At 57.9% G+C, this 138338-nt stretch overlaps 4 protein-coding genes and 1 non-coding gene across 12 annotated transcripts; 4 read left to right on the forward strand and 1 right to left on the reverse strand.

Annotated features, from left to right (window-relative positions):
• Positions 1–5268: 5268 nt before the first annotated feature.
• Positions 5269–55458, forward strand: TRPM2 (transient receptor potential cation channel subfamily M member 2). 4 transcript variants are annotated; one of them, XM_067035227.1, is made up of 34 exons: positions 5296–5396; positions 6759–6916; positions 11757–12017; positions 12808–12896; positions 16838–17006; positions 18237–18417; positions 18951–19117; positions 20693–20873; positions 21906–21967; positions 23097–23297; positions 27279–27381; positions 29512–29633; positions 29860–30198; positions 32285–32422; positions 33854–33983; positions 34172–34317; positions 34952–35064; positions 35480–35693; positions 37122–37240; positions 37768–37900; positions 38341–38512; positions 42593–42776; positions 43889–44070; positions 44304–44436; positions 45079–45166; positions 47233–47320; positions 47993–48150; positions 48796–48872; positions 49047–49148; positions 50173–50259; positions 50743–50848; positions 52405–52506; positions 53680–53796; positions 54583–55458. In XM_067035227.1, the coding sequence occupies exons 3-34, from the start codon at positions 11844–11846 to the stop codon at positions 54706–54708; spliced, it is 4503 nt and encodes a 1500-aa protein (XP_066891328.1). In that variant the 5' UTR covers positions 5296–5396; positions 6759–6916; positions 11757–11843; the 3' UTR covers positions 54709–55458. The 4 variants fall into 4 exon arrangements, with proteins under 4 accessions (XP_058920811.1, XP_066891329.1, XP_066891328.1 ...); XM_067035229.1 differs by having other exon boundaries at positions 5299–5396; positions 16838–16997; XM_059064828.2 differs by lacking the exon at positions 6759–6916 and having other exon boundaries at positions 5269–5396.
• LOC131757868 (Z6 small nucleolar RNA) lies at positions 52372–52448 on the forward strand. The gene has a single exon (XR_009336019.1). It is a non-coding gene; the product is annotated as a Z6 small nucleolar RNA (small nucleolar RNA).
• A 10498-nt stretch (positions 55459–65956) lies between the features above and the next one.
• On the forward strand, positions 65957–71447 carry LRRC3 (leucine rich repeat containing 3). 2 transcript variants are annotated; one of them, XR_010840945.1, is made up of 3 exons: positions 65957–66108; positions 66909–69344; positions 71214–71447. XR_010840945.1 is itself a non-coding variant. In XM_067035387.1 (2 exons), exon 2 carries the CDS (start codon positions 67070–67072, stop codon positions 67841–67843), a length of 774 nt encoding a protein of 257 aa, XP_066891488.1. In that variant the 5' UTR covers positions 65957–66108; positions 66909–67069; the 3' UTR covers positions 67844–71447. The 2 variants fall into 2 exon arrangements, 1 of the variants encoding a protein (XP_066891488.1); XM_067035387.1 differs by having other exon boundaries at positions 66909–71447.
• An 8888-nt stretch (positions 71448–80335) lies between these two features.
• On the reverse strand, positions 80336–134944 carry TSPEAR (thrombospondin type laminin G domain and EAR repeats). 4 transcript variants are annotated; one of them, XM_059064047.2, is made up of 12 exons: positions 134370–134943; positions 114423–114643; positions 105422–105660; positions 103421–103511; positions 102374–102530; positions 101120–101251; positions 100201–100427; positions 98661–98847; positions 97537–97766; positions 86397–86584; positions 83859–83960; positions 80336–80960 (listed from the first exon to the last, which is right to left on the reverse strand). In XM_059064047.2, exons 1-12 carry the CDS (start codon positions 134452–134454, stop codon positions 80807–80809), a joined length of 2013 nt encoding a protein of 670 aa, XP_058920030.1. In that variant the 5' UTR covers positions 134455–134943; the 3' UTR covers positions 80336–80806. The 4 variants fall into 4 exon arrangements, 3 of the variants coding, with proteins under 3 accessions (XP_058920030.1, XP_066891335.1, XP_066891334.1); XR_010840885.1 differs by lacking the exons at positions 80336–80960; positions 83859–83960; positions 86397–86584 and adding exons at positions 95810–95858; positions 96046–96613 and having other exon boundaries at positions 134370–134944; XM_067035234.1 differs by lacking the exons at positions 80336–80960; positions 83859–83960; positions 86397–86584 and adding an exon at positions 95543–95858.
• Positions 119238–127441, forward strand: LOC131757582 (keratin-associated protein 10-2-like). The gene is given in 6 exon segments (XM_059065220.1): positions 119238–119387; positions 121422–121496; positions 126197–126257; positions 126260–126436; positions 126439–126504; positions 126729–127441. Coding segments are annotated over 6 exon segments (1242 nt in total).
• Positions 134945–138338: the final 3394 nt, after the last annotated feature.

Below are 138338 nucleotides of genomic sequence, written 5' to 3' on the forward strand. Positions count from 1 at the left end.
GAACTCCAGGACAGTCGCAGGGCTGCGTTGATCCTCTCCCTCTCAGCATTTAAGGAAAGGCGGCAGGTGCCAAAGTTACGGGCCAGCCCTAACAGAGATCTCGCAAGTACTTAAACATTTTAGAAATCAAAGGTTACTTGGGCTGCAAAGTACATTAAGACGGGTACCCGGGATCTCAGACCCGTTAGAATTGACCAAACTCAGCCTCCTCTGGGACCCCTTTCCCATTAGGCCCTGGTGCAGTCTTTGGCCTGCCCAGCCCAATCTCAGCAAAGATCCTGCTAAGTCACCCCCACGCTTGATCTCTGATCACCCTCATTATCTGATCAAGCGCCTCATCCCTCCCTCACAAGTGGTAGCTAATCTTCTTGGCCTGTAGTTTGCAAGATCCCCTGCCCTTGAAGTCTCTTAGTAACTCTCCATCCACTGGCCCCTCACCGCTCCTTGGCTGTAAATCCCCCTTTTCCTCGTTGAACTTGGAGTTGAGCACAGCCTCTCTCCTCTAATTGCAATAATCTTGAATAGAGTCTTCCTTACTCTTTTAACGAGTGTCAGAATAATTTTTTCTTTCGCAGGGGTCAGTCACAGCCACATCCGAAGCCCAGGGCCCTGGAGAGCGGTGAAGGACCTGCCTGTACGAGGGACCCCTGGCAAGACCAGGGGGTGCAGTTCAGTGGGGGAGAGTGGAATTTTGCTCTAGGATCTCCCATCCCATCCAAGCCCACCATTTCTCTTGTAAAGACAATAGAGAGAATTCTAAAAAAAAGAAAAGCACCCCCACAGTAGTTTAAGAACTGCTGCGTTTTCTGTATTTCATCCTGTGTGCTGTATTTTGCTGGGACACACCGTGTTGTGAGGGGTCTACCAGTCAGTTCGTGCCCTGAGCCCCCTCATCCATGCCTGGGTTCTACCGTATGGTGGGTGGGCCCAGAAACAATCTTGAGTGAGTGGAACCGGGTGCGAGGGGCGTGGGGCGGAGGGCACAGCTGGCTGGAGCACAGGTGGCCCAGACCCCCACGCCACCTCCGCCGCCGTCCCAGCACCTGTGGCCCCGCGGGGGCTTCTCTGATCAGCTGGTGAGGGCCGGCCGGCTCAGTGTGGCGCTGGGAACTGTACGGGGCTGCAGGACGTCACCCTCGGGCGGCCCGGAGAGATTGGTGAAGGCCGATGCCCGCAGCAGGCAGGGTGTCAGCCCGGGGTTTGCTTTGATCCCACTTGCAGGCTGGTAAGTCGGCCTTCGCGGGGGCCGGCGGGAGACTGCGGCTCCTGAGTCAGAGACAAAGGCCGGGTTATTCCTCGCGGCAGTGGCACGTTTGCGTCAGCGGCCCGACCCGAGTTCCACGGGAGCGACGCGAGGGGCTCGGTGGACGCTCACTGCCCACGCTGTGGGTTCACGCGGTAGCAGGAGGGCTCAGGGAGCTCTGGATCCACCGCTCTTCCAGCCACCAGTGAGCAAGCCTCATCTTGGTCCGGGGCGACATCCCTCATGTCTCACGGTTACCAGCTATAGGAACAACCCAAGGAAACGGCCTTGCAGCCTTGGCACACCAGCGAGACCTGCAGGTGAGCAAGAGGCCCCGGGAGTGCTGGCTCCCCACGTGAAGCGCCTGCTCCTGCGTGCTGCGTGGGGAAGGGCACTGACTTTGGGTCACGCGTGGACTCACGGGCGGGCAGGAACGGCCTGCCCCTCTGGGTGGTGGTGGGACCGAAAGGACAGAGGCGGGAGAATTGGGGACCGGGAGGTCTGGCAGAGCCACTGGGGGTGGGCCGCGGTGCTGAGATTCTTATACCCAGCAGTGAGGCCACCGGGCACCGCCCACGGACGAGGCGCTGGACGGCCAGGGAGGGCAATGCCTCAGCCAGTTGATGGCCATCAGCCTCTGTCCTCAGCCAGCCCGGTGCTGGCTGGTGAGTCAGAGAGGGCAAGGCCATGGTGGCCCGGACGGAGGCCGCACACGGTACCATCCCTCGGAGAGACGGGACGGTGATGCACTCGGGCAGGATGGACGCGTTCTGGGGCTGGCCTCGGCTTTCCTGCCCGCAGGGCCTCAGGCAGCACCGTGGTCTGAAGGCTCGCTGTGGTTTGATCCACCAGCACAGGGTCCCACAACATCGCGTCCGATCAGGGGACCCACATCAGGGGCACGGAGACCCTGCGTGACCTGGCCCCTGCCCCCTCCCCTCATCTCATGCCCCGCTCCCCTGGCACACTCCACCGGCCACCATGGCCTTCCTGGTGGTCCTCAAACACACAACTTGGGTTCACCTCGGGGCCTTTGCACCTACTCTTCCCTGGGTCCAAATGGCTTTCATCGGATCGTTCTGGTTCGATCCATCACACTTCCTTAGAAAGTGGATCACTCCCTCAAGGCACCCTGCTGAGAAAGGCCGTCCCAGCCTGTCTGACGCTGACCCTGTGACCTCCAGCTCCTGCCCCGCTGAACTCCTCCATGCTTTTCACACCCCGAGGTGGTTTATGTCATTCTTCCCCTGGGCTGCAGGTCTGGGCTCCCCCAGCCCCTGGGCAGGGTCTGCCCGTGGTGAGGCTGGCTGACCAACGTGCATGCAGGGTCTGCAGGCGCCTTCGGACGCCGGCTCTGGCGGGTGCCCGGGTCACCGCGCCCTCACCACCCACGGGGGGAGAAGGTTTCCTTCCACACGGGGTCGCGAGGGGCTTAGCGTGGTGCTTGGCAAGCGGACGGGAGCTGGCCGGGGGGACCGGCCAAGCGACCAAGCCTCTCTGCCCTCATCCCCCGACGGCGATGCCAGCCGGTGCAGAGAGCCGTCCGGACGGACAGACTCGGCTGCAAACCACAGAATGGACCCGTGGAAGAGAAGTGAGGCCTGTGTTTATTCATTTTATTCCGTGTCCTGACTGTCTGGGTCATTTCCATCTCCGTTCTCATCCCTGTCGCTGCAGAATGAATGGGCCGCCTGGTAGGGCTTTCTGGGCGGCCACAGAGCCACGAGGGCGTCCACGGTCTCTACCCTCCCGGGCAGCACCACCGCGCCCACCAACTTCCATGGGCAGTCCTTTTTGATTAGACGTTTCTGGAACGCAGTTCATCTGTTGACCTCAGAAATGAAGTGATGAAGGAGAACAAGGTTGTCCCCCAGCATGAAGCCCACTTCTCTTGGTCCTCTCTCTAGACCAGGGTCAGCAACCCGCAGCCAACAGGCCAGATCCAGCCACTGCCTGTTCTTGTAAATAAAGTTTTATTGGCACACAGCCAGACCCATCCGCTTATGTTTTGCCACTGGCTGCTCTCTCGCTGCAAGGGCAGAGTTGAGTAGTTCAAACGGAGACCATCGCCTGCAAAACCCGAACCATTCACCATCCGGCCCTGTACAGAAAAAGTCTGCAGCCCCTGCTCTAGGCTCTGGCCATGTTGGCTCCCAGCCCTCAGACCCTCCCCTCCTTCCTCTGCTCTTCTCCAAGGAGCCTGCAGCCTGGCCTCTCTTTGCTCCTGTGTATTATTCATGACCAGGGCTCGCCACGCTAATCGGTTACATCGCTATCTTTTCAGTGATTGTGGTTTTCCTCTCGCTGCCAGACCGAGGGGCTTGATATCTTGGGCATGGTGTCCGTGCTATAACAGAGTCTTCTGCGCTGCACTTCCTTTATCTGAACTTGAAACAACCCTCAGTCAAGATCAGTACTTGCTGCTCTTGTACTTTACGGTTCCTGCTTTTTATCTTTATGGAAAAGACATTTCATAATTGCTCTTGCAGCAGAGTGTCTGGCGGGTGGAACAGGACCTTCTTGTGAAACATGTTGGTCTCTAGAAGGGAAATAGCCCCGCAGGGGACAATGTGGGCACATATGTTTCGTCAGAAGCCTGATTCATGAGACACTTCACCTTAAGCAATGTTCCCACAGAGGCCCTGGGGTACCTGGAAACGAAAGCCAGCCCGTCTGCACCTGTCCATCGGATGGTCCCGCAGTTGCTCGGTCTCATGAAATATTAACTTCCCCTCAGTGCGGTTTTAGTCGTGATGGCTCTCGGGCCGGAGGGCATCAGGGAAGGAGCCCTGGGAGAGAGCATGGGCACAGCTGCTGAGAAGCAGCTGCAGACACGGGTGGGTCTCCTCTTCCTTTGCCTGTTAAATAGGGTCTGAGATGCCTTTCTGGGCTTGTGGCCACATCCTCGTAGCAGGAGAAGTCCTGTAGCGGCCACTCACTGAGCGCTTGCTGCTTGCGGGCTCTGAGGATGCAACAGCGAGGTCTGGAAGGCCGTGCCCCCCGCAGCGTGCAGTCCTGCAGGCCAGAGCCATTGCGTAACACCACTGTTGCTGTTCTCTAACTCCGTGGTGCCAAGCACCTTGGAGGCGTGGCTCCAGCTGCCTTTAAAGTGTTTGGAAAAAAACGATCAAGTGCTGTCCAAGGGGCTCTGATGGGCTCCGACACCTTCCCCGAGCTGCTTAGAAACCTCCTGGTGACCGGAGAGTGAGACAGGGGCCAGCCTTTGGCCGGTGGACCCGTGGCACTGCCGGCGCTGCTTTGTGGAGAGGCAGGGGCGGGTGGGGGTGAAGGGCCTTCCAGAGGAGGGCGCTCCGGGCAGGAGTCTGGACACTAGGTCAGCACACCCAGGGGAGGAAATGAGGGTCAGCAGGCAGCCCCCCGGGCCCTGAGGGCCCTGTTCACTTCCTGGACCCTGAGCAAGGGCCCGGGAGAGGCCGTGGGGCCTTGTGGGGTGGCAGCTGGGAAGGAGAGGGCAGAGGGCCTCTGTTGGGGGAGAGACCTGTGGCCGGGGAGTCTGGACCTTTAGGGAAGGTTGGGAGCAGTCTTTCAGAATACAGTCCCCTCTGCCCTCCAACCAGGAGGACTGAGCGGGGCCGGGCAGCCAGGGAGGACATCAGGCGCCTGAGGGCCAGCGCGGGGCCGGGCGGCGGCTGTGCGGCTGCGTCTTCCCCGCTCCTCCTTGTTCCCTCGGTTCCTGCCTTACCGGGAACGGCCTCCTGGCTTTGGGGCCCCCAGTTAGACAGGCGACGGCGGGGCTAGGCCGGTAGGAGAAGTGGTTCGCCCAGTCCCGAGCCCCGTGGGTGTCCAGTTCCCGCCGACACACTCCCCACCCAGCCCTGCCCACCCCCTCCCAGGGCTCTGCCTCCGGCTTGACACAGAATCGCTGCCTCTGGCTTGACACGTGCCGCAGCCCCTCGGGAGGGGGTCTGGGGAGGCTGAGCTCCCAGCTCGGGCGTCTGGGAGACGCCGCTCCTGCGGCTCTTCTCCCTCCTCTTTGGCTCCGGCCTCGGGCGCGGGACGGGGCGGGCTGCGCTCTGCGGAGCCGTGACGCAGAGCGCGCTGCGGGGCCCGAGGTGCGGGCGGCCCCGCGGGGCCGGGGCTGCAGTCCTGCGCAGCGGCGCGAGAGACGCGGGGGCGCGGGCCTCCCGAGCAGGTAGGCGCGCCGGCCGGGGTGGAGGACGCCGGGGTGCGGCGAAGGCGCGGCTCGCGGGGAGGACGCGCAGGGGTCCCGCGGCGCCGGTCGGGCGGCCCAGGCGGAGCACAGGCTGGGCTTCGGGGCGACTGCAGGCTCTGGGGTCTGAGGGGGCTGCGGCGGGCGTGCGGGGACGGGGGCAGGCACCCAGGCAGCGCGGGTGCGGGCGTCCGCTGGGCTGCGGCGCGGGACGCAGGCGCTGCGACAGGGCTGGGCGCGGTCTGTCCGGGGGCGCCGTGTCCCAGCTTGGGGAGATCAGGGACTTGGCCATCGCAGGCTCTTGCTCCGACAGCCCCCCCCGCCCCCGCCCAAGACCTCCCGGCCCACTTCTGTGGCTGGTACTTCCTTTGCCCCTCACCCCGCGTGTGGCTATTTATAGTCTGGAAAGTGCTTTCACAGCCAGGATTTCAAAGGATGCTGGAGCGGGAGCCGCTGGGAGCAGCTGCAGGGTTTAGAGAAGTGGAGAGGGGGGTGCACGTAGGGCCGCAGCCAGTGTGCCCAGGCCCGCTTGCGGTTCTATTTCCTGGTGAGTCTTCTGGGCTGGGGAGGGTGGAGTACCAGGAGGAGCCCTGTCTCGGTGAGTCCCCGTGGTCCTGACCCGTGGTCTTGAGTGGGACATTCACCCCCCCCTCACTCCCCTCCATGGCAACAGCTTCACATTCTTGTCCGTGTCCTGTGCTAGGTGACGTTTGCGGGGGTGCGTGTTGTGTGGCCGTATATCCAGGCCTATGCAGTCAGATACTCTGTCTCTCTCTTCTTGGAAGTCATTTACTTTTAGAGTTTTCTCAACACACCTGTGCTAATTGCTTACGAAGAATTTTAGCTATAAAACAGGGTGGCCAAATTTGCTTTTAGGTGATATGTGAAGAAAGCAACTGATGATATGATTTTGGGGAGAAGAACCCCAGAGAAGGTCGGATGGGGGGCTTTGTAAGGTCATTGTCAGCCCTGGGTTTCCGGACTCTCCCAGGGCCTAGGCTGGTGGACAGGGAGCTGGGCATGGCGGGGCTGGGTTGGGGGGAGGAACAGGGGGAGGAGGGAGGGCAGGATCAGGCCAGCGTCCCCCCTGCAGCTGGGCGTGGGAATGGTTACACATGGCTGGCTCTGTCCCGTGAAGTCTGATGGGGTGCTGGGTGGCAGGAGTGGTGTTTGACACGTTTCCCGGGGACCTGTCGGCAGCTGGGATTTGAGAAAATCCGCACAAGCCTTGCGGCTGTGCTGAGATGGGCAACTGGCTGAAAGATGTGAATCCGAGCAAACGCACTTGAGCTTCTTCAGACCAAGCCCCTTATTGCCCATCCTTTTGCTCTTTGGCCTGTACAGGACCGAGCCTTGGAGAGGGGGCGGGAGCCGCCTCTAGTCCAGGTCCCCTCACAGACCAGCTGCCCGGCTGTGCGCTTTTCAGAGCCTCATTTTCCTCTTTGCTCACCTGGAACATTTCCTGCTCATCTCCTTCCCTGAGAAGCTGGTCGTGAGGCCAGGTGAGCTGCTATATAGGACTGCAGATGGCCCTGTAAGGGCCACACAGGTATAAGACCCCCTCCGCCATGAGTGCTGTGCCAGGAAGCCCTGGAGGGGCTGCAGAGACAGCACTGCTCACTGCCGTGTCTCCGTCCATCCAGGCCACTATAACAAAATTCCACGTTCGGTGGTTTATAAACAGCAGGCGTTTATTCCTCACTGTTCTGGAGGCTGGAAGTCCAAGATCAAGGTGCCCGCGGGGTTGGTGAGGGCCCCCTTTGTGTGGCAGGGAGCTCTCGGGGGTCTCTTTTATAAGTACCCTGATCCCATTCACGGGGGCTCCACCCTCCTGACCCTCCTGACCTAACCACCACTCAAATGCCCCATCTCCAAATACCATCGCATTTCGGGGGGCGGTTTCAACGTAGGAATTTTAGGGGAACACAGACCATAGCATTCTGGCCCCCCAAATTCATGTCCTTCCCAGATGCAAAACACACTCACTGCGTATCCCAACAGCCCCCAAATCTTAACTCATTCCGGCGTCCCCTCCAAAGTCTGGGTCCCAAGTCTCCTCTAAATACTACCTAAGTCAGGTGTGGGGGGACTCGAGGTAGATTCACCCCGAGGCAGAGTCCTCTCCGGCTGTGAACCTGGGAAAGCAGACAATGTTACCCAGTGCAAGTTCGTGTGCCCGACGGACGCACAGCGAGGCCGAAACCAACCGAAACGTCGGAGTCTGGAGCAGAGAAAGGTTTTTTGCAGGGCTGAGCAAGGAGATGGGTGGCTTGTGCCTCCCCAAACCCCAAACTCGCCAACGGCCTTCAGCAAAGCATTGTTAAAGGCCAGGCGGCGGGGGGAGTCACAGGGTCTGTGATCAGCTCGCGCACGGTTCTCTGATTGGCTGACGATGAGGGAAGGGGCGGGCTCGCAGGGGCTCACGCGGTCACTGCTCAGGCTCCGCTAGGTCTGGGGGCTACGCGCCCACAGTCATCAAGTAGTTACCATCTTCCGTGTGGTGGGGGCGGGGGCCGGGTGGTTTCACAGATGTGAAACCATGCAGGAAATGTACAGCAGAGGATGTGGGGAAAGGGCCTGTCCCCGGAAGGCGCCATAGGGTCCTGCGTGCGTACAACGACACAGTGGACGGACCGGCGTAAGGAGGACATTCCCGTTCCGAAAGAGAGAGGTTGGAATAAAAAGGAAGGTGACAGGTCCTGAGCAGGTCTCAGGCCTTGAGGCCCACTGGGGGGTGTCCTGCCCCTCTGCTTTGCTGGGCACCGTCCGCTGTGCACGCTCCTGGCCCGGAATCACAGGCCAGGGGCTCCACCCTGCACCCCACGCTGCCCTCGAGGCAGCCCTCTGCCGGGGCGCGTGCCCTGGGCTCTGGGCGCCTCCATCCTTCAAATCCGGGGGCAGGTAGCCACGCCAACCCCGGCCCTCCGGGGCTGTGCACGCTTCCCATCGGCAGAGACAGCATATTGCAGGCGCTGCCACACCGGGCTGGCTGGGGCCACGCTCCTGCTGAGGAGCCCAGCGTGGGAGGGGGGCAGGGCAGCTGGGCCCCCCTTTGAAATCACTCTGGCCCTCATATGCCCTCCCACTCTGGGCCTGGGCTGGGAGGGCAGCCCGTGAGCTCCTGAACGCCTAGGGGTCAATCTTCCATTGTCGTGGACGTGGGTCCCGGCTTCTGTTGACATGGCTGACCGGCCTCCCCGGCTGGAGGAAGACAAAGAGCCCACCTACGTCCTCAGCCAACCTGGCCACACCCTCCATCTTCTGCCCTGAACAAGCTTTCTCATTCCTTTCCTTGTCCCTAGGCTGAGACTCTCCCAACTCTCTAAACTCTGAATCCTTTTTGATCAGAAGTCCATCTTTGGTCATTTCCCTCTCCTCGCACTTTGCTATAATACAGCATATCCAAGAGAAGCCTTAGCTGCACTTTCAACACTTTGCCTCGACGCTTCCTCAGCCAACTTTCCAGTTTCATCACTTACAAGTTCTGTCTTCCACAAAACACCAGGAGAGGAGCAGTTCAGCCAAGCTCTTTGCCTCTTTATAACACCATCCCCTTCCCTGCGGTTTCCAATAACATGGTCCTCGTTTCCGTCTGAGACCTCGTCGGAATGGCCTGTGCCATCCACGTTTCTACCAACACCTGCTCGTGACCACTCAGGCTTCTCTAAGGAGGCTGAGGCCCTTTCTCCAGCTCTCCTCTCCTCTGAGCTCCCCTCACCAAACATGCTCTGTCTGTCCGCAGCGATGGAGGAGGCTTTTTCGAGCGCCCCTCTGGACTCTTCCATTCTGCACATTGCTCGGTTCCAGAGCTGCTTTTCCATTTGCAGGTGTTTGTACCAGCAGCCCCTCCTCCCGGGACCCATGTTCTGTGTTATCCCGGTGCTTTTTTCACGGGAGGGAGGTTGGGTTCCTTCTTTGAGCAGGTGTGGGCGCCTCTGGGAGTGACCCTGGCCCAGGAGCAAGGGGGACGGGAGCTGCCCGGAGGAGGGAATGAGAACGCAGAGGTGAGGGTGGCCCGAGCCCCGCACGCCGGCGACTGGGTGGCTGAACCCCAAGTGCCCAGTGTTGAGCTGAGCGGCCCCGAAGAGGGTGGGGTGGACCAGGAGGGCCAGGTGGGCCAGATGAGGGCTGGATGGGTGCCTCACTCCCTGACAAATCCCCGCCCCTCCCTGGAGCACGGGGACCGCATGTTGGCGCTGGACGAAGGGTGTTAGGGAGGGTGAACTCCCTCGGCTGCCCCTCTACGGTTCTTGTAAAATGGACACAAGACAGATTAGCAGGAGAGAAAGAAACTAATTTGAATTCATAGAAATGGCACCTGAGAAGTGGCCAAAGCAGGCAGCTTTTATACTTTTCAGTATAAGTTTGTAAGGAATTGACAGGACAAAGAAACTCAGGTTTTGGGTGCCCAGCGAGTGAAGGATGTAAGCAGAGTTTGAGCGTCAGTCAATGAGAGGAGTCATGAGGTTGGTTTAGCCAGGCTTCTCGGCCCCGAGTTCCCCATCTTTGATGAGAGGGGTGCCCTTCGACCTCCAGGTGCAGGGGTGCACCTTTCACACGGGAGACTCATGTCCTGCTCTCAGGGAGGCAGAAAGGAGCGTCAGAGTGTACCTCTTGCATTGGTCGTTTCTTACGGAACTCTTAATTCAAAATAATCAATATGCCTTTGAGGCGTATTTTGGGGCCACCTACACTGGGCCCCGACGACGGGCAGAGAAAGGCCTGTCCATCAGTGACCGTGATGTGTGCGGGAAGGTGACGTGGCCAGAAAGGGCTTCAGGGCAGGAGACAGAGGGAGACCTTGTGACCTGCCCTCTGCCCCAGATGGCCCCCCTTCATACCCTCGGAGCAGCTGGGTTGGGGGGGTGCCTCCCTGGATGACCCCCTGGGGTGACATGGGGTGACATCATGGGACATCATCCTCCAGGGAAGCCCTGTGGGGGTCACACACGTTTGTTTTTCCTGTTTGTAAACTGAGGGAGATGATCGGGCCGCTTACCGAGGTCTCAGTGATGGAGACGAGGTCAGAGCTGGAGCAAAGGATTTGAGGGAAGGAGATCTGTTCTATTTGGAGGACCTGTGTGATGGAGCGCAGAGCTGTGCCACTTCCTGGAACCTGCTCTGTGGGCAGTGGGGGCCTTTTTCCTTTCTGGAAAACAAAAGAAGTGGACCGTGGGACTTCCCTGGTGGCGCAGCGGTTAAGGCTCCGCGCTCCCAGTGCAGGGCTCCCGGGTTCGATCCCTGGTCAGGGGACTAGATCCCACATGCGTCCTGCAACTAACGAGCCGGCGAGCCACAGCTAAGACCTTGAACAACCAAAAAAAAAAAAAAAGTGAACCATGTCTGGAAACAGGAGGATGGGAGCCCCGCGTGAGCACCACGTGTGATGACTGGGTGATTTCTCCCCCTGCTCTGGGGGCTCCTGGGCACCCCCAGGCACACAGAGGGTGGTGGCGGGGGGATGGCGCTCTTTCTCTGGCCCTTCCCAGTGACCTGAGGTTATGAGTGGGCGGCTGGACCCCGGGGAAGCGAGTGCGCCTCCAGACCGCCCAGGGCCCGGTGGGGCTAGAGCTTGGGCAGCCGGGAAGGCGTACAGACCGGCGAGCAGATGAGGCCCTGCACGAGGACACATCTGACTCGTTCCCCCCGATCCACCGCAGCAGCCCCCGTGGCCTGCTTCTGACCTCGGGTGGCCGTGGGGTGTGGCAGCTTGAAGTGGGATCTCAGTTCCTTGACTGGGGATTGAACCTGGGCCAGGGTGGTGAGTGTGTCGAGCCCTAACTGCCAGACCTCCAGGGACTAGTGGCTATAGGGTCAGAACCCTGGTTCCTGTCTGCTCTGAAGAAAGAAAGCAGCAAAGAGACAGGAAGTGGTGAGGCAAGTATAGAGTTTATTAGGAACAGAATCCCTGCAGATCGACACATGGGTGGGCTCAGGGAGTCACGTGCGGTGGGGTGGCTTAGGTCACTTCTATGGGGCCGGTTTCCAGGTCTTTGTTCCCCTCTGGCCAATCGCCTTGCCCTGTTCCCACATCTGGTCTGACTCAGGGCCCTTCCCTGTGGGCGTGGGCGTCTTCTAGCCAAGATGGCTTCCCGTGCGAGGGTCTCTGGGAGCTTGACAGGACATATTAGGGGCTAATGCCCTCTCCCTTTCTGACGCCCGAGGAACTCTTCTGTGCACGTGCAGTTGGGGAGGTCTCCTTGATCTCAAGAATGAAAAACGTGGTCATCTTATCTTTTTACTCCATCAGACCTTAGCCCCCCTCTGCTCCTGCTGTTAACTTTTCCTTGAAATGTCTAATTGCTCAGCCTGGGTCCCATCTACCTCTTACCTCGCTTCCAGGCCCCTCAGCCTTGCAGGCTGGAGAAAAGCCCATCCTGAGGGGGCAGGACAGAGCCCGTCCTGCGGAGCCAAAGTGGGGCCGTCGGGATGGAGCTGGCCATGCTGAGGCGTCGGGATGGGGCCGGCTCCAGGCAGGAGGACGGCTTCGGGGTGCAGCCCAGGAGGGTGGCTGACCTGGGCACGGTCCCCAACCTCCGGCAAAGCAGCAGCAGCCTCTGCAGGAGCAGGAGGCCGCAGTACCCCTTCGGCACCTGTGAGAAGGTAGGTCCGGGGGTCGCCGGGTCTGCCAGGGCCCCGGTGGGGTACAGTGAACACCCGGGGAGGGCAGAGACCGGCTGAGCTGGGGGCTCCAGCCCAGAAAGGCCCTTTAGCGGAGGGGACTTGGAGAGAGTGCTGGGTGGCTGGGTCTGTGCCCGGGGACTGTTCCTGTCCTTGGTCTGCTCGGGAAAGCGCTGGGTAGGCCCTAGGGTCCCGGGCCGCCCTCACAGAAAGCCCTCCACCCGCATCACTGTGCAGCGACTGCATGTCCTCTCCCAACGGGGAAGGTCCCGGGCACCCTCCAAGTCCTGGGCTGGCTTCACGGAAAGGCCCGGCAGGCCTGTGCTGGAGACACGTGAATGTCACAGCCCCTGGTCGGGTGGGAGGAGGGTGTCTCACGTCTCAGCCCGCAGTCCCGCGGGACATAGGCAGGTATCCTGACCCTCAGTGGCCACCTTTGCACCACGTGGCGCTGTTCCCGAGGAAGGGCACCCCGCCTGCAAGCACAGTGCTTCCCGGTTTATAGGCAACGTCGACCTATAGACTGTAAAGGGCCGTGGACATTCCCTGGGGTTCAGGACGAAGCGATTCCTCGGGCTGGCTCTCCCCTCCTCGATCTGCCGCCGAGGGCCTCCAGCGGGTGCTGGGGGGGGCTCGGGTTCCCGTCTCCGAAGAAAGACCCCTGAAGTGTGCCAGGGCGCACAGACGGGTCTGAGCGAGGCGTGGGATGGGGTCTTTGCAGGAGTGTTGATTTGACTATCTCAGGATCTCAAAGTGCCCTTTCTACCCTCAGCAAGGAAACCTTAGTTCATGGATTCCTGAGAACATCAAGAAGAAAGAATGCGTGTACTTTGTGGAAAGCTCCAGACTGTCCGATGCTGGGTGAGTGGCTTGTTCTTGTGATGGAACAGGCCCCTTCCCTGTTCCATTATGTGGCATGGCTGATCCGAGCAGGGCCGACCGGGGGCGCCTCAGTGGGGGACAGCCCCTGTGTCTGTACCGGCCTGGGAAGCTCACAGTGTTTCCACGTACCCCACAAACAGGGTTGATTCGTGTTTGCATTTCTCCTCCGGACACACCCTCGTCTGCGCTGTGCCACAAACGGGCCCCGCTCTTTCTTACTCCCGCTCCTCTGTCACCTGGTGATGCCGCCTCTGCCACGGAGCCCTCCCTGACCGCGCCCCGGGAAGTAACCTCTCTCTCCCACTACACCCCGTGTTTCTCTTTCATGCCAGTTGCCGACGGCACTGCAATCGTGTGGCTTTGCGGTCCTCTCTGAGCCCTGACGGTGTCTGGGTTACTTTACTCCTTCCCTGCAGGACAGATGGCCGGCATGGAGCTCAGACTGTGAGCAGTTCAGGGAGGACGGGTGTCCTCTGCGGGGCTGGTAGAAGAGGATGACGATCTGGAACCGGACGTGCACGGTCGCCGACGGTGATGCTGGTTCTGGGGCCCTGGGATGTGCCCAGGGTGTCATCATGAAAGGTGCCCCGTTTGAGAGTTCACGCTCTAGCTTGGCTCCCTTTCAGAGGAGAGCCCTCCTTTCTCCCGGGGTAGTGGTAGGGGCGGACCCCCGCGTCAGAGAAAGTGGCCGCCGTGCTCCAGGTGACGGCCTCAAGGCTGGCAACCCCTCAGGTACTTGGTGGTAATCAGAGTGCAAGTTCACACCGATTATCCTGACAATATGCAGAGAGTGCTTTGCACTGAGGCCTCCAGTTTTAGTTTTTAAAAATAGGTTTATAAAAATAGCCTCAGAGGCGACTCGTTATACCCAAGCTTTCCAGACGGGAATCACTGGTGCCGAAGCGCTCTGAAGACGGTTACTGCGGAAACTGGGTCAGGTTGGTAGGGGTTCGGGGGCACCATCCGTCATGCCTCTGCCCCCTTGTTTCCTCTGAATTCTGAGCCAGTGGAGAAACGTCCACAGAAGTCAGTGAGGCTTGGGGTACAGTTTGAGACGGACACGGGGCTCCCTCCTCATTCAGCGTCTCTGTCCCGCTTTGAAGAAATGGTGGGTTTGGCTCTGAAACGTCCAGAAGCACCTTTCTCAGTATCAGGAGCCACGCAAGGAGCAGCTGTGGTGGTGGCAGGTGCAGTGGCCCGTCACTCCGACGTTGCTCTGAGTGTGTGTAACTCCCTGTGGTGGCTCCTTCCTCATTTGTCCCGAGGGGCTGGCGGGGGTGCCCCCCTTCTGCCCATGTCGGCCATGAGCGCAGGAGGAAAGTCTCTGATTATTCAGTTTCTGGGTCAGCGGTCTCGGTGCAGTTTCCTGCTTTGTGTCCGGTCGGGGAATGGCATGTTGACTTAAGATCTAATCCCACCAGGGCGGCTGCTTAAAGAGAGGCGGGAAGGGGTCTGTTCTAGGCTAACTGTTAGAACCTCTGAGAAGGTTTTGGGTAGCCTTGGGCCAAGCTGGAGTGTGAACTCCCAAACGGGGCACTTTTGGCGATGACACCCGGGGCACATCCCAGGGCCCCAGGACCAGCATCGCCGTCGGCGACCGTGCACGTCTGGTTCCAGATCGTCATAAGAGGGGTCCTCGTCCTGAGGACCCTCGTCCCCGCCTCGGACCCAGCTCTCTCCTCCGTAAGTGGAGGGGCTTTTACACGAGGTGCTCAGAGAGAACCCTGTGAGACTGCCAGTGACTTGAGTCCCTAGGGGTCGTAGAGGAAGGTGTACGGGGTGGGGGGGGTGCTGGGAGCTCCTCATGGCCGGCACTGTGCTCCCAGCCCTGGGGGCCCCGGCCTGAACGGTGGGACCAGGGGTAGCCAGGGACGCGCCTTGTGGGTGGAGAAAGGGCACCCAAGTGAACCCAGGAGACTGGGGTACAGGGTGGGCCGTGGCCCTCTTAACCTGTCCTTGGTTCTCTGCATGGTTAGTTAACCTCCACGAAGTTTATAAATTATTTCCTCACAAGTTTTGCAAGCTCGAGGTCCGACAATGTACTATTTTTCCCATTTAACGATTGAGAAGTTGCGAGTCAGAAGCCCCTATGGACAAACACTCCGTAAGCAGCAGGGAAACTTGTTGGCTCTCTCTGAGTCCAGTTGTGTTTCCCACATGTCATCGGCTCAGCTCTCACCTGCTTTTGGACTTTTTTGGTTTGGTCTCATCTATATCTAGTCTTCTAGGTCACTTGTTAGTGGCAAAAGCAGGACTCTAAAAACATGTGTAGATTTCCGGTTAAACAAGCTGTAAAGAACACACTTGCTGTCTTCTCCCTCTCCTGCAACCCCAAAGAACAGCCGTAAAGGAATAAAACGATTTCAACCCATGAAGACAAAGAAGGCAAGAGAGGAGGTGACAGTTGAAAAGAGGTAGCAGGGCATTCTCTTTGGAGGACCACATGTATCGTGCTAGCCCTGTGTCCAGAAGTTTCTGCTTGGAGCCTGCACTGTGTGCTTTTTAAACCTTTTTACTTTGAAATAACTATATATTTACAGGAAATTGCAAAGATACTGCAGGTAGATCCCATGGTCCCACCAGTGGTTTCACGGTCACCTCCTCTTCCCCACCATCCGTAACCCCTAGCAACCACTCATCTGCTGTTCAGCCCTGTAACTGCTTCCTTTCCAGAACGTCGTATAAATGGAGCCAGACACAGTGTGACCTGTTGAGATGGGCTTTTCTCACTCAGGGGAATGCCTTTGACATCCGTGCGAGTCGTGTGTGTTGGCAGTTGCCTCCTGTTTGCTGCCAAGGAGCAAAGGGGCCGCCATCACAATATTCGTAGTGAGGTTTCTGTGGACGGCAAATACTGGGTCTTATTACTTTTTTTACCTACTCCGCCCGTCTCTCTTTTTTTTGATCAGTGTATTTAGAACGTTACATTTAACGTGACTGTTGATATATTAGGACTTAAGTCTGCCACTGTATTTTCTTGTTTACATTTCTCTCTGTTTTTCTTTTCCTGCCTTTCTGTGGGTGACTTGAATAATTCTTAGAGTTCCTTTTTGATTTTTCTATGCTGTTTTTGACCGTATCTCTTTGCATAGCTTTTTTTTTTTTTTTAGCGGTTGTTCCAGGTATTACGTTATATATCCACAACTCATCCCGTGTTACTGACATCTCCTTACCTGCTGACGTATCCAAAACTCATCAGAGTCTCCTGGTGTTGACATTTACCAAGTTGGATGAAGTGTAGAAACAGTCCCACCTTTTACAACACTTTGCCCTTCCCCGTTTTTAATATAATTATTTACAAAATTTCGTCCACATGCACTGAGAATTATGTTAGATCACGGTGCAGTTTTTCTTCAACCGTCACACATACTTCAGAAAATTCAAGAGGAGGAAAATGTGCTATATTCACCCATACTTTTACTCTTTCCATTGTTCATTCTTCCTTTTTAATATTCCAAAATTCCTTCTTTTATCATTTTGTTTCTGTTTAGAGACCCTTCTCTAGCCAACCTTTCTGGGGTAGTTCTGTTGGTGACAAATTCCCTAGTTTTCTTGCATCTGAGAATGTCTTGACGTGTGAAGGATATTTTTGCTGGATGTAGAATTCTGGGTTGGTAGTTTTGTCTTTTGAAAAATGTCGTGTCACTTCTTTCTGGCACTTGTTTCTGGCTCTGATTCAAAGTCAGTTGTTGGAATTATTTTCCCCTAATAGGTAAGGTGTCATTTCCGACTTTCAAGCTTTTTGTCTTTGTCTTTAGTTTTTAGAAGTTGGACGATTATGCGTCTCCACCGGCTCTCGGCTGGGGCGCCTCGTTCGCCCTGCTGGGCCGCCAGGCCTGACCCCTCTGGGCCTCCTCTGACACCCACAGTGGGACGGGGGCAGGCGCTGGTCACCCCCGGTGACCGAGTGGCCTTTGCAGGAAGGTGGTGTGTGAGTGCGGCTACACGCGTGAACAGCACTTGGAGGGGGCCACCAGGCCCCAGGCCTTCCAGGGCGAGGAGTGGGACCCGAAAAAGCACGTCCAGGAGATGCCGACAGACGCCTTTGGTGACATCGTCTTCACGGGCTTGGGCCAGAAGGTGGGAAAGGTTGGTTTCCATGACTCCGTGGCTCTTACTGTGGACAGAGCCCACTGTGGTGACCGAGGTGGCTGGGGCTGCCTGGGGTGGGAGTGGGAGGGTGGCGGAAACCTGGGGCGGAGCCCGCCTGCCCAGCACCGAGGGCGGAGTGGGTGGGGCTCGCACGGCCCACGGGAGACCCGCGCGGCGCCCTCAGGGGGCAGCCAGGGCTGGTGCTCTGCAGGGTGTGGGCGGGGCAGCCCAGATGGCTTCTGTCACTGCCAGGAGGGCGTGGGAAGAGTACATGGGACACAGGTGGGTGGGGGTGGGGGAGGATGGGGTGAGACCCAGGAGCAGAGGCGAGAGTCCTGCCAGCCGGGGCGGGGGTGCCAGGCCTGCCCGGGGGCACGGGGGCAGGGAGGCCGCAGCAGCCGGAGGCCCAGGCCCCGCTGGGCTCCCAGCTGCTACAGATTCAGAGGGATCGCTGGACCAGCAGCACCTCCAAGCAGAGTTTTGGACCCCACCCCAGACCCGCTGAATCAGAGGGCCAGCCACCCTGGTTTTAACCAGCCTTCCGGAGGGTTCCGTGGCAGCTCTTGGGCTGCACTGTCCTGGAGGGTCTGGTGTAGCCACTTACTTCTGTGCTGGGGTTCTGGGACCCTGAGCTTCTTGTTAGCCGGGTGTGACCTTTCCCCTCGACGACTCTGGGTCGCTGAGCCGCTGCCCACTTGGCCAAAGAGGCTGAACAAGGAGGGTGGGGCCGGGGTGGGCACCGGCCCCAAGCCCTGCTCCTCGTGAGCCAGTGTCGGTGCGATGCCAGGCCCCTCCAGCTGGCTTAATCTGAGAGGGGGCGTCCTCTGCGGAGCATAGGTGGGAGCGGGGAGGGAGGAGGCGGTCTTCTGCAGCATGGGGGCAGGGCAGGCGGGCCGCAGCGGGTCAGACCCCACGGAGGCGATGGCGGGCGTGGCCTTCCAGGGAGACTGGAATCCGGCCTGGGGCCCAGGCTGGGGGTGCCCCCAAAACAGGGGCCAGGGGCTGGTCTCCTCTGGGCAGCCTCCCTCCCTTCCCTGCCCCTGCCTCCCCCTTCCCTCAATCAGTGTCCTGCTCGGGTGCGGCCGCTTTTCCTCGCTGGGTCTGGACCCGGGTGTGAGTATCCACCCGCCCTGCTGGACTCTCAGACACCGCTGATGCAGGACGGCTGGGTTCCGGGGCGGGGCTGGCCGCTCACTGACCCCCTGGCGTCTTCTGACCTCCCCGCAGTACGTCCGCCTCTCCCAGGACACACCCTCCAGCCTGATTTACCACCTCATGACCCAGCACTGGGGCCTGGATGTCCCCAGCCTCCTCATCTCCGTGACGGGCGGGGCCAAGGACTTCAACATGAAGCCCAGGCTGAAGAGCGTCTTCCGAAGAGGCCTGGTCAAGGTGGCCCAGACCACAGGTAGCCCCGGGGCTGGAGGGACCAGGGCCCAGACCACAGGAGGGGCTCAGGCCTGGGAGTGATGGGCGGGAGGGAGGGTCCCTGGGAGGCCAGGTCGGGGCCTCGGGGGTCACCGAGGCCGGGCCCAGGCCAGCTGGGGTGCGTCCGGTCCGACTCACCCCACCCTGTCTGCTGCTGTGCTTGGCTTGCCCATGGCAGCAGATGCAGCTCTGGTTGGCTCTCCACTAGTGAGGCTTTGCAATAGACGCATTCAGAGGCGGTTCTGAGATGCCGTGCTCCCGAGAGCAGGGAGGTGGGGAGAGAGGGCAAGGCCTGCCGTCAGTGACGGGGGTCCTGCTCCTGTCCCCGCCCCCGCCTGAGCAACGTGGGGAGCCACGGCTCCCAGCTGCCGCAGGAGGACGTGATCGTGGCGGGGCTCCCCTGAGGCCCTGGCTTGGGGTGGAGGGTCTGCAGATGTGGGGCAGTGAGCACCGGAGGCGCCCAGGGTGTAGGCGTCGGACGTGTGCATGGCAGGGCCCCCTGCTCCTTCCCAGGGGCCTGGATTATCACCGGGGGCTCCCACACGGGCGTCATGAAGCAGGTGGGAGAGGCGGTGCGGGACTTCAGCCTGAGCAGCAGCTACAACAAAGGGGAAGTGGTCACCATCGGAATCGCCACGTGGGGCACCTTGCATAACCGGGAGAGCCTGATCCACCCCGCGGTGAGCTGGTGGCTGCTTCCGGGGCGGGCGGGGGCGGGGCGCAGCGGGGAGGCCGAGGGGGGTAGAGGACCTTAGCGGGTGCTCAGCGGACAGGCCACCACCTGGGCAGCAGGGTAAATGCGGTGTGGAGGGGAGCGGCTGGACCGGGACGCGGGAGACCCAGGCTCAAGCCCCCACGCCATGGACCCTGGTGACCCCAGGCGAGTAGCTACCTTGGTTGGACTCTGGCTTCCTCCCTTGAGATCACGGGATGGGTCCACACGAGAGCCTCTGGAGCCGCCACTGGTCGGGGGCTCCTCCTGACGCCGCCCTGATGAGAAATGGACTTTGCAGAAGGCGGTAGCTTGGCCGGGAGCATCTGGGTCACCAGATCCCAGGGCCTGGCCTTCTAGCCCAAGGAGCCGCGGCACCCTGGTTCCCCTACTGAAGACAGAGCCTTCCTGCGTCCGTTCACCTGGGTGCAGCCCTGAGGAGCGATTGCTTAAATGTGGGGATGTGAGTGGAAAGGATCATTCGATTCATTCAGTGAGATTTTGGAGGACAGTAGAGGTGACATAGTGAGCACATGTCCACCTAATTCACGGAGTCAGGAAAGTTTGGGGGAAACCCTGGCCCCAAAGACAAGTCTCCTTGACTTGCTGAGGAGACGTTATTATAACAGCCCCGCGAGGGGTGGTTTATGAACGAGCCCTTCCCGGCCGGTGGCGGCACGCCTTCGCTTCCTGGGGAGAGCATCCTCTGGAAGGGGATTCCTCGTGTCCGTCACAGACGCTTGTCATCAGGCCCGTGTGCCCCTCGGCCCTCGTCCTTTTGTGTCAGCGTCACAGATGTGCTTAGCGGACGGGACCCGTCCTGTCTTGAACGCTTGTTCTACGGAGTGGAAATCTGAGGCCCCGGGAGACCGGCTGACTTCCAAGATCACTCGGGACGTTTCTCCCCATTTTCGAGTTCAGAAGACTTCCCGCGATACCACCTGCCATCCTCCGTGGACACCAGGGGCCGTGTGCGCGGGTCCGGCAGCCACCCCTCCTGGATCTGGGTCCTGGGGCTGCTGGGACAAATGACCACAGAGCTGGTGGCTTGAAGCAGCAGAAGTGACTCTCTGGCATTTCTGGACACCAGAACTCCACGACCAGTACCACCCGGTCGAGATCGGGATGTCAGCGGGGCCAGGCTCCCTCCAGAGACTGCGGGGGAGAAGCTACTCCCTGCCTCCTCCAGCGGCTGGCGGCTGCTGCTTTCCTTGGTTTGTGGCCGCACCGCTCCGGTCTCTGCCTCTTGGTCACATGGCCCCCTCCTCTTCCTCTGCACCCTCTTCTAAGGACACCGGTCATGGCGTTTAGGACCCACCTGGATGACCCACGTTAATCTTCCCCTGCTAAGATCCTTCGCTTCATCACATCCGCAACGACCCTTTCTCCAAATGAGGGAACATTCACAGGTTCCAGGCATTAGAGCCTGATATCTTGGGGTGGGGTCACTTATGCAGCCTGATGGAGTTCCTGTTCTTGGTGGGAAAGGTGTAGAGCTTTCCGTCTGTCCGTCTGTCCGTGCCCACCTCCTCTCCGTCCCCAGGGCGGCTTCCCAGCTGAGTACATCATGGACGAGGACGGCCAAGGGCACTTGACCTGTCTGGACAGCAACCACTCCCACTTCATCCTCGTGGACGACGGGACCCATGGCCGCTACGGCGTCGAGATTCCCCTGAGGACGAAGCTGGAGAAGTTCATATCGGAGCAGACCAAGGAAAGAGGAGGTGAGCAAGGCACGGTTTCCAGGGTGCTTGGGGGGAGCGGGGAGCAGGCTGGTCCAGGTGTCTGGGGCTCCGCTGGCCGTGACCAGGACGTTCGGCAGGTGGGGTGCTGGGGGGCTGTGGTCAGAACACATCTGGATGTCTGTACGCTTGTTCAGGGGTTCATCTTCTTGCATCCCTTTTAACCACAGCAGAAGGAAAGTTCGGGCAGGCACTGAGGTCATAGCATCCTACGGCCACTTCACATCACAAACACGTCTCAGTTCAGAAATCAGAGTGGGCAGTAGTCAAAGCTTGGACCCTGACATCTCCTCCCTTGTGGGTGGGATGGGACGGATTCTGGGGTGTTCGGAGGTCACATACACAGGATTTTGCACACGATTTACAGGTTGGTTGGACACCTTTGAGCCGAGGTTTTCAAGCTTCATTGCACATCAGGGGTCCCCGGAGTGTGGGTTCACCCCCAGGGTCTCTGATTCACAGGTCCGGGTAGTAAGGACTTGCATCTCCCAGTCCCCAGGGGACACGGATGCTGCCGGCCTGGGAACCACACCTGGAGAACTTGTTTTGACCAAGAGAAGCTGGGTGGGGAGCGTTGGGGGTGTGTGAGTGTGTGGGGACGGCGAGACCACGTGGGCTCTTGGAAGGAATGTTTGCTTCCCAGGGAAAGATGTTTCTAGAATCTTCACAAGCCCTCCTGGTTACCAGGCTGGATGAAAGGCTGAGGGTGGGGCTGGCCAGAGGACGGAGTGGCGACGCCGTACTCCCGCACCACGCGCGGTGCCCGCTGGCTTGACGTGTCCCCAGCCCTGCCCAGATTCGAGGCGCCACGAAAGGGCTGCCGGGAAAAACAGGCTGGCTGCAGTGGCCAGCCGGGCAGAGCAGACCAGCTGGGGGAGCCCTGGGTGCTGAGGATGGTCTACAGCCCTCACCTTCCCTCCACCCCAGAAAGGGACAGGAGTGCACTCGGTTGGGCTGCAGCTGGCAGGGGTGGGGGGCCCACGAGCCTAAACGGGGCTCTGTGCTTCCTCCTAGGCGTGGCCATCAAAATCCCCATTGTCTGCGTGGTGCTGGAGGGGGGACCCGGCACTCTGCACGTGAGTCCTGGCCGGGGGGGGCGGGGGTGTGCGCTTGGGGGTCAAGTCCTGCTGCGGGTGGGACGGCTGCCCCAAGTGCTGTCACCGGCCCCCCAGGGGGGTCATCAGCAAGAGGGGACAGGCATCCTGTCCTCGGGGTGGGGGGGTCGGAGCCCCTGGAGTGGCCCTGCCGCAGGAGGGGTGCTCTGGCTTTGGCCCTGGGGCTCGACCTGTACAGAAGAAAGAGGGGCTCCAGAGGGGACGGGGGCCAAGGTGGAGCCCATGCCCCCGCTGCAGGTTCCCTGGGCAGCCCATGGGGGGTTTCTGCAGCTCTGCACCCAGACTCCCAGGCGGGGTTCTCCAAGTACAGCCCTCGGCTCCCCCTCAGCCCCATGGGACCAGCAGCTAAATGTGAAGCAGGGCCCTCAGTGGCTTTGACATGCTGCCGTGGGCCTTCGTTCAGAACCCACTCCCTGGCGTGGGATGGGCCTCCCTAGTGGAACGTGGGCCAACTTGACCTCTGCTGTAGTAACACACGACGACATCCCAGCCTGCAGATCTGGGGCAAGAGCACGGCGTTCTGTTTATGGGACCATCGAAAGTGTCTGTTGATGTTTAGTAACCACAGGAGGTCAGCACAGGATCCTGGGGTCGCTGGGAGGACGGGGTGTGTCTGGTCCCCACCCTCCCTCCATGGCTCTCCTGCAGCATCGCCCAGACGGCGTCCCCAGGCCCAGGGCAGGGCGTCCCTCCTGCTGCGGCAGGGCCCCTTCCTCAGATTGCTCACCCTGGGTCCCCGGGGGTCTCCCTCGGTGTCCTGGTTAACGAGGGGGCGGAGCTCTGGCAGTGCCCCTCCCTCCTGGAGATGCTGCTCGCGTCCACACGTCAAAGGGGGGAAACATCCAAACCTTTCGTGACGGTGCTGTTGAGTGGTGGGCCTGAAGGAGGTGGTGTATCGGGTGCGCATGCTGCGCGTGGCGGGATTAGCCGCTTTCCCCTCTGGGCAGAGTGGGACACGCTCCCAGGCAAGTGTCTTCTGGAAGCTCCGCAGCAGCCGGGCATCAGCACTGTCTGAGCGTGTCTGTGTTAGAAGGTGTCCGTGCGGGTGAGGGGTCGGGTCCCGCGCTCACGCTCAGCCCCTGTGTTGCAGACCATCTACAACGCCATCACCAACGGCACCCCATGCGTGATCGTGGAGGGTTCGGGACGAGTGGCTGACGTCATCGCCCAGGTGGCCAGCCTGCCCATGTCCGAGATCACCATCTCCCTGATTCAGCAGAAGCTGGGCCTGTTCTTCCAGGAGATGTTCGAGACCTTCACCGAAAGCAGGATCGTGGAGTGGACCAAAAAGGTGAGGCACGTGGGTGCATCGGTCACCAGGCGTGGACCTGCAGCCAGCAGCCTGGGAGGCGGGGCCGGGACACGCCAAAACCAGACACGGAGACGCCGGCGGGCCTGGGGCGGGCGCGGGAGTGATCTGCAGAAGACGGGGGGCTGTGAGCCCCGAAGGCAGTGGGCCCAGGGCGGGTGGGAAGCCCTGGGCTGAGGCAGCAGGCTGTCCTCGAGGGAGGACGTGCTCAGCCTCTATCCTACAGAACGCCGGGCCTGGCCGGTGCCGCAGGGCTTGAGGCACGGCCGTGCCGGGAAGAGGCCCCTGCAGCGCTGGGCGGGCAGGAGGCTGGTGCCGAGGCCCTGGGGGCGGCAGAGGGGTGGGGAGCCCAGATCCCGGCGGAGGGGTGCTGCCCTGGGGGCCTCAACGCCCCTGGGGAGATTAGTGGAGACCTTCTGGGGCCGGCAAGGCGGGCAGACGTGCCAGGTGGGGGCCCGTGCGTGGTTCCGGGAGCTGTGCAGTGATCTGGGGGCCGCTTCACGTGCACCCTTAGATAGAGGCATCGGTGGCCCGGGCCCATCCTGGGACCAGTGATCTGGGAGACCCCCCTGCCCCATCTCCAGGGCGTTTGGAGACTTGAGACCTGGGAGGGAGCTAGTTACGCCCCAAACGGGCATCCTTTCTGCCCTGTGGGCAGGAGGTGCTGAGTGAAAGCACAGGGAGGTGGGGACATGACCCTGCGGTGACAAGTCCGGAGACAGACCACTGGAGGGCGGCCTCAGCTTTACCTCATGTGCCTGGCTGTCCTCTCTCTGTCTTTGTTTTGTAATAATTCTACATCTGTGGAAAAGCAGCACAGGTAGTGGAGGCCTTCTGTCCACCCTTCGCCCAACTCTACTGCTGCCAACATGCTACATAAGCCCGGTGCATTTCTCAGAACCCAGAAGTGAGCTCTGGTTCACCCCTGTTGGCCAAAGTCAGGCTGCTCGGATGTCATGTTGATCTACTAGTGGCCTTTTTCTGTGCCGGAATCCGAACCATTGTCTTTTTTCTTTCTTTTGTGTTTTTTAGGTGTGACATTTTCTAACTAGCCCACCGGATTCCAAAGCTTTTCTGGAACGCCATCCTGTGAACTGGATGAAAGTGGGGGCTGCTCTGGTTGTGGGGTGCTGGGGGCTCTGGGGCCTCGCTTTCTGCCCAGCCCCTCAACTCCTGAGCCGTGAGCCTCGTGGGGGCTCCCACCCCCAAGAGCTCTGGCTTGGGCCCTTCTTCTGACCCAGGGAGACCATGGCTGTTACAGCCCAGCACCGTAATTGCCCTGCATGTCAGCATTTTTGCTTTAAAGTGCATTGGTATTTGCTCTTTCATAGCTACAGTGGGAGATAACACTGGTTACAGATGGGTGTAGACTTTGCCAGCATCCCTTAGAGACGGGGTCCTCGGTGGACCGGGGACGGTGGGGGTGGCGTGGAGAAATAGCGCAGCAATGTGCATACGGAAGTCTCTCCAGGTCCTGAAAAGAGGGCGTTTCTCTCTCACGTACTCTGAGGCTGTTTGGCTCCGCTGGGTGATCTGGGCCGTTTGGAATGGGCCTCAGAATTGGCCGTCTCCCCAGTCCAGATTTCGGGGGCCCTGGTGGGCTCTGCAGAAGGACCCCCACCCATGGCCATGGCCCCAGCCTCCAAGGGGGGTAGGTGTGAAGGAGAGCGCTGGCGGAGCCCTGATCACCCACGAAACCCTTGGCCGGCAGAGAACCCCCGCACCTGCGGCCCCTGTGGTCCTGCCGATCCCGCTGTCCGGCTGCACCCGCCCCGAGGTCGCCTGGCCTCTGTTTCCTGGCAGGATTCTCTGTGGGATGGGGGCAGTCAGTGCCTCTCTGACCCTCAGTTTCCCCAACCAGTTGGGGCTGACAAAGCAGTCAGGCTCTGTGACGTTCATCCAGCCAGGCTAAAGCCAGGCTGTAAAAACTCATGGAAACTCCGTTTTAAGTGCCTGACATGTGCTTTTCAGGGTAAGTCTGTGGAGTAGCTTAGCTCCCACCGTGTCCAATTTCGGGCCATGTGGACGGTCTGTGCCCACCAGCCAAAGACCACGGGGAGGGCTGGGAGCCCGGATGGGGGCTGGGGAGGGGGAGGGCAGCGGGCCCGCTCCGAGGGGAGCCGGGCAGTTTCTGTGGGCAGCACAGTGACCCTGCTCTTGTCTGTCTCCTGTGGTCTCAGAGGACCTCCTTAGAAGCCAGTGTTCTGTGAGATGGTTTTTGCTGTTGGCATCAGCCCAGCTGCCAGTGGAGATGGTGGGGATTGGCTGGCCGGCCCTGGGGCCTTTGCTCAGTTAGTCTGTAAATTATTCAGGCAATTCTCAGAAGTGGATCTAACCTGCCAAGGTCTAAAGGGGCCTGTGTTTTCAATCCCTTGCCAAGTAGAGGCCTGAAAGTGGTGTTTCATACACGCCAGTCTCAAGCCAGGGCGTTGCCCTCAGTGTTTGTTCTCGTTCAGTGGGGAGAGGACCCCCAGAGCCGTGATCACTGATTCACTCCACAAACCTCAGGGCTAGTCTGCCCCATGGCAGGTACTTGGGGTGGCCCTTGGAGGATGTGGACATCTGCCACGGGGGTCTCATTGCCAGCCCGCGGCCAGCACCACATAGCTGGGGTCGGAGGAGTCGCTGGCCCTCTCTCAGCAATCCCGTTTTCTTATCTGCAAAATAGGGGTAATTGGTACTTAAACTCAGAGGATGGAGCAAGGTCACCTGGGAGGGTGCGAAGTGGTTGGTCGGTGCATACACACTGACAGTAGCTACTTCATCCTGTGAATCAAAGGCCGGGTTAAATCCCGGAGCAATTTCGGCTGGAAGATGGGGTTGGGGCTGGGGAGAGAGACCAGGGGTATTTTGGAGTTGACATGAAAGCTGGGCCCCGAGGGGTTAGGGAGGTTGGGGTCTTAGAGGCGGAGGTGGGGTGTGCAAGAGGCCCTCTAGGTGGGAGCGGTGTGTACAGAGCCGGGAGCTGCACGGCCAGGCTGCGAGAGGAGGTGGAAGGCAGGTGGGGCAGCCAGGAGCTGGGGGAGGAGCCTGAAGCTTTGGGGGTGTGGGGAACTAGTGGAGGGCTCCCCCCGGCCTCAGGGTGAAGGGTTCAAGGCGGGGCAGCTACAGGTGGCAGACACGGCAGCTGAGAGATGATAGATCCCTATAGGTTATAGCTAGATAGACAGGTAATAGGCAATAGATGATAGGTAGACAGATAGATAGATAAAACAGATAGATAATAGATAGATGATAATAGATAATAGACAGATAATAGACAATTGACAGATAATAGATAATAGATGATAGATAGATAGATAGATAGATAGATAGATAGATAGATAGATAGATGGATTGGAAGGGTGGGTAGGTAGCTAGGTGTATAGATAAGTAGGTAGATAGATACATAAGTAGGTGGGGTGACTAGCTAAATAGATGCATAGGGTAGGTAGGTAGATATATAGAAGGGTAGGTAGGTAGGTAGGGTAGGTAAGTAGGTAGACAAGTGGGTAGGGTGAACAGATAGGTACATAGATACATCCACACACATACCTACATACATACCCGCACACACACACAGACTGATGGATAGCTGGGTAGGTAGGTAGATGACTGGCTGGACGAGAGGATGGATGGATGGACGGACAGGTAGGTGGGTAGGTCCTCCCCCAGGCAGGAGGACCCGGGGAGAAGTCTTCAGTGAAGCGATGCTGAGTGTTGACCAGCGGCCCATCAGTGAGGGGAACTCTCCACACTTGGGCTGTGTTTTCCACCCCGCGGGCCGTTCGCAAGCGCACCGTGTGTTTGGTCCCCATGCATCTCTCATCTGCACCGCCGGGGGGGGCGGGGGCGGGGGGGGCCTGCTCCACAAGCAATTAGGACTCCTGCCTGGGGCTCCGGCTCCAGGCCCGGGGCCCTGGTTCTGTGGGCGCCCTTTGGGGGGGCAGCGGGCAGCTCACGTGGGGACCGTGTCTCTCGCAGATCCAAGACATCGTCCGGAGGCGGCAGCTGCTCACTGTGTTCCGGGAAGGCAAGGACGGCCAGCAGGACGTGGACGTGGCCATCCTGCAGGCCTTGTTGAAGGGTGAGGGTCACGCAAAGGGGGGACAAGGGGGAGGAGCCAGCTGAGGGTTCAGGACCCCGAGTCCCAGCCTCCAGGAGCCAGAAATGCCACCCGTGGGCAGGTGCGCTGGTCAGAGGGCAGCAGGCGGTGGCCCTCGCCAGGCCTGCCTCATGCTCCTGCCGGGCAGCTGGGTGCCCACCACCGATGTTGGGGTGCAGGCTCCTTTCCCAGCTTACCTTCTTCCCTGGAATCTGAGTTCAGCCTGCGCTGATTTACCCCTTAGTGGTCACTGTAGTTTCTCATAAAATTCTAGCATAGAAAGAAAGAAGCTTGGGAGTCTGCCCCTGTCTCCCCGCAGTCTGTCTCGAGTTTAACTCCTCTGCCCCCAGCGTAGGGCGGAGTCCAAACGCAGGGCCCTCGGGACCAGTAGGGCTCTCGAGCGACTTGTGCTCCTCAGTCGGACCTCTGCCCTCCAGCCCGTTCTCCCCGGGCCCACACTTCACCCTTCCCGCTTCTCCCACTTCTTGTGGGGGAGGGAAGCCAGTGCTTCCCTGTCCTTCCCGCCGGTGTTGACATGGCTGAGATATCCCTGGTGCCCAGAAGCCTTTGCTCTGCGCTGAGCAGCACCCCCCCGGCCCCTGGAGGGACGCCAGCCCTGATGGCAGAGCAGGAGGCTGTCATAGCAGAGGCTCGGCTTTCACTTTATTTCTATGCATCCATCCACGCGCCACGGACGCGGGTCTGGGCGCTTCTGCATCCTCGCCAACACTTGGTACCGTCAGTCTTTGAAGCTGTAGCCCTGCTGGTGGCTATGAAGGGAGATCTCGGTGTGGTTTGGATTTGCGTCTCCCTGGGCTTCTTGGCCGTTTGTATTTCATCCTAGGGAAATATCTGTCAGATCTTTTGTCTGTGTTTATTTGGTTACTTGTCTTATTTTTGAGGTGTATGAGTTCTTGATATATTCTCATACAAATCCTGTGTCAGATATATGTGTTGGGCATATTTTCTCTTGGTTCATGGTCTGCTTTTTTTTAAAAAAAATAAACTTATTTATTATTTTTGGCTGCGTTGGGTCTTCGTTGCTTCGCGCGGGCTTCCTCTAGTTGTGGCGAGCGGGGGCTACTCTAACTTGCAGTTCCCGGGCTTCTCATTGCGGTGGCTTCTCTTGTTGTGGAGCACGGGCTCTAGGTGCGCGGGCTTCAGTAGTTGCGGCACGCAGGCTCAGTAGTTGTGGCTCACGGGCTGTAGAGCGCAGGCTCGGTAGTTGTGGCGCGCGGGCTTAGTTGCTCCACGGCATGTGGGATCTTCCCGGACCAGGGCTCGAACCCGTGTCCCCTGCATTGGCAGGCGGATTCTTAACCTCTGCGCCACCAGGGAAGCCCCTCATGGTCTGCTTTTATATGTCCTTCGAGGTGTCTTTGGAGAGCAGAAGGCTTATATTTTAACACAGTTTAGTTTTACTAATTTTTTTCTTTATGATTCATGTTCTTTGCATCCCAAGAAGTCTTTTCCTTTCCCACGGTTGCAAATATTTTCATCTGTTTCATTGTGGAAGCTCTAGAGCCACAGCTTTTATATTTAGGTTTATGATCTGCCTCGGGTTACTTTTTCTGTGTGGTGTGAGGTAAGGGTCAAAGTTCTTTTTTCTTTTTCCCCAAATAACAACCCATGTTTTAAAATGTTAACCCAGCAAGAGCAGAAACTAGTTGGGCAAAATACTTGCACTGAGAACCTGGATGAGGTGGTGGTTTTGCAAACAGGGCAAAGGGAAGGAAACGTGATGGCCTTTGTGGTCCAACTTTTGAGTGTGAATCTGAAATGCCTGCCTTTCAGAGACCCGTGTCTAGTTTAAACTTAGGGTGGGGGCTTGACCAGGAGCTGGGGACAGAGTGGAGGGCTGGGGTGCATGGGAGTGGTGACAGAAACCCAGAGATTCTCTGATTCTACCACTGAAAGGAAAAGGGATTTTATAAAGGTGCATGCAGGGGGAGGGTGGGGGATGGCAGTGATTTGGTGACCGAGCACCTTATCTATTCAATTAAAATGATGGAGACGGGTTGGTGACACACCCCTCCCTCTCTGACTTTGTTAGATGGGAAGTGGCTTTGAGGCCCAGATCAAAGCCCCTGACGCGTGTGCTTTTACCTGCAGCCTCTCGGAGCCACGACCACTTTGGCCACGAGAACTGGGACCACCAGCTGAAGTTAGCAGTGGCGTGGAACCGCGTGGACATCGCCCGGAGCGAGATCTTCACGGACGAGCGTCAGTGGAAGGTGAGGCTGCGGAGGGTGCCCTGGGGAGGGGCTTGCTGGGCCTCGGAACAAGGGCAGGCCCTGAGGTGGCTTCGTCCAGACCCCAGCTCTGCCCTCAGTGAGGGCGGCTGGCACGTCTCCTCCTCCCGAAACGGGAGACGCCGGCATCCCCGTCTCGGGGGCAGTGACATAAGGGTTATGCGGGGCGATGACCAAATGCACGGCCCCCCCCACGTCCCCCTCTCAGCCCTCAGAGCTGTACCCCATGATGACGGCCGCCCTCATCGCCAACAAGCCCGAGTTTGTGAAGCTCTTCCTGGAGAACGGGGTGCGGCTGAAGGAGTTCGTCACATGGGACACCCTGCTCTACCTGTACGAGAACCTGGAGCCCACCTGCCTGTTCCACTACAAGCTGCACAAGGTGCTGGCCGAGGAGCCCGAGCACCCGGCCCCCCGCGTGCGGATGCACCACGTGGCCCAGGTGCTGCGGGAGCTCCTGGGGGACTCCACGCAGCCGCTGTACCCCCGGCCCCGCTCCAGCGACCGCCCGCGCCTCCTGCTCCCTGTACCCAACATCAAGCTCAACGTGAGTGCCGGCTGGGTGCCACACGCACCGCTGTGTCCTCGCAGCTTTGAAACATGAGGTTTTGTTTTCGCTGGGAAAGTCAGCTCGGGCTGCCGTAACACAGATGGGGTGGCTTACGCCACAGGCGTCTTCTTCTCCTTGCTCTGGGGCCTGGAGTCAAGGTCAATGTGTCAGCAGGGGGGCTTCTGGTGAGGTCTCTCCTCCTGGCCTGCAGGGGACCGACCATCTTCTTACTCTGTCCTCACACAGCCCGTCCTCAGTGTATCTGGTATCGTTTCCTCTTCTCCAAGGAACACCAGTCCTGTTGGATCAGCACCCCACTCTCAGGACCTCATTTAACCTTGATCACATGCTTGAAAGCCCATCTCCAAATACAGTCACATTAGGGGATGGGGCTTCAACATATGAAATTGGGGGACACAGTTCAGTCCATAACTCTCCCTTTCTGAAAACCTCCAACGGTACAAAAAGTTATGTGGGGAAAATGCTCTCCCCTGTGCCCTGTACCCCGAGCCCTGCTCACAGGTGTAATCGGTTATCTGTAACCAGGTCAGCATCTCCCACTCGTATCTGTGTGAGATGCATGTGTGTTGCAACAATAGGACAGGGGCTTTTCTAGTCTGCATCCTTATTTGATGGGAATCCCGCTGCCTCTCAACATTAAGTACAACGCTGGCGTTTGTGTGTGTGTTTATGTGAGGGAGCCTCTTCTTCCGACTTATTAAGTTTTTACAAACGAAGCCTCAGTGCCGATCTTTGTCAGATGCCTTTTCAGGAGTTGAACTGCTCTTCTTTGACCTGTGAATTTGGTGAATTATAGGTCGTTATTATTTTTTTATTCCTGTTTTGAATCTCAACTCGATTGCAGGGTAACATGTATTTAATATGGTGTTGGATTCCCAATATTTTAAGGGTTTTGCAATGTTTAAGTCTTTAATTGTAGTTTTATTTCCGGGGGGGGGGGTTATAACTGTCAGGTTCTGGTATCAATTTTATGTTAGCTTTGTAAAAACATTGGGAAGCCTTTCTTCTTTCTCTGCCCTGGAACAGTTTATGTGGCTGGAGTTCACTGCTTCTTACAAGCTTGGCTGACTCCCCTAGGAGTCCATCAGGGCCTGGTGCCTTTTTGGGTAGTAACTGATAACGTTCTCATTTTCTTTCCTGATGGTCCTGATGTTTAGGTTTTCTGTCTGTTCTAAGATCATATTTGATTTTGTTTTTTTCCTGCTAGAAAATTATCCACTTCCTTCAGGCTTGCAAATCTGTCCATTGTCCTGTGTGAGCTATTCCCGACCCCTGAGAATGATGTGGTTGTGGCTTGGTTTTATATATTTACAGTTCTGCTTTTCTTGATTCCACTGTGTTTAAGATGTCCAGTTGGAATGTGCTCAAGTGGAAGGTCACACAGACCCATGTCTGTAATTTAAGAAGCTGAACTAATTTTTCTTTTTTTATAAAGATGAGTCTTCAGGTGATTTCTAAAATCACTTAAAGAAAGTGCAGTTTTGTGTGTGATGTGGGAAATGTGTTCTTTGCTTCTGGGAATTGTTTCCAGACTGTCTGAGGATGTGTTTATTTACTGATGGGCCAGGAAGCCTGGGTTCTCATATCACTGTAGGTTGAGTGTGTCTGGGGTCAGGGCCTTCCCACTCACACATGGCTTTGTCTGTCTGGTGTTTCTTGCTGAACTTCTCTGCAGGAGACATGGTGTAGGTTCCCTTGAGGAGCTCACAGCATGGATATATTAACAGACTCTGTGTTAGAATTTTCCTTCATAGAAAAAGGCTTTGATGCCAGCAGATAAGAGTAGGAAACATTGGGGTGCCTGGCTAGCAAGAAGGGTCTACAAATATTGGTGTGGGAGGTAACTGGGTATTGCACTTTTGGGGTGTGTCTTCACGTCTCCAGAGTGGTGCTTTAAAAACCCCAGTGTGCATGAGAAAGATTTGGGTGTTGTTGGAAATGCAGTTTGCAGGGCTCATCCTCCAGGGACGGTGGGGGCTGAGCTCAGGACCCTCAATAGACCCCGGGGTTCTGATGCTCGTGGGGCCCTAGGTGAGGGCTCTAACTGTCCGCTGCTCACCAGGTGCAGGGAGTGAGTCTCCGGTCCCTGTACAAGCGTTCATCAGGCCACGTTGCCTTCACCGTGGACCCTGTCCGTGATCTTCTCATCTGGGCCATCATCCAGAACCGCCGGGAGCTGGCAGAAATCATCTGGGCTCAGGTACCCAGAGCTGCTTCCTGGCACGCACGGTCATGGGTGGACCACTGACAGGGCTCTAGCTGGGGCTCCTGGCCAGAGAACCAACCGCAAGGGGTGGGTGAGTAGCACAGGGCCATGCAGGGAGGGCAGTGAGTGTCCGTAACACCAGAAGGAACTCGGGGTGTCCAGGGTTGGAGGACAGAGAGCTTGGCCCCAGGCCCTAGGCAAGAAGAGAATTTTCAGGAAGGAGTGCCAGACAATCTCCTCCTGTGGTCTGTCTGGGCCAAGGCCCACCTGGCACACACGCCAAGCAGGCCAGGCCACCCTCTGTGGCCCACACATGCTAGTGGTCAGCGCACGGGCTGTGCCCCCCGCCACCCCCGCCCCCGGTCAGTAGACTCTGCAGGCAAATTCCATCCCCGGAGGGGCGGCCTCTCTTTCCATCGATGGTTGGGGGTCTCAGACACAATCTGTTACTAAGATGGGCGCTTCCCAGGTGCCGCTCCGCTGAGCTGTGGGCGGGCCGTCTGGGAACACCTGCCAGCTGGCTTGTCGGCCCCTAGTCCCTGGGCCTGTTGCGGGGGGCTTGCGGGGGAGCTCCCTGAGAAACAGGGCACTGCAGGCCCGAGTCTTCCTGTGTGGTTTTCCTCTTAGTTCAAGCTGACTCTCCTCATAACGGGAAAGTAAAGCTCTGTAATTTTTTCTCAGAGAGGCCCCGCTTTTACGTGCCAGCATTTCCAGGCTGCTCTCAAGAACCCGCTCCCCCCAGGGTCCCAGCAGAGGCTCTGGTGGCTCCCCGCTTCTCCGTAGTTCTGGGAGGTTTGCTCTCGCGCAAGGTGCTTGGGGGAGGGAGTCGGCCACAGAGCTGGGCCCGACTGTGGCCTCGGGTGTGCCCCTTGGGGCTCAGGGGACAGAAAAGCCAGACTCGGATTTCCGGGCTCTGACACCAGCCCCTCTCCCGGGCTGGCACTGCCTTCAGACCCAGCGCCTCCGGGCTGAGCTTTGAGACCCTCGCTGAGGTTTTCTCGGCCCCCACTCTGGTGCCCGGGACTGGCGGTGCCACCGAGGCAGGGCACCCTGGGTTTGGGCAGGGGCGTGCGAGGGCCTGGCCCCCGCCTCTCACCGTCAGGGCGCTCCGTGCGTGAGGTCAGCCAGATCCCCGGGGAGCTGTGGGCCTGTGCCGGCACCGGGGTCCAGTCCGTGTTCTGGGGAGGCAAGTGGGCCGCCTGGTAAGCAGACCACTCTCTCCGGCCCGTGCAGGAAACTGGCCACCGGCAGGGCTTTTGCCTGTGATCTGGGCGAGCCCAGTGGTTTATGTGGAAGGATCCACAAGTACTTGCTCCACAGCCTGTGCTGTCTCAGGGCCTCTGCTCTCCTCACCCTGGGCGGCGTGTCAGGGGTTCCCGGGGCTGGACCATCCAGGCCCTCACGGTGGCTTCCCCCGGTGCCCAGAGCCAGGAGTGCATCGCCGCGGCCTTGGCCTGCAGCAAGATCCTAAAGGAGCTGTCCAAGGAGGAGGAGGACACGGACAGCTTGGAGGAGATGCTGATGCTGGCTGACGAGTATGAGCAGAGAGCCATCGGTGAGATCCTGGGGCCGCGGTCTTGGGCCTGGGCTCAGCTCCTCGTGGGTCACCCTGGGGTCCTCGCCCCGAGTCTCAGCGCCATCCCTGTTCAGGCTGTGTCATCTGGAGAGGCCATGCTCTGACACTGTCCTCGGCTGTCGCTGCTGGGGACACGGCTGCTGTGACGTGGCCTTCCTCCCACCCAGGGGTCTTCACCGAGTGCTACCGGAAAGATGAGGAGCGAGCTCAGAAGCTGCTGGTCCGCGTGTCGGAGGCCTGGGGCAAGACCACCTGCCTGCAGCTGGCCCTGGAGGCCAAGGACATGAAGTTCGTGTCTCACGGGGGCATCCAGGTGACCTTCCAGAAACACCTGCCGTGCCGCTGCTAGGGCAGACGCGGCCTCCCACTCACACAGAACAGCACAGGAGGTCCCTATGTGGGAGCCCCCAGCAGGCCCCCAGGAGGTCCCAGGGACAGGACTCGGATGCCCACCCCCTCTGCCTGGGGCCTCGCGAGGGATACGTGGAGGGGGCAGGGCATCCTCTTGGAGCATCGAGTGCAGGATGCTCTGGGGTTTCCTAGGTGACATGGCGTGCGTGGCACACAGTGGGTGTCCCTCGGAACCCTGGCGCTTCCTTGGAGCACAGCCTCCTGCTGTCACCATGTCCACAGCACTGTCGTGTGCCGGCCGTGCTGGATCCCAGGGACGTGGCAGGGAGGGGGTCCTGTCCACACCTCCCCACCCCCGGAGAGAGCTCAGAGGGGCCAGCTGGTGAGAGACGGGGGGGACAGGAGTCCGCCCTTTCTGTCTGGGAGAGCTGGCCGTGCCCTGCCCGCAGGGAGCCTCTCCCTCGGCCGGGAGATGACGGGGCCTGTGCCGAGCTGCCACCGCAGCGCACGGAGTCACTCCTCCTGGAGGCCTCAGGGAGCGCGGGGTCGGGGGTGGGGGACGCCCGTCGCGCTGACGCCGGCCCCTGTGTCCGCAGGCCTTCCTGACCAAGGTGTGGTGGGGTCAGCTCTGCGTGGACAACGGGCTCTGGCAGCTGGCCCTGTGCATGCTGGCCTTCCCGCTGCTCTACACGGGCCTCATCTCCTTCAGGTGCCGGCCTGGCCGCGGGCGGGGGCCGGGCGCTGGGGACCCGGGGGCCCTTCCGTCCCAAACGCCCTCTCTCGGGGGTCCTCACCGCTGCCCCTGATCCAGGACGGAGGGGACTCATGCTTGGGGGAGGCCCCCCCGGGCCGAGATCTGCTGTCCCCCGTTACCCACAGGGGGCCGAGCGCCACCCTGCCCGCACCATCCCCCGTGGCCTGAGTGTTTTGTTAGGGCCCGAAAGGAACCCGAGGGCCCTCTGGGGGCCCCTCTGTGGGGCCGTCTGGCTGCGTCCCCGCCGGAGCCACGCGGGCAGGGGCAGCAGCCGCGTGCGGGTCCCGGGCCTCCCTTCTCTGCGGCGTGGCCCGTGCGGGCTGTCGGGCAGCTCACGGCCGCGGTCCGCCCACCCCACGTCTGCCCCCAGGGACAGGCGGCTGCAGGCCGAGGGGGGCCTGGCCCGCGCCCGCGCCTTCTTCACCGCGCCCGTGGTCGTCTTCCACCTGAACATCCTCTCCTACTTCGCCTTCCTCTGCCTCTTCGCCTACGTGCTCATGGCGGACTTCCAGCCCAGTCCCTCGGGCTGCGAGTGCCTCATCTACCTCTGGCTCTTCTCCCTGGTGTGCGAGGAGCTGCGGCAGGTGGGGCCCCGCCCGGCCCCGGCCCCACCCACTGGCCCTCCCGGCCCCGGGCAGCTCCCGCTTTCTCACGGTGGCCCCTGGCCCAGTGCCATCTCCGGCGAGACACACGGGGCCGCTGAGAGCCGGGCGGGGCCCCCCGGGGAGGGTGGCCCGCGGTCCACCAGCCAGCCCGGCCCTCCCTCCTCCTCCACCCGACCACCCCTGCCCAGGCACTGCTTTGCGCGTGAAACCCTCTCTGACCACCCCGAACGGGATGCCCTCACCACGTGGCCTCCTGGACTCGGGGGGCGTGTGAGACCCCGGCTGCGCCGTGGAGGGCCCTGCAGAGTGTGGGGTCCCGAGACCACTCTTGGGTTTGGTAATTCTCCAGAAGCACCCCCAGCGCCCTGAGCCGGCCGCTGGCGGTTACGGGTGAGTGACCGCACAGGAGGCCACAGCTTACCATCGGCCGGGGGTCGAGGTGCACGCAGCGTCCGTCCAAGGATTCTGGACACAGAGCTCCCGCTGGCCCCTCCCCTCGGCGGGCAGGGTGTTTCCAGGGCTCGGTCAGGTGCCGAGGGGTGGCCCGCCACAGTTCCAGCCCCTCTGGAGGCCGGGCTGGCCCTGCGTGGTCCGGGCCCCATCCTGAGTCCCGCTGGGAGACGACCTGGTGAACAGAGACCCCTTCCGGGCTCGGAGGCCTCCTCGGGGGCCCGGGACAGAGGGAGAGGCTGATCCTCACGGCTTGTCGTCCCCGCCCCCGTTCCCACACTGTCCCCACCTGCCAGTAGCTGGAGGCAGCCGGCGTGGGGAGGGCCCGGCCCACTGAGAGACGCCCGCTCAGACTCGCCCCTGCTCTCTGAGCTTGGCAGCCACGAGCCCCAAGACGAAGCCAGCGTAGCTCACGTGCGTCAACACCACCGCCTGCGGGGGACCCTAGGGCACCGTCAGGGTCCCCAGGAAGGAGGTGCAGGGTGGGCGGCCAGGCCTGGGGCCACACTGGCTCTGCGGGCCTCGCCTCGCCCCGTACGGCCTCCTGCAGCAGAAGCCCCCGGTCCCTGGGCCTCGGCCTCACCGCGGGCAGCCCCAGAACAGAGGGCAGCCCCTCCTCCTGGAGTCGGCCCAGCGGTGCCGGGGAGGGGACCCGGTTGCCCCCGTGGGGCCGCTGGCCCCGCGCACCCAGCTGCTGGGGTCCGGGACGGGGACTCCTGTGGGGCAGGCCAAGCAGGGCCGCGGTCCCGCCACCGTCTCTCCCTCCTCTGGGGGCTGCCGCAGGGGGCGGGGAGCACGCCCTGTGGGAGGGCAGCTGGCCCCTGACACCTTCGCTTGAGGCTGGGGCTGGCGGAGGCCACGTGTCCTGCCCGCGGCCCCTCCCCGGGAAGCCGTGGTTTGCCGGTTGCTGGGGCCGTGAGAGGGGTAACGCACCGGGCCCGCTGTGTCCCCTCCCAGCTCTTCTACGACCCCGACGAGTGTGGCCTGATGAAGATGGCGCTCCTGTACTTCAGCGACTTCTGGAATAAGCTGGACATCTGCGCCATCCTGCTCTTCGTCGCGGGGCTGACCTGCCGGTGAGCCGTGTGGTGCCCGCCCCGTCCAGCCCGTCGGCGGCAGCCGCCCCCCAGGGCTGGCTCTTGATGAGGCCACAGGCCAGGGCCCCCCGCGGGGCTCGGCTCCTCTCTGGACGCACCTGTCCCGAGGGTGCCCTGCCCCCGCCCGGGGACAGTGAGGGAACCAGGGCCGAGACTCGGGGCTCCGCCTCTGGGGGCGGCTGCCGTGCGCGTGCGCCCGCCTCCCAGCCTGGGGCTCTGACCTCTCCACCGCCCGTCGAGGCTGCGCGTCTGCCCTGCCGCGAGCCGCTCTCTCCACCAGGCGAGACTGCCTGGCCCAGCCTTCTGCCTCCTGGCACGCCCGTGCGGCCTGGCTTCTCTGCCCGGGGCTGGGCTTCCGGACCCTCCTGGAGGCTCTGCCCCTGAGCTCACAGCCAGCTTTAGCGCTCTGGGGTCCCGGGGCTGCCCGCGGCCTGGGGCAGGTGAGCAGGAGGCTGGGGCCGGGCCCTCGGGGCGGCCGGCTGAGGCCCCTGCTTCTGCCCAGCCAGGCTCGTCCCCTCGCTGCTCTACCCCGGCCGCATCGTCCTCTCCCTGGACTTCATCATGTTCTGCTTGCGGCTGATGCACATTTTCACCGTCAGCAAGACGCTGGGCCCCAAGATCATCATCGTGAAGCGCATGGTAAGGGGGTGAGGGGCCCCTGGTGCCAGTTGAAGCGAGGCGCCCCGGGGCTTCAGCACACCCCGTAAGACCCCCAGTCCCTGCCTTGCCCCTTGGGCTCCCGGCCCCGGGCACGGCCATCTCGGGCCTTTGCCTGCATGTTGCCTCCTCCTCCAGGCAGCCCTGCCTTATCTCCGCAGCTCATTCCCGATTCCGATTACAGCTCCTGTCTCTCCCCTCCCGGGTCACGGTCACGTTGGACCCTTCCTGCACTTCAGGGGGTGCCCAGCACACCTCTGGGGTGTTGGGGCCACCCCAGGGCTGTTCCCCCGGAGCTCCTGGCTCTAGGCGTCCACGCCGTGGGCGTTGATGGAGTCCCCCTCTGCTGCAGGGCACGCAGGGGCCCACCTGTGGGCAGCGAGGGTGTGGGCCTGCAGCCTGGTGTCTCCCTGTCCCCGCAGATGAAGGATGTCTTCTTTTTCCTCTTCCTTCTGGCCGTGTGGGTCGTGTCCTTCGGGGTGGCCAAGCAGGCCATCCTCATCCACAATGAGAGGCGGGTGGAGTGGATCTTCCGCGGGGTCGTCTACCACTCGTATCTCACCATCTTTGGGCAGATTCCGGCCTACATCGACGGTACGATGGGCCCCGACAGCCTTGGGAAAGGAGGGGGCCAGCCCAGCGGGCGGTCCCGCAAGCTCACAGAAGTGGGGGAGGGAGGGCCCGGGGGCCGTGGCTCCTGCAGTGCCTGTGGCTGAGAGAGACGGGTGCACGCTGGGTCCGGCTGAGCAGGGAGGGCGTCAGCTGGCGGAGCCTGAGCCGGACCTCGCAGCTTCGGGGAGATGGGGCCCTGGGGCATCAGCTGACCCCCACCCCCCAGCATTAAATGCTGCCCTGTTCCTTCCGTACCTCCCACTGCAGTCACGAATAAGTCCCCCTTCTCTGGGCAGAGAGCACTCTCTGGGTACCGAGTTTCTTCTCCTGAACAGCTTCCTTGAGATTTAATTCACATCACCATAAAGCTCACCGGTATGAAGTGTGCGCTGCGGTGGTTTTTAGTGTATTTACAGAACGTAATTTTGGAACATTTGCCCCAAAGAGACGCCCCGTGCCCATGAGTAGTCACTCCCCTTCCCCTTCCCCCCAACCGTAGGTGACCTCTAATCGACTTCCTGTCTCTATAGAACTTGCCTTTTCTGGACATTTCATATAAAGTGCGTCACGTAATACATAGTCTCTTGTGTCCCGCTTCTTTTACTTAGCATCATGTTTTCAAGAGTCATCCATATAGTAGGGTCTGAATCAGCATTTGATTCCTTTTTGTTGCCAAATAATATTCCATTGGATGGATTTGCCATGTGCTGTTTATCCATCCATAAGCTGGTGAACATTTGAGTTGTTTCTACGTTTTGGCTCTTAGGACTAATGTGACTATGTTTTCTATAAATGTTTGTGTGGACACTTTGTCATTTCTCTTGGATGTATACCTGGGAGTGGAATGGCTGGGTCACATGGTTATTCTATGTTTAACTTTTTGAGAAGGTGCCAAACTGTTTCCCACAGCAGCTGCACCTGCAGCAATGTATGAGGTTCCAATCTCTCCACATTCTCGCCAACACTTGTTATTATCTGTCTTTTTTGATTCTAGCCTCCCTACTGGGCGGGAAGTGTATCTCACTGTGGTTTGATTTGCACTTCCCTGATGGTCAGTGATGTCGAGCATCTCCTCATGTGATTACTGAGCCATCTTCTTTGGAAAACTATCTGTTTCTATCCTTTGCCCATTTTTCAAGTGGGTATCAGTCTTTTCATCGAGTTGTAAGAGTTCCTTACATATGGTTACCAGTCCTTTATCATATATATGATGTGCAAGTATATCCGCCATTCTCTGGGTTGTCTTTTCACTTTCTTTATGTTGTCCTTTGAAGCACAAAAGTTTTCAGTTTTGTTGAAGCTCACCTTGTCAATAATCTCTTTGATCATTTGTGCTCTTGGTGTCATATCTAAGAACACACTGCCCAAGCCAAGGTCAGGAAGACTTATGCCTATGGTGTTATTCTAAAAGTTTTATAGCTTTAGCACCTACTTTTGGCCTTTGATCTATTTAGATTCATTTTGTATACAATGTAAGAGTCATTCTTTTACAGCAAGCATTCAGTTGGTCCAGCACCCTTTGTTGAAAAGACTATTCTTTCCCCATTGAATTGTCTTGGCACCCTTGTCAAAAATCAATTGACCATGAATGAAAGCGTTTATCTCTAGGCTCTCAGTTCTATTCCGTTGATCTATGTGTCTATCCTTGTGCCAATACCACAGTCCTGGCTAGTATAGCTTTGTAGTTAAGTTTTAAAATCAGGAAGCCTGAGTGTTTCACCTTTGTTCTTTTTTTCAAGATTGTTTTGGCCTCTGGGTCCTTGGGTCCACATGAATTTTTTGGGCATCTTATATCAAGTTTTCCAAAAAGAGCATCTAGGATTTTGACTGTAAACATGTGATGTCTTCCACTTATTTAGATCTTTCATTTCTTTCCATAATATTTTTTATTTTTCAGTGTATAAGTCGCACTTTTTTTGTTAAATTTATTCCTAAGTGTTTTATTCTTTTTCATGCTGTTGTAAGTAGAATTGTTTTATTAATTGGATTGTTTACTGCTTGTGTGTAGAAATACACTATATTTTGTATATTGAACTTGTATCCTGAAACATCGCTGAACTTGTTTATTAGTTCTAATAGTTTTTAAGTGCATTTTTTGGAGATTTGCTATGATCATGTCATCTGCAAATAGAGATACTTGTACTTGCTCCTTTCCAATCTGGATGTCTTTTATTTCTTTTTCCTGCCTAATTATCCTGGTTAGAACCTCTGGTACAGTGTTGAAACATATCAAGAACAAATGTCTTTCTCTTGTCCCTGATCTTAGGGGAAAGCTTTCAGTCTTTCACTACTAAGTACAATGTGAGCTGTGGGTTTTTTGTACATATCCTTCATCAGGTTGATGAAGTTCCCCTCTATTCCTAAGTTTCTTGAGTGTTTGTATTATGAAAGGGTGTTAGGCTTGTCAGAAGCTTTTCCTGCATCAATTGAAATGTTCATATGGTTTATTTTCTTTATATTATTAATATGGTGTATTATATTAATCGATCTTCAGATGTTAAAAGAACTTTGCATTGCTGGGATATATTTCACTTAGTCACGGTGTATAAATCTTTCTATGTTGCAGGATTCAGTTTGCTAGCATTTTGTTGAGGATTTTTGCATCTATATTCTTAAAGGGTGTTGGTCTGTAGTTTTCTTTTCTTGTAATGTTTTTGTCTGGTTTTGGTATGAGAGTAATACTGGCCTCATAGGATCACTTAAAAAGTAGTCCCTCCTCTTTTATATTTTGGAAAAGCTTATGAAGGATTGGTCTTAATTATTCTTTAAATATTTGGTAGAATTCACCAGAGAAGCCATCTAGGCCTGGGCTTTTCTTTGTGTGAAGTCTTAAAATTACAAATTCAATATCTTTACTTGTTATAGGTCTATTTATATTTTCTACTTCTTTTTCAGTCACTTTCGGTAGTTTTTGTCTTTCTAGGAATTTTTCCATTTTTTATAAGTTATCTAATTTGTTAGCCTACAATTTTTTTGTAGTTTTTCCTTACAGTTTTTTCTGTTTTTGTAAGGTTGGTTGCAATGGCCTCTCTTTCAGCTATGATTTAGTCATTTGAGTCTTTCTTTTTTTTCTGGATCAGTCTAGCTAGAGGGTTGTAATTCTGTTAATCTTTTCCGAGAACCGGATTTTGGTTTTGGTGATTCTCTTTATTGTTTTTGAATTCTCTATTTCATCTATTTGCATTCTGCTCTTTATTATTCCCTTCCTTCTGCTTGCTCTGGGTTTACTTGACTAAAATGGAAGGTTATTTTATTGATTTGATCTCTTTTTTTAAAAAAAAAATATAGGTATTTCTAGCTATTATAATGAGTTTCTATCTTAGAAAATTAGTAGCACGTTCAAAAATATATTTGATTACAGAACAGTGCATAGTCATTGCTAAAAAAATTTTAAATGCAACTTAAGTGTAAAGAAGAATGTTCAGAATCCTGCCTCCCAGAGTTAAACCACTGTTAACTTAGTATATTTTCTCAGAGATTTTTAAATGCACAAACGGAATATATATTTATGTTTTGTAATATTATATTGCAAATATTATAAAAAAGGATAAATGTTATCCTTTACTTTTCTGCAATTGTGTGGCTATATTTTGTTTCGTAATCACGCGTTCCACATATAGGAATGCTGCCTCTGTAGCTCTTTTCCTTTCTCGCGTCTCCCTTCTCTTCTTGATGGTCATTCATTGTCTCTTTGAACCCCTTTCCCACTGCATTTTGCTCCCCAAGGTTGGGACCTGTGTCTTATGATGACACAGCCCCTCCTGGTGGTGCCCCCACCTGGGGCCCAGAAAGTGCCCTGGTGGGATGGCTGGATCTGGGCAGGGGCACGTGCCCGCCTGGAGTACAGGTCTGCCTCCTGGGCTTCTCTTGGCAGCCGCACTTCCTGCCCGTGGGGATGCTTGCGTGTCGACGGATGCCCCTCTTTGGGCTGCCCTCGCGCCTGAGCTGGCAGCTGTGGTCACCCAGATGCGGGGGTGTCCAGGTCTGCGGGGTCACCGCCCGAGGACCCTTGTGCTCCCACTTGGCTTTCCTGGTTCATCTGCCCCCTCACTCCCGATGCAGGCGTGAACTTCAACCTGGACCAGTGCAGCCCCAATGGCACCGACCCCTACAAGCCCAAATGCCCCGAGGTCGACGCAACACGGCGCGAGCCCGCCTTCCCCGAGTGGTTGACGGTCATCCTGCTCTGCCTCTACCTGCTCTTCACCAACATCCTGCTGCTGAACCTCCTCATCGCCATGTTCAAGTACGTGCCCTGCGCCGGCCTGGCCGGGTACACACCCCGCGCCCTCCCCCCCTCCCCATGCGGTGCGGACGGGGCGGAGCCCGGGACCCGGGGCCTGGCTCAGCCCAGCTTGACCTTGCAAGGCGAAGCTCTCTGCTCACCGCTGAGTCCGTCCAAGGCACTGCTGCTGCGGGAGCAGAGCACGGGCCATGTGCCCGGAGGCTGCGGGCTGGGGCACACGGACGTCTCGCTCCTCCCACCCTGGAGGGAGGCAGGGGGCGCGGGGCAGCGACCTGGCCGAGGCCGGCTCCAGATGTGGAGGTGCGTGTCACGCTTATTGAAAATCGGACGATGCAGGATGACCTGTATTTGCTCTCCATGGCTCAGGACATCGCCAGCCCCTCAGCGCCCCTCCCGGCCTCGGCAGAAGGGCCCCTGGGACCCGTGGTGACCCTGGTCAAAATCCCTCAATTCCTGGTTTGGGCAGCGTTTCTCTTCCCTTTCATCAGCTAGCGTGATGTGGTCACCACTTTCTGATTTACCGCGTGTTCTGAACAGTGAGAGACCCTGACCTGTGCTGGGCTGTGATAGAGACAGAGAGGCCAGAAGGCCGGTGGGCAGGGGCTGCATCCTGGCCCTGCCTGGCCTCCCTCCCTCCCTCCGAGGGCCTCTCTCTGCGAGGATTCGGGTCAGTTGAAGTCCATCCACAGACACACACGTTGCAGAGAATAAATGTGTCGGCCGGTTGAAGACACCGTCCCTTCTGTTTGTCAGATTCAAGGGACGAGCCCCTCTTAGAGTGCAGTGCAGGACACTGTCCATCTCCCAACACACGCAGCTCTGTTTTACCCTCTAACGAGGTTTGTAGAACCTAAAATCCAGGACTTCTTTCTTCCTTCTCCCCTTGGCTCCCAGGAAGCTCAGAAGTCCGAGGCTGGCGGTTCGGCTGCCGTTTCCTGCATCTGCAGTTGCCCCCCTGGGTGGTGTGTGTGTGTGTGTGTGTGTGTGTGTGTGTGTGTGCGCTCTTTATGGGCCGTCACGGCAGACACGCCGGGCAGTGACACGGGTGTTTTTGTAGCCGTGTCTGGGTGGCCCGTGTTCCCCTGTAACCAGTGCCCCCTGCCCCCCTGCAGCTACACGTTCCAGCAGGTCCAGGAGTGCACGGACCAGATCTGGAAGTTCCAGCGCCACGACCTGATCGAGGAGTACCAGGGCAGGCCCCCCGCGCCACCCCCCTTCATCCTCCTCAACCACCTGCACCTCTTCGTCAAGAGGGTCGTCCTGAAGACCCCCACCAAGCGACACAAGCAGCTCAGTAAGCTGCCGTCTCCCTCGTCCCAGAGCTGCGTCCGGGGCGCAGACGCGGTGGGGTGGGGGCAGCAGCTCCGTGGAGAGTTCTGGAAGCTCGGTGGGCGTGCAGACCGCTGAGGCCACCGACTTCCCACCAGCCCACTGGGGGCGGGTGTGGACTGGCTCCTCCGGCCCCTCGGGGTCTCGGCCCCTCCCTGCGGGGCCCCGAGTGGGTCAGAGGCTCCCGTCCCCCGACAGAGAACAAGCTAGAGAAGAACGAGGAGGCGGCCCTCCTGTCCTGGGAGATCTACCTGAAGGAGAATTACCTGCAGGACCAGCGGATCCAGCAGAAGCAGAGGCCGCAGCAGAAGATCCAGGACATCAGCGACAAGTACGGGACCAGGGCGGTCCCCTCGGGGTTCCAGAAACGTTTGCTCTGTGTCACACAGCACACGCGGCACCGGGGGGAAGGGAGCTCAGGAACCCCACACGCAAAAGACAAGAGCGTTTGGAAGTATCTTTCCTAGAAAAACAGAGGCCGCCTTGGGTGCCATTGCTACGTTGTAGCAAAAGAAGACAGAAACCAAACAAACATCCCCCAGACGACGGTGCTGCGTCCTCCTCCTTCCAAAGCCCCCAGTGGTGCCCGGCGGTAGCTTCCCCCCTGTGACCCGGCTGTGGAACCCGTGGCAAAAATCGAGGCAAAGGAGCCAGGCGTGTGCGCGTCTGCACACCTGCGCCTCTCGCCCAGCCATGCCCCCCACCCCAAAGCCCGGCGCTGTTGGGCCGGCCCCGTGAGCCGGGGGCATCCGCGGGCTGAGCGAGCTTCCCCTTTGGGCCACTAGGCTGTGCTCATTCTATTTGGAAGTGTATGGTATAAATACTTTCAAATTAAGAGGAACATGCGTGAAATTAAGGCCAACAGAGCCTGGGCTGCTGGATCTGATGGGCCACCCGCCTGCAAAGAGGCACCAGGCTTTCTTCACATCCTGCCCCCGGCTGGCCTGCGGGGCTCAGCTGTGTCCTCCTGCAGGGTGGACACCATGGTGGACCTGCTGGAGATGGCACATCTGAAGCAGTCGGGCTCCATGGAGCAGAGACTGGCCTCCCTAGAGGAGCAGGTGGGTTCCGGGCTGGGACCTCTGTTTCTGGGCACGGCTCCGACGGACCTGGAAGGTCGCTCCGCGGGGTGGTGCCTTTGAGAGTGCGCCTTCTGGGAAACCAACCAGGAGAAGGGGGCGGTGACATCGGGGCCATTGCTCCCAGCTGGCAGGGGCACCTTCTCCGTCCTCCAGAGAATTCCACCAAACGCTCCCCCGCCTGGGCTCTGCCACGCCGCACTGTGTGGCGGCCACATCAGGGGCTGGTCTGAGGCAACAAACTCTTGACCTTCCCCTGGCCTCCTTGGAACTGTCCTCTGAGACAGCCGCTGTCTCCAGACTCTGCACCTGGAAACTGGGAGGGGGCCGTGGAAATTCCTAACGGCCCTTGGCTGCCTTCTCCGGCTGCCAGCTGTGCTGGGAGGGAGGGAGGCCATGGGGCCAGCAAGGACGCGTATGGGTGTCCGTGCGGACAACTGGACCGAGGGGCAGCGTGCGGGTGTCTCGGGGCAGCTCCACATGAGAGAGCGGTGGCCTGCCCCGCCCCTCCCCCCTCACTGTCCACGGACAGCCCCCCATCAGCTGGGCAGCCCCGAGTGGCCTCACATCCGAGAGTCATCGCCTCATAGGCCAGCTGGGCTCAGGTGCGAGTGATGCTGAGGGACAGTAATGTGTATTAGTTCATTCATCCATCCATCCATCCATCCATCATCCACCCATCCATCCATCCATCCATCTAATCATCCAGCCACCATCCATCCATCCATCCACCATCCATCCATCCATCCATCCATCCACCATCCATCCATCCATCCATCTAATCATCCATCCACCATCCATCCATCCATCCATCCATCCATCTGTCCATCCATCCATCCATCCCTCCCTCTATCCATCTGTGTGTCCATCCATCCATCCATCCACCCATCCATCCATCCATCCACCCATCCATCCATCCATCCACCCACCCATCCATCCATCCATCCATCCATCCATCCACCCATCCATCCACCCATCCATCCATCCATCCATCCATCCACCCATCCATCCACCCACCCATCCATCCATCCATCCATCCATCCATCCACCCATCATCCATCCATCCATCCATCCACCCATCCATCCATCCATCCACCCATCCATCCACCCATCCATCCATCCATCCATCCATCCACCCATCCATCCATCCATCCATCCACCCATCCATCCACCCATCCATCCATCCATCCATCCATCCATCCATCCACCCATCCATCCACCCATCCATCCATCCATCCATCCATCCACCCATCCATCCACCCACCCATCCATCCATCCATCCATCCATCCATCCACCCATCATCCATCCATCCATCCATCCACCCATCCATCCATCCATCCACCCACCCATCCATCCATCCATCCATCCATCCATCCACCCATCCATCCACCCATCTACCCATCCATCCACCCATCATCCATCCATCCATCAATCCATCCATCCACCCATCCATCCACCCACCCATCCATCCACCCACCCATCCATCCATCCATCCATCCATCCATCCATCCATCCATCCACCCATCCATCCACTTATCCATCTATCCATCCACCTACCCATCCATCCACTTATCCATCTATCCATCCATCCACCCATCCATCCATCGCTCCGACGTTTCCTGTGTGCCTCCTCCGTGCCTGTCCAGAGCTGGCCTTGAGAATGTCAGGGTGACAGGCATCATCTCATCCTTGAGGATCCCAATCAGGGGGAGGCACAGGCATAAAGGCTCATTGTCACAATGTAGTTCAGTAGGCACACAGTGAAGGAGGTGGGTGCAGGGGCTTCTGTCAGGGAGGCCTTGGGACTCCAGGACAAGGAGGGGTGGCCCAGGCAGAGGCCAGGTCCCCAGCCCTCCGTGCCCCTCCTGCTGTGCCTTGGCCCTGTGTCCCCCAACCCCCCGGGCCTGCCCTGGGTTCCGCTCGTCACTCTGGGTGCTGTGGCCCCAGGGCCTGCGCCTGGCCACACAGGGGAACGGGGCGGGTGGGAGCTGCGTACTCCGTGTGGGGGCAGGTGTTGACCAAATCTTGTTTGGGACGTGCCTTCCAGGTGGCCCAGACGGCCAGAGCGCTGCACTGGATCGTGAAGGCCCTGAGGGACAACGGCTTTGGCTCGGAGGAGGGCGTCCCCACCCTGGGTGAGTGGGTGGCTGTACCAGCAGCTGGTCTCTACCACCTGTGCTCTTCTGCGTCCGGGGCTCCGTGGGGAGGAGATGCAGCAGGCCCAGTGCCTCGGGGAGCATGCCTCCCCCGCAGATACATGTGCAGAGTGTGGCCAAGCCCCCCACTTGACCAGGCTGGGGACTCCCAGAGGTCGCCTGGCCCGCAGCCCCATCCTCCTCCTGTGCATCAAGCTACAAAGCGGGGGCAGCTCCAGCAGGTACCCGAGACCCGGTCACTTCGACGGTGACAGAAAGAAAGTCTTTGTTCCTAAATTTGCAGTCAGCCAAGAAATGGGCCTGAGTGACCCTCCTGGGGTGTTGCTGGCCCCAAGGGAGCAGTGTGCCCTCCTCAGCTGGACAAGCTTCTGTAAGGGCCTGTGCGTCCAGCTAATTACTGAGAGCTCTGCTGGGAGCTGTCCAAGGCGGTGGTTGCCTGACCCCAGGTCTCTGTCCCCCTGGGCCGCAGTGCTGGGGGCCCTGGGGAGGGTACCCTCTTTGGCGCTGGCATTCAATCCGGGCTTGGGGAGGTAGAGGCAGCCCAGAAGTTTGGGGGAAAGGACCATAGAGGATGGTCCTGTCCTGCACGCCTGGCACCCGAGTCCGGGCCCAGCTTTGCCCACAGCTCCGTGGGCCTGTTCCCATTCCCAGCACCCCAGAAGGCCTCGGTGGGGCGGGACCCGGAGCTGGACGGCGGGCTGAAGGTGGAGGACCCGGGCGACGCGTACCACGTGGACGCCCGGCACCTCCTCTACCCCAGCTGCCCCGCCCAGCGTTTCCCAGTGCCTAACGAGAAGGTGCCCTGGGAGGTGAGTAACTCTTCCGCCGCGTCCACCAGGCTGCCGGGGCCCAGCGTCCTGGCGGGGAGCGGTCCAGCCCCCCGGCGTCCTGGCGGGGAGCGGTCCAGCCCCCTGGGCTGGGTGAGCCCGCTGCGGCCTCACAGGGACGTGACAACAGATGAGAAAACGGAGGCATGCGGTCCACGTGGCCAGAGCGGGTGGGGCTGGGGTTTGAGCCAGGACGCTGGTGGGCCTCCATCCACACACAGCTGACAGCCCTGCTTGTCCGACCCCCTGTCCCCAGTGAGCTGTCCCCGCCCTGTTTCTGGACGCCGGGGAGGCTGGAGGTGGAGAGAGAGAGGGAGAGATGGTCGAGGCATGTGGCTGCCCCCCCCCGCCGTCTTCTCTCTGGTTTTCCTTGGAACATTCCAGGCTGTTACTCTTCCCCAGTCTCTGCCAGTGGGACCCCTTCTCCCCTCTAGAGCCCAGCCTAGCGCCCCGTGCCCCATCCCCCATCCCGGGGGCTGGGCCGGGTGTGTGCGTCCTCAGGTCTGCTGAGCTCGGGCTCCCGGGCCCTCTGGGCCGTCCCAGGGTCTTGCGCTCTGAGGTCAGCCGTCCTGGGTGCCAGCTGACCTGGGGCGGCGACCGACTGAGGGGCGCCCCCGTGTCGTGCAGACGGAGTTCCTTATCTACAACCCGCCCTTCTACACGGCCGACGGGAAGAACGAGGGCCTGGTGGACCCTGTCGGGGAGTGAGTGCCCTTCTTCCTGCCTGGACGGGTGGCCCGTCCTCCCTGGGGGCTGGGGCCATGCTGGGAGGGCTGCGGCCGAGGAGGGGCCCTCGTGGTGGACCCCGGAGGGGTCACCACAGCCGCTTTGCGTCCCGCCGTCTTTGTCGGGGACACGACCTCTCCTCTCGCTCCCAGCACCCTGGAGCCTCTGTCCAGGATCAGCTACAACGCGGTGGATGGACACCTGGACCGGCGCAGCTTCCACGGGGTCTACGCTGTGCAGGAAGGGCTCCCTCTGTGAGTGCAGCCTGGCCCTCCTCCGCTGCCTCCGGGGGTTTCCTTCTGGGCTCAGGTTTCCTCTCCGGCAGAGTGGGCGTTTTTCTGATGAAAACAAAACAAAATACGGAAGAAAAGAAACATCCACAGAAGGCGTTTCCTTCGTGGGGAGGTGGGGGCTGCAGGCTGGCCCCGCTGGCCTGGGCGCTGCGCCCTCGTCCCCTGATGTAACCTTTACGGCTTCCGTTCCTGTGGTGTGGAAATGGGGTAAAACGCGGACCGCCCGGCTGCCAGCTGCCCCGATCGTGAGAATGAAGCGGCGGGAGCTGTTAAAGGGACCCTGGGGTTACGGGTAGGGGACGGAGGTGTTTCCAGGTCTGCTCTCTGTAGGGACGGGCACTGAGCCCCACTGTACAGGTGAAGAAGCACCATAAAGATGTCAGGTGGCCCATGGCGTCAGGCCCGGCAGGCACTTAGTGGGCGCCTACTGTGTGCCAGCCTGGGCTTGGGAGGTCAGAGGGCCTCCTCTGATGGGGTTTGCTGGGGAAGCAGCACCACAGGACGGGGGCCGAGGGAGGGGCAGTCAGCACGTGCTCAGGACGAGAGCAGGACGGAGTGTCATGGCGGGGCGGGGGGACCGTCAGCTGCCAGGTCACAGGCCGGCTGAGGCCCTCGGACGCAGCACGATGGGGGCGCTCTCTGGCGGGGGGGTCTGCGAGGGGCTGGGCTTCTGCTCCCAAGGAGACCCCTTTCCTTTCCAACTCACACCAAGGTGACCTGAAGCCTTGGAGTCCCCCAGGGACAGGATTCGGGGTGGACAGCCCCGGTGGCTGACGCGGAGCCGGCCAGACCGGTCAAGGGGCCCGTGGGCGTCGGGGGTCCCCGCTCCAGGGCTCCATACGGTGGCCTCCTCCCTGCTCCCGTCCATCCTGGGCCGGGGCAAGTGTGGGCGGAACCGGCACGTGCCCCATCAGAGGCCCCGCCTGCTACCCCGGCCTGGCTCTCCAGCTGCAGGCGGCAGGCTGAGAGACCCCTGTCCGCCCAGGAACCCCATGGGCCGCACAGGGCTGCGCGGGCGCGGGGACCTCAGCCGCTTTGGCCCCAACCACACGCTGCAGCCCGTGGTCACCCGGTGAGTAGCCCCAGACGAGCACACAGCGTGCGCCACGCGCCCTACCCCGTAGTGGCCCGGATGAGCGCGGGTGCGCCCCAAAACACAGGGCAGGAGCATCTATGCCCCCAGGAGAGCCCAGGCCCTTCCTGCCCCTAGGCTGCCCTCACTTCCCTGTGGGTCCCCCTCCCGCAGAGGCCCCCTGGGGGGGGGGACAAAGACAGGGCCAGGGCTCACTACGCAGACGAAATGAAAATCCACCTCCATCTACCCGTCACTTCAAAAGAGTCACAGAGCTGGAAGGGCTGGGTCCAGGGCATGTGCTTCTTTAAGGCTTTTGACAGAAAAGTACTCTCCCCAAGGCCTAGCCGTTCTAGTCAGACCAGCAGTTACGGGCGCGATGGTCGCTATCTCTGTGCCCCTGGAGCAGGTGCTCAGGAGGGGGGCCGCTTTGGCCTCGCCCGCAGCGGGGCAGGGGCTGACCTCAGACCGTCCCTCCTGCAGCTGGAGGCGGAACCAGGACGGCGCCATCTGCAGGAAGGGCATAAAGAAGATGCTGGAGGTGCTGGTGGTGAAGCGCTCCGTCTCAGAGCACTGGGTGCTGCCCGGGGTGAGCCCGCGCCCGCCATCCCGGGTCCTGGGGCCCTGCCTGCCTTTGTCCATTCCACCCGCTGAAGGAACACCAGGCACCTGTGGTGGCTGCCCTGGCCAGCTCAGACTCTGTCCTTGGTTCTGAATGACAAAGGCCGGTCCTTGCCTTTCATAGGGAATTCTCCTTCCTAGTACCTTGTTTTGTGGTTGTGAAGACGGGTTCAGGTGCCCTTCGGAGAGTTAGCACTAACTGAGCACGTACTGCATCCCGGGGAGCACCGGGCTCAGGGCTGGGGCTGCCTCGGAGGCTAGACTGGGTCTCCCCGCAGAGCTCAGGGTTTGGGGTCAGACGCGGCTCCCGGGTGGGTGTCTCAGGCGCGCACCTGCCCCTAGCCCTGGGGCCCGAGCTGAGCCTGGGGCTGGGGACGGGGGTGCACAGACCCTCAGCTGGAGGGCGGCAGCTCCTTGCAGGACCGAAGGCCGGCGTGCACCCTAGAGGCCTTGCGGTGACAGAATTGGGGTGTGGAAGGCCCTGGGCCTGTCCTGTCCAAGTGGGCCCAACCGCTCAGACTCTGACCCGCCCGTCTGCCCTCTGCCTCCCACGACCCCGTCACTGCTCTGGGGTTGGACTAGGCTGACCCTGGCAGGAGGACCGTGTCGCCCACCAGGCTCCCGGCTGGTCTCTGGGTGCAGCTTTGTCCGGGGTCCCCTCCCCTGAGCCTGTACCCGGGAGTCCGTGATTCGCCCAGCTCAGCAAGAGGCCGTCGGGTTTCCCCACCACCCACCCGGTGGCCCAGCAGCTGCTCTGCTGTGACAGCAAGTTAATGGGTGTGGGGGGGGCAGTAGTGCCCCCGAAGGTCTTCGGACCCCAACCAGGATTCCAGGGCCCTGGGCGGCTCTCGTTCTTGCAGCCATAGCCCCTGTGCCCTCTAGCTGAGGGAGCACGGCTCTGAGCCCAGGCCCGGCCCTCTCCTCCCGCGGGTTCTCCGGCACCGCTCAGCCTCCCTCTCTGGCGCTTCGATCTCTCCTGCCAACGGGCATCTTCTGAGCTGTGTCCCCGTGTCCCCTAGAGAGGTACCGAGGGGCATCTGGCGGTCCCCGCCACCATCGCAGCCAGCGAGGGGCTGGGGCGTCTCCAGGGCCTACGTGGATGGACGTGATGTGGACTGAGGGCCCCCTAGATGGATGCGGAGGGGAGTGCGGGTGCAGGCCCGTGTCTGGGGCGTCGGGAGCGGCCGGGAGCCTGGTGTGTCGGAGCAGAGGCTGGAGGCGGGGACGGGGATATGCACACAGACGAGACAGCCCGGCGGGTGGTCAGGGTGGTGGAGGTCAGGGGGCTGGCTCCCCTACAGTGCCCTGCGCGCCTCAAAGGCTGTGCCACCCTCCTGCCCCGCGGGGTGAACGTGGACCCTGGGCTCTGGGCAATGTCACTCCAGCCCCGAGGCAGCTGCTGCCAGACACTCGTCCGCCTGTGGCTCCAGGGCGCTGGCCCGCCGCCCACGCCGGGCAGGTGGCCAGAGGAAGCAGGTCCCCAGACAGCCGTGCTGACCCGCGCCTCCCTCCCTCTCTGCGCAGGGCTCCCGAGAACCAGGAGAGGCGCTGCCCCGGAAGCTGAAGCAGGTCCTCCAGAGAGAGTTCTGGCCTTCCTTCGAGAGCCTGCTGACGCAGGGCATGGAGGTGAGGTGATCTTTCTGCTTTGCTCGCACCCGTGCGTCTGGGGCCCCGAGGTGCGGGTCGTGACAGCTGCAGGGCGGGCTGCACGGCCTCCTGGAGGGACCCACGTGGCCGCGGCTCTGGGCCCCTCGCCTTCTCTCTCTGTCTGGGTTTGCTCCTCTCGAGATCAAGCGGGGGCCACGGCCTCTGCCGCCCCGGGGTCGGGGCACGCCTGGTGTCCGGCCCACACTCCCCCTTGCCCTGAGCACAGCTGGACACAAAGACGTAATTCGCTTTTCAGTTGACTTGCAAAGGCCATAGTTTTAGGTGCACATTTCCGAATCCACCTCGCTCTTTTTCAGGACCACATATTTTGTGCCATGATTTATTTAAACAGCCCTCCAAGTGGGCATCTGAGTCATTGCTGGTTCTGTCTCTGTGGCGTCTCAGGATGAAATAGGCAACGGCTGATATTTACGGTTTTGACCTACAGACCAAGCAGTTTCACACGGCTTGTCCCCTGCAGCCCCGCAGGGAGCACTGCCATCTCTCTTTTCTCCGCTCTGTAAAAGTAAACTTCTTTATTTGTTGGGGTAAAATCCAAACAACACAAAAGGAACCATTTTGAAGGGAGCAGTTCAGTGGCATTTAGTACACAGACGGCGTGGTGTGGTCACCACCTCTGTCTACTTCCAGAACATCCCATCACCCCGAAAGGAAGCCCATACCCACTGGCAGCCACTCCCTTCCCTCCCCCAGCCCCTGGCACCCACGAGGCTGCTTTCTGTCTCTGTGGATTTGCCTGTTGTGGACATTTATCATAGGTGGAATCATACAGCGTGCAGCCTTTGGTGTCTGGCTTCTTTCACTTTGCGTAATGTTTTGAGGTCCACTGGCCCTTCTTAATCCTTCCAAGGACAGTCGAGGCAGGTCTGGGTACCAGGCCAGAGGCCAGAAGGGAGATGAGTGAGGCTGTGGGTCCCCACGATGTGTCAGTCCGGCTGAAGGTGGTGCTGGGGGCAGGTGGACGGGGTGGGGGAGAGCCAGGCGGGGCTTGGGTGCAGTGGACAGCTGTGCTCAGAGCATCCCAGACCTGGACCGGTTGCAGAGAAAGCATGGGGCCCCTTCCTCTGGGAGAAAGCCGGGGGGCTCAGGGGTCCATCAGGTGAAACGGCTCACACCTGTGCTGCCTCCCAGGTGTACAAAGGGTACGTGGATGACCCAAGGAACACGGACAACGCCTGGATCGAGACGGTGGCCGTGAGCGTCCACTTCCCAGACCAGAGCGACGTGGAGCTGAAGAGGCTGAACTCTGTATGTGGCCTGGGTCTCAGGCTCTGAGGAATGGGGGGGCCGGGGGCATCAGTGCTCCGGAGAGCCTCGGGGCCCATAGGGAGGGCTCTGAGGGGTTCCAGGGCCTGGGGCCAGAGCTGGCCAGGACCGGAGAGTGGGAGCTGCGGGGGTCAGAGTTGTGCCCAGAGGGTACCAAGGGGGCGTCCGGGAGAGGCCAGAAGGCAGCAGCAGGAGGCTGGGGCGCAGTCGGGGCCCAGGGACCCTGGGGGCCTCCAGGCTCGCACCCACGGGAGGCTGGTTCCAGCACTTTTGTGGGCTTGCCGTCCCCTGTACTTAGACCCGTGCTACGTATCCCTAATCCAGAACTGGGACCAGGAAGTCCCAGGGAACAAAACCCGGGCTGTGTCTGCAGGAGAGAAAACCCCAGAACAAGGCTGCACCTCTTCTCCCTCCTCCTTCAGTGGTTTTTAAGGCTTTGTGGGCATTTTCTGGTTTGTGCCTGTGCGTGGGAAGGATAAAGCAGGCGGCCATTGGCCTGGCCTGTCGCGGGGTCCCCGCCGCCCCCTGGCCCCTGTAGCCTCAGGGCGTCTGGGTGGGGGCGAGGCCGGCTCGGGAGGGAGAGTCAGGACCCACCCCTGTCCTCGCAGCACCTGCACTCCAGCGAAGCGGGGGTGTCCGTCCGGTGGCAGGGCCGGGAGCCAGGTCGCGGGGTCCCCGCCACCCCCTGACACCCGTAGCCTCAGGGCGTCTGGGTGGGGGCGAGGCCGGCTCGGGAGGGAGAGTCAGGACCCACCCCTGTCCTCGCAGCACCTGCGCTCCTGCGAAGCGGGGGTGTCCGTCCGGTGGCAGGTGGTGGACGAGCGCATCCCACTGTACGCCAACCACAAGGCCATCCTCCAGAAGGTGGCCGCCTTGTTCGGGGCCTACTACTAACCCGGGGACGCGGCCCGGGCAGCTCTGCGGGGGTCGGTAGAGCTGCTCCACCCACGGCCCACTCGGATCAGCAGCCCCTCATGCCCAGCTGTTGAACTGGGAGGCTTCGGGGTGCCCTGGGAGGAGAGCTGAGCAGGGCGCAGGCGGGCTCCAGCCACGAGGCAGGGCCTCGGGGTCGGGGTGGCCACGGGGACCCCGCCAGCCAACACTGCTTCTCCCGAGCCTGCTGGTGGCCAGTGGACACCCTCCTGGCCACGTCCTGTGAGCAGCATGTCCACCATCAGAGGTGTCTCCACCCAAGGCTGGCACTTCCTGGAGAGTCGGGGTTCCCCTGTGGCCTCCTCCTCAGGCCCACACCCCTGAGAGGGCCTCCACCGTGACCTAACTCAGCCCCTTGCCTGGCCTGGGGCGGGGCGCCATGGGACCCATTTCCCCTGGCTGTCAGGGCTGAGCCCCTTAGCAGGGCAGGAGGCGCAGGCAAGCTCCGGCCTCCTCCCGAGATGCAGAGGTCTCTGCCTGTGTGCTGCCCCAGGACCCAGGCGGGGAGGATGCAGACGCACCGGGCGGGCGGGGGCTCTCCTGCACGTGGTGCCCCCACCCCCCCACCCTGAGAGCCCGGGAGGAGCGGGCTGTAGGTGTGGACTGAGGGGGGCCACCCAGTTCAGCATCAGCGACTCATAGGCCATCAGCACAAGCCACCAGGAGCCGTGGAATGTTGTGAAAACCCCACATTAAATCTGCTTTCCTACACCAGCCTCGCCCGCCTCTTCTGTGCTTCCCTCAAATAAAGTTATAGACACGAGCAGTGGTCAAGGGGCTGTGTCTGGGTCACCAAGACCTCACCCAGCCCACAGCCAAGCTTCCTGGGGCCTGAGGGGGTCTCCTGTGGACAGCCTGCAGCCCCTCTGGTCCAAACTCATGATTTCTCCTCCAAACAACACCCCCCCCAACATGGGCACACACACACACACACTACCTCTTCCTCATTTCCTAGACCCCGGCTCTGGCCCCCAGCTTGGGACTCAGCCCCTTGCGCCTCCCCACTGGCCCCCTACCCTGCAGGTGCTCAGCCACTGTGGGGGCCTTGGTTTTTTATCTAGAATCTCATGTCCAGCCAAACTAGTGTTCAAGTGGCAGCACCAAACAAAGACCTTTTAGAAGGTAAGGACCCAGAAAGTGTGTTCCTCATGTAGCCTTTCTGAAAGAATTTCTCAGAGATGAATTACAGAAAAGCAAAACACACTGTCTTAGTCAGCTTGGGCTGCAGAACAAGGCACCACAGATGGAATAGTCACTTTCTCACAGTTCTGGAGGCTGGGAGTGGGGGTCAAGGTGTGGGCAGGGTGGTTCCTGGTGAGGGCTCTCCCCTGCTTGGCCACAGCCACCTTGAACTGTGTCCTCAGGTGGCCTTTCCTTGGAGTGTGCAGGAGGGGCGGGCTCTGGTTCTTCTCTTACAGGGGCACTAATTCTATAAAGTCAGGGCCCCACCCTTATGACCTCATTTAACCCTACTTCCTTAGAGGTCCTCCCTCCAAATACAGTCACACTGGGGATTATGGCTTGTAAGAATTTGGGGGAGGGACACAAACATTTAGTCCCCCCACACACACACACACGCACGCGCACGTGCACAGACTGAGCTCTGTGGAAGCAACGGAACCAGCAAATGTAGGGCCAAGTCCTGCCATTGTTGGGGCATAATATAAAAAGAAAATTTAATGATAGCTTCTTGTTGAAACCCCAGCTGGTCTCCCTGGGAGCCAGCAGAAGAACAAACGCAGAGAATCCAAGTGCAGCTCAGGTCTCCTCTTGCTCATGAGGAAGAAATAGATGCTGACCGGGCAGAGCGCTGGGAGAGAAACGCAGGCGGTGAGACCTGTAAGTGTATCACAGGCCCAGGGTGACCTCCAGAGGATAGAAAGAGAGGAATAATGTCAAACCACTGGAGGAAACAAAAGGAACGACCAAATCAAGGAAAGAAAAAATATCGGCAGAAGATGGTTCACATGAAATAAAATGGCAGGAAGCAGTCAAAACGTGTCAGCAATTATGGCACACACAAACTGTGAGTCATATTGGGATAAAAAATAAATTAACAAAAAATTTCTCTTCTTTTCTATATGTTTTTCTCTATCACCCAAAAGAGACATGTACTAGATGACAACACAAGGGAGGCATCCTAGCAAACACTCTCAAAAGGAAAACTGGGGAGACAGGTCCAGCAGAGGACAGAACCCAAGGCTCGAGTTTGTCCTTTTAAGGACAAAGGGGAATATTTGAGTGGGAAAAGGTATAAGTCCTTTAAGAAGGTAGCACATCTGTGAACTGCTATCCACCTAGAACAATACCTTTTGAAATATATAATGCAAAATTGATACAAATTCACGGAGAAATGGGCAAATTCACAGTAACGTTTGAGACTTTTCTCTCGAGGAAATCAAGGAATCAAGGAGCAAAAGAAAAATAGGGCGGAATTTGAATAACGCAGTCAACAGGATTGAGGTCATTCGGTGTGGTGTGTGTGTGCGTGTTTACCTACATGTTATGCGTGTGTGTATTTATCTATAAATACATATTATATATTATACATATATATTATGCATAATTTGCACATACATGTGTTCATAGGTAAGTCATGTGTAATATGTTTCTTTAGGTACAATATGTGTAATATATATATGTCTATTTGTAGAGTAAGTGATGTGTAATATGCACATATATGTACACACAGTCTGTGGCGTGCGTGTGATCCTGTACCCACCACCACCACAACACGGCCCAGAGGAGACACGTGGTTCTCAGACACGGAACGTTCACAGAAGTGGGTGTGCATCACACCCAGCAAGTGTGTGGCTCTCAGCAAGTCTCCAAGGGAGCTCCATCACCGAGGCCCCGCTCGGCTCACAGCTTCCGAAGCGTGATGTTAGAACGCAGCCGTGCCCCAGAAGAGGACGGAAGATGCGTCAGTGGTTCCAGGTGCCTTCACGGGACGTGACTGACCAGCCCCCTGGCCACTGGAAGGGAGCCGAGGCGGCGTCGGGCGCGGGACGCTGCGGCGCCCCACCCTCCGCCCTCCCTGGTGGGGGGCTCCCGTCCGCACTCTGGAGCCTCCAGTTTCAGGGCAGGAGGACCAATGGGGAGCGACGGCGTCTCTGTGGGGAGAGCGGTCGCTGTCCCCGAGCCTCCGGTCGGCACTAGGTCCAGGGCCACCCCCGCTGCTCGGGATTTGGGGCAAGTGAGGCCTGCGGGCTGGGCGCTGCGCGTGCCTCCATGCCCTCCACCTCCCGCCCGAGACCCGCACCCCGCTGGGGAGAGCGGCCAGATGAGACGACAGCGAGAGGGTCCCGGGCCACGGCCCCAGGCTCTGGCTGAAAGTCTCAGGAAGGAGCAGCTAAGACCCTAAATGCACTTATTTGAAAATGAAACAAATGAAAGTGAATTATCTGAGGTTACGACTCAAGAAGCTCAAAAAATAGCTACAGCATCAACCTAGGGGCTCAGGCAGGGACCAAGTCAGAATTCAATGAGAGAGGGAAAAATTAAGAATTGGCGTGTTGAGTATATTCAGAACTCGGCTCTTGGAAAAGGGCAAGAAAATGGACAAAACTGGGAGACGAGGAAGAGTGAGAGAGCGGGGAGGGGGGCTGTGTGCCGGGGCGAGGGGCGAGGGAGACGGGCCTGGAAAACCCAGAACTACTAGATAAGGTGCAGGTGGCCTCCACTTCCCCGGGGACCGGGCCACCCTCTGCTCCCACACTGAATCCTGGTGGCGGCCCAGATCGTGAGGCCCTTTGGTCCCGAGGGGCTTCGGGAAGGGCGCGGGGGGCTGGGCCCTAGCTGCTCAGGCCCAGTGCTCGGGAAGCCCTCGAGGGGAACCAACGTCGGGGCTTTTCGATCCAGGGATTCGGGGAGCCGTCGGAGGAGGCCGAGTCTGGCCCAAGCTGCTGAGGGTAACGCTGCCCGAGGCAACCCATCCATCCCGGCTCTTTGGCGAGCTCAGGCCCTGCTTTCGTGGTGCCGGGCAGCGGGCGGGCTCTGTCAGGTGCCCCGGGTCCAGCCCCTACCCACGAGCTGGCTGCAGTCAGCAGAGCCTGGCCGGCCTGGGGCTCTGTCTGAGGGGCCCCATGGCTGCACGAGGGCAGGAGGCGGGGCCGTCTGGGGCCAGCGTGAGGCTGGGGCGGCTGAGGGCCACGCTGGTGACTGGCCGGGCAGGTGGGGGAACAGGGCGGTGAGCTCACGGCTAGACGGCCGGCCACGCTGCAGGGAGGGGCCAGTCCCGGGCTTCCGGGAGGTGCCTTTGTGGGCAGGCAAGCTTCCGCCTTGCCAGGACGTTTTATTATCCCCACCGCAGTGGCTGCAGCAGGCTCTGGCCCTCCCCCCTGCCCCCCAGGGAGGTGCACTCAGACCTCGCTAGCAAAACAGCCTGCCTGATGGGAGGCCATGAACCAGCTGGAGGCTTGTGCTTTCTCCCTGGGGTCCGAAGGCCTGGATTGTAGGTGGGTAAATGGGTGAGGTAATCAGCCCGGAGCCCATTCACATCTATAAGGGCCGCTACAGCGGGCAGACCACGCGGCCAGGACGGCATTAGAAGGATTCCGGTATTTCTGAGAGCGGCTCGCCGTCTGGAGTGGGCAGGGAACCAGGCCCTCGCGGGGCCCTGCGGCCTGGAGCTGGCCGGCTGCCAGCCCCTTCTGTGGAGACTCCGACGTCATCCCCTAGTGAGGCCACGGACCAGTGAGGACCGGGAGGGCAACACGGCACCCTGAATGGACCCCTCCACCCACCCATCCATCATTCTATTCAGCACCTACACGCGTAACCAACTGTGGACACACACGTGGCCAGCACACCATTGTTTTCTTTTATTGAGGAGTTACACGCCCTCGGTCGCCCGCCCACTTCTGGAGCGCGAGCAGCTTGGTGGATTTTTTTACTTGCATTGACGACCGGCGCCCAGGTCAAGACACAGAACACGCAGCCCCAGAAGGCCCCCCCCCGCCCCTCTTCCCCGTCCCTGCCTCCACGACCTGAACTTGAACTTTCCATAGACAGAAGCCACAGCGTGAACTCTGAGTGTCTGGTCCCTCCCGCCACTGCATAACGTCTGGATTCACCCGCACCCACGCTGTAGTTTTGGGTGGTGGCCACATTCGTGTGTTTAACTTAAATATTTAAAATATTCCATAATTCGGGGCTCGCCTCTTCAATCTACTCTACAATAACATGGCGGCAGCTTCCCGGCTCATCTCATTTTTATCCCTTTAAAAGACTGTTGATGGTAAGAGTTGAGGGGCTCCTACCCACGTGGATGTCCACTGCACGGCCGGGGACGCGCACGCCCTGCAGGACTCCCACCCTACGCGGCAGGTGGTCTGATGTGACCCGACGCAGTCTGTGATGAGAAGTGACAGCCGACGCCACCCCCTAAAGCGGCCACTGACATAGCAGGGAAGAGTCCCAGCTAGGAGTCAACTAAAGGGAGAAAACGGGCTCACAAAAGACTCGGTCCAGAAGAAGGCAGGAAAAGAGGAAAAGGAAACAGAGCGGAGGGACAAATGGGGCGGAAGCAGAGGACATAGGGGAGCTCACCCTGTGGGTGTGGGTTACCGAGCCATCACCTGCACCACCAGCCTTATTGTGCGCCCCGTTTCCCCGCTGTGCCCAGGTATATCCCAGGAGCCCACATCCCATTTCGTTGGCATTTCCTGTCTTTTATGATCTCTCCATTTTGGAAGCGTCCTGATCGGTCACTTTGTAAAAAGTGCCTTTCGATTTGGGTATGTCTGACGTGTTCCCACGATTGGAAAGAGACTGTGTGTTTCCGGCAAGAATACCATGGCGGTGATGCCGTGTCTTTCTCAGTCCGTCGTATCAGGGGCTACATGATGTCAGTCTGTCTTATTACTGATGCTATGAACCCTGGTCACATATGTAAGGTAGTTTCTGCTGGGTTTATTCGCTGTAAAGCTATTCTTTTTCCCTTTGCGGTTAATAAATATATGGAGGATGAAACTTTGGTGCTATGGAAATCCTGAAGGAAACTAAATATAACGACATAGGAGGGGGGAGGGATAAATTGGGAGATTGGGACTGACTACTGTATATAAAACAGGTAACTAATAACTAATGAGAACCTGCTCTGGGCTTCCCTGGTGGCGCAGTGGTTGAGAATCCACCTGCTAATGCAGGGGACACGGGTTCGAGCCCTGGTCTGGGAAGATCCCACGTGCCGCGGAGCGGCTGGGCCCGTGAGCCATGGCCGCTGAGCCTACGCGTCTGGAGCCTGTGCTCCGCAACAAGAGAGGCCGTGATAGTGAGAGGTCCGTGCACTGCGATGAAGAGTGGCCCCCGCTTGCCACAACTAGAGAAAGCCCTCGCACAGAAACGAAGACCCAACATGCCAAAAATAAATAAATAAACAAATGTGGGGTTTAAAAAAAAATAAAAAGGATATTATTTTTTTTAAAAAAAGAAAGAACCTGCTCTATAGCACAGGGAACTCTACTCAATACTCTGTAATGCCCTATATGGGAAAAGATTTGATATGTGTGTATGTATAACTGATTTGCTTTGCTGTACACCTGAAACTAACACAACATTGTAAATCAACTATACTCCAATAAAAATATTTTTTTAAAAGACATAGGAGGTTAAAAGCAAAAGGATGGAGGAAGATATCCCACGCTAGCCCATCAAAACAGAGAGCTGGAGTGGCTATTAGTGTCAGAAAAGTAGAATTCAAGGCAAAGAATCTGGGGGTAAGGAGGCTCTTTTCATAATGATAAAGTGGTTGATTAATCAAGAGGACATACTAATTTGAATATAAGCCTTCAAAATGCGTGAAACAAAAACTGATAGAACTGCAAGGAGTAACAGACAGATCTCAGGAACCTCAACACACCTCTGTCGATAATTAAGTAGCAAGTAGATGGAAAATCAGTAATCATACCATCAGCAGACTTGATTTCATCAATATTTATAGAATATTCCTCTGAGCAATAGAACACATATTTAAGTACACACATAACAATTTTTAACATGGGCCATATTCTGGTCCATAAAATGAGTCTAAATAAGTTTAAAAGGATCTGATGCATACAGTGTATGTTCTCTAACAACAAAGGATTTAAATTAATAATCAGATGCAGAATAATCTATGCAAAATCCTCAAATATCTGGAAATGAAATAACATACTTCTAAACCAATGGGTCAAAAAGAAATCAAAAGGTGTATTTGCAAATATTTCAAACTTAATGAATATGAAAATACAACATAAGAGTTTTGGGGATGCAGCTAGAGCAAGACTTGGAAATTTATATGCCTACACAGGTGTATCTTGTCTTATTGCACTTTGCAGATATTGTGTCTTTTACATATTGAAGGTTTGTGACAACCCTGAGTCGAGCAAGTCTATTGGCACCATTTTTTCCAACAGCATTTGCTCACTTCGTATCTCTCTGTCACACTTTGGTAATTCTTTCAATATTTCAAACTTTTTCATTGTTATTACATCTGTTATGGTGATCAGTGATCAGTAATCTTTGGTGTTACTACTAGGATTCAGATGATGGTTAACTTTTTTTTTAGCAATAAAATATTTTAAAATTAAGGTATATAAATTTTTTTAGACATAATGCTATTGCACACTTCATAGACGACAGTATAGTGTAAACATAAATTTTATATGTACTGGGAAACCAAAAATTTAAGCGACTCGTTTTATCTTGATATTCATTTTATTGCAGTAGTCTGGACCTGAACCTGCAATATCTCCAAGATATACCTATACTAGAGAATAAGAAAGGTCTCAAATCAGTGAGCTCATCTTCCTCCTTAAGATACTAGAAAAAGAAGAGAAAATTAATGTAAGTAAAAGATTAGAGTAGAAGTCAATGGAAAAAAAGAAAAGGAAAAAAATACAGAAATCTATGAAAGTAAGAACTGGTTCTTTGAGATTATCAATAAAATTAATACACTTCCGGGCTTCCCTGGTGGCGCAGTGGCTGGGAGTCCGCCTGCCAATGCAGGGGACACGGGTTTGTGCCCCGGTCCAGGAGGATCCCACATGCCACAGAGCGGCTAGACCCGTGAGCCATGGCCGCTGAGCCTGCGCGTCCGGAGCCTGTGCTCCGCAACGGGAGAGGCCACAGCAGTGAGAGGCCCGCGTACTGAAAAAAAAAAAAAAAATTGATACACACTTCCATACTGACTGGTCAGTAAAAGGAATGAGAGAAGACACAAAGCACCAACATCAGGAATGAAAGAGGTGATATCACTTCATACTCTATATTGAAAGGATGAACAATTTTATGCTGATAAATTCAACAGATTTGATGAAATGAGCAATTCCTTGAGAGATGTAAGCTATAACATTCAGTCAGAGAAAAAAAATAACCTCAGCAACTCTGTATCTATTAAATAATTCCACACATGTAAAAATAAAAATACATCATGAGCCAGTGAGATTTATTCCAAGGACACAAGGTTGATTTAACTAACACTTGAAAGTCAATCAGTATAATCTGTCATATTAATAGACTAATAAAAATATTCTTCATAGATGTAGAAAAAAACATTTGACAAAATCCAACATCCATTCCTGTTAAAAACTCTCAGCAAACTAGTAATTGAAGGAAGCTTTCTTATACTGATAAGGACAGCTACAAAACCCTACAGTCAACATTATTCTTAATGTGAAAGACTGAATGTTTCCCCTTAAGGTCAAAAGGAACAAGGATATCTGCTCTCACTCCTCCTATTCGGTATTGAACTAGGGCTCTAGCCAGCACAGTTAGGTATGAAAATGAAGTAAAAGACATTCAGACTGGGAAGAAAGCAGTAATACTCTTTTTATTTACGGATAACGTGATTGTATATGTAGAAAATCCTAAGGCTTCTATTAACAACTTACTAGAACTAATAAGTGAGTTTAGCAAAGTTCAGATCAGTATATAAAAATCTATTTTATTTCTATATATTAGCATTTAACAAAGATAAATTGAACTTAAAATACCATTTACAATAGCATTAAAAAATCAGAGATAAATCTGACAAAAGATGTGTGAGATCTGTAAACCAAAAACTACAAAACACAAATGAAAGAAATAAAAGAAGCTCTAAATAAATGAGAAGATATACCATGTTCATGGATTGGAATACTCAATATTGTCAAGATGTTAATTCTCTTAAACTGATCTGTAGATTCAATGCAATCCCACACAAAAGCCCACTGGGCCTTTTTGGTTTTGTTTTTAATTTTTGACTGCACCCCGAGGCATGCGGGATCTCAGCTCCCCGACCAGGTATTGAACCCACACCCCCTGCATTGGAAGGCAGAGTCTTAACCAATGGACCACTGGGGAAGTCCCCGCTAGGCTTTTTGGGTAGAAGTTGTCAAGCAGATTCTAAAATTCATGAGGAAATACAAAGAATCTTGGATGACCAGAAGAACTTCATGGAAGGACAAAGTTGGAAGAATCATACCTCACACCGTACACCAAAACTAACTCAAAATGGATAATAGACCCAAACGCAAAATATAAGTGCAATATGTAAGATTTCTTACATATGACACCAGAAGAATGATCCCGAAAAGATAAAACACTGATAAATTGGACTTCATCAAAATTAAAAATTTCTCCTTGAAAAACTTTGAAGAGAATGAAAAGACAATCCACAGAATCAGAGAAAATATCTACATATCACATATCTGATACAAACCACAAAGAATGCTCAAAACTCAAAATAAGAAAACAACTCAATTAAAAGTGGGTAAAAGATTTGAACAGAACACCTCCTTAAAGATAGACAGACAGCAAATAAACAGATGAAAAGACACTTAAATCATGAGTGAAGTATAAATTAAAACCACAATGAGATATACCCTTACACACCTATTAGAATATCTAAAATTAAAAAGAGTGACCATACCAAGTGCTGGTGAAGATGTGGAGCATACAAAGCACAGGGATGTGAAATCGTACAATCACTTTGGCAGTTTCTTAAAAGTTAAACATAAGCTACCATATGATCCAGTCATTCCACTCCTAGATATTTACCTAAGAGAAATAAGAGTATTTGTCCAAGCAAAGATCGTACACAGTTTTCATATGAGCTCTATTTGTAATAGGCAACAACTGGAAACAACCCAAATCTCCATGAGCAGGTGAGTGGATATACAAATGGTGGAACATTCCTGCAATGTCTCATTACTCAGCCTCAAAAGGAATAACCATTGATAAATGCATCAGCACCTGGTGAACCAAAATTAATTATGCGGAATGAGAGAAGCTAGACAAAACGTACACACCCACGATTCCATTTATATAAATTACAGGAAATGCAGACTGATCTAGTGATAGAGCAGATGACTGACTGCCTGCCTGGTGATGGGGATCAGAGGGGATGAATTGCAAACGGGAAACTCTGGGGTATTTACTATCAATGCTTTGAGGTGGTGATGGCTTCAGGGGTTTATACAAATGTCAAAATGCATCCAGTTGGAACATGTGGTTTACTGTATATCAATTACACCACAGTAAAGCTGTTATAAAAACCCTAAGGATGGCTCAATCCCCACATTGCCTACGCGCCTTGGACGCCCATGCTTGGACCCTAAGACGCGAGGTGGAGGAGTGGGGGTGGGGATATGGGGGGGGCGGGAAGAGACCCAGGTGGGCGGAGACCTAACTCCATTAACGTTTTGGCAGCCACTGGCACCATACCTGGGACAGACGCTCTGGGTCTTCGCGACGACCCGAGGATCGCCAACTTCCCCGCCTCCGTCCCCGCCCCCGCTCCCCACATCCTGGGGCCAGAGCCAAGGGCGGGGCTGGACACGGGCAGGGGCGGGGCTCTGGGGTCCCCCACGGCCCCGCCCACAGCCCATGAGACACACTCCTGTCTAAAATCCTGATCCCAGGCCCGCCCCACGCCTTCCCACAAGTTAGGCCCCCAGGCCCCGCCCCGTGTAGCCTCTACGGCCCCGCCCAAGGCCCCGCCCTTCGTCCTCAGGACTCCCTCCCCCGATCGTCCAGGCCCCGCCCCACCCAAGACGCCAACCAGACTTCGCCCTCGCCCCACCCCGCTATCTTTAAGCCCCGCGATGTCCCGGCCGCGTCCTGCCGCACAAGCTCCGCCCATGCCCCGCCCCTAATTCTCAGGCCCTGCTGTCGTTTAGGCCCCGCCCCGCTCCGGACTCCGCCCCGCCCCCCACAGCTCCTCCCCAGACTCCGCCCAGCCCCCCGCCCCGGGAGCGCAGGCCGATCCGCGTGTGTACCCAGCGGCCGCGGACTTGGGCGTAGGCCTCCGGGTCGCCGCCGCCCTCCGGCGTGGCGCCGGCTCGGACTCGGCGCGGCAGAGAGCCTCATGCACAGCAGTCTCCGGCCGCGGCCGCGCAGGTAAAGCTCCCGCCTCATCCCGGAGCGTGGACACCCCCGCCCCCGTCCATCCCCCACCCGGGAGTCCCGGGGGTCCCTGGGGTCCGGAGCCTGGGGATCCCGAGGTCCGAGGTCTGGCGTCCGCCCGGGGCGCGAGCCCCGCCCGCCCAGGCCCCGCGCGGCCCCGCCACTCCACGCCCAGCGCGGGCCGCGCGCCCAGGGCTTGGCTTTTCTCTTTTCTCGTTTCCCTTTTTCAAACATAATTGAAATAAAAGGCGCCGACCCCGATGCCGGTGCGGGTGGCTGTTCCCATTAGGGCCGACGGAGAAGAGCTTTAATGTTATAATTGTCAAAGGGATTGTCACAATTAGCAAAGCGCTGAGCTTCGGACAGCAGCCTAGCTGCTGAGGGTGCCGGCTTGGTTCCCAGTGGTGGCCGGCGGTCGCCCCTGAAATCCAGTTTCTTCTGAAATCCCCGCAGCCCAGTCTTCCTGCTTTCCAGCCCTGAGTAGCTAGGAGGGGTGGACTCCCATCACCCGGTGCTCTCCCAGCCCCTGACGCCCAAGGTGTGCAGTGGGTGTGTCCAGGGCAGGGTGGCAGGGTTCTGGGTCGGCTTTGCTGGGCACCAACCCCCACCCAGCAGTCAGCACAGCCTTGCTCTTCTGGGTGGCGGTGGGACTCTCCAGCAGTGAGTCACAGAGACCCCCCCCCCCACCGGTCAAGTGTGTCCGTTTGGCTGTGACATCTCCCCCAAAGTCAAAGCGTGCCCCCGGGTCCCTGGCCAGACCACGGCCGGCAATGCTGATTGCTCCTCTCTTTTAGGACCGAAAGAGAACGCCGTTCTTCCCGACGCGTGAGGAAGGAGGGTTTACGTCTGTGTGGGATGGTCCCTTCCACGGCGGCACCGGCACCGGGGAGTGGGGAAGAGTGTAGAGCGCAGCACTGAGTGAGAGCGGTGTGCCGTCCGTCCCCAGGTGGGCAGGATGGGCCCCGCGGGCAAACAGAGCCCGTCCTCCCTGCCGGTCCCCACGGGACGGTCTTGCCTCCTGCTCCTCTTCTGCCTGCGCTTGGGTGCCTCTTGCCCGCAGAGCTGCCAGTGCCCTGACCACGCGGGGGGCGTGGCCGTCCTCTGCAGTGGGAGGGGCCTGCAGGAGGTCCCCAGGGACATCCCCACTGACGCTGTGCTCCTGAAGCTTGACGCCAACAAGATCACCCGCATCCCCAACGGAGCCTTCCAGCACCTGAACCAGCTGAGAGAGCTGGACTTGTCTCAGAACGCCATCGAGACCGTCGGCCCCGCCGCCTTCTCGGGCCTGGCCGGGGGCTTGCGGCTGCTGGACCTGTCTCACAATCGCATCCGCAGGATTCCTCGGGACGCGCTGGGCAAGCTCAGCGCCAAGATACGCCTGTCCCACAACCCCCTGCACTGCGAGTGCGCCCTGCAGGAGGCCCTGTGGGAGCTGAAGCTGGACCCTGACTCGGTGGACGAGATCGCCTGCCACACCTCGGTGCGGGAGGAATACGTGGGGAGGCCGCTGATCCAGGCTCTCGACTCTGGCGTCAGCTTCTGCAGCGTCCGCCACAGGACCACCGATGCGGCCATGCTGGTCACCATGTTCTGCTGGTTCGCCATGGTGATCGCCTACGTCGTGTACTACGTGCGCCAGAACCAGGAGGACGCCAGGAGGCACCTGGAGTACCTGAAGTCCCTGCCCAGCACTCCTGTGTGCAAGGACCCCACCAGCCCTGCGCCCTAGTGCCCGATGGCTCGAGCAGGCCGAGGCCCACCTGTCTCCCGTCACTCTTTTAGCAGATGGTGACTGAGTCCCGCCTCCGATGTTCCCCCAGGGAGGGTGACACAGCTGCTTCTGTCCAGTGCTTCACTCTTGCAGAGCACTTTCCACAGGGCATGGAGCTGCTGCAACACCTTCAGGTCAGGCTCTTCTACCATCAGATCCACTGGCAGATGGGGACGTGGGCTCAGAGAGATGGAAGGTCCCGGACCGGAAGTGATCCAGCTGGGAGGTAAAACCAGGCCGTCCATCCTGATACGTCCCTTCCGCTCTGGGAGCCTGTCCCACGGGGCACCCGTAGGGTGGAGTAGCATTCAGAGAAGAAAGGGTGCGTGCCCACGAGTGAGGCTCCCCGAGGGGGCTGGTTGTAGGCACAGGTCGTCCTACCCCGTGGAACTGGTTTGCCTTTGCTTCCCCAGTGTTTCCTGAACACCTCTGACCACAGGGCTCTTTGCACAGCCCCGCGGTAGAGACCGGATTTTTCTCGGGAGATAAGTGGAACATGGAGCCTTTGAACAACTTTGTTTATTCTCAGAATGTTTGTTAAGAGTAACACTTGTGCCAAAATTTCAGTCCTGTGAGAAGGGAAGAAAAAAAATAACAACCCCAAACCAAAACAATTAAACCATGGAGAGAAAGGTCCACAGTAGCTCATCAGGGCGCCACGTTAGCAGCCAGAGGAGTGTGGCCGTGCCCCGATTCCTGCTCCTCCGGCCGTGCCCCGTCCCGGGGAGCCTGTCATCTCGGGTCGCTCCACGCCTTGCTTTTCTACTCACTAAGCAGCTCCTTTCCAGTGGATGGCAGGACCGACCTCTGATGTTTCAGGGCTGTTCAACAGGTTGCTTCGTTTCCTCCAGCGACAGGGACTCTCAGTGCTTCTTTCCTGCTCAGTTTTCTTACCTAATTCATGTTCAGGGCAGACTTTACCTCCACCTATGTAACCCTGATCTGTCTTTCCAGTTTTATTTTTCACGGTCTTTTTGTATGAGTGTTTATATTTTAAACTACTTCAAATGTTTTGGGGGGAAGCAAGTTAGGGGTGCATTGCTCGTGGATGTAAGGTGTAAAGGACAGATGCTTAGAAGGGTGAATGTACTCGGAAAGTGCCGTGTGACCAGCAGACTAGGAGACACATTTACGCGCTGATGCAGCGCCTCGTGATTTCTCAGTTGTGCGTTAAAAAACAACCAGACACATGCCACTGCCCTCCCACGCCCCAGCGCCGCCCCCTGCGGCCACGGGGGGCACAGCACGTCCAGTGGGAACCGGGGGCTCTGTGCTCTGAGTGCGGGGTGGGCCCTTCTCTGCCCACCGCCCAGACCAGGGTGCAGGGGTGCGGGGCAGGGCTCAGATGATGCCCCGAATGATGTCAGTCCTCAGGAAACCAACGGCCCACCCACCCTTCCAGTGAGGACTGAAAAAAGCCAAGCAACCAGCCTGGGTGCTGGTCCACTCGTGGGAGCAGGTACGTGTGGCCGCCGGCCGACCAGCGGGACACGGGCTCTGTGGGTGAATTGGGTCCCCCTTCCCCATGCATCCCGGGGAGCACACGGTGGGGAGAGGGGTCCTGCCGCACAAGAAGCCATCACCTGGCGGGTTTGCCCGACGGACGTGACCCTGAGCCCCTGGGCCAGGGGAAGAGAGCAGCCTGACGCCTGGATGGAGGTGGGGGCAGATGTCAGGGTCTTGCCGTTGCAGCTCGTGTCCCGTAGGTGCCAGCCAGCCTGGGCACTTCGGGGGGCCCTTTCCTTGCTGCCGGGGAACCTCTTCATTTGCTCTTACACAGAACTAGCCCAGAGCCTGATGCCAGCCAGATGCTCTTCTGGGGGCGCACGGGGAGTGAGTGGGGCTTCTTTCCCCTCGGCCTTCGCTGGTACCCAGCGCCCAGCCAGCCTGCCCCCTGGTGTGGGCCTGCCGGGCTCCTGTTCCGCCCTGCTGGAAAGAGGAAGCGGGCCCAGGAGCCCAGCACACCCGAGGGCCCACTGCCTCTCATCCCAAGTCCAGAGTCAGGGCGCTGCCGGGCCCTCCTGGCCCTTCCGGCCTCCTCGCCCCTCGTGGGGTCTCCCCGGAGAGGATGCCTCCCTCCCAAGACCAGCAGGACCCCAACTCCAGGCCCCGGAAGCTCCTTCCTGCTCCTGGAAGCTCCCAGCCCTGGTGTCTGGGAGCCCAGCCCTCTGCTTGCCCTTTTTCCCCTTCCTCCTTTTCTCTGTCTTCCTCTCCCCTCCCCTAAGGGACTGCTGAAGGCACTGCCCCGCCCGGCCCACCCGGCTCCTTGCTGCCCTGCGTGAGCGCAGACGCCCACCGCCAACCCCGTGGGCCCTCGGGCTGACCCTCCCCCTCCAGCCCAGCACCGACGGGCCTGAGCCGGCATCTGCTGGCTCCTAGTTCTGTGGAGGCCGGGGTCAAGCGGCCCCGTGGAGGGGACCCGTGTTGACAGTGGTGGGGGCACAGCCAAGGGGGTGCCTCAGGCGGGGGTGTGGGCGGCAGCCTTTGTGGGACACGGGTGGCCCCTGGCTGTCATCGCAGCCCAGGTGAGAGGCCTCAGAGAGCTTCACGCGCACAGCCCCCCTTCCGCAAAGCCCCTCCTGCCTGGGGAGGGGGCACTTCACAGGGCCTGGGGGCCAGGGCTCCTTATGGGGCCGAGGGCCGGTGTGAGTGGACCGTCCCGGCGGCCACCCGGCTGGGCCTCTCATCCTTGCCACGGGGCCCGAGGGGAGGGCCGGGGCAGTGCGGGGCTCGTGGGGCCACTCCGGAGCCGGGTCCCCCTGCTCGGCCGCTCTGGGCCGGGGTGAGACTGCTTGCTGCCTTGGTCCCTGGCCTCACCGTGGACGGTCCCCTTGGAAACCAGAGCCCCACCCCTGATCCTGACCCCAGGAGGGGACACCCCGCCTCCCTTCCTCTTCGGACTTTGGGGCCCCCAGACACCCACAATTGCTCCCTTGGGTGGTCCGGCACTGGGGGGGGGGAGCAGGCCCCAGCAGAGCCATCCTGACACACAGAGGCTGGCGGTCCCTCCAGGCCCCTCCTCGAGGGCGGCTGCAAGGCTGAAAGGGGGCCTCGAGGCCGGGGCCGGGAGGGTGCCTGAAACGGGTCCTCTCCGGGAAGGGCCCCGGTGCTGGAACCAGGGACCACCCCCCACCTCGGGGACCCGGTCCCTCAGTCCCCCTGCAGGGAGGCTGGACGACAGTTTTAAATTGGACGTGGGACTGGGGTTAAGCCTGGTTGTGTTTTTCTTAAAGGAAAGTTGCTCCAGGGAGGAGGTGGGGCGGAGGGGAGGGGATAGAGGCGGGGACTGCGCAGCCCTGTGCCCGGTGCAACCCAGCCTCCCTTGCAGCCCCTTGTCCAAGACGCGTTTGCACGAGACTTGGGTCCTGGACCAAGTTCCCTGGGGAGGAGGCTCTGCAGACTGTGGAGGAGATGGAACGTTCTGGACTCGTGGCAGCTCCCCGCCATGGCAGGAGCCTGGGGCGGCTTCTGGAGTCATCTTTCCTGGAGGCTTGGCCCCAAACCCCCTCCTACTGCCTCCCCACCTACCATCTGCGAATCCTCAATAAACCTTTGTGCTTAAGTCTGCGGCGGAGGGGCTCTGTCATCTGTGGCTCTGCGACGCCCTCGGGCCGGACCTGCCCTCGCTGCCCACCCTGCCGTGTTGTGGAGCCGCCACCCCTGCACGCCCACGGCTAAGGGATGGGGCGCAGGGGGTGCTGGGCCCGCCTGGGGTGGCTCTAGCAGGCTCGAGACGGCCGATTGTCAGGCTTAGAGGAATTCTGTGAGTCAGTCGACACCTTGACAGCTTGAAGTTGTCCCTGGGAGAGTCTTTACTTCAAGGCCATCGACAGCGGCTACAGCCGAGACGCCCTCTCCTGCCCCGAGAAAGCTGTTGGCCGTCTGGAGGCTGTTAGCACTGCTGCTGGGGTCCCTCAGGGGCACCGCCTGGCACCCGGTGAGCCAGTGCCGCTTTCTCATCTCCTCCCCCTTCAGGTCCGTTCTGGGGGCAGAGCAGTGGCCCCCGAGGATGTCCAGGTCCTGATCCCGGGAGACTGTGAAGATCGGGACTGGGCCACCAGCCAAGCGATGCAGGAAGGAACGCAGGAAGCGCCTAGAAGCTGGGAGAGGCAGGGAATGGATTCCCTTTGGGAGCCTCTGGAAGGAAACAGCCCTGCACACCTTGGGTGAGACCCATTTCGGACTTCTGACCTCTAGCATTTTAGGAAAATACATTGGTATCGTTTAGGCCGCTACGTGTGCGGTCCTTTATTATGGCAGCTTCAGGGAACTAGGAGTCTCCCCACTTTGGGAGCGGCTGCTGCGCTCAGAGCAGACGTGGCCATCTGAGCTCCGTGGCCGCCCTGCTCGTCCTCACTGAGTCCCAGTTCTTGGGGTCAGTGCGCGCTTAATGCCTTGGCCGAGTGACCCAGAGTGGCCTCAGGAGCTCACTTCCCCTGTTGGCCTTAGTCCCTTCCCCGCGAGGTGGGAGCTGCCCTCCCAGACGAAGGGCCACAGCGCGGGCGCCACAGCAGGGCCGAAACTCCGAGCCCGCCGGCTTCCACGGTCCCCACACACGCACACACCCCACACCTCCAGTGTGCACACACGTGTACCCACGTGCTCACCCAGGCACACCCCCCACGCTCACCAAAACGCACACCCACCCGCCAGGCAAGCCCACGGGCGCACGCGTTCACGCTCACACAGGGCCGTACACTGGACACTTGCCCCCGCCGGCAGACGTGCCCACAAAGTGTGTACACACGCGCGCACACGCGCACATTTCTCCTTTGCCCAGGGGACGTCTGGGGGCCCCGCTCAGCCTCGCCCCCCACAGGCTAGGGAGAGAGGCGAGGCCTTGCCGACCACTAACCGGGGGCCCTGAGGGCAGATGCTGGGGACTCCCCGAGTGCCAGGCTGGGTGCAGGATCTTGAGGAGGCTGCGTGTCAGGAGGGACAGCCCTTCAGGGGCAGCAGCTTGGACCCGGCCTGGAGGAAGGGCCTCTGGGTGGGTGCCCGGGCCCGGAGTTGGTGAGGGTGGGCCGGGGGCGCGGGCTGCACGGGGGGGGGCCCACGGAGGACGTGCTGACGGATGGGGATAAGATCGGGTGCAGCGGCGGCCAAGCTGCACAGCCTTGTAGGAACCGGGCATGGAAATCAGCGCCCAGGCCCCCGGGTGGGCCCGGGGCAGGCTGCCCACCGGGAAAGAGCAGCGGCCGTGATGGCACGTGAACAGCACGTGCCGCTGGGCAGGGCACCCCAGCGGATTCTCACGGGGGCCTGGCTCGGTCGTGAATATTTTTATTTTCAGACAAGAAACCCAAGACTCCGAGGTCCAGGGGTAGAAATGGCAGGTGCAGGAGTTGGCTCGTTACAGGCAGAGTGGGGCTGGAATCTGGGCCCTCCGACACCCAGGCCCGGAAGTCCTCATCTGGGCCCTGGAGTGTTGCCAAAACAAAGAGGCAAGTCCCGGGCTTAGCCCCAGATTGAAGAGGGGCCAGAGCTGGGGGCAGAGCAGAGTCCGGCCTCACGGGTCCCGTTCTGCATGCAGCCGTGCCGGCCAGGGGCGGAGATGCCCTCACTGGGACCCAGGCGCGCCAGGGTCTGCATCTGTAACCATGGCAACAGCACTGGCCAGAAAGAGGGCAGGCGCGTGGTTGACTCAGCTGTCGGAAGCGGCCACACACCCGCCTGGAGTTCTGTGCAAAGCGAGATGGAGAGACAAGCCCACCGGCTGACCTTCCCTCCGCGCCCAACTGCTCCTGGAGAGGAGGGGGCCTCTGAAGGAAGGGCTGCAGAAGCAGCCTGGGAGTAGATGGAGAGTGGCCACCAGGCTAGGACGCTGACACCAGAGCCCATGCTGACAGCTGACCCTTACTTATGAACGGGGAAACTGAGGCACCGAGCGCTGAGAGCACTTGCCCAAGGTCATGCGAGATGCCGCACTCCCAGCTGGGGCGTGACCAGGCGGCCGGGCAGCAGTGGACGGCAGAGAGACGTCCGGCGGCGGCCCACGACGCCCCCGCAGCCGGGCAGCGACCTCAGAGCAGTCAAGATACGGAGAAAATCCCGAAAGAACACATTTGTGGAAACATACGATGACCAGTCGCTGGATTTGGAGTTGTGGCAGGTGTAGCTCTCAGAACAGTCAGGACATTGATGTCACCTGCCCAAAGTCCCTTATCTCATCAAGTCACACCCGACTCCCAGCGCCCAGCCGGCCCGGGGCAGGGACCCCCCCCGGAAGGTTCACCACGGCTCTGCACCCTCCTCCTCCTTCCGCCTGCCCTGCCACACACACGCACTCTCAGACCTTTGGAAGGTCAGCGATGAGGGCCTGGAGGCATCTCTGGGCAGGGTCACCCCTCCGCTGGAATCCTCTGAGGGGCCTGAGGCCTGAGGCGCTTTGCAGAGCGGTCACCCGGGCCCTGACCCAGGTGCCCCGGCACAGTTCCGAGACGCTGCCCCTGCCGGGCCCCCCACGGCGGCCCCTCCGCCTGCACAGGTGAGCTGGAAGCGGCCCCCTTGGGCCGTCCCGTTCCCCAGAGCCCTCGGCACCGCGCTGTCTTGGCTCCGCTGGCATTTCCCCTGTGCCCACCACAGGGCACCAGCCAGGGTGGGCCTTGCTTGGCTGGGAGGACCGGGTCCTGCTGTCTCTCTGGGGGTTGGTTGTCACCTGGGGTTAGTGGTGTCGCCCAGGTTAGGGTCAGCAGGACCCGGTTCCCCTCCAGGCTGCCCTGGGCTTAGCGGCCTGGCGGGGGTCACTGGATCGAGGGCGCGGAGGGGATGCCAGCCCTCCCGTCCTTGCCCCGGGCTGAGAGGTCACCTCGGAGTCAGGGCCCGTCGGTCTGGACATCACGGTAACGAGGACACCAAGACTGAGGGTTTCCAAGCCAGTAACCTGCAAACAGAAGAACTGCTTTGCTCAGTGTTTAACCGTTTAGCAGCCCCAAGAGAAGGAGCCGGGCAGGTCCGGGTCACCGCGGCCGGCCCCGGAGCGCCTGGGCTTGTGACATTCGCTCGATGACCTGTGGGTGCACCTCACCAATTTACTCTGTTTTGCACCCTTTGGCTTCCTCCCGCTGGGAATGTTTGCTCTTGACTGTGTGGGACATGCGGGTGATGCTAGTCAGCTGTCCTCTCTCCATGGAAGTGAGGTAGGACAGGGGGGATCCTTATACACGCTTAATGGTCAACAGAACTCACAAAGTTCTTGTGCTGTTTCTAGTAGTTTCCATCAGCAAAGAGACCGTCCGCAGGGCATCGCACTCTGTCTCCTTTCTCACCTCGTGTCTCTCTGTCCTTTGCTCTCACCGCAGAGGCCAGAACTGCCTGGACTTTGGTGCATAAACAGTGGCGCCATGAGGCCCCTGGGCACACGCCTGATTATCATCTGAGGGCTCGAGTGTCTCACGGTAAATACACTGCTGGCCTCTGGCCTGAGAGCTTCTTTGTCGTTATGGGAACTACAGACGTGGAAGTGGGTCCCAGCTTTGGAGCACAGCTTGGTAGTTTGTTACAAAGCGAAGCCATCACCCACCCTATGACCCCGCGGTCCGGCTCCCGGATATTTACCGGGAGAAGTAAACACACGTGTCCACACGAAATTGTTCAGTGATGTTTACAGCAACCCCACGCGGCAACTATCCAAAGCCCATCAGTAGGAGGAATAATGAGGGATCGACGCGATGGAGCCGCCAAGCGGCCAGCGAGACCCAGCAGGGAAAGCGAGGAGCCCGCAGCGGCAGCAGCTCGGATGGTCAGCAGCACTGAGCCGAGGGAGGGACACAGAGGGCGCTGCGTGGTCCCGCGGAAGGGACTCCCGAGATGGGCAGGACTTCTCGCGACGGAGAGCAGGTCATGGGGGAGGGTTGCCGGACGGAGCACGGGAGACGCTGGGGGCGCAAGCACCCCCAGCCTTGTCGGGGGGACGGCTCCACGGACTGGACAATTGGCGAAACTCAGCGAACAGGACACTTAAGGTCGGTGCGTTTTAAATTAAATTAAATAAATTAAATCAAAGTGAAATTAAGCAAAGATAGGGGTCCTCAACACAATTAAAAATAATATTTGAGGGCTTCCCTGGTGGCGCAGTGGTTGAGAGTCCGCCTGCCGATGCAGGGGACGCGGGTTCGTGCCCCGGTCCGGGAGGATCCCACGTGCGGCGGAGCGGCTGGGCCCGTGAGCCGTGGCCGCTGAGCCTGCGCGTCCGGAGCCTGTGCTCCGCAACGGGAGAGGCCGCAGCAGTGAGAGGCCCGCGTACCGCAAAAAAAAAAAAAAAAAAAAAAAATTTGAGTCATAAAAAGAACCACAGGGCTCTCTGAGACGCCCTTTCCTTTCCTCTGGGTTTGCTCACATGTTCCTGGCATAGCAGACTATTTTAAGGGCTCTCCAATATTGACTGTCTTTCCGTCAGTGATTAAACTACCCTTGGGCACCATGTGTTACAGACAGCTTTGATTTGCTAGCACGTGGTTTAAATCAACGGACCCACAATCAAAAGCAGGACAGGCTCAGCGTTTTCTTTCAGGTGTGATTTTAAGTCCAACTTTGTTCAAGAAAACAGGCGGGCAGGTGAGTGACAGGAATGCGGGGGCTTCTACCGCCCGCCCACGGGTCCAGGAGCTGTGCTGGGACCGCAGCGCACCCACGTCACGGGGAAGAGGGTCCTGGGAGGGTCCGGTAACTTGTCCAAGTTCAAACAGTGAGTGGAAACACCGGGGCAGTGGCCCCTCTCTGCCCGACGGGAAGCTGTGCTCTTCACGGTCCTGCTGGAGCACCGCGTACCTGGGGCACCTGCTCCGTGAGGAACCTGGGAGCCCCTGGGGCGCCTGCCCCGAAGCTCCAGGCGAGGAGCAGCACCGATGAGTTAGCAAACGCGAGCATCTGAACTTCCACGAATGCTGTTTAGTGACGTAAGCAGGTGAGATGAGCACGAAGGGAGCGTTCTGCACGCCGTGGGGTGCAGGCGTGGCAGCCGCCTCTGGCCGTGAGCCGGGCAGACGAAGGCCAGGAGGGCTCAGGCTGAGGAGGAGCGGGCTAGGCGGGGAGCCAGCGGCGGTCTTGCAGAGCCTGGAGGTCCCCGTGGGCAATCTGGGGTCTCGCTACTTGACGGTTTAGGTGTGGCCGGGACTGTGTGGTCACGTGTGTGTCCCCAGGCCCGGCCGGGCCGCTGGCACATAGCGGGCACCCAGAGTGTGAGCGGACACCTATGGCCACCCAGACCATCGGGCAGACTCAGGGGAACGGCCCGAGACACAGCCCCCGGCTGGAAGGGACCAGAAGACGTGCGCACACGTGTGCGTGCGTGTGTAGGAGTTTGTGAGTGTGTGAGTATGTGGGGGGGATGTGTGCACGTGTGTGTGTGTGTGTGAGTGAGTGTGCCAGAGGGTAGGGCTGGATGCTGGTGGCGAGGTTAAGGGGTGCCTACAGGAAAAGTCCAGCAACCCCCAAGGCCAGGAGCTGTGACCACAGTGAAAAGGAGATAATTTTGCCAGCAACACGGCACTGACACACCTGGCAGATGGAGAAGTAGGTAAAGTCGGGTCTGGGGGGAACAGCTGGTGGAAGAGGTACGATTCGCACACCTGGTCACCCTTCCCCGGGATCGGGTTTCAGGGAGGGGAGCACGGAGGTGAGGAAATGCAAAAACTGCCACAGACGCTATTTCTCCAGGAAATCATGACCCTGAAGAAGAAACTGCAAAGAAATGCAGTTTGTGCAAAGATGTTCTTGAAGTGTTGTTTATCACAGTAAAGGCCGTTGCATCTCTGTGGATTAGCAAAGGATGATCAGCCCGGCAAACCCCAGGATGCGGCTGTGAAGAAACGCGACATGGCGTCAAGGGGGCAAGAATGTGGTCGCGTCACACCGCGCGCAAACTTCCGGGAGCCGCGCGCAAACTTCCGGGAGCCGCGCGCAAACTTCCGGGAGCCGCGCGCGCCCTGGGAAGGGTTATCAACGGGACAGAAGCCCGAAAGCTGACTTGGAGGGATGTAAATACTGCCATGCTTTCTGCCTTGTTCCCCCTCTGATCTGCATTCATAACGTACACGGACCTTGACCGACGTCTTTTGTTTCCGCCCCGTGGGGCAGAGATCGGACATGGTCCGGGGATGCGGTGGCACCGCTCGGTCCGGACGAAGCACCGGGCAGGGACAGGAGGCGGTCCCTCCCTCTGTCTCTGCTGCGCCGGCGGCACTGGTGTCCGTCGTCTGCCTTCCTCCTCCCTGGGCACCAGCTGGACAACCGGGTCACCCAAGGGAGAGAGAAGCCGCGTAGGATGGGTGCTTGGGGAGCACGGACAGCGCCCAGCCGACCCCTCCCTCATGGGTACGTGGGGACACTGAGGCTCGGCCACGGGACTAGACACAGCCGTCCTGACTCCCGGGCGCCTTCGCCCGTCGGAGCACTGTGTCCTCGGGGGCTGGGGCTGGAGGACCCTCCAGGAAAACAGCGTGTAGAGAGGAGACACGATCAGAACTGGCTCGGGGGATTGTGGAGGCTGCGAGCCCCAACCCTGCGGGGAGGTGGGCCTGGGGGAGAGCCAGGAGAGCCGACGCGCAGGGCCGGGCCCAGGGCGGTCTGCTGGGGAAGCCCTCCCACTGACTGCGCGAGGCCCCACGCATCACAGAGGGCGAGCTCTCTACCCAGAGTCCACTGATGTAAGTGTTCATCTCGTCCAGACACACAAAAGGCAACCGTCCCAGGTGTGGAGACAGGGGTCTCGGAGGCCCTGCTGTGTTCCTGGCCCGGGAGGCTGCCCCTCTCCCGTGTGGGGGCGCTGCCTCTGGGGGCCCTTCCGCGAGTCCACCTGTGCAAGGGGCCCGAGGGGGCGTGGCACCCCAGCCCCCAGCCAACGCTGACTGAGGCCGCCTCCCTGCAGGCCCCCCGGCCCATGACCCTCCTTCCGCCCCTCTCACGGGCTGCTCAGGCCCCGCCTCAAATCCCAGTTAAATCAGAGCCCCCGTCCGACCAAACAACCAAACATGCCTCTCAGGGAGGGTGGGCGGTTGAGCAACTCAGAATCGAAAAGGGAAGCCTGCTTGAGTCTGAACTTCAGATGAACACCGAGAACTCCTTTAGTATCTATTCTATGCAACACCAGGGCTATGTATTTTTTTTACAAAGCATTCATTGTTTAAATGCATTCCTGCATTTTTCTCTGGCACCCTCGGCCCACCCTCCCTGCACCAGCAGATCCATAACCCTCCGGGCCAGGCCCTCTGGGGCCCCCGGGGCGATGACAGCGAGGATGTGTGGGTCCAGTAGGGATGCGGGACTGCAGCAGCAGGAGCTGACTTGGAGTGAGGGGGCACATTCTCTTTCTCCAGAGTGCGCAGCGTATACAAGGGCAGGGAATGGCCCCAGGGGCGTCCTAGACCCGGGCCGGCTCTCTCACACGGGTGCCCTGGCCTGGCCCCAGAGGCCCCCTCCCCACCCCCCGTTCCTCGCCATTCTCCCGGGCAGGGGACACCCTTGCCCAAGGTCAGCGCCAGCCTGCCCGAGGCACATGGCTCAGCTACTGGCCTGAAGGAGGCTCTAGAAAAATCTCCACTTTGGGAATTCAAGGGGCCCTGGTCACAGTTTTTGAGACCCCCAATCTGCTCAGGATGGGCAGGGAACAGGCCCACATAGCTTTCCTTCCTGGGCGGTTGGGCCTCCCCAGTTCTCACGTGGAACCGACCACGGAGAGCCAGGACTCTGGCAGCTGGCTGCAGCTGCCACCGTGCCCCTGGCTGTGTGATCCTGGGCAAAAGTCAGCCAGAATTTCGAGAGGGAAAGAGCAGAATATTAGACCAAGCATGGGGCCTTCCTGCCGCTGAGGTCCTGGCTCCTGTATCCCATCCTAGGGCAGGCGGGGCCTGGGTAGTGAAATGGGCCAGGCTTGGCTACAGCCCCGTGGTCTCCTGGATGGATGTGGACCCCACAGGGTCTCCCCAGCAGAGCTCCTGGCGTGGAGAATTCCCCTCCCGCCGAGGTGCTGACGGCACCTCCCCTCCTCCTCCCCTAGGTTCCCCGGTGGTGTCATGTCACACCTAGCAGCCATCCCAGGGAGGTAGGAGGCCCATGCCCAGCGTAGGTTCAGGGCATTGGACATGGGAGGAGCTGGGCGAGCGCTGGCACCGCCAGTCCATCTGGTACACCCGCAAGGCCGGCCACGACGACCGGGGATACCAGCCTGGGTGCAGAGGCAAGAGGGTCCCGTCGACCCGGGGTCTCCCATGGGTGTGGCTCAGGGAGGAGACAAGGCCCGTGCCATGCACGCTTGGCACTCCTGACCTGACCCCCCGCTGCATTCACGGGTAAACTGAGGCTGGAGGAAAAAGCTCCTGCAGAGGAGAGGCGTGTCGGTGACCAGGGACCCAGGGGCGCATCGGGCTGTGGTGGCAGAGTGCGTGCTGCGGCCCGGTGATTGCTCTCGACGGGGGTCGAGTCCCCGCCAGAAACACACAGGCGCAGTGGTGCTTTCTGTAGAGAGCATCATAAATATATTTCAGTACAGATAGAACACAATAAATAGCTGGAACAAATATGTGAGACGTGGCGTCAGCCCGGTTCCCACTTCTGGGCTCCCCAAGCAGAGCTGAGCGTCTGGCCACGTGGTGGGCACGGCGGGAAGGTGACCAGGCTCCGCTGTTTTCGAGGTAAAACTTTGTATGAACTTTTCCTTTAAAGCGAAATCCCAGCAGGACACCAGACTTGCAGGGGCAGCTCTGGCCTTCCACCCGGACCCCCACAGAGCCACATGAGTCCGGCCACCACGGTCACTGGGCTGGAAGTGAAAACCTCCCCGGCTGGACAAGGGCCAGGGGTGGCGAGGTGACGGCTCTGGAAGCCACAGCTTCTCCCAGGCTCGTCCCCGTCCCTGGAGGCTCCTTCTCAGGTGAGGTTCTGGGGTGCGGCCAGGTGGGCCCCATTCCTGGGTCCCTGGCCCCATCACCCTGTCCTCAGCTTCAGCACCCGGGACAGCGGCTCCTTGGCGCTGGAGTAGACCAGGTAGGAGCCGGCAGCGGTGCGGAAGGTCTCCCAGTCCCTGCAGCCAAAGGTCGGGAGGCTGTGCACGGCCACGAAGCCTTCGTACCCCTGCCACCTGTGGGGAGAGACACTGTCGGACTCGGGACACGGGCGCCGGCGCCAGGCTGCTCTCAGGGAGAGAAGGTGCCCGGGCGTCGGGGCTCCCACTGTACCCCCCTCCGCCGTGCTCCTCGCCGGGCCTTCTTCACCTGCTTCTCCCACCGGGCACAGCACGGAGGGGCCCAGCTTCCCAGCCTCACAATCCCCCCAGGTTACAATCGCGGGGAGCTGGGCCAGGAGGGGTCTTCTCAGCCTGCAGAGAAGAAACTGAGGCCCGGAAGGGGGAACCTGCCCTGTCCGAGACCCTGCAGCTGCTCTGATCCGCCCAGGGTCCTGCTCCCAGCCCACAGTGCCTTCCGATACCTCCGTTGGGCGGGGGATGGGGAGGGGCTCCTGGTGGGTTAATAGCGGGGTCCGAGCTGAAGCCCCCTCCTCACTGCTGGGGTTGGCACGGCCCTCAGACGCACACCTGGCACCGCCCGGGTACGGCACCCGTCTTTGGATGCAGGAACCCCACTGCCGGCACACGGCTCTGTGACCCCCGCTCCCACATGAGGGCGCTGCACCTAGCCCTTCGTCCTGCCCCGGCACGGTCAGCGGTTTCTAGGTTTTGCCCTTCGAAAGGGATTTATCGACAGGTAGCTCTGTTTCCACTGGGTGGAGGCCCCCGAGTGGGCCGCCTGGATCAAAAGCAGTCGTAGTTTTAATTTAAATGTTTTTCCAGATGACTTTCTGGAAAGGTTGGGGTGATTCCTGTCCTGGTGGGGAAGGGCCAGCCGCCCCACCCCCACCCAACACACACACACACGCTCTCGGCACTGTGGGTCTTTAAACAGCGTCCAAACAGATAGGGAAATGCGTCATCCTCGCGCTCTGAAACAACAGCTTCTAACATGTTTATTCACATTGTCCATTTTTAGTTCTAAGACTCCTGTTCATATCTTTTGCCCATTTGTCCAAATTCAAAAACAATCTTTTATTAATTTGTGGGGTTCCTGTTCTGCCACATGTGTTGTGGACAGCTTGTCCTTTGATTTTGAATGGGACGCCCTTTCCATAGAAAACCTTTCAATGTAGGTGGTCGGCCTGGCGGCCTCTTTCCAGCCTATGGAAGGTCTCACATCTTCTCTGCAGAACTTTGAGGTTTTACAAAGTCATCTTAGCTTTTCTTCTAATATTTCTGTTGTTGAATTTTTGACATTTAGGTGTTTGCTCCTTATAACATTTACTTTGTGTATAATATGAAGCACAGGTATAGGTGTGTTTTCTTCCAGGTGGCCAGAAAATTACAGGAAATTATTTTATTAATTCATCTTTTTCTCACTGAGCTGAAATATAGCATTATCACACTAGATGATTGTGAAAGATCGACTCTTTTCGGGACTGTATTCTACCCCTTCTACGTATTTGTTTATGTTTAGCAAAATCATACTGCTTTATTTGCATGCTGTCAGGACCTCCTTCACTATTCTCCTTTTCTACATTTTCTTGCCCATCTTTGAAAATTTATTCTTCCACATGAATTTTTAAATTACTTAAATTTTTAAATTACTTAAAACTTTAAAAATTACTTAAAACTTAAAAATTACTTAAAATTTAAAAAATTTTTAATTACTTAAAATTTTTAAAAATTTTAACTTACTTAAAATTTTAAAAAGTTTTAAATTACTTAAAATTTAAAAATTACTTTGTCTTCTTGAAAACAGCAATTAATTAGAAAGTCTAAAGAAAATGGATGATTTTTCTAATAAAGTATAGATAAGCAAACTTGTCTCAGTAAGAGACGTAGAACCTGATTAAACCAATAGCCATGGGAGAGACTGGACAAGCTGCTCCACAAACACTATCGAAAAGGAACCAAGCCGAGACGGCTTTGTAACTGCATTGAACCACATCGTAAATAAAACAGATTAGTCCTACTGTTCAAACGATCCCAGCCCACAGGTGTAGGTGGTGTGCCTATTAAGTTAGGTTCCATATCAAGTGTCCAGAAGAAATCACAGAGCAATTGCATTTCCTATTACAGATACAAACATCTGAAATCAATCATGGTGATTGGTAGCCAGTGACATGTTAAATAATTGCACATCCTCGTTAAGCCACGCTGGTGCCGGAGTGCAAGGTCACCTCTCACAAATCATTATGTCAACAGATTGACCGGGAAGGTGCACGCCAGGCACTAAAGAATGCCAGCGGGGCAAGACTGCTCTCGTCCTGTCCAACTGTGTAACGCCCAGGCCGCTTCCATCACATCAGTCAGTTGGAACGGCCGGTCGCTGCTCCTACGATTCAAAATCATCCTGGAATTTCTAGCCAATTGAGAAAACTAGATAAGCAGTAAAAACATTAGAAATACAGAGGCAAAGTTGCCTTTATTTGTAGGTGTAATTATACCTCTAGAGCTCCCACAGACATTTCTTCAGGAAACCATTAGAACTGAAAGAGGTAACGTGGCTGGATGGCCAGACACAACAATCCACTGTCAGGATACGCAGATGGAAATGGACATGTGCTTACAACTCGGAAAACTCCCAGAAGTGAAGGTATCGCGAACACCACAGCGCCTCTGTGACGAAGCGTAAAATTTCATTGAAGGACACATGAAAAACAGAGGGACCTACCGTAGGCCTGGATGGAGACATTTAACAGGACGATATACGAATAGCTCTCGAATTAGCGCATCCACACACTGCATCTCTGGCCAGAATCCAAAGTCGTGAACATCGAGGAGACTAGTGGTCTCCTGGCTGACCCAGGGGCATCGCTCAGACTCAGCCTGCACTCCGGCGCGCTGGGTGCCAGGTGACCCACAGGGCCCGATAACCTGTGACTGGCTCTGAGCCTGTGGTCCCCAGGGCGGAAGGCACGCACACCCCAGGCGAACCGAGGTGGAGAGGAGGGGCACGGCCTTTACCTGTAAATAATACTGTTTAGCGAGAAGGTATTTCCGTCGAAGGAGTTTGCAACCACCAGGAAATAATCTTCTCCCACCGAGAAGAACTCCCAGTCCAGAGCACTGTAAAAGCAAGTGAGCAGACATTAGGGCGCAGGACTCGGAGATGTTGCCATGGAGCTCGGCGGGCTGCGGTTCAGCCAGTTCTCCCCCGACTCTCAGAATTCAGGGTGGAACGTCCCACTTCCAAGATCCACAGAAGGGGGAGAGATTTTCTCAGTCACACCGCCAGTTGGTCTATTCCCGGGAAATACAAATTAATTGTTCACTTTTTTAAATTAAAAAAAAAAAATTGTCCTAAAACACACATAACACAAAACTGTCTGTTTTACCCGTTTTTAAGCGCACGGCTCAGTGGCGTTAAGCGCATTCATACTGTTGTGCAACCGTCACCACCGTCCGTCTCCAGAGTTTTTCCGTCTTGCCAAACTGAGACTCCATCCGCATGAAACCCTCCCTCCCATCCCCTCCCCCAGCCCCCGGCCCCCACCGTCCTGCTGTCTGTCCCTATGAATCTGGCTCCTCCAGGGACCGCATATCAGTGGATTGTACAGCGTTTGTCCTTCTGTGACTGGCTTACGTCACCGAGCAACATGTCCTCAAGGTTCATCCGCGTTTTCACAGTCGTCAGAATGTCCTTCCTCTTTGAGGCTGAACAATATTCCACTGTGAGAATGGACCACATCCTGCCTCGCCAGCCCTCTGTCGACGGACACTTGGGTTACATGTGTCAACGCTGATGCTATGAACACGGGTGCAAAGGTCACTCACTTAGAAGAGGCTGAAATAGAGGAACAGTCCCAAGCTCGTGGTCACTCCGTGAAGGCCTGCAGCACCCTCTGGAGGTGGGAACTTGAAGACACTGGCCGTGAGGTCACCCACTCACCCGCTCCTTCCCTGACGGCCGCTCAGGTACCAGCAGGGTCTGCTGACATAGAGACGTTCCCCTACGTTTGCAAGCTGTGGTTCTTGCTATGAACAGACCACTGTATCCTGTCTTCAGCAAGTGCCTCCTGAACCTGCTAAGGGTGAGTCTGTGCTCAGAGATGGCTCAGTTCTCAGGGGTCCGACAGAGGGCTTCCAGGAAGGACATCCCAGAGCCCTGTCTATCCAAGAAGGCCAACCTGGGCATCAGCCATGGTCCCCAATCACCGCTCTGATTACTGCATTACTGTCCTGTGTCCACTTTACAGATAAGGAAACTGAGGCTACAGCCTTGTAGCAAGTGGGAGTCACTTGGATGCCAGAGATCAGGCCGGTGCATCTGCATCCAGTGGCCTCAGGGTTATGGCTTATTCGGGCAGTGGAGGGCCATTCTCTCTTGGTCGATACTCACCCCCGGGTTCCTTCTCAGTGGGGCACTGAGGGCGCCGGCCTAGAGCTCCTACAGGACCCTGGATGTGAGAGGGCTCACCAGGGTCCCTGGGGACATGCAGGGGGGCTGAGGCCAGGGGGGACCCTGGGGCTCCTCACTGCTTACTTCTTCTATTGTTTGGGATCCTGTCTGAGGCCACTTCCAGGCATGGCCAGCCACGATTCGGTCACGAAAAGGAGTGGTGGCCGTGGCCATGCTCACTGAGGGGCAGCACCCCATGCTGCAGGCAGCAGGGCAGCCGCGCGGTCCCCGTGCGGTATTCTGCCTCTCGCAGCTGGGTTCTAAAACCGAGGCCGCGGAAAAGATGCAAACAGCAGAGTGTTGACTTAAACTGCCCCACAGCTCACGTGAGAAGCTGCTTCAGCTTCATCCAGGAGGAGGTGAACGTCTGGCGTGACTTCCTGTTCTTCCTCCAAAGCAGCGTGACAGTAAGCCCACTGACGGTAACGGGAAGCACAGTTTTATTCTTCAGAGCCACACCATTTGGTCAAAAGGGGGAAATGGACAAATATCCATCAACTGACGAGGGATAAGCAAAGTGTAGTAAATAAATACAGCGGAATATTACTCAGTCATTAAAAGGAGTGAAGCACTGAGGTACAACGTCGATGAGCCTTGCAAACATGCCGAGTGAAAGAAGCCACAGCCACAGAAGACCCCTTCCTATGTATTCCATTCACAGGCAATGTCCAGAATGGGGAAACCCAGAGGAACGGAAAGCAGAGTGGCGGGTGCCAGAGGCTGGGGAGGTGGGGGGAGAGGCAAAGATAGCTAACGGGTGGGGTTCCTTTTTGAGGTGATGAAAATATTCTAAAGCCACTGTGGTGATGGTTGCACACAGCTGTGAATTTAATTCAAGAACACTGAGTTGTAAACCACACACACACAAGCCACATCGTTTGAAAGCAGAGTCAAGATTACAACAGGAGCCACAATCACTCAGCTGGCCCTGGAGAAAGTAGGTCTGCAGGGAGTGGGGAGTGAGACCACGTCACACGTCCAAGAAGCGGGTGGGGCACCCGCGGCTTCCGGGAGGCACAGACACGCTGCCGTCTGTGGGCTGCCGGGGGGGAAGCGGGTCCCCCTGGATCCCTGCACCCCCACCCCCACCCGCGCTCCTGTACCTGCAGGTGCGGATCTCCTGGAACCTGACGAACGTCTGCGCGGTGACGTTCAGCTCGTAGATGACGGAGTCAATGACGTAGGAGTCGTTCTGCCCTTGCATTTCCACGTCGTAGCGGTGACTATTCGCGACGGCAAGAAACACCCTCTCCCCGATGTGGAAAACCTCCCAGTCTGCGGCACCAAACGTCTGGGACGGTGAGAAGGGGGCCAAGAGCACGCGTGAATGGAGACCCTCAGAAGGGCCACCCACGCGGCTCCAGCCCCTGCGTACTCCAGGCGCCAGGCCGGGGTCCTCCCGCCAGCACTGCTCTTTCCCAGCCTCACTGCACGTGAGTCAGGGGACCATCTGCATAGAGTGCTTCTTACCCCCTGTGCCGCCCACTCCCCCACGCCTGAGCGTGCCCGTCCGGGAGGTTCAGCTGCCACAACATCTCCTCCAGGGAGCCCTCCCTGCTCCCCCCAGTCAGGCTCTGAACTCCAAAGCAAACTCTAGGGACCTCCGGAGTTTCTCACTACACGCTGTCCCTGGCCTGAGGCTCTCCTTTGGCTCCAGGGACCGCCCCAGCTCTGGGTTCCTGTGCTGTTCCTCTGAAATCACTTATCACCCTGGAGGGTGAGGTGTGCATGGGGCAACAGGGCTGGACCTTTACATGAATAGCCGGCTGCCAAGCCTTGGCCCCAGACCTCAAGCTGCATGAGCTGATTTGCAGGTGGGACCCAGGAGGAGGAAGTTATGGCCAGCATCTCGGGGCTGCTGGGGTGAGGGTGCACGGGGAAGGGGAGGACCAGAGGAGTCCAGATGCAGGCCCTGGTCTGAGCCCTGAAGAGAGAGGGTGGGGCAGAAACAAAAGGAGTGACCACCCCTGAAGGCAGCAAATGGCAGGGGCTGAAGTGGAGGCGGGGAGAACGTGGCAGCTGTCCGCAGCGGTAAGGGACCCGTGGCTGGTGGAAGAGCATACCAAAGCTCCTGGGGACCCCAAACCACAGCCTGAGGAGGCTGCTGGGGTCTGAGTTCCTACGTCAGCAGAAAGGGGGTGACTCTGTTCCCATGGGCTGGTGAGGGCTGCAGAGGCTCCGATGGGACACTTCCCATTGAAATTGTCTTTAAATGTTTTGCCTCTTGACTTCTGGCTTCTGATACTGGTGGAGAGACTTACATTAGACTGACCCTCGTGATGATAATAATTGTGAATTCTGGATGCAATGCCTAAAAAAGTACACAATTGTTTGAAGGAGCTGGACAGGGGCCAAGGGCAGGTGGAAAGTGGAGGGGATGCGACCCCCGAATGCATGTTTATCTGACGTTTTCTCTGAGGGTGCTCCCCATCCTGTGGCACATGGGCATGGCACTCGAATGGAGGCAGCAGGCTGGTTGGACAGGGGAGTCCAAGGTGAGAGTTTGGGGCTTGCAGAGTCTCTAGAAATGGAAGGGGACTATCCTAGGAAGGAGGGAACCCCAGCAGGGGGGGCCCCAATGTCTCCTTATTAACTTCTTTCAAGTCCTGTCCAGCTCCTGAAGTGCACACACAGGGGACAAGATCCCAGGGACCCAGAGACAAACAACAACTGAGAGGCTGAAGGAACTGACCAGAGAGTTAAACACCTGGGGAAACAGGCAGGCGAAGGTGACCCATAATCAAGAGAAGAAACTGCAAGTAGAAATAGGCTGACATGGTGCAAATATTGGAGCTAACAGATGCAAACTTTACAGAAGCTATGATCAGAATTTATAGGGAAATATGTGTGTAATGAACAGTGAGATGGGGAGATTTGGAAAGCTAGGAAAACTCTAAAAGGGGCCAAATAGAAATCCTGTACCTGAAGCAGAGAATATCTGTATTCACAAATCTATTGCATGGGATCAAGAGCTACCTGGACCATCCAGAAGAAAGAATCAGTGAACTAGAAGACAGACCAATAGACATTATCTGAATTGAAGCACAGAAAGTGGGAAAAACGTTTACAATAGGGATTTCCCTGGTGGCACAGTGGTTAAGAATCTGCCTACCAATGCAGAGGACATGGTTTCGATCCCTGGTTCGGGAAGATCCCACATTCTGCAGAGCAGCTAAGCCCATGTGCCACAACTACTGAGCCTGCGCCCTAGAGCCCATGAGCCACAACAAGAGAAGCCACTGCAATGAGAAGCCCGTGCACCACAACGAAGAGTAGCCCCCGCTCGCCACAACTAGAGAAAGCCTGTGTGCAGTAACGAAGACCCAACGCAGCCATAAATAAATATGTTAAAAAAAATTTACAATAAAGGTGAACAGAGCCTCCACGACTGAGGAATAATATAATGCAGTCTAACATGCATGTAATTGGGTCACAGAAGGAAAAGAAAAGAGAATGAGGCAGAAAAAACATTTAAATAAATGATGGCTAATACTTTTCCAAATTTGATTAAAAACACCAAACCACAGATCCAAGAAGATCAGAGACCCCAACCAGAATAAAGACAAAAAAAAAAAAAAAACCCACACCTTGACGCATCATATTTAAATATCCGAGAATAGAAGAAGATTGCAAAAGCCACCAGAGGAAAAAGACACATTCGATATAGGGAAACAGTGGTACCAATGGTACCTGACGTCTCATCAGAAACAGTGGAAGCTAGACGTCAACAGAAAACCATCTTTAAAGTAAACGAAAGAAAAAACGTGAACCCAGAATTCTACAACCAGTGAAAATATCCTTCAAGGTAGAATAAAGTCATATTCAGATAAAAGTGGTAGAATGAATTGGCAGCAGACCGGCTGTACAAGAAGTACCGAAGGAGGGCTTCCCTGGTGGCGCAGTGGTTGGGAGCCCGCCTGCCAATGCAGGGGACGCGGGTTCGTGCCCCGGTCCGGGAGGATCCCACGTGCCGCGGAGCGGCTGGGCCCGTGAGCCGTGGCCGCTGAGCCTGCGCGTCCGGAGCCTGTGCTCCGCAAAGGGAGAGGCCACAACAGTGAGAGGCCCGCGTACCGCAAAAAAAAAAAAAAAAAAAAGTACGGAAGGAAGCGGTGAAGCTGAAGGCTGATTACGCCACCAGGAGAGTCGTGTCTGTGGAAGGGACGCAGAGGGCGTTGGGAATGGTGAGCATGTGGGTGTAAAGACCACCGACAACAGAAATGATAAATTGTGGCGCTGATAACCTAAGTAGACGTGTGAGTATATACATGCCCACAGCAGCCCGACAGACGGGTGGGGGTAAATGAAATCACGTTGTTGTAAGGTTATTACATTATGCGTAAAAGGTATAATATTAATTCAAAATAGATTGGACACCTGAAACTAACACAACATTGTTCATCAACTATGCTCCAGTATAAAATAAAAAAACCTTTAATTTGAATTGTACATATTAATAGGGGCTCATGGTTAATAAAAAATAGATTGTAGTAAGTTGAATACATATCCCGTGATTACCGGAGCACACAATTACACAACACGTTGAACCAACACAAAAAAGAGGAGATAGAAGACTGCGTGTGACAGAGGGCTTGTATCCAGAACATATAAGGAACTCTTACATATCAATAATGCAAGGCAAAACATAAAATAAAATACGGGTAAAAGATTTGAATCGGCATTTCGCAAGGGGAGTCTAGCAAGCCAGCAGGTGGATGGAAAGCCGCCATCTAGTCCCCAGGGGATTTTGACTTAAAAACCACACTGCAGTGCCACTTCACACCCAACAAGTAAAACTGCAAATACAGACAAACCCCGGTGTGGGCAAGCGTGCGGGGCGGCTGGAACTCATGCTGTTCGGGGGCGTGTGTGAAACGGTAGAACCGTTTTGGAAAACTGCTTGGCAATTGCTTCAAAGTTAAACATCCGCCTACCTCACGGCCCAGAATTCCACTCCTAGGCTTTTACTCGAGAGAAATAAAAACAATTTGCCCACGGAAAGCCTTGTATTCGATGCCCTTAGGAGATTTATTCATAGTAGTGAAAAGCTGGAAACAGCTCAGGTTGTGCGGAAAAGGAACTGAGCCCGGAAGCCACGCAGCGGACAGGCTCGGGACCGGGCTGCTTCCTGGGGACGCCGTGCGTCCCCGGACGCAGGTGGTCGTGGCGGGGGCGGAGCTAGTCGATGCCCAGCGCTGCTGGAGGCACACTCGCATCCGCACCCCACGTGGACCGGGCAGGGCGGGCCCGATGACTGCCCCTCCTCGGAGGTCCCTTCCCCGCCTGTAGACGGGTCCGCGCCGCGCAGCGCGTCCTCTGGCCCCCGCGGGTCCGGTACCCGGCCCGGTCGCCCGGCTCGGCGTTCTCTCTACGCCCAGCAGAGGGCGTCTCCGCCCGGTTCGCGGAGCCCCGATCCCGGGCAGAGCCGCTGCCGTAGAAACAGGCCTGGGCCCGTCCTGAGGAGCCGAAACAAGGGAGCTCAAGCTAAAAGTGACACACGAGGACAAGGGCAGGCGCCAGGACACCTGGCGTTGCCACCCCCTTCCGGGCCAGGAGCTGGGCTGAGGCCTTCCTGCATTGGCGTCCTCTCCTCACCGCGGCTCCGGAGGTGGCACTATGTCCCCTGGGGTCACCCGGACACTTCCGAGCTGGTGGGGACACTGGGGCCCGCGGGGCCGCCAGCCTCAGCTGCTCTGCGGCCGCTTCCTAGAGGACCGACGTTAAAGACCCGCACGAGTGTGCAGTGATACGCGCGCCAGCTCTGGCAGGTCGCAGAAACCACCGGAGAGGCCGGTGGGTGAGATCGCCGGCTCCTCCCACCCCGGTGCTGACGAGACCACGTCAGTGGGAAACGCACACATCCGCACACACACCTGCATACACGTGCACGTGTGCAGACACACAAGACACCAGCATGCACACACCTGTGCATACACGTGCACACACCTGCATGGACACGATTTTACACACAATCCTGCATGCATACAAGTGTATACCTGTGCACATACCTGCAAGCACACATGTGCACACACACATACCTGCAGGCACACAAGTTTTTATGTACACACCCACATGTATACGCCTGTATACCCTTGTAACCTGATGCACACACATGCATTGTGTATATACATGCACGCTTCTGCAAACACGCACGTGTACACACACTCTGCACGTGTGCACACCCACACTGGGCAAGGGGCCAGGGCTGGTCTGAAGAGGGGGTATCCCGCAGATCGCCAGGGCTGCCTTCCAGCTCTGGCTCACTCCACCCTCAGCTCACTTGCCTTGAGCCCCTGCGCGGAGGGGGAGGGGCGTGCAGACGGGGGTCGGTGAATGGGGCTGTCAGGGCCTGGGAAACGGGGAGAAAAGGGCCAGGAACCGAGGAGGAAGGACGGGGGCGTGGCCAGCGGCAGGGAGGCGGGGAGGCGCATCCAGGTGGGCGTGGCTTAGCGCGGGCGGAGCGGGGCGTGGGGGGGGAGGTGCTCTCACCCTACCTCTGCGCCGTGCGCGCAGCTGGGTCGGGCGCCAGATAACAGCAAGTACGCGGCGCCTCGTTCAGTTTGAATTTCAGATAAACAATGGTTTTCCAGTGTATGTGTATGGACACGCTTTTACTAAACAATGCCTCGTTGTTTATCTGGAATTCACGTTGAACTGGGTGTCCTGTATTTTATCCGCCAGAGGCTGGCAGAGACCAGCGTGGGGGCCCCCTGGCTCACAGTCACTGGCTGGCGATGAGCTCTCCTCGCCCTCAGCCAGAGGCTGCGCTCCTCCGGCTCGGAAGTGAGTGGGCGACCTTCCCCACCCGGGGCTGCTCCCGCCTGCGCAAGGGGTGAGCGGGCCTGACGCCCCGCTGTCAGGCCACTCCTGGATTCTAAGCGCATTAGGGACTCATCAGGGAGAGAAGGAGGAGTTCCGACATCAAACAACCTGCTGAGCCCTGCCTGGCACCGGAGCAAGGAGGCCAGGCACCTGCTGGGCTGGTGGGCCCTTCCCGCCCTCCTTCTGAGCGAATTCCCCTGGAGCTCTGCCCTGGAATCCCCTGGCAGCAGGCCTGGCAGGCTCTGGAGCACCTCGAGGGATGACGGTGCTTCCGGGGCTTGGCAGCCGGGAGCATCGGGAGCCCCTGACAGCCTCCCCTGAGGGTGGATGGGCTCCCAGTAACCAGCGGATCACTTGCTGGGGAGGAGGCCCTCAGGTTCCGGCTCTGATGGAGCAATGACCCACGGTCTGGGAGGGCCTGGGGAGGGATGGGCGGGGCTCACTGCCTGGGGAAGGCAGGCAGCCCCCCAAAGGGCCCTGGAGGGACGCCGCCGTCCTCACTGTGGGCAGCTGGCTAGGGTGGGTGAGGGTCCCATCCTAGGAGGCTTCAGGGGGTGCCCCTCCCAGCTCTCCCCTGGCCCGGCAGCCCCTGCAAACCTTGCTCCTCCCCAGGCTGCCTGGTCCCCTGCCCGCTCCTGCCTCACAGAGCAAACCCGAGGCACAGGAGGACGTGCCAGGGCCCTTAGCACCTGAGCCCCGCCCCTCCCGGTGCCGACTGCTGAGGTGCTCTCACACCGCCCTCCTTACAGACGTGCCTCCTTCTTTTCCTTCCTTTCTGGACGTCTACATTCCCGGTGGAGACTACGTTTCATTTCTGACAAGCCCACAGCTTCACCCTCATCCCCCGACACCCACTGATGGCTCTGGGCAGCGCCTCTGCCCGTCCCCGCCACCTGCCCCGACGCGCGGCTTCCTGGGGTGCACTGGCCCTCTCCACTGGGGCCCCTGTCGGCCATCGGCCGCCCCCCCCCCCCCGCCGCCCTGAATCCCCCGCTGCTCTCGGTTCTCTTTTCTGCCAGTGGCACCTCCATCAGCCCCGCCTCGCAGGCAATAAAGCTCAAATCTGGGTCCACCATTCCCCTCTCCCCTCCCCCGGCCCCTCCATTCGAGGTCTACACGTGGTGACCATGACCACAGACCCCACAGCCAGACGCTCAGGGAGCAGAAATCCCAGCGGCTGGAGGCTGCCTTTCTGTGCACAGAGCCCATTCCTTCCCGGACACACCCCGCTCGGACCTCCTCTGGTCCAAGATGGCGAGGCCAAGTGGTTGGAGCTGTGGCCTCTGTCACCTGAGGAAGGTTCCAGAATCCCTGGGGGGAGAGGTGGGGAGGTCTGGAGGGTGGGGCTGCGGAATTCGTCCACGGTGGGCAGCCAGCCTCCCACATACACCTGAGCCACAGACCTGTCGTGGGCATGGCCCGGGCCCTCCCGCTGAGCTGAACTCACCCCGCAGCCCTGGGACCCCGCCCAGCGCCCCTCCCAGCACCGTCTGTGTGCACAGCTTCGTAAACACCAGCGTGCGCCCCTTGCCCGGCCATCCCTCCAGAAAGGTTTCGCTGTGATGTGGGCGCCTCTCCACCCACACATGCTTTCGAAGCACCGGCCTCTCCTGCTTCAAAGCCCATGGCCGTGAGAGATGGCGCAAAGCTCCACATCAAGTGGAAACACATGAAGACATCTCCAGGACCTAAGAGGATTAAAACACAGTATGAAAAATGCCGGCAGAACATGAAAGTGGAATCTTGTGGGTTCCGAGGACTCATCGACTGTGAAGAAACACGGGTCATAAGAGAAGGCAGCCTTCAGGCAGTGCCCCGCAGTGGTCTGCGGGCTCGGGTGGCAGCAGTGCCCCCTCACAGCCCCCAGTCAGCTCTGCCCGCCGGCCAGAGACATGCTCTCTCACAGCCACTGTGGTCCTGCTCTCGCCCGCCCTTGTGGGTGATTCTTCCAGCTGACGTCACCCCCCTCAGCTGGTTCTCCCTTAGGTCATGTAACCCGGATGGCCCCCGCCCCGCTCAGCTGGCACCGTCTCTGCCCCTTGGCCCCGGCCTCCCCTCTGTGTCTGAGGCCTACGGCAGGGCTGGGTGCAGACTGGAGCTGAATCCAGATGCGGCCTGAAATGCAGAGTTTCAGTGTCTCACAGGTCTGGAGCCGGCACGCTGACGAGCGTTCGAGGAGATTGGCCAGAATCTCCTTGGGATTCGGAACATACCGCACGGGGGGCCATGGCAGGAACTGAAGACTATTCTGAGAGACTGGCGGTGACTGTCTCCGGATATCTAGCAGACAAGCTGGTGGAACAGGGGAGCCGACCCTGGTGGTGTCCAGAGACCACAGTCCTGCAGCCTGGCACAGAGGCCTGGCAAGCGGCCTTCTGGTCAACCACACGGGTCCCTAGCGGGGCTGTCACACCAAGCATGTGATATGAAGAGGGTTCCTGCAGCTGTCTGGGGAGTGCATCTCGGAGATTATCATCCTGTAGCTGCCAACACTGTGATCCAGCCTCACCCACATTTGAGCAAGAGGCCAATTTAGGAAGGTCTTCATCATGGCACTTCATCCAGGCCCTCAACCAGATCCCCAGCTCCCCAGGGCACGGCGGCCAGTGACAATGCCACCCACTGCCATGCTCAACAGAAACAGAAAACTAAGGGTCCTGCAGATGTTTTATAAAAGACCTGGAACATGAGAGTCAGGCTACAACATATACATACACTCATACTGGAAGAAACTGAGCTGGTTTTAGGAACAGAAGAGAATTTTTAAAAATTATAATTATCAGACTTCCCTGGTGGCACAGTGGTTAAGAATCCACCTGCCAATGCACGGGACACGGGTTCGAGCCCTGGTCCGGGAAGATCCCACATGCCGCGGAGCAACTAAGCCCGTGCGCCACAACTACTGGGCCTGTGCCCTAGAGCCCGCGAGCCACAGCTACTGAAGCCCGCACGCCTAGAGCCCATGAGCCACAACTACTGAAGCCCACACGCCCAGAGCCCGTGCTCCATAACAAGAGAAGCCACCACGATGAGAAGTCTGCACCGCAACGAAGAGTAGCCCCCGCTCGCCGCAACTAGAGAAAGCCCATGCGCAGCAACGAAGACCCAATGCAGCCAAAAATAAATATAAACCAAATAGATAAATTTCAAAAGAAAAGAAATGACACAAACTCTTAAAAAAATAAAATTATAGGGGCTTCCCTGGTGGCGCAGTGTTTGAGAGCCCGCCTGCCGATGCAGGGGACACGGGTTCGTGCCCCGATCCGTGAAGATCTCACATGCCGCGGAGCGGCTGGGCCCGTGAGCCGTGGCCGCTGAGCCTGCGCTCCGCAACGGGAGAGGCCACAGCAGCGAGAGACCCGCGTACCGCAAAAAAATAAATAAATAAATAAAATAAAATAAAATAATAATTATCTTCAGAAGTATTCCAGAAGATACCGCATTTATAGAGTAAATACAGAATACCGTTAAAGGGAAGAGTTCTTGGATATTAGAAACACAACTTCCAGCATTACAAGAAGATGCTCGTTAACACGATTAGAGAATAAAGGTAAGGAAAGGCTTCTAGGTTGTAGAAACAGAAAAGACAGGTTCAATCCAGGAGATCCGAAAGCTGGCTAACCGTTCTAGAGAGAGGGGAGCACGAGACGATCAAGGAAAACTAAGAACATCTCCCAGGCCTGGGGACGCACGCCTTCCGGATGAAAGGGCACCGAGACCAATGAGACAGGAAGCACGGGAAACCACTGCGAAGAAACCGGTGGGCACCGAGGGCAGAGGAGGTCAAAGGAAAGGCGCCTGGGGAGGCAGGGGGCTGCCCTCTGTTCCCAAGGAAACTTCCCCCCTGAAACCCTGCACGCGGCGCATCAGGCAGGGTAAGGCATGCAGCCCCCGCAAGTGCCCACACTTCCCGCCACAGAAGGCGGTTCTCACTGGCACGAAGCCGGCGAGGTCACGGCTCCCCCAGCCTGTGGCTGTGCTGTCGGGGCACGTGGCCCACGTGGCTGCCGAGGGCGAGGGCGGAGCTCTGACCCCCAGCCCAGGCTTGACGTGGGCTCACTCTGCGCAACACCCGTTGGCTTGTCCTGGTCACACAACCTGGCTGAGCCGCAGGGACGCTGGCGAGTGTCGGGGAGCACCTGGAAGGCGGGGGGTGGGGGGGTGTCCTTGAGGTCAACCAGAACACTGGACCTCAGAAGTGGACGTGGTGGCTCCAGCCAAAGATGGTGGTAAAGGAAAGTTCCAGAAAGGGGACCATTGTCAGCTCTAGAGGCAGTCAGCCCGGACAGCACAGGCAGGAGGGCCCAGGAGGGGGGCTATGGGAAAAGAGGGGTCTCCACGGGCACGCACCGGCCAGAGACCTTGCAGACGCGATGGGAGCACCGACGCGCGGGTGCAAGCTCAGGAGGCACCGAAGACGCGGTGTTCGCAGGGGCTCTCGGGGACGGGGATGGCCAGCAAGAAGCCAGGGGACGCTACCATGTGCAGAGACGGGGGTTTTCTTCCCCAAACAGGAAAGGAGAGGGAGGGAGGGACTTCGGAAAAAGCGATTAGGAACTTGTCGAAAAACAATATGCGCAGCACGTGGGGTCCACGTGTGAAGTGAGCCGCGTGTGGCGGGCTTGTGGCATGAAAGGAGAGTCTGCACCGCGTTCAGGGACTGTCCCCAGGGGTGGCACGAAGCTCATCCCGCCACTGAAACCACTGAGAAGGGAGTGATCACAGCCACGCCCTTGGCCAGGACGATGCAAAGGCCGACGGTGACTCTCGATTTCAGAATCATCCGTGGGCGCCTGGCCTGGGGTCTGACACTGAGAGGGACAAGCTGGGCGGCTTGGAGGGAGGAGGGCGAGGGAAGGTGGGAGGAGGGTTGGGGCCCCACATCGTCACCCTAGACCACGGTGGGCGTGAAGAAGGGAGGCCGACACTGCCCACGTGCCCGGGACCCGGCGGCACGTGCGTGGCTCAGCCGGGCGTCGGGGCCACGCCACGTAATAAAGCCTTCTCGCCGCCTCCCGTCAGAGGTCCCTCCGTGCAGCCCACGACAGCTGGGGCCAGCTGAGGACACTCAAGGTCTGCGGGGAAGGTGGACGGTGCTGCCGCCACCCCTGGCCAGGTCAGAGGCCAGCTGCCTGCGGCCCCAGGGCAAGAGACTGGCGCCCACATAAAGGTGGGTCAGACTGTGACGGCCCCCAGGGGCCAGGGGACCCGGCTGAGCGGCCGGGCTGCCGGAAACTCCATGCCAGGGCTGCCCTCCCGCCTCATTTTTGGGGTCCCAGGGGCTCGGCCTGAGCCTTATCCTGGGGAGGCGCCTGGGCGCGGAGGCCCGGGCTGGGGCCCCGGCCCTGGCTCGTGCGGCCCGAGTCCCGCGTCGCCCGGGAGGCAGGCCGAGGTGCGGGGCCGGGGTGAGCTCGGGGTCCTTACCAGGAAGGACTGGAAAAGCTGGAAGGAGCCGCCCAGCCGCACGTACAGGCAGGACTGCAGCTGCGTGGACGTGCCGTTGAAGGCGTTGGCCACGGCCAGGAAGGCGTAGGGCCCCACCGTGAAGAACTCCCAGTCGTAGGCGCCCGAAGTGGCGATGGTCTGGTTGGCCTCGAAGAGCTGGGTCCCTGGGTTCCACTTGTAGATGACGCTGTAGATGTTGTGGTTGTCGCCTGGAAGCCAAGCGCCGCGGAGGGACGGAGACGGGCCTCTGTGGCCTCACGGCGGCCTTGGCAAGACCCCGCCCGCCCGGACCCTGCCCCAGGCCCTGAAGCCCGTCCAGTCTAGCCAGGCCCTGCTCTCCTGCCCCCTCCCCAGGCCCCCAGCAGTGACAACGCCCTTCACGTGACCCTCCTGCCTCTGTGCCCCAATGAGAACCCTCGGGGCCCCGCCTTTGGACGGCTCCAGAGCCCCCTGAGGCCTGGCAGCCAGAGGTGGGACCCCCGCCCTCCCCAGCCTCACCCCTCACACTGTCCGCCATCCCCTTGGCGCTCCCCCCCGCAGGTCAAGCCTGCCCGGATCGTGCTCCCTGGAGCCCCTCACCCACCCCCAGGGCTGGGCCGGCCTCTCCCGGGACACTCACTGCCATGGGGGGTACTGGGTGGTGGGCTCCTGGGGTCCCCTCTGCCCATGAGTGGCGGTGGGGTCTCCTCCCCGGCACCCCCCAGAGTTCCCCGGCAGCTGTAGACTCAGGAGATCGCTGAGCTGCAGAGCCTGCCGAGGCCAGAGGTGCCCTGCAGGGCCGGCTGCCCCCCGGGGCCCTGTCCCCCGAGAGCTACAGAGCAGGGAAGGGCTCACTGTGGTCACTCGGGGCAGCCCCTCCCAGGACCGTCCCCACTGCACCCACCGCATTCCAGAGTTTGCGCCCAGAGTGCACGAGGGCAGGGACGCCCCTACCTGGACAGATGAGGGGGTGCTCAGGCGTGCCCGCCCTCAGACGCCACTGTCCGACTGCCAAGCCCGAGGACACGGGCCGCGTGTGGTTTATTATACGTTTTCAATATGAGATGCACTGAACCCTGCAGGAGCTCCCGCCCTGGGCCTGGAGTCCAGGCCATAGCCCCTACCTTCCCGGTGGTTGGCCACGGCCAGGAAGTGCTCCCCGGCCACCTCGAAGGCCTCCCAGTCCCGGGCGCTGTGGGTGGGGACCCTCTGGTACGGTGTGAACCTCAGCCTTCTCTGGCTCCATTTGTAAATGACAGAGAACTCCTGACCCTTTTCATTCGGTTCAAAATTAGCCACAGCCAGGAAGATCTGGGGAGAGGACCGGGACAGCGTTCTCGTGAGCCGTGCCAGGGGTCTGGCACTCGAGGCTTCCGAGTATGAGCCTCGGGACAGGGGCTGGGCCAGGGACTGATGGCCCGGGGCGGGCCCAAGAACCAGGACTGACTCTCCAGATCTGAGTTACGTTAAGACCCGTAGCCGCGTGCGTATTTACCAGCCCGCGAGCTCCGTTCCTGTCTCCCAAACCCGGGAAAAGCTTTATGCACAGAAACGTTCATTATTCGGGCGAAGAGGAAAAATCTTAATGCCCTGCCGTCTCAGGAAGCACACGTCTGTCACGCAATCGAGGACAACGTGGCAACGCCCTACGTGTGACGTGAGCTGGAGGCCAGATGGTGGGTCGTGTGACCGAGGCAGGAGCCAGAAGCCCGGGGCCGGGGCGGGGGGCGGGGGGGGGGGGGGGTTGTACTCCCGGAGGCTGAAGCAGCCCCAGGTACACTCAGCCGCTGCTTAGGGGACGGGGCAGACTTTTTTCCTTCTTTTTTAAAGTTCCCAATTTTTCTTTGATATGAAGTTGTTTTTTTATAACGAAAAAATATAAACCTTTAAAATGTCATCAACCACAAACGCAGAGGGCTAGTCACTCCTTCCCCAGGCTGGCTTGGAGCGCAGGACCCTGAGGGTCTGCAGAGACGGGGGGGGGGGGGCGGGCAGAGGTTTGTCTGTTTTGCTCAGTTTTGTCCCCAGTCGGGGGGCCCAGGTGAGGGCAGGGCCGCACCCGGCACACGTGTCAGTGAGGGAGCGACTTGGGGCCGGGCACGCGGAGGTAAGGGAAAGCTCTCACAAGGGCACGACCCTCTTGGCCCTGACCCGTGGCCCGCTGCTCAACGCAGCCCTGGTGGGAGGAAGGGGAGGCCGCCCACGAGCCTCTCCCACCCAAGGCCTCCGGGCCCGGCCCTCACCCTCCTCACCTGTCCCCTGCAGGAGGACCTCACGTGTCCCCAGTGTTTATGGAGCGAGTAAAGGAAGGCTGGGAACGGAGGCCTATTTTCATTCTGACGTGATGTGCGCCCTGCCGACTGGTTTAGGTCGGATTATCTCAGAGGTTTAAGAAGGCAGTGGTGGGTCTGCACGGAGCTGGGCAGCGTCTCAGAAATGGGCTGATCTCTATTTTGCGGAAGCCAAACAGACTTTCTCGGTCACATTCTGGACATAGAGACTCGGCCGTGCCTGACTTTAAAAGCCATTTAGAACCTGCATGAGGCTTCGAAACCAGCAGACGTGCTTTTCCCCGTAAAATCTACATAAGGAGCCCCAACCTTTGGGCTCTGTGGGGTTTTCCAAGGTAAAAAGGATCGAGAAAGTCTCCGAATGCAGACTTGCCTTTTTTCCAATGGTGAAGTGTCTCCAGGACTGTGCTTGGTGCGTGGGAATGTCCTGGTACGAGGAGAACTTCCCGTCGGTCCATTTGTAGATGGCGGACGTGGTTTTCCGGTTGGCGGTGGCCACGAAGAGCCCGGCCTCGGGGATGACGAAGACCTCGATGCCCAGCGTCTCCGAGTTCGTGGACAGGCTCTGATGCTCCTCCACGTACTCCAGCCTTTCTTTGGCTTTTGCGATGGAGACACAGAGACCCAGCTGATGCTCCCCAGAACAGAAGCCCGGATGGACGTCCAGGTTGCGACCCCAGGGACCTGGGCCACGACCCGGAGCACTGTGGCCCCGAGTGCCGTGCCGCCCTCACCAGGAGGCCCGGCAAAGGAGCCTCTCATCCCCGCACAGGTTTTAGGGTCTGCAGAGCCCCCAGCGATACTAGTTGGGTGGCACTGACACGTCGGGTCCCTACTAGACGTTTCCCACGGCTCGCGGCTTCCACGAAAGGCTGTGCCCTGAAGTGAACCAGAGAGTGGAGGCCGCGGCTCGGGGACGTCCCCCTGGAGCCAGTTCCCGTTTCCCAAGGACCCCCTTAGGGAGCATCACGGAGCCTCTCCTCACCTCCCTGCCAGCAGAACCACTCCCGGGCTCCCGGCACCATCGCGTCCAGGCTTGACCCGAGTGGGTGGAGAGGGCGAGGAGAGCAGGTGGGGCTCCTGGAGCGGGGCTGGCCCCCTCAGGGAGGCTCACGGTCTCCCCTAGACGGCTCGAGAGCTGAGAGCCTGCCAGCCTACCAGTCGGGCCCAGGGGGGCACGCCTCTCCCGGTGAAGCGCGCAGGCTCGCTGCTCCGTGGGGGGATCGTCCCTGTCCCTGAGTATCACTGGCTCTGAGAAGACCCCGAGGTCCCCGGGGCCCCACCCACCTCACCTGCTAACACGGAGACCCACTCGCTGCCCACGCACAGGTACAGCCCCTTGCGGCCGGCGTCAAACCAGAACTGGGCATCCTCTGCTTTGATACACGGCGGCCGGGATCCCAGCGTCACCTTCATGTCGGCTTCTGCGGGGAGGCAGGAAGATGGGTGTCCAGTGGGCAGGACGCGGAGGTGCCCCTGCAGGCCGGCCTCCCGCCCGCCTAGTCCTGCCCGTGACCTGAGCTCCTCTGAGAGCCCCGAGCGGTCCCGCCGCACCGCGCTCCGCTTCCGTCACCGGAGACTCGCTGGCGCGCGTCCACCCAGCTTCCGTTCTGCTTAGTTCTGAGGCCCCTTGACCCCTGACCCCGGGGGTCACGGCTTCCTCCCGGGTCCAGCCCTCGCCCCGATGGTGCCACTTGGCCCCTTCACAGCAACGTCTGCTCGGAGGCCCCGGCGGCCAGTCTGTGACGCTGAGCGCGTCCTTGACCTCCTGAGCTGCCCGCAGGGGCCCGGGGCCGGACTCCTGCCCGAGGCCCGGCAAACAACCCAGAGGCCGCGTGCCCCCGGGGGTCTGGGGACACGGGTCCAGGATCGGGTCTCAGGGCCAACTTGCTCCGGGGGTTCCCCTGACTCGTGAGGCAAGGACCGCGAGGCTCGAGGGAGGGTCGCGCTGTCTCCCCGCCTCCCGAGGAGGGAGGCGGGTTTCAGAGTCTCCGTGGCAGGGGGTGTGGCTTAAACAAACCCGCAGCACTAACTTTACATTGCGGAGCTGCAAACGCAAACTAAAGACGGCAAAGCTGGGGACGCTCTAGGCTGGGGGGGGGTCCCAGAAAACAGCAATGAACCTCTCGAAGGTCGGGGTCCCGTGGGGGTGGGGTGCTGACGTCTGGTGTCTGTTGGAGAGGAAGGGGAGAGAGGGCCCCAAACGCTGCTCTGGGGGCAAAGCAGGCAGCAGGTGGGAGTTAGGGAACGCAAGACGTGTGAGCTCAGCCCCAGGCCCCAGGCGGGACGACCCGTCGATGGAGGGCATGGTCCGCGGGGGTGGGGTGGGGGCGGGGCTTAAACAGCCATGGGGGGGCGCCCTTGGGAGGGAGGCGGGCCTGGCGGCACCATCTTCCTTCCCTGCGGGGCCGTCCGCATCAGGCCCCGGCGTTCCCTGCATCCACGTGCCAAGCGCCCTCCTGCCTTGTGTCCGGGGGAGCTTGGAAGTGACAAGGCTCCCAGGGTCTACCGTCGGCGTGGGGAGGGGGTAGCTGTGGCCTACTAACCATAGGGATACTTTAGCACCTCATTATCTTCCGGCTTCCCCGTGAGTCCCCGCAGGATGGGGGGGACGGACAGCAGGGCGAGCTCCGGATTCCTGCAGGGACAGAGCCTCAGGGTGGCGTCTGAGCCAGGCAGCAGAACCAGCTGCCTCACCAGGCCCTGCAGAGAGAGGGACAGCGCACTGAGACCTGCACTGCTGGAGCCCCGACCACTGGGCTCCGCCCACCCAGACCCCGAGGGAGCGGTGGAAGCGCGGGTGCGGGTCTCAGCTCTGACGCCAGGAGAGAGGAGTCAGCCCGTTGGGAGCCGTGGCGGAGAGCTGTGCGCCGTTCGAAGGCCATCACCCCACAGAAGGGATCTTTCCTGTGGACCAGCCTACGTTGCTCACCCATCTGTACGTCCATCCATCCGTCTATCTGTCCATTAGTCTGTCCCTCCATCCATCCACCCAAATGCCTATTCACTCATTCATCTAGCCATCCGTTCACCTATCTGTCCATCCACCATTCAGCTATCCGTCCATCCATCCATCCATCCAACCAAGCATGCCATTGGTAAATATTCAGAGCATGGTTCTTTACAGTGGACACGGCAAGAAACAAAAGCCCTTACCCTCACGGAGCAAGGTCCCCCCCCTCCCCTGCACTCTAAGGGAAAGACAGGCAATGAGCAAACACACAGCTGCTCTGAAGGTGGTCAGGGCTACAAAGACAATCTGGGGAAGGGGATGAGAGGGCTGGGTGTGGGTGTCATCTCCTCAGAGTGGAGGGGAAGGCCGCCATGGTATGAGGGCACAGGGCAGGGCCCCAAAGTCACAGGCAGTATGCCACGGCAGGAGTGGGACAAATGTTCTAGGAGGAGGGCACAGCAGGTGCAAAGGCCCTGTGGTGAGAGTGTGCCCGGCACGCATGGGACCCCACTGAACCTTTATGCTCCCCATTCCCAACTGCACACACGACAGTGCCAAACTGGGGTGCCAGAGCAGTGGTGACAGCCCCCCAGGAGCACTGGTGTTGGGAGGTCCAGGCAGGCAGCTCCTCCACACTTACCGTGAACTGGCCTTTGGTCCTCCTCCGGCTGCCGATGAAGAAGCGGGCTCCTTGCACCGATAAGGTGGCCGGGAAGGGCATATCAGCCATTCTGAAAACATTGGAGGACGGTTTTAGGGCCGTGGCCCATTTACGTAGAAAAGGATGGGGGCAGCGCCGCCTGAGGCTGTTTCAGTGTCCGGGGTCAGCCACGACGAGTGCCACAGGCTGGGCGCCTTAAACAACGGAAGCGTGTTCTCTCGCAGTGCTGGAGGCCACAAGTCTGAGATCAGGCTGTCGGCTGGGTGTGCCCCCTCTGAAGACTCCAGGGGAGGGTCCTGCCACCTCTTCCAGTTGCTGGGGGCTCCTGGAGTTTCCTGCCTTGTGGCTGAATCGTGTGGCCTTCTCCCCCATGCCTCCTTGTAAGGTCACTGTGTCAGGGCCAACCTACTCCTCAGCTTAGCTCAGTTATGCCTGCAGAGATGCTGTTTCCAAACGAGGTCCCATTCTCCGCTTCTAGCGGATGTGAATTTGGGGGGACGCTCTTTGCCCCAGGACAAGGGTCTTCTACAAAAGCGTGTGCTGTGGCGGTGTTCAGCGGCCCCTCTCCATGTCACGGGGGTCTCCGGTGGCTCCTCCTGGCATGGGGTCCCCAGCCTGCCCCCCTCCTCTGAGCCCAGGGCCGTGGGACAGATGATGTCGGGGCCAGACGGGGTTCTCCTCGTTGGTGAGCTGGGATGTGTGGGAAGATGTGGCTGGAGTTGGGTCTTGAGGTGCAAGTGGAGGCCGAACTCGGGGTGGGGAAGAGGTGGGGACCTCCTGGAGGGGACGGCGTGGCTGGAGCCTCTGGGGGAAGAGCCAGGCGTGGGCTTCCTCTCCACTGTCCAGCACCCCCCGGACCATGACGCCGCGTCCTCTAGTCAAAGCACCCGCTCCGTCCAGGGTCTGCCGTCTGGCTGCAGCTGGCCACGGCAAGGTCCCAGAACGCCTGCGCTCCGAGCACAGCTCCCAGGCTTCCTGGGTCCGGGTGTGAGCCCTCCGCGGCGCCTGCCAGGCCTGTGAAGCCCGGCCCCGGGGCGTAAATTCCTCCCTGGCCGCGATCAGCACCAGCACCCCCACCGCCAGCCTTGTCCTCCTGCACAGCTCGCCCCCATCACAGAACCGCCCCACCGCCGGCTCTCCCACCTGAGACGCCATCTCCCTGTAAAGGCCCCACGTATTTGGGGAAACGAGGCTGTGATAAAGGCATGTTTAAACAGTGTGTAAGTGTTAAGGAGAATTTTTTATTCCAACAAGTTTCATTATAACAAAGCAGAGTGAGAGTCTACCTTTGAAAGGAATCTTTGTCATAATGATAGAGTTAATGTAAATGGACCATTTGTGATTAAAAAAGAGTGGCGAGCCCCAGCCAGTGAGGCTGGACGCCGAGGGCTGGGGGGGGGGGGGGGTTCGTCCTGGCCCAGCTTACCCGGGAACCAGGCCATGGGGACCAGGCCACGGCAACGACAAGAGATGGGCTCGGGCTCTCAAGTGCCCGGGGTTGCGTCAAAGCTACTAAGGTGATTCCGCACGTGTATTTGGCGTTCTGGTGAATATTTACTCCCTCGTCTCAGAAAAGGAAACTGAGTCAGAGAGGTGCAGTGATGGGTTGCAAGTCACAAAGCAAGACCTGGGCCTCAATCAGGAGGCAGCTCCCTTTGGGCTCCTCGGGCCCGAGTTCACCCTGACCTTCCTCTGGGCCTTGCCTCGATGCTACCAACTCCGCAGCGCGCGAGGATGCGGGCGAGTCCCATCCCCCAGCCCGGCGGGCTGCCTGCGGCTCCCTCCCCGCCCCCTCCCCGCGCGGCGCGCCTTTCTGCGGCGCGGGGACCGTTCCCCGTCCACCAGCCAATGCGCCCGGCGCTCCTCCTCCGGCCTGACCCCAGCGGCCTTCGCCCGAGGCCCGCGGGCCAGCGTGCGCCCTGCGAGCCCTGCCGGCGGCACACGGCCCCCTGCCAGCCCCTCCGGCGCCGCGGTACCTACATGTCCACGGGGAGGCCGCAGTCCGTGGTGAGGGAGAAGGAGCCTTCGGACACGGCCAAGACCAGCGTGTGCCACCGGCCGTCCGTCAGAGCCGGGCCGCGGAAGGACACGCGGGCCTGCCAGGCGCGCGCCCCGTCCTCCCCGAGGAAGAGGAAGTGCAGCTGGGTGGGCGAGTAGCGCAGGCCGAGCAGCAGCGAGTCCCGCTCCTCCGCCACCAGCGTGAACAGGTACTCGTTCTTCTGCAAGAGAGGGGACAGCGGGGGCAGGGCAGGGAGGGGGCAGGTGAGGGCGGGTCTCTGGGCCGCAGCGCCCGAGACAGTAACCACGGTCTGTGATGAAACCAAATGCACCACTCACACCCATGCGGACAGCTACTATCAGTAAAACAGAAAGTTGCAAGCGTTGGTGAGGATGTGGAGACATTGGAGCCCTTGTGCGCTGGTGGTGGGAAGGCAGCAAAAAATGGCGCAGCTGTTATAGGAAACAGTATGGAGATTCCTCAAAAAATTAGTGTGGCATTACCATCTGACCTAGCAATTCCACTTCTGGGTATATGCCCAGAAGGACTGACAGCCGCACCCTGAACAGGTATTTGTACACCCATGTCCACGTGAGCATTGCTCTCAATAGCTACAATGTCAAGGCAGCCAGTGTCCGTCGCTGGGAAAATGGATAACTAAGATGCGGTCCGTTCACGCAATGGGATACTTGTTCAGCCCGAAAAAGGAGGTTCTGACGTCAGCATGGAGGAACCTTGAGGACATGAGGCTCAGTGACGTAAGCCAGTCACAGCAGGACAGGTAGTGTACGATCCACCGAGGTGAGGTCCCTGGAGGAGCCAGATTCACAGGGACCGAAGGTAGGTGACGGGGCCAGGGCTGGGGGCCGGTAATGGGGAGCTGTTGTTTAATGCGTATAGAGTTTCCGTTTGGGGAAGATGAGAAGGGTTCTGAGACGGACGGTGGGGATGGTTTGCACAACAGCGCGAGTGTCCTTAATGCCACAGAGCTGTGCACTTAAAAAGGGTTAAAATGGGAAATTTCACGTTACGTGTATTTTACCACAATTTAAAAAACCTTGCGCCACCCGCCATTATCACCATCTCCAAATGCCAGCAACCCCAGCTGCACATCATTTTCCAGCTCGGACCAAGGAGAGACCATATATACTTGACTGTACGTAAGTGCAATTTAGAGTCTGTTCATTTCTAGCCTAACACAATTAAAAAGCGTAAAGAAATGAAAGTGGTTACAGCTGAACGCTAAGCAGATACGTTAAACATAGGATATAGTTTTTTAGCAAGTCTTTGCCCATGTAAGACTATGAATGAATCCACGCAACTGTTACACTAAAGACGTGGAAAAACTCCACGGTCCTCATGGTTAATTTAACACCTAACTTAGCAAAATCAATTTGCACAGCTTGGGTCACACGGCCTCTGGCCACTCCGTGTGCTGAGGGGGCACGTGTGGCCCCTGCACTTATCTTCCACGTGAAGGGAGCCTTCCCGTGAGCCAGGTCTCAGGAAGTGCATGGAATGGGTGGACGTGACACAGAAGGACAAAATGCTCAGAGTGGTGGCTGGGCCCGTGAGGCGGGTGGCTGGGAAGGACGGTGGCATCACAGCCAGGGCCTCCGGGTGGACGGACATCTTTACTCCCCCATGTTCACGCCCCAGGACCACGGAGCCTGAGCAGGCGCTGACCTTCTTGGAGAGGGCAGGGGCCCCACCCAGAGGGCTCAGGCCACTGACCTGAGGGGCTCTCAGTCCCTCACCCCTGGGAATACTCCTGGCTGGAGGAGACCAGTGTCTGGTCAAAACCCCGTGCTTCCCCCAAGTGAAGGTGAGAGGAAGGAATCGGATCAGGTGATGAAGTGAGTTCATTTATCCGGGGGCCCGAGGAGGCACTGACAGGATGAAAGTCAAGGCCAAGTGACCCAGGCAGAGGAGCTGGGAGGGGACAGGTGACCCAGAGGTGGGTGGAGGCGCCTTCTGGGAGGCAGAAGCCCGGGGTTCCCAGGGCAGGAGCAGAGGTCAGTCAGGCCAGGACAGAGGGGACGAAGGGGACCCTGTCCCGAGTGGGGGCTGCCACCCAACCCAGGACCAAGTCACAGGTGGGACCTGAGCACGGCTGGCCCTGGGGGACGTGCCGGTCAGCTGCGGGATGTGCCCAAGGCGGGGACGCAGGAGGCCGGGCGGGAGCAGGCGGGGCGGCAGAGGAGGGACACGGAGGAGGAGGGTCTGCAGCAGGACGGGGGGCAGGGGCTGGGCTGGCGGCACAAGGGGGCTGAGCAGGGGCCGGCCTCGTGGCACACGGGTGTCCTCCTGGGGCAGAGATTGGCTCACAGAGAGGGGCAGGGATGTGGGCACAGGCTAGTGCAGAGAGGACCGTGGGGGCAAATGCCTTTTGCTTCATTGCAGCTTGAACTTTTATAGAACCTCCCCTGATAGAGTCTTAATGCTCACACCTTCCTCCTCTTCTACAATATCAGGGGGCTCCAGACAATATCAGGGGTTCCTACAGCCCCCTGGTGCAAATTAGGACAAGATCTCCTCCCTCAAGCGCACCCCCCCCCCCGCCACAGGCAGAAGGATGTGGTGGCTGTGACCTGACCCTCTGTTGTCAGTTTCTGGAGTCTGTCGTAATAAACGTTCAGTAGCAGAGCCTCGTTGTCCGTGGAGCCTTGTCCACAGACACCTGCACAGTGTGTAGCAGCCCATGCCCCAGTGCTCGGTCTACACCTGGGACCTAGTGACATCTGGCCATGGTCCCTCGTGTCCTCACTCTTCAGCCACTGTACTCTGCCAAGTCTCTGAGGGGCAAGGGCAGGGCCCTTGGTGATGCGCTCCGCTGCAGAGGCCTCTGCAAGAGTAGCCAGGGCTCCATCAGGGACTTGTTGGGGGTCAGTGGGCTTCAGGATGAGGCCTCACTGACCTCTGCTGGGTGGGGCTGGGGACTCTGCTGGAGGACCACATGGCAGTCAGACTGCAATGGAGAAATACTACCTCAAAGAAATAATAGCTTAAAACTGTCAGAGTGCATTGAAAAACTCTAATCCACACATCCAGGAAGCTTGATGAACTTCAATCTTTTGAACACAAAAGTTTCACAAACAGACACATCATACTAGATAGGCTAAAAGTCAAAGACCAGGAGAAAATCTCAAAAGCAGCAGGAGAACAATGCTGAGTCACTCACAAGGGAAGCCCAGCAAGATTAACAGCTGACTTCCCATCAGAAACAATGGAGACCAGAGGCAGTGGGACCATGTATTCAAAATGCTCGAAGTAAAAATTGTCAATCAAGAATCCTATATGCAAAAAAGCTATTTTTCAAAATGGAGGAAAATATATTCTCAGATAAATAAAAACTGAGAGAAGTTGATATTAGCAGACTCATCTTATTAGACATACTAAATGGAGTTCTTTAGGCTAAAAGCAAGTAACCCCAGACAGAAATTCCAGTCCACAGGAAAAAAAAAACATGCCAGTAAAGTTAATTATGTAACTAGAAAAGACAATACAAATGCATAATTTTTCTTGTTTCTTCTCTTACTTGATTTAACACAATTTATAAAACAATATATGTATAAAGCATATTGTATAAAACAATATGTATATAGTGTATTTTGGGGCCTATAGTCTGTAGAAATGCAATATATTTGACAACATCAGCACAAAGGAGGTACATGGGAGCAAAACTGTACTGGGCAAAGGAAATTACAGCAGATAAGAACTCAAATCCACAGGAAAAAGTGAAGAGAACCAGAAAGGAGAAAAAGGCTAAGATAACAAAAGCTTTGCATTCCTTTCTTCTCTAATCTTCTTAAAAATCATAAAAGTATACTAAGTAATAATTATAACAATATATTCTTGGAATTTTAACATTTTAAGATGAAATATTATAACAGGAAGGACAAAAAAGACAGAAAGGAATAGAGTTACATATAAAAATGAGCAGTGTTTTTATATATCACTGGAATTGAGTTGGTATAAATTGGAAGTTGATTCTGATAAGTTAAAATAAATACATGATAGACCCTAGAGCAAAGGGAAACTTAAAAATACATGATGAAAAAATCATTAAAGAAATAAAATTGCTACATTGGAAAATATTTACTAAAAGTAAAAGAAAGCAGTAGAAAAGGACTAAAGGAACACAATTACAAGAAAGACATGAGAAATAGGAAACGAAAAAGTGAAATAGCAGACATAAATCCAACCACAGTTAATGCTCATTATTGTTGTAGAAAGTCACTGCAAACACTGAATTAGCAAGTACTGAACCATTGCTTCTAGGGGAAATAAAGATTTAGGTTCCTGTGAGCCTCTAGCCTCATTTTCATCAACTAATCAATACATAACCTTGTGTTATGTGTGTCTTGGAAAAATGCACTGAGTTTTCCTTTACTCTCATGAAGAATGCTTCTGACACCAGATGTGTGGGTCTTCACCCACCCCAACAAATTCTCTGACACCATATGAGTGTCCTACAAGTCAATTCAGTTCTGACCCTAACCAGAGTCAACACAGACCCCACAGGTTAGGTTTCAGTCACACAATACTGCTCCCGACTTCAGATGCCAATTACAAGTAAGCAGGCACCCAGGTGATGCACAACTTCTGTCTGACTTGGCTACAAATTGGAGGTTCCCATGACTCCTTCAATAATTTGCTAGAGCAGAACCCAGAAAAACAGATTACTTATTACTGCTGATTTTTTACAAAGGATATTTTAAAGGATACAGATAAACAGCCACATGAAGATACATAGGATGAGTTCTGGAAGGGTTCTGAGTGCGGGAGCTTCTGTTTCCATGGAGTTGGGGTGTATCATCCTCCTGGCATGTGGATATGTTCAACAACTCAGGCACTCTCCAAGCCCTGTACTTTGGGGATTTTTAGGGAGGCTTCATCTTGTAGGCATTGATTAACTCAATTTCTAGCCCCTCTCCCCTTTTTGGAGAATAGGAGGAGGGGCTGAAAGTACCAAAAGCTACTAATCAAGGCTTGGTCTTTCTGGTGACCCTCTCCCATCCAGGAGCCCACCAAGAGTTGCCTTATTAGAATAAGAGACAACTCCTATCCCAGGAAATTCCAAGGGATTAGGAGATCTGTGTCAGAAACCAGGGTCAAATACCAAATATTAGCCAGGGTTAGATAGATAGATAGAGATGTGGTATTATTTCACAATGTGTATTTAATATTTACTGTTGATTCATTAGCACTGAACTCACTTCCAACAGCAACACAATTCATGCCTGAATGGCACTCATCTGATGCATGTATTTTCTCCCTAATGCACATCACAGCCTCGCAGTTATAGGGACACTAGACAGCATTTCAGCGCTATGCTTGGGAGCCACTTCAAGCAGCAAGGTCACCAGTGAAAAGCTCAAAAATGTGGAGAACGTAGCTCCAAATGACAGCAAAGGGGCACCTGTTTACAGTATGAGCTGAAGCGAGAAGGCAGAGCATTGCCTTGTCATCCTCTGCTGGGAACATGCATGTTGTTCCCATGACATCAAATGTTTTGCAGCTCTATGCATGTCCATGAATGACTTTGGAACTGCCGAAAGTATTGATTTGGGGGTTACAAATCAATTTTAGAAAGTAGGTGACTTTGCAAATACAAAATCTGTGAATAATGAGGATCAGCTATATATATATATCAGTAATAACATAAATGCAAATAATTAACACAATCAAAAGGCAGAGATTGTTAGACTGCATAAACAAACATGATTCAGCTGTATGCTCTCTGCATGAGACATACTTTAGATTCAAAGAGAGAAATAGACTGACAGTAAAAGGATAGAAAAAGATACATCATGAAAACAGCAACCACAAGAAAATACTAATATTTTACTAATATCAGATAAAATAGACTTTAAACAAGAATTGTAACTAGAGACAGGCATTTTATAATAATAAAAAGTCAATCCATCAAGAATATATAACAATTATAAACATACATGCAAATAATAACAGAGCTTTAAAATACATAAAGTTAAAACTGACAGAAACGAAGGGGAAAATAGACAGTTCAACAATATTAGTTGAAAACTGTAAAATACCAATTTCAATAATGGATAGAACAACTAGAGAGAAGATCAAAATGGAAACATAAGACTTGAAACAACACAATAAGCCAACAAGACCTAACAGACATCTGTAGAATGCCCTACCTAACAACAGCAGAATACACATTCTGCAGAAGCGCACGTGGAACATTCTCTAGGGGAGAAAATATGCTAGGACAGACAACAAACCTCAATAAGTTAAAAAGGACAGAAATAACACAAAGTATGTTTTCTGACCACAACAGAGTGAAATTAGAAATTAATAATGGAAAAAAGTGGGAAGTTCATGAATATGTGGAAATTAAACAATACACACCTAAATAACCAAAGGGTCAAAGAAGAAACCAAAAAGGAAATAATAAAATACTTTAAGACGAGTGAAAACAAAGATCAAAATACCAAAACTTATGGGATGCAGCTAAAGCACTTCTTAGAGGGAAATTTATAGCTGTAAGTACCTATATTAAGAAAGAAGAAAGGTCTCAAACCTAACCTTCCACTTTAATTAATGGATCAAAGACCTAAATATAAGAGCTAATTCTATAAAGCTCTTGGAAGAAAACTTTGGGGTAAATCTTTATGACTTCAGATTTGGCAGTGGATTCTAAGATATGGCACTAAAAGTATAAGCAAGAAAAGAAAAAATAAGTAAATATGACTTCATCAAAATTTAAAAGTTTTGTGCTTCAGAGGACACCATCAAGAAAATGAAAAGACAACCCATATAATGAGAGAAAATATTTGAAAATCCTATATATGATAGGGGACTTATATCTAGAATACATAAGGAACTCATAACACAACAATTTAAAAGGCAAATAATCCAATTAAAAACTAGGCAGAGGACTTGATAAGACATTTCTCCAAAGAAGAGACATAAATGGCCAATACACACATGAAAAAATACACACCATCATTATTCACCAGGGAAATGCAAATCAAAGCCACAATGAAATACTGCTTCTGGCCCACATGGGTCACTAGAACCAAGAAGTCAGACAATAACAGGTGTTGGTGAGGATGTGGAGAAGCTGCAACCCTCATCCAGTGCTGTCGGAAATAACAGATGGTGCAGCTGCCTTGGGAAACAGTCTGGCAGTTTCTACAAAGTTAATCATAAAGTTACCCTAAGGCTCAGCAATTCCACTCCTAAGTATATATACCCAAGGGAAATGAAAACACACGCCCCTACAAATATGTGTACATGAATGTTTATAGCAGCATTATTCATCATAACCAAAAGGTAGAAACAAGCCAAACGTCCATCAACGATGAATGGGGTCATCAAAATGTGCTATATACACACAGTAAAATATGACGTGGCCATAAAAAGTAATGAAGCACGGATGCGCTCTACATCACGGGTGAACCTTGAACACATACTACACAAGCTAGTTACAAAGATCATATGTTACAGTATATGATTCCATTTCTAGGAAATGTCCACAGTAGGCAAACCCGCAGGTACAGAACGTCAATGAGTTGCTGCTTAGTGCTGGGGGTAGGGAGTGGGGTCGGTGCGGGGGGGGGCAGCCAGAGCGCTCGGGGCTTCTCTCCAAGCATGAGCTACAACGTGCTGTTTTGAGGGCTGCACTGAGCCGCTGACTGCACCCTACACCACTGAACTGTGCACCTCAGATGTGTGAATCATATCTCAAAGAACCTGTTAGAAAGTTACCGAGCATGACAGGAAATAAAGAGATGGAGCTGACGGCGAGCCAGTCCTCTGGTGGACCCGCAGGTTGGAGTCTCGTTCAAGAAAGCAGCTGACAAGACAAAGACTTTCCCCCGAGAACTGGCATTTACATTAAAAACAAGAAGGGCTTCCCTGGTGGCACAGTGGTCGAGAGTCCGCCTGCCGACGCGGGGGACGCGGGTTCGTGCCCCGGTCCGGGAAGATCCCACGTGCCGCGGAGCGGCTGGGCCCGTGAGCCGTGGCTGCTGGGCCTGCGCGTCCGGAGCCTGTGCTCCGCAGCGGGAGAGGCCACAGAGGTGAGAGGCCCGCGTACCGCGGGAAAAAAAAACAAAAAACAAAAACAAGAAGAAGATGGAAATTACAGAACTGAAAATGCAATGGCCGGAGCTGCAAGCTCCGCCGCTGGGTTTGAGAGCAGCTCGTACAGAAAGATGAGGATGAGTTGCAGAAGCCCCGGGGGGGCATCAGGATGGAAGCACAGCTGACAGAAAACCAGCTGGGAGAATCTTGGCTACGAGAGAATCGAGGCTACTGACTTGGAATGCGAAGGACTGGTCACACGCCTAGGAAGTGCCTTGTCCTGGACCCTGGGGAAACCTCCAGGGGCGCTTCCATCCTAGCCGGGGACGGTGGGAGTGTTAGCTGGATCTGCGGTGGATGGGACTGCAAACCACAGGTGAACAGACCCCACAAGGTATGTTTTTGTTATTTTGTTTACATTTCCTGCTAATGGATGTGAGACTAAAAACTCTGAGCCTCATCCCTAGCCTTGGACAGCTTAGCACACCAGAAAATTATAATTGCTGTACAGACTGCTAACAAATGGTCACACAGGCTCTGCCTGCATACTCACAGTGATGGGGACCTCACTAGCTATCAAGGCCGGCCACTCTTTTTTTTTTTTTTAACATCTTTAGTTGAGTATAACTGTTTTACAATAGTGTGTTAGCTTTTCCTTCACAACAAAGTGAATCAGTTATACATATACACATGTTCCCATATCTCTTCCCCCTGCGTCACCCTCTCTCCCACCCTCCCTCTCCCACCCCTCTAGGTGGTCACAGAGCACAGAGGTGAACTCCCTGTGCCGTGCGAAGGCCGCGGCCACTCTTGACCTCCTGACCGGGTCAGTCGTGCCCTTCACACGCTCCGGCATTGAGAACGTGCAAAGGTACGGGAAGGGGGGGTCATTCTACAGGAAGAGTAGGAAGTGTCACTGACCTTAGGGGGGAGACTGGGAACTTTCAAGGTTACGACGATGGAAAATTCTTCCGGGAAGAGGTCGCATCTGAAGAAAATCCTTGACGCAGGAAAGCTCAGGTCGTGGGGGGCAGCGGCTGAGAGCTGAAGTCCTCGCGCACCTTGGACCTGTGTCACCCGGACCCCGACTGCAGTGCCATCAGGAGGGACCGCCTCTGCCAGGATGTCCAGAGGCCGCAGGTCTGTGTTAAGGAAATCGCACGTGGGTTATGCCGGGGCGTTTACAGGGGCGCCCAGGTGTGTGTGTGCGGGCTCTGGTCTCAGTGTCCTACAGGGCCCTCAAAAGAGCCTTGTGAGCAGGGCGTCAGGCGTATCCCGTGTGGACTAAGAACGTCTCCTGCCAGAAAACAAAGGGGGCTTCGGCCATCAAGCCATCACATTACAGCCGTCCCCATGCACCGTGGGGAGGCTCAGGATGAGAAAGCACGGGACGCCGGCCCCAGGGAGCCGAGGTGCCCAGCAAAGGAATGGTTTCAGCGAGCCCGGACTCTTGCACCTTCCCATACACGGAAATGCACTGAATTCCTTAACTTGAGATGTCTGGTTTTCTTTAATCAACAGCATTCTTTTGATGGTCTGACTACCTGGTTTTTTTTTACAAAACTCCTGTATATCCTGGCTCTGCCCTGACCTCGGAGCCGTCCCTCAGAGCCACCTGAGATGCTGTGTCCCGGTTAAGTCCTCGGGTTTGTCTGCTGAATAAACCATAACTCTCAACTTTCAGGTTGTGCATTTTTTTTCGGTCGACACCTGTCTATCCAGTGAGCAAACGGAGGCACCAAGGGGTCACGACCCACCTGGGTCGACCGTGACCTCTCCTCCCCACCCTTCCACCCCGTCCCCCTGGGTTTTGCTGCCATTTTCAAGTCAACCACCACGCACTGTGCTGGGTGTGCTGGGGCAAAGGGAAGCCGCCACCTGACCCCGGGGAGCCCGTGGTCCCTGGGAGACAGGCTCACACACGGGGAGCCTCCGGGCTCTGAGACGAGGCCGGCACGGCACGCCCGAGCCCCCAGCAGCACCGTCTGTGACCCGGTCCCGGTGGTGCTGTCAGAGGCCAGGGCCCCCGACAGGACCTGGACGCCACCCTGGCCTGGGCACTGCCTTCCCCACACGCTGTAGAGGAGCAGACAGGCTCCTGCTCTGCAGTTCAAGGTCATCAGAAACAAAACTCACCTGGGCCCAGATGATAGGAAAGGAGAGGGCGGAGGGCAGAGAGCGCCTGTGACTAGAGGTGGGGGTTCCAGACGGCCCACCCGGCCCCACCGTGGAAGGGAAGCGCTGGCTCGGAGCAGAGCCCATGGCTGCCCCCCGGCCCCTTCCAGACTCGGCCACCACGTGGCAGGCCGTGGCCCGGGACAAATGACGGGCGCGTGCGAAGGAAACAGCTGTTGCCCAGAGCCGTCTCCCTGGGAGTCTGGCGGTCCTGCTAAGGGCTCTGAGCCCAACACAGGGGTGCTGGCCCTGGAGCCAGCGGTCGGTGCACCCCGGGGATCGGTCAGCAAATCAGCGGGGCTGCGGCCATGAGAGCGGAGGACGCCCCCTCTGCGCTCCAGGCCCCCGTCCTCGCCGGGGCTGCCCCTTCCCCCGCCCGGGGACTCACAGCGGCCCGAGGGCCACCAGCGCGGCACTGAGGGGAGAGTGCGGGGGGGGGGGGGCGTCACAGACGGGGGCAGATGAAGCAGAAGACAGGAGCTCCTTTTCTCCATTAAGTCATGGGAATCTAGGGAACAAGAGGCCTCTCGGAACCAGTTCAGAGGAAAGACACCGAGCTCGAAGAAGAGAGGAGGAGAGAGCAGCTCACAGTGAGAGCGTGAGACACGGAAGGAAAGGTCAGTGGTTAGCGGGACCAGAGCAGCACCGAGAGGGCAAGGTCGAGAGGACAGAGGATTTGCGTCCAGGACACAGGGAGCTCTTACTACCGCGGGAAAGAGGATGAGCTGTGCGAGCAAGGAGCTGGGCTCCTAAAACCGGACCGCGCTCGCTGCCCCGCCCCAGCGCTCAGCATGGTACCGGGTTTGGGGCCATCGAGCCGGGGCACGGCCAGGGGCGCTCACCTCCTCCTGGAGAGGGGCCTCCTCAGGCGCCCGGAGGCACCCACGGCGTGTGGACGTGCCCGAGGGCGCGGGGACCAAGGGCAGGCTGGACGGCGGTGGGCGGCCCGGCCACGTGCAGAGCCGGACTCCGGCCCGAGGGAGCCCAGGGGGCAGCGCGGGGGAGACAGCGAGACCGAGGGATGTGGCGGCCTGAGCAGTGCCCGGGAGGATGGGCGTGCGAGGCCCTCTGGGCGATGTGGCGAGGGAGGGACGGCAGCTGCTCAGCGACGGGAGGGCAGGGCAGTGTTGTCCTTTACGCCCCTGAAAGCGAGCCGCAGCCTGGGAGCAACGAGCATCGTTGCTGGGAAAGCACGTGCGTGTAAACTAAGACGCGCTCGCCGCTCGGCGCCCTGAGGTACTCGGACGTCGAGGGCGGAGGTCACCACGAGGCCGCCGTGTGTGTCGGGGACGGGGTCCCAGAGAGACGCCAGGGAGGAGGCTGGCATCTCAGGGGTGGAGGGGCATCCGTGTTCTGGGGGACGGACCCTGACCCCAGCCTCGGGCTGCCCAGGCCGGGGGTCAGATCCCACACCCCGTGGGGTTGTGCCTGGCTGGGGTCCCTGGGGAGCACGGGGCTCTAAGTAAACACCGTGCGCCCTAAATTCACCCACAGACCGAGAGACACAGGGTCCCGGGCCCTGTCTGGCCGTGGCCCCACCGGCGTCCGGCCCCCCCTTCGGGAGACACGGGCCCCCCACCAGGCAGGCCGCTCGGCTTCCGGGACGTGCCTCAGCCCGGCCAAGCCCCGGGCACCGGCAACTGGGGGGCCCGAACTCGGCTAGTCTCAGCGCGAGTGTCTCTCTCCCTCCACTGTTTAACTGAAGCAGCCTCTTCCCGGTCCCCCCCCCCGCCCCCCAGAACCCATGCAGGCCCGAGAGGCCTGTGGCCTGGCTGGGACTCACCCACACGGGCTCTCTCCACGTGTGCCTGGGCCACACGCCCACCGCCTGCCGAGGGTTCTGGGTTCTCCAGGTTAACAGAGACAGTGCATCCGTGCCTCCCTGGGAGAGGCCCGCTGGACGCGGGCATGGATGAGTGACCGAGCTCACAAAGGCCAGTGCCACCCAGGACATCCAGAGGCCTACGTGATAGAGTCCAGCAAGTTAACCGCCGGGACATGTACACTGGCGCCTGGTGGGTTCATGCTGATGGGCTGGACAGACTGACAGACGATGGCCAAGCCGTAGACGCCTGGCCACAGAAGCCTGACCTACAACCTTGGCAGCCGCTGCCCGGAACGGCCAGAGTGTGGCCGGTGGCCACCAGCTTCCCTAACTTTTGTCCCCACGTCCAGCTCAGGACCCCACGGAGAAAACCAGATCTGCTCCCTGACCAGGCACATGGGGCGCAGCTGCTGGTCCGCCCCCAGCTTCCCTCGCCGACGGCCTCCATCAGGCCACACCTGGGCCTTCCTTTTTCCGCTCTCAGCTGTGCCTGCCTGAGCCCCTGCCAAGCCCAGGTGGCGCTGGTGGGCCCCTGCCAGAGCCAGCGGGGTAAAGAGCCGGGCTTGCCCTCGTTTGCGTGGTCTTCGCCTGTTCCACAAAGTCTTCTTGAAATGCCAGTTTCCAAAATAAACAGTCGTTGCCCTGTGGTGCTTATAATTTAGCAGAGAGACCGTGGCGGCCACAGAGAGATGAACTCAAAGCCGGCTACCAGTAGGGCCCTGACCTAGACCTCAGCATCGTAAGATCTGGCCCACGACTGACTGGCTGCACCTCTCCGAGCCTCAGTTTCCTCGTCTGTAAGATGGGAGTGTGGCGACTGTCCGTGTCAGGGGCTCAGCTGAGCTGGAGAAGGAGCTGAGCCGCCAGGTGTCGGAGGAGCCGACCACAGCAACAGGCAAAGCGGAAGGAGAGTGAAGACTTTAACCCTCTGCACTGCGACGGCGCCAGCAAGGCCCCCCGCCCCCCGGAAGGGCGCCATCGGGCGTGCCAGGGAGCCCAGGACAAAAGCCACCTGCGGTCTGATGAGCCCTGGGGCCAGGGAGGGAGTGGGAGAAAGCGCCCCGGGTGGGGAAGCACTGGGGGGCGGGCCAGAGTGGGGAGAGCGTCTTCACGGGAGGCCTGGAAGGAGGCCGGGAGCGCCGGTGTGCGTGTGTGAGTGTGGCCGTGGCCGGTGAGGCCAGCTCCCCTAAGGACGGAAATGCCCTGGCTGGGCCCCAAGTCTGCGGGGAGTGGGCAGCGTCCTCGTGAGGCCCGTGGTTGGCCTGCGAGATCTGTCAAAGCAGTTCGGGCCAGGAGCCAGGCTCCTCGTGCCCCGGAAAAGCCCCCTGGGGAGGCCCCCCGTGCGGGGGCTGTGAAGACGGAGGGCATTTGGGGGAGGGGCAACTGCCTTATGCTGGGTGCCCAGGTATGAGCCACAGGCCTGCAGCCCGGTGGACACCCGGCCAGCTTCAGACGGTCTCTGAGATGGGCCCCTTCACTGGGGGTGGGGAGGGAGGGGAACGAGATGGCCAGTAAGATCCTCTTTACTCTGTGGATTTCGTTGAGTTCATTGGGTGCCCAGGGACCAGGAGCAATTCATTTCCAAGAATTTAGCCGAGGCTACTATTAGGTCTGCCCTGCGGGACAGTAGGACCGATGACACTGCCATAGTGACAGAACAGCCCAGTTTGGGCCCAGGAGGAGGCAGACGGACCAGTGACAGGGGTCCAAGAGCTCAGAGGCCCAGGCGAGCAGGGATGACCCACGGTCCGGGCTCCACGCAGATCCGTGGAGGGTGGGCCGATCAGTGGGTGGTAGTGGGGAAACTGGGCTTCGGTGGGGAGATAAGCCAGGCCCGACTTCCCCCTGAACAGGACACAGGCCAGCAACTCCAGCTGGGGTGGAAGGTGAGACTTCCACGTCAGAGGGAGACGTCGGGGGCTCTCTCTGTGACCTGGGCTTAAGGAAGATCTCTCAACACTAGACACAAACCATGAGAAAGAAGATGGCCCCTCTGCTCGCATCAAAACAAGGGCTTCCACTCGATAAAGGACCAGGGGCCGTGCCGCTGTCACAGGACAGAGCAGGAAAGGGGGGTTTGCCGCTCTTGAGACCGACAAGGGGTGAACACACAGAAGGAACAAGGCACCCAGGACACCAGCGAGGAAAACATACGCACAATCCTTACCCCAAAGGCAGGCAACCTAAGAAAGAAACAACTCAAATATGACGAAAGCTAAGTCAATACAGTCAATGTAAATTAAACAGTGGCAAAGTATCACTTTTCTCCTATTACACTGGTTAAAAAAGGAAACAGGAAAAAAATATGAAGATGGAGCACAGAAGCAACCTAAATGCCCATCGACAGGTGAGTGGATAGAAAAGCTGTGGTACAAAAAAATATGCACAGTGGAATATTACTCGGCCATAAAAAAGGATGAAATCATGCCATTTGCAGCAACATGGATGGACCTAGAGATGATCATCCTAAGTGAAGTAAGTCAGACGGAGAAAGACAAATATCACGTGATGCCACTTATATGTGGAATCTAAGATACGACACAAATGAACTTCTCTACCAAACAGAAACAGACTCAGACATAGAGAACAGACTTGTGGTCGCCAAGGGGGAGGGGGAGGGGGAGGGGGAGGGAGGGGGAGGGTGGGCAGCTTGGGGTCAGCAGATGCAAACTAGTATCTACAGAATGCATAAACACCAAGCTCCTACTGTAGAGCACAGGATATTCTATATCCTGTGATAAACTGTAATGGAAAAGAATTGAAGAGGAATATATATATATAGTATATATATCTAAAACCAACTCACTTTGCTGTACAGAAGTAATTAATACATTGTAAATCAACTATACTCCAACTACAAAACAATGGAGCACAAAGAGGCAAATGGCGTGTCCCTGTTGTGTGTTTAAATCTGCTTTTCTTCACTTGTTTTAAACGACGTCAAGGAATGTGGAGTGAGGCAAGGCTGCTGGGCTTCGAATGGGACCTGGGCTCTCGAGGCTGGAGCGTGGGATGTCCCTGGGATATCCAGAGCCTAGAAAGCCAAAGGCCACATAGTGACCAGGCCACGGGAGCTACAGGGGAGGCATCGGAAGAGCAGGACACCAGCAATGAGCAGTAGACGTAACAGAGCCCGCTGGGCCAGCTCGGGCTGCACACATATCCACGCTTTCAAATCCACACACGTCCCCCCCCCGCAATCAACCTCCAAAGTCTGCGTTAGCCCCTGGGGCAGCCTGACGTTGCCCAGTGGGCCGAGCAGAGCGTAGAGCGACGACCGCTGCCTTTGCACCCAGCTCTCCCGGACCCCGCCGTTTCCCGCGGCGGCCTCTGTGCTGACCTCTCGGAGGCTGGTCCCCCCTTTCTTGGCGGGCTGTGGGAGGGGCTGGGAGTCTTGCCAGGCGGGCAGGAGCTGCTCCTTGAATGGGATTCCCGCTCAGGGACGGGGAGACGGCCTGCCCACCTCTCACGGTGCAGTCAGCCCTGCACGGGGCCACTTTGTGGGTTGGTTTTTTAACCTCCCCCATGAATTTGCGAGAGCGTCGGTGTCTGCCTGCAAGAGGGCAGCTGCCAGGGCTGCCAGGTAGGTCTCCTGAGTAAGATCCACGCAGCTGGTAAACAGCTGACGTGAATTCACTTCACATAAACGGGCAACAGGGCGTCCGGGAGGCCTTAGTCAGCTGACGCAGGAAGTCCGCACGCGGAGCAGAACCAGCCCATCTCCCGGCCAAAGCTTGCCAGCTCCTAACCCGAACCCTCCTCAGATGTTCTCCGTTGGGTCCAGCAACCGCGTGGCCTCGCCAGGCACGTGGACAATCAGGAGGTGAAGATAGCGCGCGCGCCACGCGGGCGGCAGGGTTGGCACGGGGACCAGGGGGTTTGGACGGGATGCCTATCTGCCCGCGGGGTTCCGCCCACAGAGTTCCGCCCACAGAGGCATCTCCACTGATCTGAAGAGCCTCCTCCCCGTCTTCTCCTACCGGGAGCCGAGGTGGGTGAGGCGAGCTTGAAGGGGCAGCCCCGACTTCAGGGACCTTTGCAATAAAAACAGTGCTCACCCGCTGGGCGCGATCATTCTTTGATCCAGCCAGCTTTCCGTGTTCCCTTATCGCATGTCCTCCCGGCGAGTGAAAACCTGAACAGCGATGAATCCGGCTGCGGTGGCCTCAGGCTGCAGAAAGTGGAAGTCCAAACACTCAGCACCCAGAGCCTCAGCTGCCCCCAAATCCTGTTGCGCGTGACTCCCCCTGATTCTACTACCCTTAAAACTTGTGTATGAATCCAGCAACTGTGGAATCAGAGTGAAAGGGGCCGTGGAGATCAGCTCATTCAAAGCCTCAGATTATAGACCAGGATGGTCCGCACGGAAAGGATGTGTGGGTGCAGCTGAAGAAGAGGAAGGTGTGTGGTCCTATGCGCTTCCATGAGAAAGGAAGAAAGGTACCAAACCGACCATTGAGGCTTCCACTGAAGAAACTTGAACAAGAAGAGCAAGTGGAACCCCCAGTGAGGAGAAGGGAGTAGGAGGGCAGAAATCAATGTGATTGAAACAAAAGAAAAATTCATTGAAGAAGCTGGTTCTTCAAGAAGATCAATAAAATTGATAAACTTCTAGCCAGGCTGACAAGGAAAAACAAGAAGAAACAATGTATCAGTGTCAAGAACAAAAAATGAGATGTCACTAAACATTTTTCAAAAATTAAAAGGAGGGCTTCCCTGGTGGCGCAGTGGTCGAGGGTCCGCCCGCCGATGCAGGGGACGTGGGTTCGAGCCCCGGTCCGGGAGGATCCCACGTGCCGCGGAGCGGCTGGGCCCGTGAGCCGTGGCCGCTGAGCCTGCGCGTCCGGAGCCTGTGCTCCACAACGGGAGAGGCCACAGCGGTGAGAGGCCCGCGTACCGCAAAAAAAAAAAAAAAAAAAAATTAAAAGGAAGCAGAAATAGACTCCGGGACATAGAGAACACACTTGTGGTTGCCAAAGGGGGAGGGCAGGGTAGGAATGAAGTGGGAGTTTGGGATTAGCAGATGCAAACTGTTATATACAGGATGGATAGACGACAAGGTCCACTGTACAGCACAAGGAACTATATTCAATATCCTGTGATAAATCATCATGGAAAAGAATATGAAAAAGAGTGTGTGTCTATGTGTATAACTGAATCACTTTGCTGAACAGCAGAAATGAACACAACATTGTAAATCAACTATACTTCAATAAAATAAATTTTAAAAAAGAAATTTAAAGGATAATGAGGAGACTCTACAAACAACATTAGGCCTATATATTCAAAACCTTAGATGAAATGGACCAACTCCTTGATAGGCACAAACTGTAACCAAGCAGGACCCTGTGGGGCCTTCCTGGGACACGGCGCCCCCATAGCCTCCACCTGCCTCTTTTTGGTAGAAAAACTTTAGCCTCCTAGGCCTTCCCTGAGTTCCAAAGAATAAATTTAATCAGGGAAGTGAGACAATGCAGAAACAAAGGAAGACAGTCAAGCAAGACAAAATAATGATGGTTTAGTCAGTAAACAAAGTCAAAGAACTTTCGTTCCTCCTCAAGGGCTAAAGATACTATTCTGAGTCACGTCCTTTGAGCTGCTTTGCAGATACTGAAACCCCACCAGGTGGAGGAAGTTAACTGCACGCTGCCCACCAGCACGGAGACCCCAGACCGGTTGGAACCAGTACGCTGATGATACTGATTCCTGATGACCTCACCACCAGCCAATCACGAGGTGATCACATACCACAACTCCTTCGCTCACCCTGTCTTTAGAAGCCTTTCCTGGAAGCCTGTGGGGAGTTCAGGTCTTTTGAGCACATCAGCCACCTGAACTCCTTGCTTAGCGCTTGCAGTAAACACTGCACTGCACTTCACCACAATTTGGCATCAGCGGATTGGCTTTACTGTGCACGGGCAAGCGGACCCAAGTTTGGTTTGGTAACAAAACTACCAGAACTCATGAAAGAAGAAACAAATAACTGGAATTTCCTATATCTATTAAGAAAACTCCAGTTTCTTAGAAATTCCTACTAAGTATTTGAAGAAGACAAAATGCCATGTAGAAAATGGAAAAGGAGCTTTTGCCGACTCCTATGATGAAAACCATGTTATCAAAGCCAAAGATGTTACAGTGAAAGAGAACTACAGACCAATATCCTCACGGATACGGATGTGAAAATCCTGAACAAGATACCAGCTAATCAAATCCAGCAACATGCCAGAAAGACAATACATCACAACCAAGTGGGGTCTATCCAGCAACTCAAGACTGCTTCAATATTAAAATATCAATCAATGTGGGTACACAGCATCTCTCTACACCAGTTTCCCAATTTCCCATGAATCTATAACTATTTCAAAACAAAAAGTTTTTAAAAATCAGTTAATGTACTTCACCATGTGACCAGACTTAGAGAGAAAACAATATGATCATCTCAGCAGACGCATAAAACGCATTTCATGAAAGCCAACGTCCATTCACGATAAAATCTCTCAGCAACAGAAGAGAACTTTTAGCCTCAGAAAGCTAATCTAGAAAAAACTACAGCTAACACGATCCTTAACGGTGAAAGACTGAAGGCGTTCCCCCTAAGTTCAGGCATGTTAGCTGACATACATGCACCTCCTTGCTCTCTCCACCAGAGGGCATGGGGCACGTGCCAGCGGCGGTGAGCACACCTGGCTCCAGGCCTTGGTTTCTAAATGCCACCATCCGCTACAAGGGACCTGGGCTCCTTGGAGAAGTGGTTGATTCCAGGGATGCTGGAAGGGTCCAAGGGCCGAATGAAAGAGCTCCAGTGGTCAAAGTGTCAAAGATGGGTCACTGTCCCAAAGCTGAAGCAATTCGAACAAGAAAATAATGATAATATTGTAGTAGAACTCAATAAAATTAACGTTCTTTAGTCCATAACAGGACAAATAAACATATTGTGGGGGGGACAACTCTTCCTTAGAGAAGAATTTTAATTAGTAATTGGAGATGGGCCGTAGAAGTAGAAAATCCCATTAGCACACACCATAGTTACCATGCTGTAGGCGAGATCCCCAGAGGGGCGCTGCAACCACAGGGCAAATGTTTCAGCAGAAGGAGGGTATCTGCAAAGTCTCAAAGAATCTCCCCCGGATATTTATTACCGACAAAGGGAGAAAGAGTCACATCTTCAGTGATTAGACACAACAACACCAAGTAACCCCTGCTTTGCTGGACGCATTACTTCTGTGGATTCTTCCCCTAAATGTAACAGTCCGAGTCCAATCGTAAGAAAATGTCAGACGAACCCAACTTGAGGGACAGCCCACAACACACCCGATCTCACTGCTCTTCAAAAGTGTCACAGTCACAAAGGACAAGGAAACTGTGAGCAATTGTCCCAGACTAGAGCCAACTAAGGAGAGCTGATGAAGGCACCGTGGGGTCCTGGAACAGAGGGAGGGCACTCCTGGAAAACTGCTGAATCCGAAAAGCCTGTCCTTAGTGAATAGTAATGTCCCAATGCTGGTTTCTAAGACTTGGTAACTGATCTACAGTTCTGTGCGACGTTATCTCTAGAGAAACCTGGAAGACGGGCCTACGTGAATTCTCTGTGCTCCTTTCATGATTATCCCATAAAATAAACTAAAAACAAAATCAACCCATGAGCTCAAACCACACCTGGACGGGCAGAAATTGTGGGTGTGCCCCAAACCTGTCAGGCCACCTGCCGCCTGCACCCCGCCCTTCACTACTGTGCCTGAGAAAGAAGAGAGAACACCTGCTCAGCTTTTCCTTCCATCCCAGACTCTGGCCACGCGCCAGCCTCAGAGCAGGGACAGCACTTAACGAGGGGCTGAATGGTGTTGCAATAGGATGCTGTGGCCTCAGCCCCCAGCACCTGTGAATCTGACCTTATTTGGAAATAGGGTCTTTGCAGGTATAATCGAGATAAAATGCGGTCTTTGGGGTGGCCCCTAATCCAACCTGCTTGTGTCCCTATGAAAGGGGGAATTTGGACGCAGACAGGCACACACGGAAAAAGCCCTGTGAAGGTGAAGGCAGAGATCAGGGTGATGCTTCTACAAGCCAAGAAACCCCAAGAATTGCCAGAAAAGCCCCAGAAGCTAGGAGACAGCCTGGGGCAGACTCTCCCCGACAGCCTTGGAAGGAAACAGCCCTTCCAGCACCCTGACCTCAGACGTCCGACGTCCAGACTATGAGACACATTTCTGTGTGTGAGCCATGCCGTCTGCTGTGGTGTTACTGCTGCCTCGGACACTGATCCAGCGCTGCCTACAAAGCATGACTCGCGTTATCTTTATTTAGAACCCAAGTACACCTCCCCTCTAACCTTCCGGCCGCGGAGGCACGTGACCTCGTTCAGCCAGCTGGGCGACCCCAGCAGCGCTCGCCCTGACCCAGCGCCCACAGACCCCGGCCCCGACGCGCGACACCGCCTAACATGACAAGCCGACTTACGCCCCACCCTGGGCTTGCTTTCTAGGACAAAGACGAGTAAAGGCGTCCCAAGCCAGTTTGGGGAGCTGAGCAACGACTCCTGGAAAAACAACAGATGCCGCCTGTCCTGTGGGCTCTGCTCTCAGCAGCAACCAGGGGGGAGGGCGTGGAGCCTCCCAGGACAACACACACGCCCAGGAGGGGTGAAGCCGACAGCCGAGCACATCACACTCACACTCACACGCTCACCCTCCTCCAGCCCCCTGCCCCCACCACGGCCACGGCCACCCTGTCCGCCTGTTCCAGCGCCCTGAGCTACGGCGGCGGCTCTGCCTGCCCGGTCCCCGCACCGGCCCCTGCTGGCAGGTGGACGACTGCCCAGAGAGCTGCTGCGAGCCCCCTGCCGCGACCCCAGCTGCTGCGCCCCGGCCCCTGCCTGACCCTCGTCTGCGCCCAGTGAGCTGCATGTCCAGCCCCTGCCACCAACCAGCCTGCAGCAGCCCTGCCCGGCCTCGTGCTGCCCGCAGTCCAGCTGCCAGCCCTCCTGCCGCACCTGCTCCCCCGCCAGCAGGCCTGCTGCATGCCTGTCTGCTGAGAGCCTGCGTGCTGCGTGCCTGTCTGCTGCACGCTTGTCTGCTGCATGCCTGTCTGCTGAGAGCCTGTCTGCTGCGTGCCTGTCTGCTGCACGCTTGTCTGCTGCGTGCCTGTCTGCTGAGAGCCTGTCTGCTGAGAGCCTGTCTGCTGTGAGCCTGTCTGCTGAGAGCCTGTCTGCTGTGAGCCTGTCTGCTGAGAGCCTGTCTGCTGCGAGCCTGTCTGCTGCGAGCCTGTCTGCTGCGAGCCTGTCTGCTGCACGCCTGTCTGCTGCGAACCTGTCTGCTGCGAGCCTGTCTGCTGCGAACCTGTCTGCTGCGAGCCTGTCTGCTGCGAGCCTGTCTGCTGCACGCCTGTCTGCTGCGAACCTGTCTGCTGCACGCCTGTCTGCTGCGAACCTGTCTGCTGCGAGCCTGTCTGCTGCACGCCTGTCTGCTGCGAGCCTGTCTGCTGCACGCCTGTCTGCTGCGAGCCTGTCTGCTGCACGCCTGTCTGCTGCGAACCTGTCTGCTGCAAGCCTGTCTGCTGCGAGCCTGTCTGCTGCACGCCTGTCTGCTGCGAACCTGTCTGCTGCGAGCCTGTCTGCTGCACGCCTGTCTGCTGCGAGCCTGTCTGCTGCGAGCCTGTCTGCTGCACACCTGTGTGCTGCGAGCCCATGCGCTGTGAAGCCACCCCCTGCTCAGCCCCCTCGTGCCGCCAGCCCAGCCCCTGCCCCCCGTCCTGCCGCAGACCCTCCTCCTCCGTGTCCCTCCTCTGCCGCCCCGCCTGCTCCCGCCCGGCCTCCGGCGTCCCCGCCTCGGGGACATCCCGCAGCTGCCCGGCACGGCCCCCCGGGGGCAGCCAGGTGCTACGGGCCACCCCCACCTCTGCCATTGCCAGCCACCGGCCACCGGCAGGATTTAACCCAGCATGAGCTGTGGTCCACACCTCTACACGAATGTGAGCTGACCTAGGACCCCAACAAGCGGGGCTTAGCCCATCTGGAGCCTCCAGATCAGGCCCAGGTGAACCTGAGACAGCGCTCCCCTGTTGCCGCGGGTCCCCGGGTTTCTCCTGAAAGCCATGGACACCGCTCTCCCCCCAGTGTTTTGGGGCCTCTTACTCCCTCCTGCGGCTGTGTGTCCTCCCCTCCCCTCACGGGGGCCTTGAGCCGAGGGAATAAACTCGCCATCCTCCCCTCAGATGGTCCTCCTTCCCAGCTGCTTGTATGTTTCATCGCTTCCGGCGGCCCTCGGGGCTGACATAAGTAACTCCGGCCTCAGCAGCCTTGGAGCCAAGCCGCGCCCTGGGAGCGTTTCCAAGGGTGTTGAGCTCTGAGGCCCACCCAGTCGTCCCCACCGCCCTCGACTCCTGAGTCTGTATCTCTCTCTGGGCAGCTCTGGGTGGCTGTGCTGTGTGTCCGAGACTGTGGTGGCCAACGCCACCTGGCCAGCGGGCCCCTTGGCGAGAGGGTCCCCTTGCCCCCGCCTGGCTCTCCCTGGTCAGCCTGAGGGCACTCAGAAGGCCCGGCCCCGCTGGCCTCCGGCCTCCTGGGACACAGCTGAAGTCGAGCACTCCTGCTGACGCCCAGCTGCGCCTGTCCCTGCACCTCCCCTCGAACTGCGAACTGCGCGCTTTATCCAATCTTCAAATGTCCCAACCTGCCTTGTCTGTGCCACACAGACTAGTGACAACGCCCCCTCCCCAGCCCTGGCTCCCGGCGGGGTGGGGCAGAGGTCAAGGGGAAGAGGCCAGCAGGTAGGTGACTTCCAGGGCCCACACTCTGGGGCCTGAGGCCTAGGCTTGCTGCCTGAGGGTGACCCTTGGGGCCAGTCTGGATGGGGGCCCCATGTTTCCCGGAGCCCCAAGCTTCCCATGGCCAGCCCTCATTCCTAACCAGCGTTCCCTCTCCCTCCCCCCTCCCCCCAGTGCCACCTCTAGCTCTTAACCCTACCCTGCTATCGATGTGACACCTCCCTCCCTCCCAGGAGACCATGAAATCCAGCAAGACGTTCCCCAAAAGGAGGGGGGTCAACAGTGAATGCCCCCTTAGAGCAGGTCTGAGAGATCACCTGACCCTCCGGTGGTCTCCCCTGGAGAACTGGGTCCAGACTCCCTGGCTGGCTTTTCCAGTGCCACTATCCCCCAAAAGGGGGTCCTCAGGGAATCTGTCAGTGCAAGTAGGGCCCTCCTGCAACTAGAACTGGATGGTGGAAATGGGTACAGACAGACTAGCGCCCTAAGGCCCTCCTCCTGCATCCTGGGGCTGCAGAGGGGGCTGGGAGTCCTGAACCCAGCCTCCCCTGGGGCCGCGTCCCTCCCCACCGCTCTCTAGGGGACCCTGCCCCTGCCTCCTGGGACCCTTGTATGGAGGAGAAGGTGTGAGAAATCAGTTCCCCCAGCTGTTACAGGGGCCAGAAAATTCACTGGGGCTCTGCCCACCAGGGCCTCGTCTATGCCTTTAGCAGCTTCCCTGTGGCCAACCCCACCGGCACCCCCATCTCAGAGAGACAGCAGCGTCCCCCACCCCAGAGACCAGTGAACTGTGAGGCCCCAGCTTCCTGTACGCCTTGACTCCTCTGCCAGCTCGTGAAACCCACAGGCCCCTCCTCAGAAACACGGATTTAACTGCATAAAATGTAATACTCCAGATTTCACGGGGACACCATTTTCATTACCAGTTACCAAAAGCCAAAAAAACCCCAATTTTAATGATGTAGTGAGATGTGGGCTTTTTTATTAAGGCATTAACAAGAGACACAACGTTTGTGAATATTTGTGCGGGGCTGGAGGGCGCCGCTGGCTCAGCTGGTGACAGTCCCAGGTGTGGCCAAAAGCAGGTACACCCCTCACTGGGAGCTGCTGCGTCTGGGTTAGTTATGAAGACGAAGGTGCAGCGCGTCCTGCCCAAGTTCACGGCCACTGAATTCCAGCCCCCGACCCTGGATGGAGCCAGCTGCGTCGGGGACAGAGCGCACGCGGATGGCGGCGGCGGCCAGTCACCAACGACTGGTGACCCTTCCCTGGGGCGCCCCAGGCTCAGCGCTCGAGCCCCCCAAGACACGCGACACGCGGCGCGAGGCATGCCGGGGAGGGCCGTGCCCCAGCGCAGGGGTCCCCGGAGCGCCCACCTGAGCTCCGTCCCCATGCGGCGGCAACCGAGCCCGGACCCCGCTGACCCCGAGAGCCCCAGCCCGGAGCCACCGGACCGCCCGCCTGCGCCACGTGGAGCTGCCGCGCCGCCGCGCCCGCCGCCCGGAAGTTTCCCGGCTCCCTCGGTTACCCGCGCTGCCGCGGCCGCTGCAGCAACCGCGGAAACGCGCGGGGCCAGAAAGACAACCGAATTTCACCACCTGCGTGGATGTCCTCCGGCTTCTTCCCAGCGGCGAGCGGGCGCGCACACACACTCACACGTGTTCACGCCCCCGCGCACACTCACATATCCACGCACGCGCGCGCACACCCCGCCTTCCCCTCGACGTAGGAAGAGCCCCCCCCCCCCCCCCGTCTACGCGCGCCCCGCGCTCCCGCCAGGCCGGCAGGGGCGACAGCGAGGCCCGTGCGTGCAGTGACCCCAACACCGCCCCGCCCAGAGGTGGGCAGGTCCCGCCTTCGGGGTCACCTCCCTTCCCCCTTCCATCACCTGAGGCCCGAGCGGGGGCGAGGGGGGGCTCGCCGGGCTGCAAACCAACCGTGGGGTCACCGTGGAGGCGGGGTGGGCATCCTCCTTTTCCTCTCGCACCTCCCAGCGGCGGATAAGTACCCCCGGCAGTGCCAGAGATGCTCACTAGAGTGGATTCGCCGGAGACGCCCACAAAGTCCCCAAAGCACCATGCCCCGACGTGAGCCACTAATACAAGGCTCTCCACCCCGAGCCCCAGCCCCTCCGAGGACCGCTACCCGCGGGAAGGAACAGGCTTTCAGGCTTTCTGCGCGGGGCTGGGGGTGGGGTCACGTGGGGGCGTTAGCGTGGGCATGGCTGCTGGGTGAGGAGGGGTCTCCGAGAGGCTCGGGGAGCCCCCAGCCCCTGGCCCGGACCCTCCTAAAGGCAGAGGTGTGTGGTTGGGACGCCGAGAGTGACAGCCAGGGACCACGTTCCCGTCGGTCCCCAGATTCTCAGGATGGGGAGACAAGTGGGTGCCCTCCCATCCCTACCCCACACAGACACAGAGGTCCCCTCTAAGCCCTGAGCTCAGAATCCACCCCGGGGGGAGGGGGATTGCGGGGTAGGGGGGAGGGAGAGATGGGGGGGTTCCGGCTGGAAACAGAGCCCAGACCCCGAAGCATGCGTTGGTGGCTTCCTAGTTTTTATCCTGGAAATCTATGGTTTACTCTTAAAAATCAAAACCAAAGAACCAGCACATAGTGTATGAGGTTGCATTATAAAAATGAATATTCTTGGTTTCCTAATTTCTGTGCAGACAAACAACGCCCTGGTTGTTATAACGGTTGAGAATTCTTTGAAAGGAAACGGGCGTCAGGCGGACAGTGTGTCTCCAGTTGCCAGCCACGCGCCAGCCCTGCAAAACCGTCAAGCAGGCCAGGTGGGCCTTTCAGCCTCGGCCCCCGCACGGCCCACCCCTTGGCGGCCTCTCCTTCCTGTGGCCCACGAGTGGTCCCCCGGGCCCGGCTCCAGGGGCCACCTGGGCTGTGGAGCTCAGATGAAGCTGGTGCTGAATGGGGCTCCAGCCTGGGGCTGCGCGGCTCGGACGGACGCAGCCTCAGGGGCCCCAAGCACCCGGGGGCGGGGTGGGAAGCCACACGCACGTGGACAAAGGACAGCTGACTGGGAATCCAGCAGCAGCTTCCTAACTGCATCGGCTTTGCTCACGGCCCTGCTGACGGAAGCGTGAGCCCAGAAGGGGGCGTCGTGCCCACACAGGAACGGGCGTGCGGGCCTCGCCAGGTGGCCGGGATTCCCCAGCTCCCCGGGCAGCACTGCCCTTCCTGCAGCGTTTCCATTAACGGAGCCCAAAGGACAGGGTTGAAGAATTCCTGGGAGCCGCCAGCAAAGGGAGGAGAAGGGCTTCCTCCCCGCCCCCGCCAACCCCATGCCCCTCATTGGGCCACCGGCCTGCAGCCTTCACACCCCAACTAGCTTTTGTAATGCAAATCTGTGCCCCTCATTTCCTGGGCACTCCCTCCAGCTCCAGGGGTGCACCCCGCCCCGGACTCCAGGTCTGACCACCCGCCCGCCCCGGGGTCCCCCGCGCCTGCCGAGAGCCTCGTCCACGCGCGGGCCGGGCTGCGGTGTGACAGTGCGGGCGCAGCGCCTTCCTTGCAGGGGCGTCGAGCAAGTGAAGGAGGGAAGGGGGTGCAGAGGGTGCTCGGTTCGCCAGGTTCCCACACCTCAGCACGGCCCTGAGCCCAGGGTGAGGAGCTGCCTCTGACTTTCCCGGGGTGACTGACAGAGGACTCTGTTCTGACACCCCACGGCAGGTCAGCCCGCTCCGAGCGCCCACCCCCCTGCACCCCGCCAGGGACCCAGCCTTGGGGTCCAGCTGCCCCCGCTACGGCTTCCACAGAACCCCTCCGCCTCGGCCTCCCGCGCACGTGGAGACAAGGCTGGGCCGGGACAGGCTGAGCAGGGGGAGGACGGCAGGCTCGCTCCCTGACCAGGTCTAGAATTCAGGCCAGCAAGCCGTCCCCGGCAGGACGCCCCCAGCCGCTTTCCCGGCACCACGCACATCACGCCCCGCAGAGTCGTGGACTTTGTGTGGGAGCTGAAGGTCTTCCACTCCGGGTTCAGCCTCTGTCCCAGGGCAGCTGGCCCGGCTTGCTGGAGCAGCGGAGGGGTCCGGGTATCTGAAGACCCAGGCTGGCTCAGGGGTCAGGGAGGCCCCAGGATCCTGCCTGCCAGAGTCACCCCAGGGGAGCCCGCCCAACACACCAGCTCCGCTGCGCTGAGCGCCGGAGCCCCCGCCTCTCTGCTCCAGACCTCCTCGCCCTCCCGCCCTGAGGCTGGTCCGGCAGCTGCAGCTGGTTTCCCAGCCTGCGCCTCCCACCTGCCCTCCGCAGCCTCTTGGTGCTGACAGCCTGCCAGGGTCAGCTGAGGCTCTCTGAGACTTGACCCGTCCTCAGGTGCCCCTGTGCAGAAGGGCCAGCCCCAGGCCCCAGCCCTTATCAGAGGGTCTGCAGCGGACCCCAGGCAGACACGTAATCTCAACTTCCTCATCTGCAAAACTGTCCACACCACCTCCTGTAAGGGGCTGCTGTCTCGTGCTCAAAAACTCGGACGGGCTTGGCGAAGGGGGACAGGACTTCAAAACCCGAGGTCGTCGCAGCCGAGGTCCAGGCACTTGACACTGCAGCACCACAGACCCAGGAGCAAGGGCTAAGGGAGAGTGAAATCCAACACCCCACCACCACCACCACCCCCGGCACAAACCCTACAGTGTAACATCCTGTGCTTTTCAAAACCAAATGCGATCAAAGTGACCTCTTTAACTATTTGAGTCCTGAGTAGCCTTTATCAAGTGTCTTGCGAGCGGTCCAAATTTAGTTCAATGTTGTTTACTTGACTTTTATCTTTTCCCCCCGGTTGTCTATTTATAACTGGGTCATCTTTGAACTGTCTGCAGCATACCTTCGGGGGAGAGGGAGCGGGCTTTATAAATAACCTTTATTGTTTACTACGCAAGTTGATTCTGTTCCCAGTGCTGAAGGGAACAGGAAGGTACACGTCTGTGACTCACCCCACCTGGGAGACTGAGTGCTCAGGACGACGCAGCTCGGGTGCTGCTGCACCCCAGACCCCGTGTGCGAGTCTGTCCTCCGTGCTCAAAGCCCGGCGGGGGGCGGCGGTGTTTCAGGGCGACAGGCGGGCTTGGCTTCTGTGTGGCTTGCACACTGCGCAGCCCAGGGCTGTGACTGCAGCAGGCGCGCGGGCCTTGGGGGCCCTGGCAAGCCCTTCCCGACACACACCGGGGCTGCTCCCCTCCACCCGCAGGGTCCGGCTGTTCCCTGGGGGGCTGGGGATTTTTATGGGCGCCCCCCTCCAGGTGTGAACGTGAACACAGGTCAGCGTTCCAAACTTGGGTCGTCATGGGCCATCTCCTGGTCACATCACTGGGAACCAAGTGCCATCAGAGCAAAGAGCCATAACACGCGGGGACTTGGGAGGATTCCCGGAGCCCAGATGAGAGATTTGCAAAGAAACCGGGGGCCACGCACAAACCCCGTCTCAGCGCCGCCACCCTCAGCGAGGCCCGCACGCCCGCCTCTCACTCCCATCCCGAAGCTCAGCTTCTGGCTTCCGGGTCTCATTTCCCCTTTACTGTGTCGGTCAGCATTAGGTCGGATAAATAAAGTCTCCTGGTAGAAACTGCAGGAAGGCACGGTGTCGGGGTCACTGGCAGGTCAACTCGGCCTTTCTAAGGAGGAGGGGGCGGGATCTGCCCTCCGGCTCCGCTCTCCGCTGGAGCGGGGTCCGCGTGCCTGGGGCCGGCGCCACGTGCCCCTCCTCTCGCGGCACAGGACTGACTGCCCGGCCCCGGCGGCGGGCCTGCGCTGTGCCACGTGCAGCCCTGGGTTCTCTGTCCACGGCGGGCGAGTGACCCGCCAGCCGCTGGGCCTCATTCCTCCGGCAGGTGTAAGGCCTTCCTGGAGGCCCAGCAGGTAAGCGCTGTGCAGGGCCTGGGATGGGGGAGGGTAACCCTCTGAAAGGGGTCCCCACCCTGTTGGCGTCCCTATCGCGAGCGCCCTGCTGCCCCCTGTAACCTTCTGTCCCTCCTCCCGGTCCGGCTGTGGCTGCTTCCATGGCCCCTCAGCAGCGTGGCCCGGACTCGGCCTGAGACCGTGGCGCCGCACGCCCGGCGCCCCTCCCGGCCCCCGCGCGCGCCCCGCGCGTGCCCCCCACTTACCCGTGCAGGGCTCCCATCCCCCGGCGCCTCGGCCCGGGGTCGCCAGGGGCAGGAGCACGACACACAGAGTCAGCAGGACAGACATGAGGGGCCCGGCTCCCAAGCTCCATCCAGGGGCTCCACACACGCCCGCGCCCGGGAGGCACCTGCTGCTGGCGCACCTGGCTCGGCCCTCTCCGGGCGGCCTCGGCCCGGCGGCGGTCACTGTGGTGGCCACATCCCCGGGGCCTGCGCGGGGACAGCGGCGCCCGGCGGGACGGGACGCAGGGGGTGCTGGCAGGCCGGGCTGCAGCCTCGCTCTATCTCATTTACACCTGGGCTGTGGTCCTGCCCTGCAGGTGACAGCCGATAACATCTCGGCGGGGCCGCGCTTAGTCATTGGCAAAGCGCATATTTCCCAAAGGAAAGACAGCTCATCGGGAGAGCTGAGAGCAAACCAGAAGACTCCCCGATGGGGTCCCCTGGGTGCAGACGCCGCGCCCGCCCGCCCGCGGGCCGGGGACCGAGCGCCGGCCACCCGCCGGGGGAGGGAGCAGAGCCGCTGGGCGGTCCCGAGCTGGCCGTGGTCCCCACGCGGCCGCCCAGCGCTTTTATCTGGTGCCCAGCCCTCCCGAGGGCGTGTGGGCTTGTCAGCCGTTGGGTTTCAGGAATTTCCCTCCGGAGGGAAGTCAGTCCTTCGGGGGAACAGCTAATGAGGAGCCAGGAGCGTCCCGGGGAGAGGCGTGGCCGCGAGGCGGGTGGTTCGTTTCCTTGGCGACCGGCCACTGGGCTCTGGCCTCCCCAAACCGCGGGCCCCACGTGCAACGCTGCTCCAGGCCGGGCAGTTACTGAGTGTGGTTATTCTTTTTTAAAACCCCCCCGTTGAGTGTGCAAGGACAGACCAGGGAGAGGGGAGAGGGAGAGAACTCACAGGCTCCAAAGGGCACCCTTTCCTCCTTCCAGAGGCAGCGTTATGGCTGTGAACCCCAAGCTCTCCCCGGGAAGCCCCAGCTCCAAGGAGTGGGCAGAGGCCGGTCTGACACAGAAGGGGCATGTGGGGGACACAGACTCTGGGGTTAGGGCTTGGGGGGAGGGGGAGGGAGAGGGAGGGAGAGACAGAGAAGGAGACAGAAAGAACGGGGGTGTAGGCAGAGAAGGAATATGTTAAAGGCTCTTCCCAGAAAACAGCCGCTGTGACTCCGAAGATTCTTGCTCTGTCTGTCTCTCTGTCTGTCTGTCCACACGCAGGTGTTTTACATCCCAGTCATAGGGTCTCTTTTTCTGGGGTCACGTGAAGAAACTCTGTGACCCCCCCCCGCTCCACTTACACCTGCCCCCTCAGAGCACCAGGGATCCCTGGGGGGCCCCCCTCACCCCTGCCCCAGGGCCCCTGCCGGACCCACAGGGTAGGGAAGGAGACTCTGACCCCGCGGGACCCCAGGAGCTGTGAGACGCTCACACACGGCACAGATACACATATACGGGCACCATTTGATGAGAGGAAGGGCGTAGTCCCCCCGGAGAGGGAAGGCCTGGTCTTCGGAGAAGGGACAGGCATTTAAATTGAACAAATGGAGCTTTTCTGTTTTCTTTCTCATTTGATGAGAACTTCGGGGTCACGGTGGCCCTGGGTGGGGCAGGGCAGGTCAGAGGACAGGTGACTTCCCACAGGATGGGCAGGTGGCCCCTCGGGCGGGGCCACCAAGCCAGGCGGTGTCCCTGTGACTCCTGCTGACCTCGCCACATGACCAGTGGCCTCTGACCCCCAAGTCTCTTGATGACCTTTAACTGGTTGATAAAAATAAAACCGTGTATTGTTTTTTAACAACCAGATTTGAAAAATCAAAATTATGTTACCTGGAACCCTTCCCGAAAAAGTTTTCCTTCTGTAATACTAGTCAGACTCTTGATGATCAACAAGGGTCTTCAGTGACAATTTATTCATTTTTAAAGCTACACAAATATGTGCCTGAACGCAGAGAAAGCTCAGAATTTCCTTCTCTAGACTGGTTCCCGTGTGACTCTGGACAAGTCACATAAACGCTCTGAATTGTTTCCACATCTGTAGAATGTGCCTCTTAAGCCCTGCACGGCAGGGACGTCCTGCGAGCTACGTGCCGGGTTTCGTTTACACGAAGCAGCATTTCTGCAAACGCGTCCCAGCCACACGGCTCTGAGGGACTCAGCCAGGGTAGAGAGACTCCCCGTCCCTTCCCGGGGACACGACGCCCGGGAGTGGGAGCCTCTGAGCCTTTGGCAACGAAGAAGGCCGCTTACAGCTTTCTGTCCCAGTTTTCCCCGCACTCACGGGCCGCGGAAATCGCTTTTCCCCACATCACAGGCCCTAAAGTCACAGAGCTGCGTCCCCAGAACCCACTAAGACAAATGCGCGTGTGAAGAACGGAGCACGACCCTGCCCCTATCTGTGTGGTTGTTCAGAAGCCGCGCGAACTTTTCATAGACGGGATTTCCCTCTTGGGAAGCAGGCTGGGTAAGTCCCGGGAAGAGCAGGCCGGAATGCCAGCCCATCCTGGCTCGGCTAACTGCCTCCAAATGAAAGCATAGGAAATCTCCCGAGGATGTCCCCAAACACATCCTGCCTAACTGGGGCTGACTGTCCCTCTCCACTGTGTGTCCACTTCTCTGGAGCTGTTCAGCCCAGAAGAGAGGCTTGTATCCCAACCAGGGGTGACGCTTCCTCCAGGAAAACGGGGAGAAGTGACAGGTAAAGGAGAAATTTGAAATGGTAACTTTGGGTTACAAAACCAATCACCGAATCCCCTGGTCTTTCTATTAAACTAACCTGTCACCTATACAGACTGTCGAACCTCAGTGGTTTTTAGTAATTTAAAGACACAAACACTCCTCTGAAATATGCCATAATTTGGTATTTAATGACCATTGTTCTGAGGATGTTTGGAAATGTCCCTGGGGAACAGAAGGGAACACTTGGCACGTGACAGTGAGTCTCGATGGACTTGGGAGGACCCAGCAAGCTTGGACAGTGCGAAGAGCCGACCCCAGGCTAACTGCTTCTGGGCCAGGCCCCCTTCCAGGCTTGGGCTCCCACCTGGCACCCGCTGTGTCCCCATCACTCACTGACTCACCTGGAGAGGAGCACACGAGACCCACTGTCTCCAGGAAATGCAGGCTAGAATTCCATTTTGGAACTGATCTAATAAGAGAGGTCTCACTAGGTTACTGAGTAAGAGAAAAGAGCTTGCTTTTCTATCACAAGAGGCGTTCTTTAGATTACAAGGGCTAGTAACCCGTTGTCTGCTAAAGGGTTACTGCAAAGATTTTCTCCCTGTCACTTCTTTTTTGATGCTTCGGTTTAAATGCTTTTTTTTTTTTCTTGAATACTTTTTGATGCTTTTGTCTTTTGCCAGGTATTTAAATTTTTTATTTAGTCAGCAAGTTTCCTTAAGGCTTGTGCGTCTTGAAGGACTTTTCAATTCTCTGCTGTTGTATTTGTGTAACTCTCTACTCCTTCTGGAGTGTGGTCTTGCATATTTGGAATGCAGTGAGTTGAACTCTATTTCCAGAAAGCTGTTATGCACGTGCAATTTATTAAATACCTCTCCTTTCCCACCACCTTGAAATGTCACATTTATGGTGGATTCCGCTTCTACGTCCATTCCGCTAATCTCTGTTCTACTAACCTCTGTCTCTTTCTTTCCCAGCATATTATTTTGACAAGAGCATTTATAATAAGTGTTCATACGGACAGATAAAGGATATCTGCACTAGCTTTCACTTTTCAAGAATGTATTAGCAATTCTCACGTATTGTCCCGTGTGACCTTAAAAGCGATTGGTTCTCGTCTCTGCCTTTCAAAGGAAATTTGAACAAATGAGCAAAAAGCCTTACAGGAATACCTATTGGAATGGCAATAAGTCTATCGATTAATCTCAGAACACTGGCTATTTTTATGACATGAAGGCTTCCCACTCAGGGATATGTGTATCTCTCTGTTTATTCCAATCTTGA

The sequence above is a fragment of the Kogia breviceps genome, chromosome 5 (assembly GCF_026419965.1).
Source record: "Kogia breviceps isolate mKogBre1 chromosome 5, mKogBre1 haplotype 1, whole genome shotgun sequence".
NCBI lineage: Eukaryota > Metazoa > Chordata > Mammalia > Artiodactyla > Physeteridae > Kogia > Kogia breviceps.

What these genes read in the sequence shown, in the direction of transcription:
- LRRC3 (XM_067035387.1), top strand. Translation starts at nt 67,070, where the DNA reads ATGGGCCCCGCGGGCAAACAGAGCCCGTCCTCCCTGCCGGTCCCCACG.
- TRPM2 (XM_059064828.2), top strand. Translation starts at nt 11,844, where the DNA reads ATGGAGCTGGCCATGCTGAGGCGTCGGGATGGGGCCGGCTCCAGGCAG. An exon ending in TCCAGACTGTCCGATGCTGG is followed by an intron (nt 12,897 to 16,837) that starts GTGAGTGGCTTG and finishes TGGCCTTTGCAG; the next exon opens with GAAGGTGGTGTGTGAGTGCG. An exon ending in CCTGCAGGCCTTGTTGAAGG is followed by an intron (nt 27,382 to 29,511) that starts GTGAGGGTCACG and finishes TTTTACCTGCAG; the next exon opens with CCTCTCGGAGCCACGACCAC.
- TSPEAR (XM_059064047.2), bottom strand. Translation starts at nt 134,454, where the DNA reads ATGTCTGTCCTGCTGACTCTGTGTGTCGTGCTCCTGCCCCTGGCGACC. An exon ending in ACTTCACCATTGGAAAAAAG is followed by an intron (nt 98,848 to 100,200) that starts GCAAGTCTGCAT and finishes TCCTCTCCCCAG; the next exon opens with ATCTTCCTGGCTGTGGCTAA. An exon ending in CGTGGCCAACCACCGGGAAG is followed by an intron (nt 97,767 to 98,660) that starts GTAGGGGCTATG and finishes CTTGGCTTCCAG; the next exon opens with GCGACAACCACAACATCTAC.